The sequence below is a fragment of the Diabrotica virgifera genome, chromosome 5 (genome assembly GCF_917563875.1).
Source record: "Diabrotica virgifera virgifera chromosome 5, PGI_DIABVI_V3a".
Lineage (NCBI taxonomy): Eukaryota > Metazoa > Arthropoda > Insecta > Coleoptera > Chrysomelidae > Diabrotica > Diabrotica virgifera.
This window is the reverse complement of record NC_065447.1, coordinates 183,199,542-183,343,720: the sequence shown is the minus strand read 5'-3', so window position 1 is coordinate 183,343,720 and position 144,179 is coordinate 183,199,542. Positions and strand designations below refer to the sequence as shown.

Genomic DNA, 144,179 nt, shown 5'->3' with positions numbered 1-144,179 from the left:
ATTACAAAAAAGCCACAAAGAAATAGATTTTTCACAAACAAATAAGTATTTAGTATTCATTATATTTATTGTTTTTATTATTTACTTTAATGTCCTACTGGTACATTATTTGACAAATAATGACATTTCGAAGTCTGTTAAGTACGATATAACGCCCTTGGGCATTAAATTTAAATAACGACTTAGATACTGTCAAGTTGACAAATATCAACCTAACTAAAACTATGGTTACCACAATTATGTTACTACTGTTACTGGTAAATGTACTTATTTAAAAACTAATCAATTCAAAATTCATTCAAATTTTTCGCATATAAAGAATAATTTAGTCAGACATTAAACGTTGAAGGCACCACATGTTTTATAATAATAACGCTTTCGGTCAACGTATATCCCTCAGGCCCTTGTTAAAAACACCATTGACCTCAAGCGTTATTATCCTTATAATACCCTTGGTACCTTAATAACTGTAACATAAGATTATACCTTAATTCTTGTTTTCTATTTCTGATGTTTTTATTTATTTACATTGAATATTAATCTGTTTTGTTGTATAATCTACTTCGCAATAATTATGTGATATATTTGACTTAAAATGAATTCAAAAATTTTTTGCAGTTGGGCAACAATGTCAACTTAGATCTCCGATGTAGATAATGAATTACAACAGTATCTATATTGTACAGACTGTATTATTAATTAGGTTATTTATTTATTTATTTATTGAAATATACATCCACCAGGTATAAACCCATAAAGGTGTACATAAGAAAACTACATACATTGACTGAACACTTGATGACAAAATATAAAATAAAATAAAGAATAACCAAAAATGTTTCTGTTGTTAATACACATACACAATAATAAACAAAGACCTTAATAAAGAAAAATAACATGGCATCAATTCGATAAGCTATTGCGTATTTCACGTTTAAAGATGTTAAAACCAAGAAAAAAAAATGCATATACCTGTGTGACATAAGCTATTGGAACAGCACAGTCTCTTAAACGAACAGATGAAAGTGAAGTTCTGTCAATATCTTTTTCTAAAAAGTGTTTTGAACATACTCCTCTATTAACAAATCTGATCTATACTTCATGTCTTCTTCGCAGGATCTTCTGGAAAGCTAAAAATACAAAATATATGCATTACTAAGCATTATTAACAAATTTTAGTTTTAAATAAAAAATATGATTAATGGACTCACAAAATATTATAAAACAGCTTAGAAATTGTTTATTAGTATAGTCGGTTCCCCAAACTCTGACACAACTGGCTAGTGATTTTAGTAGGTAATTTTTTTTGTTTTTGGCCAATTTTGCCAAAATTACAGTAATTATTAACTATTTAGTTATTATTTTTTTTTGCCAATTTTACCAAATTGGCAAAATTATTTACTAAAATCACTAGCCAGTTGTGTCTGAGACTCAGTAGTACTGAGACTGAGTTTAGCAAATCGACTATAATATTCTGTGTATTCATTAGTTGGTACTGCATATTATAGTGTGTGGTCTACCATCCTATTTATAAAGGCATACATTGGCAAAAACGCAAAAAGAATTACTTTAGTTTTACAAATCCTATTGTTATTATCTCTATTTACTATTTTAGTTAGGAATAAGCGAAGTTTGTGGCTTATTCACAATTATTATTAAAATAATAAATGGATATGACCAATTATTAACTTATAAAATAAAATAATAATTCTTCTGATTTATGCCTTTTATTCACTTTGTTATATCTAGGTTACTTAAAAGATTTTTTATGAATAGTATTATTAGGGTATTAATAGTATTAATTTATTTTCTGAAATACAGGGCATGCCTTCGTTTACATATTTGCATACTAACCTTTTAATAGGGCTTTTCATTCACAGTCATTTGTTTAGAGCTTCGGTCATAATTGAATGAAACGTTATTCCTGCAGATTTTTTTATCTACATTTGTTTCTGCTACTCCAACTGCGTTAAAAACAGGACACCATTTTATTCACTATGTTAATAATACTATTAAAGCTATTATAAAAGTATCCGAATTAAAAAAATATTCTTAAAAAGCACAAATATTACAAACAACGATCCACCCACGGCAAAGCAAGGTGGCCAAGATGAAGATGCCAAGATGGCCGAAGCGAGGTCGTTGGTTGGTCGTTTTTAGTCACGTGATGCCCTCTCAAGCGCCATGCACAAAAATATATGCACGGCGAATTTGAAAATGAACGCAAAAGAAATAAATATAAATGCCTCTCTTGGGTTTTGCATAAGTTATAAGTATTTTTTTTATTAACAAAATCGCATTCCAAATTGAATATTCGCGAACAATAATTTTTATTACATTTGTATGTTTATAATATTGTATTAATTGAACTTGGGAAACTCTTTAAATTTGACATATTATTGCACTGTAGGCCTAAAGTGTCACTTAGTTTGTCTGGTATGTTATAAGTAATGTTGTATCTGTTACACGTATGTATTATTTCGCAACTTAAAATATAGGAACATTGGTAGTATGTTCACAGAATGTCTTATGGTAACATTCCAGGAATAATTTAAACAGATGTTCACCGAATGTTCCCTAAATGTCCAGGACATTCAAATATTGATAGAACTTTGGTAGTACATTCCTGGAATGTTGTGTGTTGTTAGGGATCTGAGATGGCCTCATATCTAAAGTTGGACTGTTGTATGTGTAGTATATGTTGTCCAAATTATATGACTCTACCATTAAATGTACAATAATTCTTATAATATATGCGCGAATCTGCCACATAGGTACATGTGAAGATACGTTATGCATTTATTAAATGGTAATTATAATTAACATAACTACAAAGTTCAAAATATTTCCTAAAACATATTCTTACGCTCTTTTCAATAGTGGTATTACCATTTTGAAAAATTAATATATACAGGGTGAAAAAATTGAAAATAGATTATTTACGTAATATAAAATAGTTTTACATAAAAAACCAGGAAAAACAAAACTTCTGGTAAAACGACTCTTCCAGTTTATGGCATCGATCTTGTAAATCACAAAAAGAACCTACGTACCGAATTTGACTGAAATCGGACTTTTCATTCAAAAGATATCGTGCTATTAGTCATATATGTATAGTCGTCCATTTAGAATGACCGCCATTTTTGTAAAAGGCAAAATCTGAGATGGCCTCATATCTAAATTTGAACCTTTATTTGTGCAGTATATGTGGACCAAATTATACGCTTGTATCATTAAATTTGCAATTCTTATAATATATTGCACGAATCTGCCGCACTATAAGGTATACTTTAATAAATAAATTATCTTCAATAAATAATTATCTAATAAAAATCATTTATTTATTAAAGTGTACTTTAACTTTTTCTGTGATCATTAATGATACTATGATTAAAAAAATAGATTCTTGTAAAAAAATATTTTTTCAAGAATTGTTTAAACAAATCAGGCTGTTTATTATTTAATAAATTTATAAACAAATTGCATATTTGTAATGTACGTAAAAATGACATATCAATAATTTAATTATTAAAAAAGAAAGATCAAAATCCATTGAGTTGATCCGGAGATACAACAAATTATATTCGTTTGAAATTGCTTTTTCGGTATTTTAACTCGCTGGATTTGTAGGTTCCCCCTAGTAATCGTTTGCCCTACATTTTTGAAAAATCGTAGAGGGTGCTGTGAAGGTATAATGTTTGTTCAAATTTTTTAAGAAAAAATGCGAATCTCACTCTTTAAAATGGCATTAATGATATTCCTTAATTATGATAAACAAATTAGCAGTGAATTAAAAAAAAATAAATATGTCCAACTTTGTCCCAGATGAGCCCAGGCTAAATTTTTTATTTGAAAATTCGTGCTAAAATAATATCTTTTCGAATATATAGAAATACTGTTTCTACGGACAACATTTTTAAAGTTATTCTAAATGATTATAAACTACAAAATTTTAAAAATTTGGCATTAGGATTTTTGATTATGTTAATTATTTTTTATCTGTTTTTAATATATTTTGATACTATTACTCTTCTACTTCCATTTGGCATACTCAGAATTGCTCTATCTTGATTATTTTCTGTCTTACCTTATTGCAAAATAAAGTTCTCTGGGATAAACAAATAGACTAACTCTTAAACTAATTAATGGATCGGTATCAAATTCTGAGGGTTGTTAAGTACCCCAATATCCAACTTTGGGTGAAACACTAAAGTTTTAAGCTAGTTTTAGTAAAATTTATTAATAAATAAAGATTTTCACTTATTTTGCAGTTTGCGTAGTAACAAATTAACTTTTTACTTTCAAAAATCGGCATTTTAAAGGTTTTTCAATGTTCTAAAAAACTGAATTTTGTCAACTATTTAGTTTTTGAATGAAGTGCAAAAATCGAAAAAATCGTGATTTTACTAAATTGTAGGTTTTCTCCCTATAGGTCTAAAATAACTAAAAAAGTAGTCAGCTACCTGGATCTTTGAATGTCCCGAGAAAATCCTTATTACCCTCGACTAATATATATTCGAAGTTTTCTTTGTCTAGATTTTTAGCCTATTTTAGCATCCAGTATAGCATTTTTTGCGTATTATGGCATCGAGCTCCAATTCCTCTTTTCCATTTTCATCGCATATTACACACAGGGATTCAAACTTGTCCACCCATTTAAAACTATAGCTTTTACCACCTACACTATAGTCATCTTCTTCTTCTTTTTTCTTCTATCTTTCCATAATCATATTATATTTGGTTTTGTCTTCATTTAGTTCCAATCTGAATTTCTGTTCTTCTTCAATAAGTTTCTTCACAACTCTTTATAATTCTTCTGCGGTTCTTGCTAGGATTGTTAGGTCATCGGCAAATGCCAAGCACTGGTGCTCATTTTTCATAATAATTTCTTCCTCCTTCATGCTACATTTTCTGATTACAGTTTTTAACACTATTATTTCTTTAGCATTTATTTCTTTAAGTAATCAAATATTTTGAAGATTACAACTGGCTGTGGAACATTTAAGCACTGGCTGTGGAACATTTAAGCAAATGTTGTCAATAGGGCTTTTCATCGATTGTCATTCGTTTCGAGCTTCTGTCAAATGTCGTATAATCCGTGTATAATATTAATATACACTGAATATACAACATATGACAGAAGCTCGAAACAAATGACTGTGAATGAAAAGCCCTATTTATACGCAACGGAATATTCCTATATTGCTTTTGCTACTTATTTAGTTTTCTGATATCGATTATAATATGTCTATGCTGCTATTTGAATGTTACTTATTACATTGCATATATCTATTTTAAAACATTATTTGTTTAGCATTTTTCCGGCCGGATGCTCGATCTTAAAATCGTATTCTTGAAGTCGTTCAATCCATCTGCCTATCTGACCCTCTGGATTCTTAAACTGCATTAACCATTTAAGGGCGGCATGGTCGGTTCGGATTAGAAACTTCCTTCCATAGAGGTATTGATAGAAGTGTTCCACTGATTTTACCACTGCTAGAAGTTCTCTTCTCGTGACGCAGTAATTTCGTTCAGGTTTTGAAAACACTTTACTAAAATATCCCAGAACTCGTTCTTGTCTTCCTTGAATCTGAGACAGCACCTCTCCAATTCCCACATTACTTGCATCCGTATCTAAGATGAACTCTCCTTCTGGCAGTGGATACCCTAGTATTGGCGCGGTAATTAAATGCCTCTTCAAATTTTCAAAGGCCGTTTGACAGTCTCCATCCCAGCAATAATCCCTTGCTTCCTCTGATAGTCGCGTAAATGGCTTAGCGATATCTGCAAACTTTTTAAAGAACCTCCGGTAGTAAGTACATAGTCCCAGAAAACTTCTCACTTAATGTTTATCAGTTGGTTCAGGTCATTCCTTAATGGAATCGATTTTTCTTTTATCCACGGCTACTCCTTCTTTGCTGACTATATGACCTAAATAATTGACTTTACTTTGAAATATATTTTAAATATATATAATATATATATATTTAAATAAATACTAAATATATACATTTCTTGGGGTTTAACATTAACTGGACAGCTTTAAGTCGATTAAAAACATCTTCTAAATTCTTCAGGTGGTTTTCAAATGTCTCCCCAAAACGATTATGTCGTCTAAATACACCAGGCACGTTTTCAAGGCTAACCCTCTCAACACATTTTCCATAAGCTTTTCAAAGTCCGCAGTCCCTACCTCGTTGGTAAGAGTTTCTTAGGCTGTTTATAACTGACGGTCGAATAATGGTCCTGGTCGCTCCGGTATCCACCAACAATGTATACTTTTCACCATTATTTGTGCATCTACATATACACTATCTTTACGATAATTCAAAGAAGCTATTAGTATTAGATGGTCTTTAGAGAAGTTCTGAGTCGAGGTTGCCCCCTAGGGTCTGTCTCTTCCACTTATTTCTGCTGGTGAGTTTCTTGATTTGCGTTATTACTTAAACTCCGTGCGTGCCCCTTCTCGCCACAACTGCAACAGTTCATGGTCTTCGTTTTCTTCGATGTAATGCCTTTTACCATATTTACTAGCTGGTCAAGTTTGTCATCATCTTCTTCTTCTTTCACAGTTCGAACTGCACTGTAATCACCAGAGGCCTGCGTAGCTGATTCGAACTCGAGGGCCGCGGACAATACATCGACCAGCATCTTGTGACGAGCTAATCGCAGTGTTCTGTGCATTTAAAAATCACGAAGACCATCGATAAATATTTGAACAGCCAACATTTCCATCATATCTTCAGGAGCTGTTGGATAAGCAAATCGTACTAGCCTGGAAATATTTAGCTCAGTTTCTTGAAGAGCTTCATCTTTCTTTTGTAGTCGGTTTTTAAGCCGCGCCTGATAGACATACTCCAAATGTTCGTGCCCATATCGCATGTTTAGTCTCTTCATAAGTTGTTCAAAATCGTGCGTCTCCTCTACAGCTATGGTCTGGAGTACATCCAAAGCCTCTCCCCGAAGAGCAATAACCAGATTTACAGCTTTGTCTTTTTCAGACCATCCGTTCGTTTTTGCAACTGTTTCAAACTGTTTCTTATAACTGTTCCATGACGACTTTCCGTCGAAATTTGGCACCTTAACACGAGCAAGACATACACTCCCTTCAACTATCGGCCGTGGCTCCAATTTGTATTTGGTTTTATCATCTTTAATTTCTGTTAAGATGGGTTCCACCCCTTTGTCTACTTTTTCCGTTTTCTTCATTTTCTTTTCCATTTATTTGATCTTCTATTCAAAAGTTGGTTTTTATTGATGATATCTTGTCGTCAAAATCAGAAATGACTTCTTTAGAGATGCTAGCAGAGATCTCGTTAGTCATTTTGTTTTCAAGGCATGAAATATCACCCGAAACTTTCGAAATCTTGTTCTTTAACGATGTAATGTCTGTCGAAACTTTCAAAACATCCGAGGAAACTTGGGAGATTTCACCAGAAACTTTGTTCTCGAACGATGTAATGTCTGTCGAAACTTGAGAGATCTCTTTCGAAATTCATCATCATCATTTGGCTCTACAACTCTATGTGAGTCTTGGCTGCGTTTACGATTTCCCTCCATTGTTGTCGGTACTGAGCAGCTATTCCCATTCTTTCGAAATTGACGAAATTAAACCAGTATGCTTGTCCTCAAACACGTAAGTTTCTGGATCTTGACCCTCTTCTTGCAGAGCGTTTTTAGACGTTCGACTAAACCAGCATTTTTTCCTAGTAGTGTCCATGACTCTCTCTTCTAATTCGTTTCGTAGCACCTTAACGAGCAGGTCAGTACTTTTCTGCTTATGCTGTGAAGACATTATCACACACTTTATTTATTACGATTTATATTTAGTTATTATTAAAGATTCCACACTGTATTTAAACCGAGTTTATTTTCTTTATTATTATCCTCTTCTGATCACCAGTGTTACAAATTTGTCTTTTCTATGATCTTTTAGGCACTAAGGTTTAGTTTTAGTTGACTTTATTTATTTTTAATAAACTTACTTTTAAACAAATGAACAACACTGAATTTATATCTTTTATTTTACAAACTACGATATCTAATTAATTTATTACACTAATTATAATATCTACTTAATCTACATAATTACAAATTCAAAAATATACCGCGCCCGATACATATCAAAGTACACCGACGTATTCAAATTCACAACTAACTTCTGCTTAAAAGTCATGCGCTTATATAGCATCGGCTCTGCTTCGAGAATCCACCGTCGAACATTTCGAACGCCTGGAACAGGTTTCTTGAAAATTCTCTCTTAGCGGAGAAATTACTTGTCGATACAACGCCACTCTTTATTCAGATGGACTTACCCAAGTTTTTTTTTATGTATTTTGACCCGTAGAATACGAATTTTTAGGGTAACAGTTGATCTGGATGTCGATAAGATTGTTATAAACAAAGAACTTGAGGAATTACATAACAGCAATATTTCGCAAAACAAAACATGTTTTTGTATTTTTGGTGTCATTCAAAGCAAAAAATGTTCCTACAAGTTTTTTCGTAGGATTCATAGTTTTAAAGATAAATGCGGTTGAACGTTCAAAAAGTCGAAAAATTGCAATTTTTGAACCCGAATAATAGGTCTGGATCCCGCGTATGAAAAAAAGTTGATTAATAGCAAGCTGAAAATGTGTTATTAGCTTAAGGGTGCCTAGTTGGATAAACTTTGATATATAGGAACATTTTAACAGGGGCAGTTTTAATTGTGGAACAGGTTAAAAATTTGAAACGGTCAGACCACTAAAACGGCACATTTATTTTGTCCGACAGAACAGACTTAAACTCTCCGAACAGAGATTAAACTCTCATGCAAAAATCAGACTGCTATTTATCACCAGTCATGGTTCCTGTCATTTGACATATTCTACATGTTCCACTCATTAAAACGCCCATTTGGTGATAAATAGCAGTCTGATTTTTGCATGAGAGTTTAATCTCTGTTCGGAGAGTTTAAGTCTGTTCTGTCGGACAAAATACATGTACCGTTTTCGTGGTCTGACCGTTCCAAATTTTTAACCTGTTCCACAATTAAAACTTCCCCTGTTCCAGTGTTCCCATATGTCAAAGTTTGTCCGAATAGACACCCTTAAGCTATTAACAAATTTTCAGCTTGCTATTAATCAACTTTTTTTTTCATACGAGGGATCCAGACCTATAACTTTTGACTAAAAAATAAAATAGCAATTCTGCTTACCGCATTTGAAAGTTCAAGTCAAATTATACCGGTTTTGATTATTTGCATTGCTAAAAATTAATTTTCTTATTGTCAAACAAAGCTATGAAACGAGTTAGCGATGACTACCCGAGCTAATTGAAATAATATTCGAAAATATGACCTCAACCAAACAAGATAGCCATCGTTAGTCCCTTAGCTTAGCTCAGTCACTCAGGTGTGTGTTCGTCTTGTCCAAATCTTAGAAATGAACTATGAAAGTTTGGAATGAAAGCAAATAAAACAATATTTTTAACTAATCATGTTTATTGTTCATAAAGATATAATAAAAATATGATTTAGTAAATTGCATTAACAAATGTATTCAAATTCTTGCCAAAAACTAACAATTCTGGATTATACTTATGGCTTTTGGTAGCTGATGTCGTATGGTACTGCTGTTGGTTCTGCAACGGGCTCTGGGGTTCTAAAGGCTGTACTCCACCAGACCTACCGATGTTGGTCGTTGCAGTCTAATTGTTGGGGTTGCAGTATGGATGCCATGTCCTCGTTGTTCTATCGCCGGCGATTTGAGGGTTGTTGAAACTCCCGGAGGGAGAACGGTGATCTTATTCCCAAAAACTATAAAATAGAGACACATATCAATCATCAAGAAGAAAAACCAACGTGTGCCATCTGCCGTTCTAATCGTCAGAAAGAGTAGCAGATGACAAGAATAAATTAAATGAAATTTAGATGAGGAGAATAGTTAAAATTTTGATTACTCAACGTACATATATGTAAATTAAAAAGATAATATATTTAAAACTAAAATATCAGAACACATAGTTTGACATTGGGGTTAGGTTGGATATAAAAAACATTAGAAAGACTTTAAGATGTGGAAATGTAATTACAATATTATATGATTCTTGCCCCAAAAGAGATTATTTGATGGAACAAAATGATTTAATTTTCAAATTACATGCCTTTTTAAGGATTAATTTTTAGCTTCCATTTTTAATTTCTGTCAGGGAGTAGGGATGAAATGACACTGTCATTGAAAACGACATTTGAAATGACGACCAAGTAGTATGAAGTATCAGGCATGTTCCGTATTGAGAGACAGATATTTACAGAGTAAGAATACGGGGTATGTTCATTATGTTCAGCTGATGATTTAAATAAAAAGAGATATAGTAAATAGAAGATAATAAACAAGGGTAATAAAAGAGGATAATAAAGGAGGGCGCCAACGAGTTTTTAACGAAGAAAACTGGTAAAACAAATAGAAGAAAATAATTACTAATGAAATATTAAAGAAAATAAAGTAAAATAATTATTTAAAAATAAAATATCAAAGATGTGACGTTTGTAACGTTACAGCTATAAACAAATAGTGTTTCCGTGCTCAATGCATGCGTTTTAAAGCAGGCTATATAGAAATTGCTGTTTGTAGACTCGCCTTAAATGAGAAATGCATTGAAAACATCACTCAAGCACTATGTGTTTATAGCTTTGTTTAACAATATAAATAGTTATTTATGAAACAGTTCGTGAAGTATGCTTTTTGTGAACGCACGCCATGTTTAGAGCACAAGCGACAACGGCGCGAGTGCTATACATCGCGTATGTTCGCAAAAAGTACTTCACGCACAGTTTTATACAATATTTTATCTATGATGAACAACTAAAAAAACTGTTACTCTTCGTCACGGGAATTTATTTCTATTCTACAATTTTTAGAACTTAATAATAATAATAATAATAATGACTTTATTGCTTTTTTCAAAAAAAAAAATACAAACTACAAACTAGACAAACAGTAATAATTATAATAAAGCAAAAGGCGACGTTCGCTCTTAGATGATGTTCCTAGAAACACCAGCTAAGAAGCGCTCTTCCACGTAACCGCAATACAAATAATTACTATTCTAGTGTAACCTAAAGACCTTATTTACATGCTAAAATAAATTTATCGTATATGATAATAACACTAATTATCTATTTTTATTGAATAAATTTTTATTGAATAAACTTTGCAATCATTTAAACGAATGTAGCCAAATTTACTGGTTTATAATCTAAATTTTAATTTTATGCTATTATTAAATAGAGACTTTTTTACGTTGGATTTAAATTGAGAGATGGGTAAAGTTTTGAAATTTTCAGGGATCATATTGTACAGATTAGCAATATTGTAAGAGAAGCAAGATCGAAATAACGAGGTTTTATGTTTCGGTATATTAAGTTTATTTTTGAATCTGACATTAATATTATGTACTTCTGACCTTTTTTTAACTTTTTTATATAAATAATAGGGCTTTTTGGTTAGCATTATTTTATGAAATAATACTGATCCGTGAAGAATACGCCTGTTACTAACATTTAACCATTCTAGATCTGCAAGATGCTTAGAAGTTCGATTTCGACGTCTGATACCACAAATGAAACGGACACACTTCGACATTTAAATGTACTAACTTCTTTCAAACCACAAAACTGTCAAAACTTTTGTCATAATTTATTGCTCATTATGTGATCAACATGACAACGCGAAAGTTAAGGATATTTGATTATATGAAAGTTTGTCAAAAACAGTGCGGAAAAGTAAGTCCCATTTAAAATACATTGTTACTTCACGCACACTTTAAACACTTTACGCACTGCTACCTATAATGACAGTTTTCGTAAACTAAAAACTTATACCTAATATGACATAGAGTAGATAAAATTAATTTTTAGCAATGCATATAATCAAAACCGATAGAATTTGACTTGAACTTTCAAATGCTGTAATAGTCGAGGCATTGAAGGATTGAAGTATCGATTTTTTTGCAGTAAGACTGATTTTAATGCGGTTGGTGCGTTGGATTCGTGAGAATGTCTGGAAATTTTGCAAACTAATGTAATGAATAAAAAATCTCAAATTGCGTTTGTGCATAAGAAAAATACATTTCAAAAGTGCATTTTGAAATAGGCAATTATCATAAATTTGCAACTCGGTAAATTTTCTTACTCGGGGGTTTTTGGGGTCGCTGAAAACGAATATGAGGTCGGTGAGAGTGTGCAAACTACCTGGTGCCAGCAGTGGGTGTAATAAACGTCTTCCTCTGGAGTATTATGGTAATTTGTTAAATAATTGGCCCAAACTTGTAACTTGGGGGTTTTTGGGGTGGCTGAAAATGAATATGAGGTCGGCGAGAGTGTGCAAACTACCTGGTGCATGCAGCGGGTGTAATAAACGTCTTCCTCTGGCGTATTATGGTAATTTATTATATAATTAGTTTAAACTCGTTACTCGGGGGTTTTTGGGGTAATCTATTTTGTTCGATGTAACTATAGTAATCGAAAAGGGTGGTATTTTTATTATAAATAAACATAAATTTTTATTATTACAATATATTTATGGTTAAAAAAGTTCATTATACAAAATTTATCGTAATTTATCTTTAAAATTCATTTTCTTCATCATTATCATCTTCTTCTTCATTATTGCCTTCCTCTCTCGAGTCCAATGCAATATTTGTGCAATCAGAGCCTGCACAATTTTTGCAGGCTAAATTACAAACTAACCCATGCTTCCTTCTCCCGCATAAGTTGCCGCAGTCTGACTTACAACTACAGAATATTAAATTTAAAATATTGGAAGGACCAGGTGGCTGAGTCATTCTAACTGGAATTAATACATCATTTTGTAATTCCCATCCCAATCGGTTGGGTTCATGTTACTGTCCTCTTCATGCAGCCAAATTTGTGTTCGTAAAATTACCCTTTTTAAATGCTGGGTAAATGTATCAACAGATGAAAGAATTTTTCCAATGACAATCTTTTTATTTTTGGCAATAGCCATTAAGTACATTCTGTATCGGCACAGTATATAGAGGTTCCACAGTAAAACCACTCCTCTGTCGGCGCTTTGATCTCAAGAAGTAATACCGGCAGTACGCAATTGGTAGTTCACCAGTGGTGGATGCGGGTTTTCCCTGTTAAAATCCGTACGTTTCTATGCGACTAGCAATGCGAGTGTGGGGCAAAAGCGACTAAGAACATTGCGCGGTCGCCATGCGCGACTACAGATTTTACTTACAATTTTTCGGAGAGTGGTTCTACTGTCCCTCTTTATACTGTGGTATCGGTAAGCTCCAGCTAACTGGATATTACTCAGTTTAAACTGCTCAGGAATATTCGGTTTCCTGAAACTTATCGGGGCATTGTACATAGCCATAAGAAGTTGGCAGCCTTGGTCAATAATATCATTAAGGGGTACAACATACAGTAAACCAAATGTGTTTGAGAGTCTGGCAACCCAGAATACCTACCTTAAAAATACCAGCACTTTGTAGAAGGGACAAAGTTGTCATGAGAAGACTAAGAATTGGACATTACCGTCTTACACATGGTTACCTGATGAGCCAGAGAAATCGTCCTTGGTGTCATACCTGCATATTATCATAATAGTCCAGAGGAAGACGTTTATTACACCTACTGCAGGCACCAGGTAGTTTGCACACTCTCGCCGACCTCATATTCGTTTTCAGCGACCTCAAAAATCCCCGAGTAAGAAAATTTACCGAGTTGCAAATTTATAATAAAATATTATAATAAAATATTATATTTCAAAATGCACTTTTGAAATGCATTTTTCTTAGGCACAAATGCAATTTCAGATTTCTTATTCATTACATTAGTTCACAAAATTTCCTGACATTTTAACGAATCCAACGCACCAAACTGCATTAAATCCGTCTTACTGCGCCAAAAATCGACAGTAAGGCCTTTTTTGTGCTTCAATGCCTCGACTATAAGCAGAATTTTTTAATCAAAAATTATTCGGGTTCAAAAATTGCAATTTTTCGTTTTTTTGAAAGTTTAACCGCGTTTATCTCGAAAACTACGAAAAAACTTGCAGGAAATTTTTTTGCTGAGAATGGTCCAATAAATACAAAAAAATGTTTTGTTTTCCGAAAAACCGCTGTTATGTAATTCCTCAAGTTTTTTGTTTATAACAATTTTATCGACATCCGGATCAACTGTTGCCCAAAAGATTCGTGTTCTATGGGTCAAAATATATAAAAGAAACTTGGGTAAGTCCATCTGAATAAAGGAAGCCGTTGTACCCCCCTTGGCGACAGGACTAAAGAATAAAAGACCTGTAGTTTCTGAGGTTGCCGGTCGGTAGCATTTGCTTTTTTAGGAAGCAGGATAATTTCTGCGTTATGTCTTTGAGTTGTGTAATATTATGTAGTTGTGTCATTTTATCTTTTCCCGTGCGTAATGTATAATTTTCAAACAACTTAAATCAAAACATAAGGTGAAACTTCGATGTGTATAGTAGGTATATATTATACACAATCAGCCCTATTCTGTAACTTTTAACAAATCGAATAGAAATGACCAAGTCGAATCGTAATTACCCAAAATCGGAATGTTTGATATCTATCGCGTCATTTTTGTGTTTGGATCGGTATTCTGTAACTCGTATCGTAATCGAAATCCCTGACTTCTATTTCACGCGGTTCTGAGGAGGTGGCAACCGCGCAGTAACCAGCGAAATTGTGTTCTGTGATCTATTTTGTTACTTGAAATATGACACCGTTGCCATTTCCTCAATGTTTTCATACTTTCTTCATACTATCCTCAAAGTTTTGAGAAGTAAATAAAATATTCGTGTAAATACTGGATGCAAAAAGCTCAAAAGAGGATAAATGGTTTTAAATTAAAGTTAATTAAAATTGATATAAAAAAGAAGATAAACTGATAAATAAAAAAGATAAGTGAAGATAAGAAGTATAAATGCTTTTAAATCAAAGATATTTAAATTGATGTTATTAATTCATTATTATTAATAAATTATTTAAAATTGATATTACTAATAATATGCAATCTTTAAGATTCGATTCCAGTTGAAATAACTGCTAAACAGCTTTTCCCAAAAATGGCATCTTTTCTATAATTTGTTCAGACTATGAGCGTTGACTGATAAATATACAAGTATACTGGTATAATATTTATTTATCAATTAACGCATAAGAAGTCTATCGTATGCTATTCTTGTGCATTATACCATTGATTGCAATTGTACAAGAAATATGCGAACAAAATATGGCAACAATGTGAATGGGAAACATTCAGACGCCAAGTAGCAAATAAATAAGGTTAGGTCCAATTATTCATACTCGTACAACATGTCTAAATGAAATATATATAGTTCTCTAAACAAATAACACCACAGACTAAAAATTAAGCAGCTAAAAAAAGGTACAAATACTATAAATAATTATAAATAAGTAGTATGTAATTAATTATTTTTATATATAAAATATAAACGTCAAAACAAAACAAAATGCGCTTGCGTCAACCACAATTCCGATAATCGAAATCTCATCTCGACAGGGTAAATGCTGTCGAAGTGATTTCTATTCACATTACGATTGTAGAGATTCCGAAGTAGTTATGGAATACGGATTTGGACTATTTCTATTCGACTTGGTCACTTCTATTCGATTTTACTGACTTCTATCATCGAAATGAGTTACAGAATAGGCATGAATGTGTATGCACATCAACGTAGTCAACGTCACTTTATGTTTTGGTTTAATTGGTTTGGAAATGAATCATGACACATGGACAAAGATAAAATGGTACAACTATACTCCTACATCTAGTGAATAAATTGTCAAGGATGTTTAGCCATCACAATAGTTTTCTTTTTTTTTTATTTAGCTAATGCCTCGACAACTAATAGCCATTGGCATGGTAGGTACGGTAAATTTTTGCAGTTAGGTACCTAGTGTCATGTGTAATGTTTGTGTTGAATAAGTATCTTGTTATTTTGCAAAGTCGACGTCATTGTCTTTGTAAAGAGACGCTAATTGTATCCGAACGTCTGCGGTCCCTCCGGTGAGTACCGATCCCACAAGGACAGAAATTATTTTCATTCATTAATTTATAATATACGAAAAAATTCTGACCCTGGTGAGATTCGAACTCACGACCATTCGGACCTTTCAATCCAAAGGTAGGCGCTCTTACCACTGAGCCATTTCATTTACCGTAAAAACTATATAATTCATTATGGTAGGGGAGCCCAAGCGGGGATTTTTGCAGTTACTCGAGAGCGTTATATTATCACATGGGGAGGAACTTTGTACCCTGGAAATGTACCTCTACCATATATTGGCTATTAATACAGGGAGGTTGCTTAAGGGGGGTTCGAAAAAAATCTATCCTTAGAAAAACTCGAAACTGTCAGAATAAAATAAGGTAAGTTAAGTACATGCAGAACAGTATATATTTCAAAAATCTGACGGTTTGAGCGGGGCGTAAGGAAATGGGTGAGTCCCAAAGCCGAATATTTCGAGAAATAGGCGTCAAATCTAAAAAGTAAAAAATACATGTTCTATATTTTTCAAAAATGTATCGAATGATATCAAACACGAACCCCGACAGAGATGAATGGGGGTAAATTTAAAATTTTTAATACGCAATATTTCGTGAAATGAACATCAGATCGAAAAACTGCAAAATACACGTATTCGATAGATATGTTTAAAAAACCAAACACGGTCCCCAACGGAGGTGGGGTGGGGGGTTACTTTCCCCTTCCGTAACTAACATTCGGTCTGTGAGACGGACCACTTAAGCCGATGGCGCACTGCAGGATGCTAGATGGTGGCTTGGAGGGTGGATTTTAAAGGTGGATGGTGGAAGGTCGCTGCATCCTGGACGCAGTGAAAGAGTGAAATGAAGTCAGAAGTCAGTATCCAACTGACTGCTGAGGAATCGTTGGTTTCATTTGTTACGTTACATTTGGTTTGTTTTTTTAGCATATCGTCATATTAGAGGTAAAACTCACTCACTAAACTTTTCAGAAAGTGGAGAAAAATCGACTTAAAGGCAAAAATTGTTTTTTAAATTCACCTGACTTGAATATTGTATTTTTTTAATGCAACTGCAAAGAATAAATAAAACAGATATTTTAAGGCATGTTTCGTTACATAGTGGGTCTGCTGGGTCCCAAATTGCCCTTCTTTTATACACAGCACTTGTTACGCTTTCATCCATAGCGAGGCTACCCGGATGGATTATCAAACACGACCACAGCATAGAAAACGCAACAGCAGTGACACACTAGTAGGCGGGAAAAGTTCGCGCACTATTACGGCGCAGATCGTCGGCCATTTTGTGCGTAGTACCAGACAATGTAGAAAATCGACAGTGTTGCCGATTTGTACATAATTATCAGATTTACTTAACTTTTATGACATTCTGATAATATTAAATATTTTTTAACATAATTTTATACGTATGCCTGTAAGAATTATGTCAATAATTGGGACATAACACAAAATATTGACGATTAATGGCGATTGTATTGTTAATCTTTTGCATAAATTCCAGAAATTATTCAAAAAGAATCTCTCACGAGTAATAAAGTTGGTGACACCGGCAACACTGATGAACTAACACATCACATCACCACTGAGATGTACTACGCGAAAAACGGCGACCCTGTACTTTTCAACTTCAAAGGCGGCATCAGGGAGTGTCCTTGCTGGTTTCGTTTATTATGCTGTGACACGACTGATATGGGTGGATAGATGCCTGGCGGACCACCGGGTGGGTAGATGGTAGTGGGAGGCCACTGCGGCTACCGTCGTTGTATTATTCGTGGTATAAGTAGCTGGATGGTCGCCAGGCGGGTATCTACCATCCACCATCCTAGAAAACTTCCTGCACTGCGGCATCGGCCTTAGAGTTTTTACGATTATATCCAAATTATTCGTTATGTATCTTCGCCGCTATCAGTAGCTAAGCTACCTGATTCAGGTGCCCGTTTTTAGTGTTGAAGCTTGAGTCTTCAGTCTCAAGTTATTATGTAATTATAGGCAAATTTTGTGTTAGAGACCCATGATGGACGTGACATACTCGATGAAAAAAATATTTTTATATTAACGAAAGGACGTACGGACACGAACAAGTGCTGATAATTTAGTAACCCAATTGCCAGGAGTAAAAGGTGAAGCTAGGTACAAAAAACAGCAGTAGAAAAATTCGGCTTGTTTTGCACTAATGGGATGTTATATAATTGTTTTTATTTTCTTTGTTATTTTGCTAATGGTTAAGAGGCTGAATAAATTGAAAATAGGTATCACTCTTAATTAGTTTCACTCCTTCAAGGAGTAAACACAATCCTACACTTGAAAGTGTGTCAATGGAAACATTTTTTATGTCGGTCTCTGACACCGATGTTAGCTTTAATGTCCAGAAAACCTATGTTAGTTGCGGAAGGTTGAACTCTTAAATAGGATCCCCCAATTTTTATTGCAGATTTGGATTCCTTACGTAAAAATAAGCAACTTTTATTCGAGACATTTTTTCGAATTATGTATAGATGACGCTATAATAGGAAAAAACGATTGTTGGAAATGGAAAATATAATTAAAAAATGGAAAGTCCCCACTAAAATGGAAAACTTTTTTTTGGTTTTAAGACCTACTCTTCACAACCCAATAGGTCACCATAACGCTCGAGTGACTGCACATTTAGCATACGTTCCTCCTCTACTATTATATTGTTGCATATTTAACTTACATGTCAATGAAATAGAAATAGAAAAAAAAACAAGAAATATTATAATTAGTATACATGCTTTTACACATTTTTGCACTTTGCTCGTTCTATTTGTACGTCAAAGGTAATTTTTGTTATTGACAGAAAGGTATGTACACGAAAATTAATTAACAATATTGATCTACGCCAGAAATGACAAATCTGATTAGCCATTCAAACATACACGCATACGGCCCGCCTGATGTAACAAGCTATCATCAGGTAGAGAAAGCGACAAGCCATGTTGTTTCTAGCCTTAACAGATTACATAAATGATGGATCGTCACACAAGCGCTTGTCGGGCTTCCCTTTGTAAAACATTTAGTAGTGCCCTTTGGTTACACTGCGACATTAAAACAGGTTGTTTAGCTATTTTGTTCTGTATCTCATCGTTGCGGTTGGAATACGTATTTGCTTTGAAATATGCTTGGTGGATAATATTATCTAATTTTGTCCACCAACTCTATAATGATGAGGGATAATTGAGATCAAAGAGGTTCATTTTATATTAGTTTACATGTATACATAGTTTTAAATATGTATATTTTCATCCATCTTTTTTTTTATTATAATATCGCATCGACCACGCAGGGTCATTAGCGCATTTAGGTTAATGTAACAATAATTTATATAAACAATGTATATACATAAGTTAATAATGATATGTTTGTTACAATGTGGGTTTTAGATCTTTTGAAGTATTTGACAGTCTTTAAGGTACGAAAATATTTTTTTAGTATCTGTATTTTCTTCTAGGGCCTCTTTTAGGGAGTTGGGTATGTTATACTTCCGTCGTTCACTGTTATATTTGGGACACTGGATTAAAAAATGTTTTACCGTTAGATCACTGTTGCACATTTCACACACTGGTTTATTTTTGCGTTGTAGTAAGTAGTCATGAGTAAGTCTTGTATGACCGGTACGGAGACGGGTAAGTATCACTTGTTCTCTTCTGTCTTTTATTCTTTCCAAAGATGTGGGTGTTTGTTGACTTCGCATAGTCTTGATGGGGTGTTGTTACAAGTTTGTTGCCATTTTTGAATTATTTTTTGTTTTAAGATTGGTTTTAAATCGTTTTGCACCAATTTGTTACTTTCTTCGGACACAGGGTTAGTTGAGGCACTTTTAGCTAGTTTATCTACAACTTCATTACCTTCAATTCCGACATGAGAAGGCACCCATAAAAAGTGAACTTCTTCTTATGGGTGTGTTCCATCCTTCTTCTTGAAATGTTCTTATTTGAAATGTTTTTAAGTTCTTTTTTAATCAGAAGTAGTAAGGGGTTGTCACAATATAATTGAGTTAGCGAGGATAATGAACTTAGAGAATCTGTGATTATTATGCACTTTTCTCTGTTTTTGTTTTGTATTAACGATAGTGCTTTTAGGATTGCGAATAATTCAGCCGAAAAAATGGTGGTAATTGACGGCAACTTGAAACTTACTGCGGAGTCTTCAGTATAAATTGCCGCTAAAACTCTGTCTTCATTATTTGACGCATCGGTGTATACGTTGTAGGTATTGCCGTATCTATTTAATAGTGTATGAAACTTTTGTTTTATGACGATTGATGATATCTCTGATTTTCTTAGGTTTGTTAGACTGATATCGATAGTGGGAAGAGGTATTGTCCATGGTGCAGGGATCTGGATTGAAGAGGTATCGTAAGTTTTTGGAAATTGGAAGTTTAATTTGGATAAGTATAATTGTATACGGAAGTAAAAAAGATATTCAGTTTGATGTGATTGTTGAAATTTATTTGTAAATCGATCAGCGAAAACGTTATGTAGTACTGGATTATTACGGTTTGATGACACTGCAGCTGCCTAAGATAGGCTCAGATATTGTCTTCTAAAACTAAGAGGAAATTCTCCAGTTTCCCAATAGAGACTTTAAATAGGACTTGTATAGTGCGCGCCTAAAGAGATACGTAGGCAAATATTTTTAATAGTTTCTAGTGATTTTAAAATGGGTTTTTTTGGAAGAATTATAGACAATGGATCCATAATCGAGTTTTGATCTAATTATAGATTTGTAAATAAGTATTAAACTTGAATAATCATCACCCCAGTTTCTGTAGGCAAGTGATCGTAGTAAATTTATACCAGGTAGACAAGATTTTTTTAGCTGTTGGATCTGTGTCTTCCAAGTTAACTTTTTATCAAAAGTCATACCTAAAAATCTGATTTCTTCTACATAATCGAGTTTTTGTACGTTTAGATATAATTCTTTTATTTGAATTTGATTTCTCTTTGAGAAACAGATTGCTTTTATTTTTGAAGTGTTAAACTGAAGACCATTTGTGGCTGACCATTTTTCGATGTGTGTTAATGCTTTTTGAATATGATGGTGAATTGTTGTTATGTTTTTTCCTCTGGAAAAAATAACTAGGTCATCAGCGTATAATCTAGCTTTAACTGGGTTTTCAATTTGTGTTAAGATCGAATTAATTGCTACTAAGAATAAAGTTGTGCTTAAGTTTGATCCTTGGGGAATGCCATTTTGTTGAATTTTTGTTTGAGAATATGTTCCGTCAACTCGAACTTGAAATTGTCTATTTTGAGGAAAGTTTAAAATGTATTTTCATATGTTACCCCTTATTAACCAGTTGCTGAGAGCTTTAATGATTGAATATTTCCAAACGGTGTCATAAGATTTGTTTATATCAAAAAATATTCCAACACAATGCTGTTTTATTGCGAATGCTTCGTGAATTTCTGATTCTAAATCAACAACGTTGTCTAAAGTTGAGCGATGTTTTCGCAAACCACATTGTTCCGGAATAATTATTTTGTTTGATTCTAAGTACCACATAAACCTGTTGTTTATTATCTTGTCTAATATCTTACCTATGCTACATGTGAGTGATATCGGCCGGTATGTCTGTGGATCTGATTTTGGTTTAGTTGGTTTTGGAATAGGTATTATGATTGAGTTTTTCCATGACTTTGGAAACACGTTTCTGGATAGGATTATGTTATAAATTTTGAGTAGATATTCTTTAGCTTGAGGGCCTAAATTTTTAAGAAATATAAACGGTATATTATCGGGCCCAGGACAAGTTTTCTTACCATTCTGAAGTACATTTTCTAATTCTTCATCTGTTATAGGTATATTTAGATCGTTATTGTTCTGAACGTAATATTCTATAGGTTTCTCTTCTTCTTTTATTTTGATACTGAAGAAATTGGTGGTATAATTTAAGTTACCTGAGTTATATTCATAAGTAGATGCTAGTATGTTGGATATTTCTCCTGGGCTTTTATAAATGATGTTATTTTGAGTTAAAAAGTTGATTGATTTATGAGGTTTCGATCTAGACATTTTGTTGACTTTTTCCCATATAGTTGTTATAGGGGTTGAACTATCTATTGTGGTGACATATTCTTTCCAAGACTCGCGTTTGGCTTTTTTAATAGTGTACCTAGCAACTGCTCTTAATTTTTTAAATTCAATAGAGTTTTCTTGAGTTTTGTGTCGTTTCAATTTATTAAAAGCTTTTTTCGATTGATTTAATGCTTCTTTGCAATCATGATTCCACCAAGGTACCGACCGATGTTTGTGATCGTAGTTAATTGTTCCAACGTTTTTATTTGCTGACTCTGTGATTAGGTTTGTCAGAGAATGTATTATTTTTTCTATATCTACATTTTCACTTATATTTTGCAGATTATGTTTAATATAATTTTGAAATTCTGTCCAATTTGCAACTTTTAAGTACCATTTTGGTTGTTGTGGGGTTGTTGATTGCGGTTCATTACTTATTATAATCGGATAGTGATCGCTATCGTATAAGTCTGGTAACACATCCCAAGTAAGAGCATGTGTCATTGATGGTTCACAAATACTTAGATCTATATTGGAGCCATCATGTTGTCCGTCGTTAAGGATATTTAGGTTGACTTCTTCTATTATTTTTTCCATTTTTCGACCTAGAGATGTTAGTTTTGATGAACCCCATAACGAGTTATGTGCAGTGAAATCTCCAACTATTATCCGTGGAGCATTAATGGTTACATTTAATTTTCTTATCCTAAAGTTTTTATTTCTTAAATTGAAAACTACAAATATTTTGCAGTATAAGAAATATAATGTTAAGTTAATCCATATTTATATTTGTGAACAAGAAATTTTCTTGCAATTAAATAAATATTTTAAACCACAAGAAATAATTCTTCAGAAATACCATCTGTAGTAACTGTGGTTATAAAATAAAAACTTTGTCATTAATGCCGAAATGTTACTTGCAAAGAGATTTTCTTCCACAAAAGAATTGCGCAGATTAACTGATTATGATTTAGTCGTCAGTGTTTGTCAAGATGGCGTGATATGTTCATGTTCATATAGATGGATGTTGGATTTATTGGTGAAGGTACTTTAAAAATTAACGGATATTTTGAAGGTACGTACATATATAGGTATTAAATAAAAGTAAACTGAGTAATTTAAGATGTAATAATAGTATTGTTGCGTATCCGAATGGTTAAAAAAGAAACATAATACTTAGTATCTTTATATGCTTTTTAGGTATAATGATGGACGACTCTGAAATAAAGGAGCTTATTATTCTAACTGGGAAATATGCCACAATTTAAAGCTGGGACAGAATGATATAATATATATAGCTTCAGAACAATATTAAGAAAGGAGTTATTAACCAATTGCGGGGCCTTCCAGAAATGGTAGAACTTCATACATGTAAGTACCTTTTTAAAAATGTGTATACTTTTGTATCAACTATAATAGGTTTCTTGAATGTATCGTCTTCTATAAAAATATACAGTACAACGCTATATCAAACATGGCGGGTGTAACGCTGAGGATTTCTTCTTTTAATTTATTTGAGATAGAGAAATCAGTTAGTCTAAAAGAAATATATGTTTATGGTTAAGAAATGTTATTGCCGAAAACCGTGAATTACTTAATATATATTAAATCACTTAGAATGTAAACTAATAATACTTTCCGGTAATAAAATTTCTTAATGATTAGGTTTGCTGTCCCTTTTAGATTATAACAATTAAGAAAATTGCATATTATTATGTCTGCTTCAATGTTTTATATTGGTTGTATTTTCCCTCTTGTTTTAGCTAAACAACACCGAGAGAAAAAAATTGTTGACATAAAGAAACTTTATTAATATTTAAGAAAGATCGACTTGGCATATTGCCTAAGAAATATATCTTTGTATGTAAGATATAATTTTCTAAAATATTTCAAATAAATTCTACTATAGCCAAAGAAATATATCTTAAACATGATTGAACTATCACTTTCTGGCAAACTTCAAACCCATTTATCAGAAAGAAATTACACTTGATGTTAATTCATTTTATTAGTCATAAAAATATATTTTCTACACATTAGAAAACTATTCTTTCTGAGCAATAATATTTCTTAATAAGGAATATTATTATTTTACTATTAATAATTAATTTATTTAATGTTAAGAAATATATTTCGCAGAGATAAACGTATATTTAGAGTTAAGTTAATATTTCTTGAAAATAAAGTGATATTACATACGACGAAATAAATCATTGTGTTAAGGTAAAATCATTATTTATTAATAAAACAAGATATAAATGTTATTATTACATACAAATATTTTCTCCACTCTTAACCACTGGCTTCTACACAACAATAAAAGGATGGAGAGGCAAATCCAACTTCGTTAAATTTTCCTTCTTTTGTTAATAGCACTTTGTATATCAGCAATTCACTAAACTAAAACAAAATCGTTATGTAGAAAGAGTAAACTTACTTTAATAAAAATTTTTTTATAAAGATATAGATATTTATTTTGACAAATTTAGGAAATACAAAAAAAAAACAAATACACGGCCCCACATAAGAACTATTAATACTAATAATTATCAATCATATTTAGTTAAAACATGGCATTATTTAACCTACACATCTTTGTTTATTTTTTTCTGTTTGTTAATGAAATATTAATTATTTATCTGTATAATATTAAGTCACGCAATAAACATTGTTTAGCTAAAACAACAGGGAAAATACAACCAATGTGAAACATTGAAGCAGCCATAATAATATGTAATTTTCTTAATTTTTATAATCTAAAAAGACAGCATACCTAATCATTAAGAAATTTTATTACGGGAAAGTATTATTAGTTTACATCTAAGTCATTTAATACATATTAACTAATTCACGGTTTTCGGCAATAACATTTCTTAACCATAAACATATATTTCTTTTAGACTAACTGATTCCTTTACCTCAAATAAATTAACAGAAAAAATCCTCAGCGTTGCACCCGCCATGTTTGATATAGCGTTGTATTGTATATTTTTATAGGAGGCGATACATTCAAGAAACCTATTACAGTTGATACGATACATAAGTATACACATTTTTAAAAAGTTACTTACATGTATGAAGTTCTACCATTTCTGGAAAGCCCCGCAGTTGGTTAATAACTCCTTTCTTAATATTGCTCTGAAGCTATATATTATATCATTCTGTCCCAGCTTTAAATTGTGGCATATTTCCCAGTTGGAATAATAAGCTCCTTTATTTCAGAGTCGCCCATCATTATACCTAAAAAGCGTATAAAGATACTATTATGTTTCTTTTTTAACCATTCGGATACGCAACAATATTATTATTACATCTTAAATTACTCAATTTACTTTTATTTAATACCTATATATGTACGTACCTTCAAAATATCCGTTAATTTTTAAAGTACACCAATAAATCCAACATCCATCTATATGAACATGAACATATCACGCCATTTTGAAAAACACTGGCCACAAACACTGACGGACTGACGACTAAATCATAAATAGTTAATCTGCGCAATTCTTTTGTGGAAGAAAATCTCTTTGCAAGTAACATTTCGGCATTAATGACAAAGTTCTTATTTTATAAGAGGGGTAGAGAGGACTCCTTAGCTGTGGAGAAAGCAACCTCTCTAAGAGAAGGAACTCTGAAATCAAACCCTGGTCCTCCAAGTTGGGGGTTAAGGCATCGGGCTAACTCCTCGATACTTGTAAAAACAAGCAAATGTTAAACGACCCAATAATCAGACTCGGATGAATGGACGGATCACTCGGCAACGAAAAAAGCGACGAAAAAGGACTATGAATTTTGGAACATGGAACGTTCAAAGCCTCTCAAATAAAATGGATGAAGTTATATTAGAGCTAAAATACATGAAAATGGACATCGCAGTGGTGACAGAAACTAAGAGGAAAGGCCAAGGATCACAGAAATTGGGCTACTATGATCATTTTTATAGTGGAGTTCCAAAACACATAAGAGCTCAACAAGGAATATCGATCTTCATACGCAGAACATTAAGAAAGCACATAACATCGTGGGAAGGAATAAATGAAAGAATGATAAAGGTCAACATGAACATATATGGCTATAGAATAACTATTTTGGGAGTATATGGTGTAAACGAGGACGCACTCGCACTGGTAGCTAACAAAGATGAGTTCTATGAACAGCTCAACGATGAAATCGTCAAAATAGGAAATGCCAGAGAAATTATATTATTAGGAGACCTAAATGGCAGAACAGGCAATAAAAAACAGGATGACGTAGTAGGCAGATACGGCGAGGAAGTACTCAACAATAATGGAACAAGAATAATTAACATCTGTAAACAGAACAATTTAAGAATTATGAACGGCTTCTTCCAGCATAGATGCATTCATAAATATACTCGGACCCAAACTACTATGAACCAGAAAAATATAATTGATTATCTTTTGATAAAACAACGGAGTCGAATGAAAATTAACGATGTAAGGGTTTATAGAGGAGCAACATGCGGCAGTGACCATCATCTTCTAAAAGCGGAAGTACTGTTCTCCGGAATGAAATCTCAAAAAAATCTAAATCCACGAGAACAAGGAGGAAACAAATTGGCACCAAAAAAGAAATACAACCTAGAAAGCTTACAACAAACAAGCATAAGAACGTTATACGAAAAGCGACTGGACGAGAAACTGAAAGGACAATATACATTTATAAATACGGAACATCTTCATACACATATAACACAATGTATACACGAAGCTGCATATGAGGCATTGGGGGAGTACAAAGACAACATAAGAAATAAACCATACTGGTGGGACTTAGAAATAGCCACCGAAATAGACGATAAGAGAGAAAAGTACCGGAAATATATGAGTACACAGAAAGATTCCGATAAGGTTTTATACAAAGAAGCACAAGCAAGAGTGCGGAAAAAAATCACACAGAAGAAAAACGAAACGTGGACAAACAAATGCAATCAACTTAACGCCTATATAGGGGGGACAAGAAACACAGAGAGCTGGAAATTCCTTAAAACGTTGAGAACAGATACCAAAAGGGATATAATAACACCGATTACTCTGGAAAAGTGGGATGGCTATTTCAAGCAGTTACTAGTAGAAAATAGAGAAGATTTTATTAAAAACGAAGATCACGAAAGTTTCAATGTAATTGTCAGTGGCTCACCGATTCGGTTAAGACTGGAAGAAGTACGAAATGCATGCAAATCCCTAAAAAATAGAAAAGGGTCAGGGCCTGGCGACATAGCACCAGAACTGCTCAAATACGGTAGCAACACCCTGTATGAATACCTAAGAGATCTATTTAATAGATGTATGAATGGCGAAGTCATACCAAAAGAATGGCAATTGTCTGTAATTTCTACAATACACAAGAAAGGCAGTAAAAATATATGCGATAATTACCGGGGAATATCTGTCACAAGCACCATCAGCAGAGTTTACGGAAAAATTATCAAAAATAAAATAGAAGAAGAATACAAGGACTTAGAGGCCGAAGAGCAAGCCGGTTTCCGCGCTGGCAGATCCACCACTGACCACCTATATTGTGTAACACAGTTAATAGACAAACAAATAGCCTACAATCAAGAACTGCATTTAGTGTACATAGACTTAAAAAAAGCATACGATACTGTACCACAAAGTAAACTTTGGTAAGCCCTCGAAAAAACTAACATCAGTCTGAACCTCATTAAAGCTGTAAAAAATCTATACCAACATAATATAGCAAAAGTTAAGCTAGGCAAGGAAATCTCGTCAGGATTTGAAGTGAATAAGGGTCTTAAACAGGGCTGCTGTCTATCGCCGACACTATTTAAAATATATTTAGAGCAAGTTTTGAAATCCTGGAAAAGGAAATGTAAGAATATGGGTATACCGCTAAATGATGATAACATGCTATACACTCTATGTTTTGCGGATGATCAGATTCTTATGGCCCAGGATTATCACGATATTGAATATATGACCCGAAAAATCATAGAAGAGTACCGGAACTGGGGTTTAGAAGTGAATACCAAGAAAACGGAATATATGTGCGTTGGAGGTATACAGCAGGATCTAGCGTTGGAAAATGAAATAACTATTAATCACTGTCAGGAATATAAATACTTGGGTCTTACAATTACACAAGATGGAACGTTGGACAAGAATATCCAAGAAAGGTGCACACAAGGAAGGAAAGCTATCGCATTATTGAACAAAATCCTATGGGACCAAAGTATCTCCAAAGAAAATAAACGTAACATCTATAACAGCATTGTTAAGAGCATTACAACATACAGCAGCGAAGTTTGGCCACTTAAAGAAAAATCCGAAAATATGCTCAGAACAACTGAAATGGACTTCTGGAGAAGATCTGCTGGTATATCAAGAATACAAAAAATCAGAAATACAAGAATATTGGAGATAATGGATGTAAAGCATACAATAATGGACGATATAAAAACAAAGCAACTAAGATGGTTTGGCCACGTACAACGTATGGAAGAAGACAGATTACCCAAGCAAGTGCTACGATGGGCACCAAAAGGACGGCGGAAGAGAGGAAGACCTAGGAAAAGCTGGATAGAAGGAATCCATAGGGAAATCGGAGAAATAGGCTTGAACGAAGACATGTGCTACGATCGAGAGCAATGGCGATTGGGAATCGGAAGACGTCGTAGAACGTTATAAACCGATTATATATATATATATCTTATTTTATAACCACAGTTACTACACAGGGTATTTCTGAAGAATTATTTCTTGTGGTTTAAAATATTTATTTGATTGCAAAAAAATTTCTTGCTCACAAATATAAATATGTATTAACTTAACATTATATTTCTTATACTGCAAAATATTTGTAGTTTTCAATATAAGAAATAAAAACTTTAGGATAAGAAAATTAAATGTAACCATTAATGCATTTCTTAGTATTGAAGAAATTATCTGTAAAAAATTATTGAGTTGTGTTTAAAAAACCCGTTTCTTTATATGTGAACCGGTATTTTTAAGTTAATAGGATATGTTAACTTCTAAGAAATATTGCTCAAAGAAATCGGTGTTTTAGGAGAAAAGAAATTGTTCTCTCGGTGAATGTTTATTGTGTGACTTAATATTATACAGATAGATAATTAACAAAAATAAAAAAATAAACAAAGATGTGTAGGTTAAATAATGCGATGTTTGAACTAAATATGATTGATTATTATTAGTAATAGTTCTTATGTGGGGCCGTGTATTTGTTTTTTCTGGTATTTCCTTTTGTCAAAATAAATATCTATACATATCTTTATGAAAAAATTTTTATTAAAGTAAATTTACTCTTTCTACATAACGATTTTGTTTTAGCGAATTGCTGATATACAAGGTGTATTAACAAAAGAAGGAAAATTTGAGAAAGTTGGATTTGCCTCTCCATCCTTTCATTGTTGTGTAGAAGCCAGTGGATTAAGAGCGGAGAAAATATTTGTATGTAATAATAACGTTTTATATCTTGTTTTATTAATAAATAATGATTTTACCTTAACACAATGATTTATTTCGCCATATGTAATATCACTTTATTTTCAAGAAATATTAACTTAACTCTAAATATACGTTTATCTCTGCGAAATATATTTCTTAACATTAAATAAATTAATTATTAATAGAAAAATAATAATATTCCTTACTAAGAAGTATTATTGCTCAGAAAGAATAGTTTTCTAATGTGTAGAAAATATATTTTTATGACTAATAAAATTAATTAACATCAAGTGTAATTTCTTTCTTATAAATGGGTTTGAAGTTTGCCAGAAAGTGATAGTTTAATCATGTTTAAGATATATTTCTTTGGCTATAGTAGAATTTATTTGAAATATTTTAGAAAATTATATCTTACATACAAAGATATATTTCTTAGGCAATATGCCAAGTCGATCTTTCTTAAATATTAATAAAGTTTCTTTATGTCAAGAATTTTTTTCTCTCGGTGTACCTGGTATCCAAGAAAATTCGAATTTTTAAGTTATAGGTGTCATAAGTATGATCAAATCTATTTCCTATGGGAAAAACGGTTTCTCAAGCTCAATAATACCTGTAATAGCTTCAGTTCTCATACTTGACCTTAGATCCATCAGATACAACTGGTCAATACGTTTCAAACTCATGTCTATTGATCAAAATCGCTTAAGCCGTTTAGAAGTTATTAAGCTGCAAAAGTATAATCCAATTAACGATTTTTCCGAAATGGTTTATATAGTTGTAGTGGTTACGACCCTAAATTTGATCTGGCAACGTGCAAATGGAAAAAATCTAGTGTACATTCGATGGACACTAGATCATTTGGGAGATAATGGAACAAAGGCGACCATTTATAAAGCTTAACGTGTAATCGAGGAACATTGCATTCAACTTCATACATTTAATTTATAAATAACTTTCAAAAACTCCTGATACAAAAATAAAAAACCGCTAAACGCCGTAAAAATGAGTGGCGCATACAATATTCCAGCTACAAAAGATCTGATATGAATATTACGTGGCGCGAAAATGTATTTTCATTTTGATGCAAAACAAAATTCTAGTTTTATTTTAAAAGAGTTTTCCATAATATTTTCTAAATTTAAAGTAAACGCGCCACAAAAAAATTTCAAAATTCAAACTGTATCAAAGTTACTCTTTTGTGGCGCGTTTACTTCAAATTTAGCAAATATTATGGAAAACTCTTTTAAAATAAAACTAGAATTTTGTTTTGCATCAAAATGAAAATACATTTTCGCGCCAGGTAATATTCATATTATCAGATTTTTATAGCTGGGATATTGTATGCGCCACTCATTTTTACGGCGTTTAGCGGTTTTTTATTCTTGTAAACAATACATAAGTAAAGTAACTTGGGAAGCGCTAACGATAAATTTGATTTAAGATTCTAATTAGGAGATGACCTTCCCGAGTCTTTTGACAAAAAAAAGGACCAACATTATTTTGAGCATATCTTGCTTACCTTTTATGCTAGAAGCTTTTTCAAGTCTCTTTGCAAAGACAATGACGTCGACTTTGCAAAGTAACAAGATGCTTACTCAACACACACAATACACATTACACCTGAGTTAGTGATAAGATATACAATTACGTGGCTAAAGGTTCTAGTTCTAAACCAAGGCCAGAATCAGAGAAAAAAAAAGCTTTTTTAAAATACAAAAATTAAGATTTTTGTAAACCTTTTAAAACAGTTATAATTCGTTTTTTTCCAAAAAGGGCATCATTTTTTGGTTATTTTAAGTTGAAATATTCGCTTTGAAATTTGATGAATATGAACCTATTTTTCTTTAGCGGCAACTCTGCTTCTACTGCGTCTATACTGTATATAGGTTTCTATTTAGTTTTATAATGTGAAGTTGCCAAATTCTTTATTTAACTTTTTAGTTGTGCTCCTTATTTTTATATATTATTATACATTTTTATATATGCGGAAGATGCCGCGTCCGCATTGGTAAATTTTTCATGTGTTTTGAACTAATGGTTCGTCGCAAGAATTTGCTGCGCAAGAATATGCCTCGCAAATTTTTACCAGTGAAGATGCGGTGCTCTACCAGCGAAAATTTATTTATAGTTCGTTGTTCGTACCTGCTCAGGTTCTGTGGACTAAATCACAAATCATTTGTTTTCGTTGAATGTTGAATACGAACAACCAATTGATTGTGTGCGTTGTGTGCGTCGAAAATTCTTGCGTTCGATTGACGTGACGAACAGGTCCACATTAGCACAACAGCTCGTTCGACGCAAATGTTTACCAATGTGGACGCGGCATTAGAGGAATCTTAGTAATTGACTATTTTTAATGGGAAATAAGCCACAATTTTACTAAAAAAATGATTTTATTAAAGTTTCGACGTCCAAATCGGATGTCGTTGTCAAAATACAACGGCATTCGATTTGGACGTTGAAACGTTAATAAAATCATTTTTTAACAAAATTGTGGTGTATTTTCCATTAAAAATAGTTAATCACAAAAATGCCACAAGAAAATGGCTTCAGAACATCATTAGGAATCTTAGTATTAAAACAATAATATCTAGTATCCTTTATATTTTTGTATATAATTTAAGTTTCTTTTAAATAAGAATAATATGATTATTATATAATTTCTATCTAGTTATTCTTGGCCAATTGAAAAATACTGACTAGAATAAATTCTTAAAAATAATGACCAAGATAAAAGAGGTTGAGATATTTTAAGGTAGATAAAAACTTTTTGGTTGACTTAATATTTTCTACAGGTGCAATCAGGCATACTAGGAGAACAATCTGGGCTGAATTTCCATTTTCGATTTTGCCCTGTTTGATTTTGTCGATTTCGAACGGGAAAAGTGGAAATCGTGGAAAATTTGTACGTGCCGATGGTCACTGAAACTTGATGTCTGCTAATACTAGAGGATTTTTATTCATGATTAAATAGCTGATATATTAAATGGGTATTTTTAGAATTGTAAATCCGTGCATTTTAGCAAATGTGCTGTTTTAGGTATAAAAAAATAATCAATGTGTTGACAAAAATGTTATTTAGGAAGTATAGCACGTAAAAAATTACTTTCAGTTGGTTTAATTCTAAACAAATTTGACAAAATATGGTGATTCTTGGCAAAATTGGACCCTTCTTAAGGTACAATTGGTTTGTTTCTAATTTTAGTAACTGATCTATCATATTAATTATATATGAAGCTAAAAGGATATAAAATTTATATACTGTAATATACAGGGTGTAACAAAAATACAGGCCATAAATTTAATCACATATTCTGGGACCAAAAATACTTTTGATTAAACCTAGCTTACCTTAGTACAAATGTGCACATAAAAAAGTTACAGACAGCCCTTTGAAGTTAAAAAATGAAAATCGATATTTTCCAATACATATATCGAAAACTGTTAGAGATTTTTTATTGAAAATGGACAAGTGGCATTCTTATGGCAGTAGCATCTTAAGAAAAAATTATAGTGAAATTTGGACACTCCATAAAAATTTTATGGGGGTTTTGTTCTTTTAAACCCTCCCAAACTTTTGTGTACGTTCCAATTAAATTATTATTGTAGTACCATTAGTTAAACACAACGTTTTTAAGACTTTTTTGACTCTTAGTACTTTTTCAAAAAGTCAGTTTTTTTCCAGATATTTTGAATATATATCAAATCCACCACATATTTGTATATGGTTAAGTAAGATTATCCCGAGTAGCCCGAGCCCCTGAATAGAACATGATAAAAAAGATTCTAACAGCTCAACCCGTGGGAATGAGAAGACGGGGTAGACCAAAGTTGAGATGGATGGACGGGGTAACACAAGATGCCGAGAAGATCGGAGTCGGCAACTGGAAAGTGCAGGCAAGGGACAGAACAGAATGGCGTAGAACGCTTGAGAAGGTCGAGGCCCTCTAAGGGCTGTAGCACCATGATGATGATGATGATAAGTAAGATTATGGGGACTTGGTAATAATGTGAACATTTATTTATGATTTACATTTTTAGGTATATTTTGAACCATATTAGAAAAGATGCCACATCTCGATAAAAGGTGTCTTCTCGAAAAAATACAAAGAGGCAAAAAAGTTTTAAAAACACTGTGTTTAACTAATGGTACCGCAGAAATATTTTAACTGGAACGTACACAAACATTTGGGGGTTTAAAACATATTAAAAAATAACCCTTAACTCGATAAAAACTGCCTTATCGAAAAAATATTGAGAGGCAAGAAAGTTTTAAGAATATTGAATTTAAATAATGGTACCACAAAACTAGTTTAACAAGGACGTACACAAAAGTTTGGGGGGGTTTAAGGGAACAAAACCCCCATACAATTTTTATGTGGTACACAAATTTCACTATAATTTTTTCTTTAAGATGTTCCTGCCACAAGAATGCCACATGTCCATTTTCAATAAAAAATCTCCAATAGTTCTAGATATATTCGAAAAAATCGATTTTCATTTTGTAAGTTCAAAGGACTGTAACTTTTTTCTGTGCATATTTGTACTAAGGTAAGTTAGGTTCATTCGAACTATTTTTGGTCCCAGAATATGTGATTTGGTTTATGACCTGTATTTTTGTTACATCGTGTATAATATAAAAGTGATATATCCAGAAAATCAGACGAAATAAAGTAGTTCAGTGTTAAATTAAAACATATTGTATGAACACTAATAAAGAAATATGTGTCCAGTTATCAGAAATAGAATAATTAAATACTAACATGGATATCAATGTCAATAAGAACTATCGAAAGTAATACCTAAAATAATAGATAGTGGTATGTTTAAAAAATCCTAATCTTTACAACCTTTTTAAAAAAAATCCTAAGAAACATAAAACAGCTGGGTCTAAGTGAACATCTCAAATCCTCCAACGCGTCAAGTAACCTAGAACCTAGGGCTCGACGATATGGAAAGAGGTACACACACTAGAACTCACCCTTTTTGATACTGTAGATTTCTGGGATGAGTAAAGTTTCCCCTAAGGGATTTTGAGCCTTACGGCTAAATCTGTGATATGTATAAAACTAAATTAAATTATCACTTGGAAAAAAAATATCTGTAAAAAATGTTCAAGAACTCAGTTAAAAGGTTTTTATTTTTTTTTGAGTCCTTAGAGTCGTAGTTCGACAATACTACTTTCGGGTATAGTACCGTAATACCAGTGGCGGTTCTAGCTCGGAACAGGGGGGCACTTGCCCCTCCAATTTTTACAGGACTTTTGTACTATAATCTGCGTTAAAAAGGCACATTATCTTGTTTACTCACCGGTTGTGTTCCCTTGCCCCCCAGTTTTTTGGTCTAGAACCGCCACTGCCTAATACTATAAGATTTGATAACTCATTTTTTTAAATAACTCATTTATCTATTCTATTATAAAGAAATGCTTCAGAGATTTGTAAATGACTCTGCCATTACTGTGTGGTTCTTCTTCTTCTTGTATCATGAACTACGTGTACTACGTCTAGAACTACGTCCATCATCATGATCGAATGGATCGATAGAAAGTGATCGGACAATGCCATATATATGCATCAGTTAAATATCTTGTAAAGCTATAGGTAGCATTTGCTTGTTGATGTTAAAATCTCATTTAAATTTATTTTTTAGGTAGAATAAATATATCATTATTTAATTTTATATTTTATTGTCCTTTCCAAGAATAATATTGTTCATTTTTTTAAACAAGATAGGACACCTAAATCGAATATCTAGGAACACTCTTAACACGAAAACCAAATATAGAAGAAGAAATCCAAAATAGACGAATGAAAGCGAACAAGTGTGTTTATGCATTAAATAAATCAAGAGGTGCCAAATTGAGAATATATAGAAAGGTTATTAGGCCTATAGTAACTTATGAGACATGGACATTAAATAAAAAAGATATGAAACAGATATGGGAACAAAAAGTACTAGGGAAAATATTTGGGGGAAAATGGAGAACGGCGTTTGGATCCGAAGGACAAATGAAGATCTGAGATAGTTATATGGGGAGTCCAGAATACTAGGGGTAATTTTTTTTTAACTCCTTTATTCTGCAATCTATCAGTAATGACAATAAGCGTCTTTGTTGATAAATAATTATGACATGTACAGGATGCTCCATTAAGCACCCTGTTTTATAATGTAGCTATTGCTAACTTTGTGGCATTACCTCTAATATTTACAATATGTTATTATTTACATAGATATGTACATTACTAATTACTTAAACCTATTAATTAAGTCTCTTGGTTTGAATTTTTTTAACCTTTTTTCTTCATGTTCATGTAAGTCTTCAAACAACCGCTTGGCTAAATCGTTAGGATGTTCAGACATTCTTTCGCGATATGTTGCACTATATTCACTTATCACCTCTTACACTGTTGGAACTGCTAAGTCTCGTTGGATCACGTAGTTGGGTACGTAGTATGGAGCATCAAGAATCAGCCTTATCGTCTTGTTTTGGAACCTCTGTATTATATTTAGGTTGCTATTAGAAGCTGCTCCCCAGAGCTGGATACCGTAGGTCCAAATGGGCTTTTTAATGGCTTTGTAGACTAGTAGTTTGTTTTCTAGAGACAACTTCGAGTTTCTGCCGATAATCCAATATAGACGGCTTAGTTTTAGTCCTAACTGTTTGCGTTTAGTGAAAATATGTTTTCGCCATGTTAGTCTTCTCTCTAGGTGGATTCCCAAGTATTTTACATCTTCGGCTTGAGGTAAATTGTTGTTGTTAAGTTGTACTGGTGGGCAAGTTCCTTTACGGAGTGTAAATGTTACATGTGTAGATTTTAGTTCGTTAGCTTTCATGCGCCATTTCGACAGCCATTTTTGTATCTTGTTAAGGCAGATTTGAAGTTGTCTTGATGCAATCTTTGGGTCTTCGTGTGAAGAAAGAGCAGCTGTATCGTCCGCAAATGTGGCTATTGTAACCATCGGTGTAGTAGGAAGATCACTTGTTTACAACAAATACAGGATAGGTCCGAGTACACTGCCCTGTGGTACCCCTGATTTTATGGCGTTCAGAGAAGAGTATCCTTGGTTTTGTCTGACAAGGAAGTGTCTATTGGTTAGGTATGATTTTAGTAACAAGAAGTGGGGATATGGAAGTAGCTTCTTAATTTTGTAGAAGAGTCCAATATGCCAAACTTTATCGAATGCTTGTGACATATCAATAAATGCAGCAGAACAATAATGTTTTTTTGGAAGTCATCATTAATCTTGTTAACTATTCTATGTACTTGTTCGATAGTTCCATGTTTGTTTCGGAATCCAAATTGGTAGTCTGGAATTAAGTGCATCATTTCTGTTATCGACTTCAGCTTTTTGACGTATATTTTCTCGAAAATTTTGGAGATAGTTGGTAGCAAGCTAATAGGTCGATAAGAGGTAACTTCTTCTAATTTTTTACCTGGTTTAGGGATCATTATTATTTGTGCTACTTTCCAGATGTTTGGGTAGTACCCTAGTTTGGGGACGGCATTGAAGATATATATATATATAACAGCGCTAACAGGCCTTATAGGCCTACGGCTTCTAAATTCTGGATAATATTTCTCCATTCTGTTCGGTCCTCTGCACTCTTTCTCCAGTCCTTCACCCCGATTTCTTCCAAATCCCTCTCTGCAGCCTCTAACCATCTCTTCCTTGGTCGACCTCGTCTCCTTTTTCCCAATGCTCTGTCATTCAATATTCGTTTGACGTTTCTAGTTTCTGGCATTCGAGTAATATGTCCCAGCCATCTAACTCTTTGGGCTCGTATTTTTGTCGTTATTTTTGGTCTCCCATACATCCTCATTACTTCTTCATTTGTTCGTCTCCTCCAGGTTTTCTCCGCTATCTGTATACCTCCAAAAATTTTTCTCAGGATCTTCCTTTCCCATATCTGTATCTTCTTCTCCTCTTGTTGATTCATTACCCACGTTTCGCTCGCATACAACACTGTGGGCCGTATTATCGTTTCATACATTCTGATTTTCGCGTTTATTGATACATTTTTTGCTTTTAATATCGTGTTTAAGGCACCCACAACTCGACTTCCCTTCAATAATCTTTTATCTATTTCTTTTTCTTCCCTTCCAGTACTGGTTACAGTCACTCCCAGGTATTCGAATTCTGCTACTTCCTTAAATTTATATTCATCTCCTTCTCCTTTCATTTTTATATAGTTATCCTCTTTATTTATATCTCCTTTCATTACCATGTATTGTGTTTTTCCTTGGTTGATTCTTAATCCATACCTTTTTGCTTCCGCTTCGAACTTTTGGAATATTTTTTGGAGATGTTCCTTTGTTCTTGTTAGGATGACTAGATCATCAGCGTAAGCTATAAACTGCTGTCTGTTGTTAAATATGGTACCGCTTGTATTAATTTTTATCCTTCTTACTATGTGTTCTAGTACCAAGTTAAATAAGTCTGTAGATAGAGGGTCACCCTGTTTCAGTCCTTTATTCACTGTGAATTGTTTTGAAAAATTTCCTTCCAGTGTTATCCTGTTTTTAGTATTGTTGAGCGTCATTCTCACTAATTTAACCAGCTTTCCTGAAATACCCAAGGATCTCATTGCTTCATATAGCATATCTCGGTCTACTGAGTCGTAAGCCTGTTTAAAGTCAATGAACAACATGTGTAGTCCCAAATTTTGTTCGTAGCTGTTGTTCTGTATTAGTTTTAATAAACATATTTGATCTGTTGTTGATCTTCCTGGTCTAAAACCTCCTTGGTATTCTCCAATGATCTTATTTACCTCCTTTTGCAATCTATTTCGGATGATTTTTGCAAGTATTTTATAGGCCACTTCTAATAGCGATATTCCTCTATAATTTTCGCAACTTGTTTCATCACCTTTTTTGTAGATTGGACAGATGAGTGCATTGTTCCATTGTTGCGGCATTTCCTCTTTTTGCCAGACTGTTAATATTAGTCGGAAAATTTTTTCTTGCAGCTTTTCTCCTCCTACTTTAAAAATCTCTGCCGGAATTCCGCTTTCTCCTGCGCTTTTGTTATTTTTTTTGCTTCAATATTGCTTCTTTTACTTCTTGTAGTGTAGGTTCTTCTTCACGTTGTTGTTCTGTGTTATCCTGTTCATGTTGTTTTATTTCCTGGGGTTCTGCTTGTTTATTTTCATTTAATAGTTCTTCAAAATACTCCGCCCATCTGTTCAATTTTTCTGTTGTTTCTCCTAAAAGCACACCGTCTTTACCTCTACAATAACTTTTTTTACTCTTTGCAGTTCCTCGAGATTTTTTTACTTCTTGGTAGAAATTTCTTATTTCCTTGTTTATGTATGATTCTTCTATTGTTTTCAACTGTTTGTCAAGATGTTCTCTTTTCTTTTTTCTGCAGATTTGTTTTACTTCTCTTCTTGCCATTTTATATTTTTCTGTAGTATCCTGTGTATTATTTTTGTCTTTTTCTATTTTTGCTTTATTTCTACGTATCAATGCTATTTTACAATCCTCGTCAAACCAGTCTCTTCGTTTCTCTGCTTGTACTTTTCCTAGACATAGTTCCGTTGCTTCTGTCATCGCTATCTGTATATTCCTCCATTCTTCATCAATATCTTCTGCGGTGGGGTAACGAAGTCTTTTATTTATCTCTGCCACAAATTTGTTTGCCGTTTTTTCTTCTTTAAGTAATTCTATCTTGTATGTTAATCTTTCTTTTGCTGTTCTTGGGTTTCTTGGCAGCTCTTGTTTAAGTTTGGCTATCGTTAGAATATGATCGCTATTGGTATCTGCCCCTCTGTAGCTTCTGGAATCGGTAATTGCTCTGATATGTTTACTTTCTATTAATACGTGGTCTATCTGGTTTTTTGTCCTTCCATCTGGAGATATCCAAGTTATCTTATGAATATCCTTATGGTCAAATCTTGTGCTTACAATTTTCATTTTATTTTCTGTTGCAAATTCAATTAATTTTTTCCCATTTTCATTTGATTCCTTATGCAAACTTTTTCCACCCGTTATACTTCTGTAAATCTCTTCTCTTCCTATTTTGGCATTCATATCTCCTACGATTATCTTTATGTCATATTTCTGAATTTTATCCATCAAATTACTTAGCTTCTCATAGAACTCTGTCTTGGTTTCTAGGTCTTTTTCTTCAGTGGGGGCATGTGCATTAATGATGCTAATTTTTCTGTACTTTCCTCTTATTCTTAAATAACATATTCTATCTGATATTGCTTGGAAGTCTATAACTAATTTACTTATTTTTTCTGTCACCATAAATCCAACTCCAAAATATCTGTTTGTCCCGCCACTCTTAAAAAAGGTTCTTTTTCCTATTTTGACTATTTCAGTTCCCAACTGTTTTGTTTCTTGTAAGGCCAGGATGTCTACTTTGTAATTCTCCATAATATTATCTAAATTTTTTAAGGCACCCTTTTCGTACGTACTTCGTACATTCCAGGTTCCAATTTTTATTATTTCCTCATGTTTTTCTTTATTTGTATCGTTTTTTCCCTCATTTTCCAAAGTCGTTATTCCTTTTTTTGCCATGTCAATACCATATTTCAGCCGCTGTTCTTCGTTTATTAGTTTTTTGAATTTTCTATCAGCTGTTCTCTCTCCTCGTCCCATATCCAGATTTTGCCATTTACTATTAATTTCTTGTAGCCGATTTTCGTTTGCTTACCTTTGCTTCTTTCTTCCTTTGCTATTTTAGTTATTTCCTTTTGTATTTCTTTTTCTTTCGATGTCAAATCGTTGTTTATATAGATACGGTCTTTATGCTGTTTTAGTTTACTTTTCTTGTTTAGGATTTCCATTTTATCCGTGAAAGTTTCTGTCTCTATTGCGCATACTGTTTCTCCTATTTTTGTTGCACTTCTTAGTTTTATTTGTGTTTGCAACTCTTGGGCTATGAAATTTTCCATTTCTTCTTTTAATTTCTTATCATCATTTGTTTGTACTTTCAACCCAGTTACGATCAAGCTTTTCTTTTTGCTAAATTTCTCCAGTTGCTCCATTCTTTCATGTAGCAATTTTACTTCTTTTTTTAGTTTTTGATTCTCTACTTTTACATCCATTAACTCTTTATTGGTTTGTTGTTGTTCTTTTCTTATTTGTTTTATTTCCTGAAGCATTTCATCATTTTTATTCATGAGCTCTCTCATCATCGTAATCATAACATTTTCCATGTCTTCATTTTTTTCGTTGCCTGCTTTGCTTGGTGACCGTTTTGTAATTTTACTTCTATTAAAACAATCATCCAAGTTTTCTCTTTTGCGTTTCGTTTCGTCATCGGTTTCACTTCCTGTGTCATTATCCTTTCTTTCCATTTTCTAAAAGTGCCCCGCTAAATGTTACAATTAGACAAATCTGTATAGAATACAATATAAAATATAAGGTTAGTTTAAAAAATAAACCTATATTAGACACAATCTATAAACTTAATTTAGAAATTAACTTTAAGCCAGTTCGTAATCACCGTAAAAATTAAAATTATTGATTTTTAATTCTCGCACTATTTTAGATTTATTTTATAAGTCCGACTCTGCACTGCGAAAATAAATCAAGTCTGTTTGACCCATCAAAACTTGAATTTCTTATCAGTGGTTTTATTTTATTTATATTGTTCGAATAATTATTGGCATCTAAAATACCTGTTTACAGTAAATAATGGAGAGATCTTACTTTTTCGATGCTTTGGACGATTTATTTTCACTCACTAGTGCACTTGTACTTTTATTTACACACTGTGTTAACTTGGCGATTTATCTATTCGTAATTCCAATGGAAATTGGATTATTCACGGAACAGACGTTAATCAACCTCACAATTTGCCTACCAGGACCGTCCCCTGGTGACGGATATATTGAAGATATATGTTAGTAATTTAAAGCATTTGGGTGTTGATTCCTGAAGCACTTTTCCTGTGATAAGGTCATATCCTGGTGCTTTTTTAATGTCAAGTTCATTCATTATTATATTTCTGGTTTGACTTACTAGAATTTTTTTTACAGGCAGGTCCATTTGGAAGGGTGCATTAAGTGTTTCGTCTATTTCTTTATCTTCTGAATGCTGATCTGGATCGTATGGATGGAATACTTTTTTTAAGTGTTTAGTAAAGACTTCTGATTTTTCTTTGTCATTTCTTGCCCATTTATTTCCGTTTCTAATTGGAGGATTAAACTGTTGAGGTTGTTTAAGCTTTTTTGTAGCCCTCCATAGTGCGTAGTCCGAGGCTTCCGTTGGGGTTAGAGATTCTAAATAATTCTTAATGTTTTCATTTTTACTGTTCGATAATGTCTGTTTTAATTCTGTGGTAGCTCTGTTATATTTTCTTCTATTTTCTAGTGTTCTGTTTTTCATCCATTGTTTTCTCAGTTTTCTCTTAATATTTATTTTCTCTTTAATTGATTGGGGTAGTCCGTTTGCTTCTCCTTCTCGGTATATTATCGGAGTTGCGTTCCATGCAGCTTGTTGGATTTTTGTCGTTAGGTCTTCTGTCGCGACGTCTATATCATTTTCTGTTTTAAGTGGTATATTTAGTGATATTAGGTTATCTAAATTGTTTCTGTATTCATCCCAATTAGTTTTTTTATTATACAATGCAGGGGCATTTCCTTTTTTAAGATCTTTGAATGTATTGTGATTATTATCGGGGAGTGATCGGAGGACAGGTCATCAGACGTGGTCACCTTGCATTTTTTAATATCTAGGCCTTTGATGGTTGCGAAGTCTAACAAGTCTGGAAGTTGGTTGATGTCTGATGGCCAGTAAGCAGGTTCATTAGTAGATAGGTATTTGAGGTTATTTGCATTCATTGCCTTTAATAGTTCTCGGCCTTTAGTGGTTGTTATACGTGATCCCCAAACGGTATTTTTGGCATTGTAGTCTCCGCCGGCTAGAAATTTATTGCCCAATATCTTGAAGTATTCTTCGTATTGTTCTTGTTTATTGTTGTGTTTGGGCGGGCAGTAAATTGCAGATATGGTTAGTGGACTAGAGTCATTTGTTATAGTTACGATCGTGGCTTGTATGTGTTCTTTAGAATATTTTTCTCTCTCAAAATGTTGAATATTATCCCGTATAATTACTGCGGTTCCTCCATGTGCCTTCTCGTTCGGATGTTTCGTAGTGTACACTTTGTATTTTGGTATACGGAAGTGGTGTTTTTCTGTACAGTGAGCTTCAGATATAAGCAGCATGTCAAGGTTTTCATTATTTATATAGGACTTTACTTCATCAATATGTTGTTGAAGGCATTAGCATTCCAAACTCCTATTTTAAACTTATATTGCGCTGCCATTATGCAATTTTATTAATGACTGTGGTTAGTAGATTAAGTATGGTTCCTATTTATTCGGTAAGTTTTCCTATCATATTTTCTAATTTGCTGAGATAATTTTGATTAGCTGTGTGCGGGGACACTACTTGTGTACTTTGTGGGAGCGGGTTTGGATTTGAAGGCATTGTGATGGGGTTGTCGCTTATATTACTTTGGTTGGTAGCTTGCGCGAAGTTCACTCCTTGTCTTACTCTGGAGTCGGCTCTTGTCTGCTGTTCTATGCTTTTTTGCCTAAGTGTGGGGTACAGTTGTTGTTGCAGTTGTTTATGCACTTCGCATCCTCTATAGTTAGCTGGATGGTTTCCCTTGCAGTTTATGCATTTTACGTTTTCATCTCTTACTTTTCTTGAGCATTCCTTCGTTAGGTGTGGTCCAGAGCATTTAACGCAATGTGACTTTTTTCTGCAGTAATTTTTTGTATGGCCATATCCCTGGCATCTTGCGCATTGCGGGATTTCTCTTTTTGTGTAAGGAGCTTCAATTTGTACTCTGTTGTTTGCTGAAACTGTAATTTCGTATATTTTTTCATTATTGTCTCTAGGTTCGAGGTCTATGAAAACATAGGTAGTGGTGATTTATTTATTTTTTGTTTGATATTATATATGTTAGTCACTTCATGGTCCAATTGTTTTAAGCTAGTTTTAATGTCATTAGCATCAGTTGCATGGTGAAGACCTTTTATGACTACCCGAAATGTTTTATTTTGTTTTAATCTATATGTATGGAACTGGGTTTCTTTCGCTTCTAACTCTTTTATTACAGACTCATAATGGTCAGCTTGATTAAGTTGGAACTTCACTGTGTCTGTGCCTAGGCTCTTTATTACTCGTTTACTTTATTATACTCGCTATTTGTAATTTTTTAAGTAGTTCGTGTATAGGATTTACAGTACCTACCTTATATATGGTTATTGGTGGAGGTTTTTTAGTTTCGTTGGTTTATTTTCCCTGTTCCATTGTTTCCTCATCTTCTTTGCTCAGATTTTCAAAACGATTTTTAGTTTCAATAGGTTGTTGAAGCCAGTACTTCGTTATTTTAGTTTGTCTGTATATTTTGTCTTCATCTGGAGAATTTAATCTTTTTTTACTTTGTTTACCTTGTATTGTTTGCCATTCGTTTTTGTCATGTGGTTCTTTTTCTGTTGGGGTTAGCATGTTAGGATTATAATATATTTGTGGTGGTTGTGAGATTTGTGAAAGACATTGACTGTGACTGGGCATGATGGGTATTGAAGGAGTATATTGGGAAACCGTAGGTTGCATTTGCTGTAGTATGGGACCCTGTATTTGTGGATAATTGGGTTGATTATATTGGTTATTAGGATCTACATAATTAAGTTGTGATTGTATTTGTTGTCCTGGTTGAAAATAGTAGGAATTTTCCATTTTATTTAATTTATTTGCTCACCTTTCTTGGTATTTCTGCACTCCCATGGCACATATTTTCACTAAAGCGCCCGGACTATTTATTGAATTTAACTAGTTAATGAAGGTAAAAACCCTAATACTGTAATTATCTTTTTCTATCGTATGTTAATGTTAATTTTTACACTCATTTGCTGTCGAAACGATCTTCACTTGACGAAAGTCAAATGAGTACTACTAGGGGTAATAAGAACCCAATTAGTAAGATAGCTAGGATACATACAGAGGATGCCAGAGGGTGGACTACCAAAAATTCTACTGTCAGGTACAATTCGAGGACGTCAGAGAAGAGGTCGACTCAGAACAAGGTGGAAAATGGATGTGAAAGAAGATCTAAAAAGACTTAACGTCACAATTTGGACGATAAAAGCAATTGACAAGATTGGATAGAGGAGAATGGTTAATCAAACCATGGCCTACTAGGCTCGACGCGCTAACTATTATTATTAAGACTCCTAAGTAACTGAGCTAGAACGAGCATTAACCATCAGCTCCCATAGTTAGTTGGAGTATTATTATTATACATTAACCCCCAATAATTCAAAATGTTACACATTGGCACCCCCGTTTCTGATGGGTCGTTAGTATGTTACATAATATTGATTATATGTACTTCATTAAAACTTCTCACTATCTACTTTTAACCGCAGACGACACGGTGGTATTAGCTGACAGTTCTGAAGCCCTCCAGGAGTTAATGAACAGAATTGCAGAAGTCAGTCAGAGATACGAAGTTTCACTGAACACCAAGAAAACAAAGGGTATGATGATCTCTTAGAAGAAACAGCAATTTGGACGAATCAGTGTGAGCGGTCAACACAGGAAAAGTAAAAACGTACACCTTCCTTGGTACGAACGTCAATGAAAATTGGGACCATTCTATATACTCGTACTTACGCCAGTCAATGGGAACAAGAATAGGATATTACCTCCGAATTCTATCCTACTGCATGGATTTTAATAAAATTTTGGGAATAGCCTCTACTTATGTTTTAATTCAAAGTCTACCATATGCCGATGTGTGCTTTTATCTTGGGGGTGGTTCCCACCCCTTCTCGGGGGTGGAAAATTTTTTGGTAAAAATAACCACGGAAGCGGCTATAGAACCTAATTCTAAGCAAAAACTGTTATATTTTTTTTTTGAAAACTCAATACTTTTTGAGTTACTCGTGGTTGAAAATTTGCCATTTTCATTAAAAAATGTCACCTTTTCGAACGGTTTTTTGCGAATACTTGAAAAATTATGCATCTCACTAAAAAAACTATATAAAACATATTTGTAGCTTATAAGAAAACAAACAAAGTTTCGTCATAAGTCTTCTAGTTCTAATACAAAATAGGGATGACGGTTGTTGACAAAACAGCGGTTTTCAGTTATACCGTTTTTTTTTTAAATACGGATAACTTGCCGGTTATAACCGGTAAAAAAACCGGTTGTTCCAAAAACCGGTATTCGGTTTTTTTTCAGTCACAGCCAATACCCAATTGGTAACATTTACATTGCACTTTAGTTTCCGATACTTCATTCGAATGGATATCAGTCCATATTAGTATAGAAATCAGTCATCAGTCTTGTAAAATCGATTTCAGTCAGCTAAAAATTTCTCATTTACGCGCGGGGGGCGAAACATTTTTCCATTTTTCTCTGAATTCAGTATTTTTTCCACTTATCCGGTTTTTCACCGGTTATTATTTTAAGAAGGAAAAACCGGTCATAACCTGGACAAAAAAACAACGGGAAAAACCGATTATTGCAGAGGAAAAAAACAGTTTTAGGTTATACTTGGTAGGTTTTTTCCATCTCTAATACAAAAAGAGAGGTGAGAAGAGTTTGTTTTAAAGGCATTTAAAATGAACAATACTAAATATCGATTAGATTCAAACTAAGCGAAATATGCTGCAAAAAATTGATGTCTAATGTATTTTAAGAAAAAATGAGAAGTATATTTAACCACTCATCCTCCAGCATTTAAATGCATCGTTTTCCTTCTACTACACATTTTATTATAGTGTTATTTCCATGTTCAAAATGTTGGCCGGGTTGAAAATGAATGGTTTTTGAAAAAAAAAATAAGATCAAACTATAGAGCGCATTTTTAAATTTTCTTAAAAAGCTACTTTTCTCCCTGTAACTCGAAACCAATAGTAGATACAGTAATGAAAAATAAAAACAAAATTTTGATTTAAAAAAACCTTACATTTTTGTTTGGTATTTTTTTTCGTATCTCTTATAATTATCGAGTTACATGGAGAAAAAGGAAGATTTTTAAGAAAATTTAAAAATGCGCTCTATAATTTGATCTTATTTTTTATCAAAATCCATTCATTTTAAACCCCTCCAACTTTCTTAACATATAAATAACACTATAATAAAGAGTATTGTAGAAGGAAAACAATATATTTAAATTCTGATGGATTAGGGGTTAAAATATACTTCCCATTTTTTTTCTTAAAATACATTAGTTATCAATATTTTGCAGCATATCTCGCTTAGGTTGAATGTAATCGACATTTAATATAGCTCATTTTAAAGTTCGTTTCAAGCCCTCTAAAAGGTATTAGTAGTAATATACAGCTTAAATCGACCGTTTTTCTGTTATTTCAAGTAGAATACACCGATTTGAGCATGCACCAAAAAATCACACTTTTCTCACCTACCAGATCTATTTTTATATTATAACTAGAAGATTTATGAAGAAACGAGTCTCTTTGTTTTTTTATAAGCTACAAAAAATTTTAAACAGTTTTTTTGATAGATGCATAGTTTTTAAGGTATTCGCTGAAAACTGTCCGAAAAGGTGTCATTTTTCAATGAAAATGGCCAATTTTCAACCACGAATAACTCAAAAAGAATCAAGTTTTAAAAAAAAATTATAGAACAGTTTTTGCTTAGAATTAGGTTCTCTAGCCATTTCCGTGGTTATTTTAGCCAAAAAATTTTCCAGCCTCGAGAAGGGGTTGGAACCACCCCCAAGACAAAAACACACATCGGCATGGGGTAGACTTTGTTTCCTGATCTATTCCCTACTTAATCTGAAAATATTAAATAAATCGATGTAGTAGGATGGAATTCGGAGCCAAATATCCTCATTGACTGCCCTAATAGTAATCAAATGTGGGATATGGAAAGCAAGATCTGCATTTCAAAATGGCTAATTTATTCAAATGTCAAGTCAATTCAAAAAGAAAAAGAGCTGTTAATTCCAATAAATACAGCTAAAATCTAATATCTCCGTCACATCATGAGGTAAAGTGAAAGATATGGACTGCTGCAACTGATCTTGCAGTGAAAAGTGGAATGAATGTGAGGACCAGGAAGGCGAAGCATTTCCTGGCTAAAAAATCTACGTACCTACGTGGTTCAACACAACAACCACAAATCTTTTAGAGCAGCAGTGTGCAAAGTACAGATTGCCAAGATGGTCGCTAACATCCGAAACGGATAGGCACTACAAGAATAAGATATATTTTTATCCATATATTTTGTGGCGGTATATCCAATGTTATCACTACTGTTGGGATTTACTTTTGAATTTTCAACAAAAGTTTTCCAAAGAATTTAACGTTACATAGTAAAATTGTAACAAAAAGAGGAAATAAAAAAGGGTTTATTTGCATTCCCCATTTTACCTTTTAATGAAATGCCAGCAGAACCCCACAAATCACGAATTCTGGTGGAAAACCAACAACGGCCAGACGTCGGCCTCGCATCGGCTTTGCCAGCGGAAATCCCTTCACACACAATCGAGCTCTGTAATCCCGAAAATTATGATTTCAATTCAAACACATTCAAGACTATTAATATGTACTCACTGGCACTGTGTTTGCATAATCCCCTTCGAAATGTTTGTCCCAAACTCCGGGGAATATCCGATGTTAGATAGTCGAAACTCAGAAGTAGCCAGACTGTCTTGCAATCCACGACAGAGGGTATTGTTTGTTGAAGTTTAATGTCACGGTTAAAATACTTTCTGTAGATTAAAATACAGATTTGTCAGAATACTATTGTTAAAATTTAAGTTAGGGATCAATCTTTTTCTTTACGTGCCATCTCCGCGACGAAGGTTGGCAATCATCATTGCTATTCTTACTTTTGACACTTCAGCCCGAAAGATTCCAGTTGAGCTGCATCCAAACCATTCTCTGAGATTTCTCAGCCAGGACATTTTTCTCCTACCTATGCTGCGCCTTCCTTGAATTTTCCCTGCATAATTAATTTTAGGAGTTCATATCTCTCACCGCGTGTTATATGACTCAAATATTGAAGTTTTCTTATTTTGATGGAATCCAGTATCTCCCTGCTCTTATGTATTCTCCTTAGTACTTCCTCATTGGTTATTCTGTCTGTCCAGGAGATTCTCAGCATTCTTCGATACGTCCACATTTCAAATGCTTCCAATCTATTGAGGCATTGTTTATTGAGAGTCCATGTCTTCACATCATACAAAAGAACAGAAAATACATAACATTTTAGTACTCTCTTTTATTAGTTACTATTATTTAGTTACTCTCTACTACATAATATTTGTTTCATATTAGTGAATGCACTTCTAGGCTTTTCTATTCTAATTCGGATTTCTTTGGTATAATTGTTTGTTTCACTAATGTTTGTCCCTAAATTGTTATAATTCTGAACTCGTTCTATCGTCTTATTATTTACGTGTAAGTTAATGTTTCTAATATTTTTATTTGATATAACCATGAATTTCGTTTTTTTATGTTTAGTGACAGACCAAATTCTTCACTCGTTGCAACAACGTTATCTAAAATTCTTTGTAGATCTGTAATAGTTTCTGCTATTAATATTGTGTCATCGGCGTATCTAATTTCATGGGTAATAATATGGGTAGTCCATTTATTTTTATGCCTGCTACTTCATCTTCTAATGCTTTTTTGAATATTTCTTCTGAGTATACATTAAACAGTGATGGCGACAAGACACAGCCCTGTCTAACGCCTCTTGTGATTTTTATTTTATTGGTGTTTAAATTATTTATTCTTATGACAGCTTCTTGTTCATAATACAGATTATTTGTTATTCTTATATACCGTGTGTCGATGTTTTTCTTTTCAGTAGTTCAGACATAGATGTCCTGGTTTACATCTAAATATCTCTGTATTAGCCCATTTACTGCAAATAATGCTTCTCTGGTTCCTTGAGCATTTCTAAATCCGAACTCAGTTTGTCCAATGTTTTGTTCTACCTTTTTGTATATTCTACGATGAATAATCTTTAAAAATACTTTGAGTATGTGGCACATACTGATGGTATGGTGTTCGCAACATTGTCTGGCGTTTCTCTTTTTCGGTACAGTCACAAATGTTCATAGAAGCCATTCTTTAGGTAACATACCTCTTCTGTATATGATATTAAATAATTCGACAATACATGTATATTGCAGTCGGCTATAAGTTGCAATATTTCTGTCGGTATTTCGTCCGGTCCTACAGCTTTCCCAGTTTTCAGTTCGTTAATGGTGTGTTTTACTCCACTTTCTGTTATTTCTGGTCCAGTTCTTCAACGAAATATTCGTTATCTATTGTGTCCCGGTTGTCGTTAAAAAGCTGTTTTATAAAGTTTGTCCATACCATCAATTTTTTTTCTGTATTCATTACTATATCTCCCTTTTCATCAACTAGTATATTTTGTTTTTATTTTGGTTTTCTAGTTAATTCTTTATTTTCCTGTGTATATCAAAACTGTCATGTTTAGGTTGTAGCGTTTTTATTTCATCACATTTTTTTTAACCAATTTTCTATTGCTATGCGAATTTGTCGCCGTATTTCGTTTTGTGTTTGCTGGTATAACGATTTATTTTTGTCCTTATATACTCTTCTTTTGTTCATTAAGTTTAGTATTTCGTCTGCCATCCAATCTTTTTTCTTTTCTTTAGATTTTCGTAGATACTTTTTTGACGGTTCTATTAAGTCAGCCTTTATTTTTTCCCAGTTTTTGTTGATATTTTCTTCATTGTATTCCCCTTCAATCTGTAAGGTGTTTAGACGTTTGTTAATTACTTCTTTAATATTTTCTCTGATTTCTGGATTTATTAGTGCACTTATATCAGTTCTTTCTTCTTTTGCTGTTTTCTCTATTCTTTTCATTTTAATTTACATGTGAGCTACTAAGAGATTATGACTAGATGTCATATCTGCTCCAGGTTGTGGTTTGACTGCTGTAATACCATTCCGATATCTTTCTTTGATCATTATGTAATCTATTTGATTTCTCATTATCTAATGTTCATTATCTATATGTAAATTATCAGGTCAGAAAATTTCCTGATGGCGACTCCAGAGTCGATAGACTTTGTAAATAAGTTAGATGTACTATGTACCTCGTCTTCTTAGTCCTGTCGCAAGGGGGGTACAACGGCCTCGTTAATTCAGATGGACTTACCCAAGTTTTTTTTATGTATTTTGACCCGTAGAACACGAATTTTTTGGGTAACAGTTGATCCGGATGTCGATAAGATTGTTATAGACCAAGAACTTGAGGAATCAAATAACAGCGATTTTTGGCAAAACAAAACAATATTTTGTATTTTTTGGGTCATTTTAAGCAAAAAATATTTCTACAAGTTTTTTAGTAGGATGCACAGTTTTCGAGATAAACGCGGTTGAACTTTCAAAAAATCGAAAAACTGCAATTTTTAAACCCGAATAACATTTGATTAAAAAGTAAAACAGCAATTCTGCTTAGCGCCTTTGAAAGTTCAAGTCAAATTATGTCGGTTTTGATTATTTGCATTGCTAAAAATTTATTGTGTTATTGTTAAACAAAGCTACAAACAACTAGTGCGTGAGTGATGTTTCTATGATTTCTCATTTAAAATCGAACGAGTAGGTAGAATAGGTACTAGTGCAATCAAGACTATTTCTACGTTACATGCGTTAAAACGCATGTAAAAGCACGGGAAACCCTACGTGTTTATAGCTTTGTTAAACAATAAAAAAATAAATTTTTACCAATGCAAATAATCAAAACCGATATAATTTGACTTAAACTTTCAAATGCGGTGAGCAGACTTGCTATTTTATTTTTTAATCAAAAGTTATTCGGGTTCAAAAATTGCAATTTTTCGATTTTTTTAAAGTTCAACCGCGTTTATCTCGAAAACTGTGCATCCTACGAAAAAACTTGTAGAAATATTTTTTACTTAAAATGGCCCAAAAAATACAAAATATTGTTTTGTTTTGCCAAAAATCGCTGTTATTTGATTCCTCAAGTTCTTGGTCTATAACAATCTTATCGACATCCGGATCAACTGTTACCCAAAAAATTCGTGTTCTACGGGTCAAAATACATAAAAAAAACTTGAGTAAGTCCATCTGAATTAACGAGGCCGTTGTACCCCCCCTGGCGACAGGACTATCTGGAGTTTTCGGCAAATTCATTTAAAAATTAGTCAAAAATCATTAGTCACGAGATAAACAGTCGGTATCCTGGGAACCAGGTATTTCGGAGATTAATTTCGATGTCATATTCGTCGTTGACAACATCAAAAACATTGAGGCATTCGAGATGTGGTGTTACAGGAGAATGTGGAAAATACCATAGACAGAAAGAGTAACAAATCAAGATGTTTTGCTGAAGGTGGGGAAGTAATTCGAAGTCATAAAAACCATACAAATAAAAAAACTGGAGTATCTAGGCCACATAATGAGAGGAGAAAAGTACTCTCTGTTAAGACTCATAATCCAAAGAAAAATTTCGGAAAAGAGAAATGTGGGACGCAGGAAGATTTCCTGGTTGCGAAATTTAAGGGAATGGTATGGGTACAGTTCAATATATTTGTTCAGAGCTGCAGCCAACAAAGTTAATATTGCTGTGATGGTAGCCAACCTCCGATAGGAGACGGTACTGCAAGAAGAAGATTCGTCGTTAGCGACCCCAAAAACCCCCCAAGTAATGATTTTTGACTATTCTTTAATATTTTTTTTGCCAAAATCTTCACAATACGAGGTAAACAGTAGGTACCCTGGGGACCAGATATTCCGGAGATTACCTACCATGTCATACTCGTTTTCAGCGACCACAAAAATCCCTGAGTAGCAAAATTGAAGTCACTTCCGCCGATAATTGACGAGTTCTGAATTTTTTTTATTGTGTGTTTGAGATGCACTTTAAGAATGCATTTTTTGTATGCAGTTTTTCAATATTTTCTCATGACTAAGAGTCACAAAATTTTCTGGTGCATTCACGAATCGAATGCAAAAATAATTATTAAGAGTAAACAGTAGCGATCAACAGGTAGCAACAAAATATACCTTCGGGAGAGAGTATCATAAACTTTGGCAACAGTGGTAATCTTTGACATTATTTAAGATTAATATTTTGACAATATCATAGTTGCGCTAAATAGAAGTAATAGAAAACGATTTTATCATTAATAAATAGATATTTATAAAAATAAACCAAAATGGGTAAACAGTTTATGTTAAGATAGGTATTTAGAAAGGTATTTGCATGAAATATCTAATAATAAAACAATAATAAATAATCATTTTTTGCTGTGAAGCGAAAAAAATTCGATTTTCGCATAATTTTGGCACGGTTTTTAGTGGACTTTTTCTTGGAAGGTTTCACTTTATTTTTCGTTTGATGTACTTTTTCCATTTTGTTAAACTATTGATAATATTTTTAGAATAAAAAATCCTCCTGAAACTATATATACTCGCATTAGAATTCGAAATATTTTTACGTAAAATATACTTAACTACCTACATATAACTAAAACTCTTAACAACAATCTTTTCTTTCAAAGAGGTCAACAACTTATACAACAACAACAAATATATAATAAATTAACTATCAATAAACACTAGATACTTTTCTATGAAACAACAAAAACGAATTCTTAAATTAACACACTACTGTACTGAACAGATATCGATAAAGATGACAGAACAGATTAGAGAAAATCCGAAGCAGGTTTGTCAAAATGACAGTGATAATTTCTCTATGTTGCCTAATTAGTTATTTAGTTATAATATGTTCGATTTCTTGTTAGAAATAAAAAATTTTAGTAGGTCCATGATAACACAAAATCTAGGCATGGGATAAAAAGTTTATTTGAAGAAAGTTTTTTTTTTCTTTTTAATGGGGGTACAGGCTCCTCTTTTCAATATTTTATTTAGTTATAGAGTAATTTCCACGTACTAACATATTTCTAAAATTGGGCTCTGTACCGCCATTCTTTATTATATTACGAATGTGTGTGCCAAATATCTCGACAAAATGTTCAAAATTAGAGCCGCAATCTTGGAACGCGTTTGTTGCTACCTATTGATCGCTACTGTAGCCTCTTAGATCCGTCTTGTCGTTTTTTTGAAGTGAAAACTTCTTTAGGGACGTTGTGCACTTTTTGGATAGGGGAAAAAGCATTGAATTCGCGACCGTCATCGCGACCCTCATCGCGACCGTCATCGCGACCGTCATCGCGACCGTCATCGCGACCGTCATTGCGACCGTCATCGCTTATGCTATATATTATGTGTATGTATATATAAATTGTGTAAAGGTATTCTAATTTAAAATAAATGTAAAACATATTTTAAGATGGGGAAAAAGGATTTATTTGGCGACCGTCATCGTGACCGTCATCTCTTCGGCAAAATAAATTTTGTACGTATGTATATTATGTGTATGTATATATTTAAATTGTATAGAAGTATTTAAATTTAAAATAAATGTAAAGCCTATTTTTGGATGGGGAAAATGTTTTTTTTTTGGCGACCGTCATCGCGACCGTCATCTCTTCGGCGAAATAAATTTTGTTCGTATATTTATTATGTGTATGTATATATAAATTGTTTAGAAGTATTTCAATTTCAAATAAATGTAAAATCTATTTTATGATGGGGAGAAGGGATTGATTTAGCGTCTGTCATCGCTTCGACGAAATAAATTTTGTACGTATATTATTATAATGTACCTACCTAAAATAATAGTACTATTATTGAAGTGAAAACTTCTTTAAGGACGTTGTGCACTTTTTATATGGGAAAAAGCATTAAATTCGAGACCGTCATTGCAACCGTCATCGCTTCGGCGAAATAAATGTTGTACGTATTATTGTGTTTCAATTTATCAATCAAAGATAGAATAAAAATTTTTATTGAAGTGAAAACTTCTTTAGGCACGTTGTGCACTTTTTGGATAGGGGAAAAAGCATTGAATTCGCGACCGTCATCGCGACCGTCATTGCGACCGTCATCGCTTATGCTATATATTATGTGTATGTATATATTAATTGTGTAGAGGTATTTAAATTTAAAATAAATGTAAAACATATTTTAAGATGGGGAAAAAGGATTTATTTCGCGACCGTCATCGCGACCGTCACCTCTTCGACTAAATATATTTTGTAGGTATATACATTATGTGTATGTATATAATATAAATTGTATAGAAGTATTTAAATTTAAAATAAATGTAAAACCTATTTTTGGATGGGGAAAAGGGATTTATTTGGCAACCTTCATCGCGACCGTCATTTCTTCGGCGAAATGAATTTTGTACGTATACATATGTATGTATAAATTGTATAGAAGTATTTAAATTTAAAATAAACGTAAAACCTATATTAAGAATGGGAAAAAGGATTTATTTGGCGACCGTCATCGCGACCGTCATTTCTTCGGCGAAATAAATTTTGTACGTATATGTATTATGTGTATGTGTATATAAATTTTGTAGAAGTATTTAAATTTAAAATAAATGTAATATCTATTTTAGGATGGGGAGAAAGGATTGATTTGCGACTGTCATCGCGACCGTCATCGCTTCGACGAAATAAATTTTGTAGGTATATTATTATAATGTACCTATAATAATAGTAATATTGTTGAAGTGAAAACTTCTTTAAAGACGTTGTGCACTTTATAGATGGAAAAAAGCATTGAATTCGCGACCGTCATTGCGACCGTCATCGCTTCGGCGAAATAAATTTTGTACGTATATGTATATATAATGTGTATGTATATATAAATAGTGTAGAAGGCACGCAACGCGTATATAATATTGGTATAACACCTATTTTTGGATGGGGATAAAGAATTGATTTCGTTTAGTCGAAATAAATTTTGTATGTAGGTATATATATTATCTACTTCTTCAGCCTGTTTGATCCACTCCTGGACAAAGGCCTCCCCATGAGTTCTCCATTATTCTCTGCTTTGTGCTATTTGGTGCCAGTTTCTCCCCATTTTTGCTTTGATGTCGTCTAGCCATCGTTTTTGTGGTCTTCCTCTACTACGACTGTGCTCGCGTGGTCTCCAGTGTACAATGTCTCTCGTCCATGTTTCGATGTTTTGTCGTGCCACGTGTTCTATTCAGGTCCGTTTCATTTGCATCTCAATTCTTCCAATTACATATTCCACTTTCGTCCTGCTTCGCACGTCCTCATTTTGTATATGATCTATCAGAGATACCCCTAACATAGCTCGTTTGATCGCCCTCTGTGTCTTTCTCATTGAGAAAAGGCATTGAATTCGCAACCGTCATCGCTACGGCGAGATATTAGTAATTTATATACTATAGGTTGAATTGAGTATATACAAGTTTGAACGAAGTTATAATGGTTGGAGGAGGAATAGAGTGTGTACCCGAAGGAGCTTGCGAAGCAAGCGCATAAGGGGCCACACGGTCCCTACTCCAATCATTATAAGTGATTAGTGTTTAAAGTATTTTTGAAGTGAAAACTTCTGTAGCGATTTTGTGCACTTTCTAGATAGGGAAAAAGCATTGAATTCGTGACCGTCATCGCTTCGCCGAAATAAATTATGTTTGGTCGAAGCGAAGATCGGTGGGATATGAGCATTTTATCAATGAAATTCGATATTTTTAAGATATTCCAGAAGCCGCTACAGATAAAATGTTTTAACAATCTATTAATCATTCAGAATTAGTCGACGAATATCAGTACAGTTAAAATAATTAAGACGATAACCGGACAATAATGATTTAATGAGTGAAATTTTAATTTTTTTTATTTTAATGACAAAAAAAGCAAGCCCATTAGCAGAACCCAATTAAGAATTATTTTGCACACCATATTTGAAACATTATTTGGTTGAAAAATCTTATTTTTGTTGGCAAAAAAATATATTAATTTGTTTGGACTAAATTACAGTTGTGATTATCTTAAAAAGGATATGTTACTAGCAACATTCACACAGTGTTGCCAAACTGAATTTTGTTATTTTGAGTGGAAATTTTCCCAGCGATCTCCGAGGGTACAATACGTTTATGTATTATGTGTATGTATATATAAATATTATTATATAGGATGCACCCAATGGGTATATAATGTAGGTATATCACTTCTTTTTGGATGGGGAAAAAGCATTGAACTCGCGATCGTTATCGACACGGCAGATATGAGTAATTTATATACTATAGGTTGTATTGCGTATAAGTTCGACCGAAGTTATAATGGTTGGAGGAGGGATAGAGTGTGTACCCGAAGGGGCTGGCTTCGTAAGAAGTTTTCACTTCTGTCGGCACTCCCACCAGTGCCCTAATTTTTTTTTCGGAGGTCCAGTGCTCTTTTGCTTCGACTATTCCTGTCGTAGTCATTTTAATACTCTCTAACTTACTGTGCTTTGCGTCCGTTTAGATTGAAATTTATGTATCATGTTAAACTTTTGTTATCAGTCTTCCTTTTTCTTACGACAATTCATTATTTGCGCTTTGGCTAGTCCTTTGTATTGAAAAACTTTTTGTATTTTGCTCTATTTTCTATTTTTCGTTCTAGGTGTTTGCTCATACTACCAATGTCTTATTTAGTTTTGAATTTGGTATCCAATTGTTTCTGATGTTGCCCTAGAAGGCACATTTTATATAGTTTTAATGTTCTTTACTATTATTGAATGGTTTAATTTCAAATTTTTTGTTCAGTTTTTTTCTGTATGTATTATTTTCTTACGCTTTCTTTTTCTATGCTCTTTAAATTGTGTCTTTTTTCTGGTAGTTTCTCCATTTCATATTAATCTTTTGATTTTTGTGGTTTTACTATTCCAAATGTAGTTTTGTTCTTTAATAAGTAATGATCACTGCGACATGTGACTCCTCTTTATACTCGTACATCTTGAAAAATATTGTTTGTCTTTTGTCTGATGATTATACATATATATTATCGTCTATGATATATTGCAGATCACGTATATTAGGCTATTGATTATGTTCCAAATAAGAGAGCTAAAAGGAACTACAACGTTAAGAGTTGAAAAACATTATCTTTGTAGTTGAAAAATCCGCGGAGTGCTGCCATTTAAATGGGTGTGTTTTTGAGAAAGGTGTGAATTAGTCCCGAGGCACAAGGTGAATTAGGGTGAGTTCTATGTACTTTTGGTACATACACGTCTACAGGAAAATTCTTCCAGGTTAAATTTGCTATCGAAATATCACATTTTAAAGTCAAAACATATTTTTTTTACAAAAATATATTCAAAACTAAAGCAAGAAAAACAACACGAAAGAAAGCAATTTTATTTTTTGCACCACAACTTTTTTCCAGAGGAATATAGGTATAGGCATTGCTTCAACGAAAAATAACTTCCATTCTTTCTCTTTAATATGAAGTTTGGCAAAACGCTCTAGGATTTACAGTTTCCGAATTAAGATTTTACAAAATTCGCCGCTTGCAGCATTTTTGGGCCATTTTCTCCATTATTTCGCAAACATTGTTTTTGCTGTAACTTTTACATACGCATCTCTAGGTATAAATGGTACATTTAGTATAAAGAGAAGCCCATTGCCTTTAAAATGGCCTATTGTAAAAGGTTGTACCGCTCTATTTAAGCAAGTTATGTTTTTAAAAATTTTATACCTTTAAGAGAAAACAGTAGCGATCAACAGGTAGCAAAAACGCATTCCAAGATTGCGGCTGTAATTTTGAATATCTTTTCGAGATATTTGGCACACGTATTCGCAATATAATACAGAATGGCGGTACAGAGCCCAATTTTAAAAATATATTAATATATGGAAATTACTCTGTTATTAAATACAATATTAAAAAAACGAGCCTGTACCGCCATTAAGAAGAAAAAAATACACTTTCTTCAAATAAACTTTTTTATCCGATGCCTAGATTTTGTGTCATTTTGGAACTACTAATGAAATAAAAAATTTTAGTTGTTCCAAAATGACACAAAATCTAGGCATCGGATAAAAAAATTTATTTGAAGAAAGTGTATTTTTTTGTTCTTCTTAATGGCGGTACAGGCTCGGTTTTTTAATATTGTATTTAATTACGGAGTAAATTCCACATATTAATATATTTTTCAAATTGGGCTCTGTACCGCCATTCTTTATTATATTACGAATACGTGTGCCATATATCTCGAAAAAATATTCGAAACTACAGCCGCAATCTTGGAACGCGTTTTCGCTACCTGTTCATCGCAACTGTTTCCTCTTAATGATTTTTGATGTTTTTAATGATTATTTTTAAATTTCTCATTATGACTTTTTTCTTGTACATTTAGGTTTATATATTGTGGAATAAAAAAAGCATGTTTTCTTTACTTTAAAATGGTGTATTGCAAAAAATTCTAGGACTATTTTTAAACAAGATATCCGTAGGATATTTAAAATAAGTAAAAAAAATTTAGTTTTTTTTTATTTTTTTCAATTAGGAGAATTAGTTGCATATTATAACATAGTTTTTCATTCCAAATAACTTTTCTTAATGATACTTTTCGATATTGTGAAATATAAAGGTACTTTGCTCTTGAGCGAAATTCATTTTTTTATATACCTCGTACACTATTGATAAAATTTGATATCTGAGTATTGGATCTCAGATTTCAGACTGTGCAGAGAATTTTATGAAGAATAAGATTTTTTCATAAAGTTGATAATAAAAAAGTTTTCCAAATGGTCCCACTTAGTGGGACTTATTGCATGTGTATATGTCGCATTTTGAAAAACATATTTTGTTTAAAACTAGTCCTAGAATTTTTTACGATACACTATTTTAAATTAAAAAAATTAGGCTTTCTTTTTTATTCTACAATGTATATACCTAAATACACAATAAAAAAAGTTATAATGAGAAAATTAAAACTAATCGTAAAATATTATATCAAAAATCATTAAAAGTATAAAACTTTGAATAACCATATTTTGCTTAAAAATAGTTGTAGAGCCTTCTACAATAGACCATTTTAAAGGCAATTTACTTTTCTTCCTAATAAATATAACATTGTATTTACCTAAAACTACGTAGAAAAAGTTTCAGAACAATGTTTGAGAAGTAACAAGGAAAATGGACCAAAATCGCTGTGAGTGGCGAAATTGGAAAAATCATATTTTGAAAACTGTAAAACATAAGGACTTCTATTAAACGTCATTTTAAAAAGGGAGGATGGTAGTTTTTTTCTGGAAAGCAATGCATATACCTATATTCCCGTGGAAAAAAGTTATGGGGCAAAAAACAAATATGCTATCTTTCGTGTTTTTTCTTGCTTTTCTTTTGAATATATTTTTGTGAAAAAAACATTTTTGACTTTAACATGTGATGTATCTATAGTAAATTTAACCTGGAACAATTTTCCTGTAAACGGGTTTGTATCAAAAGTGCACAGAACTCACCCTAATTCACCCATGTGCCTAGGGTCTAATTCTCCCCTTTCTCAAAAACGCAACCCTTTAAATGGTATCACTCCACGGTTTTTTCATATTTAGATGTTCATTGACTATATGAAACAATAAAACCCCGTTAACGTTGTGGTTCCTTTCTAAAATACATAATCAATAGCCTATATGCGGTGTCCACCTATACTACTGTGTATATCCCGGTGTTTTAAGGATCAATTTTCATTTCGTTTTGTTTATACAGGGTGGTTCATCTTATTCGCCTCGGTCTCTGTACGGAAAACCACTTGATATTTGAAAAAAATTTCTTCACAGAAATATACAGGGACTTTAATACTACAACCTAAAAATAATGTGAATTATACAGGGTGTTCCAAAAAAGAGTGGTATATCAAAGTTTTGTTTTTTCTTATGGAATGCCCTATATCTGATGACATTATTGAATTGACCTTAAAAAATAAGCTATACTTTCATAAGGGTTCCCTATACCTAAATACAGGGTGTTTTGATTTATTTCGATTTTTATAAAAATGTAAGGTTTTAGAAAAAAATTAATATCTACGAATCTAAGAAGCAGTAACAAATTCTTTGTTGGATAATAATAATAGACTATTTAGCATACTTAAAGAGATGCTTATTGCAGCAAAATTTCTTACAGGGTGGTCAAAATATGAGATTGTTCTATTAACAAATTCAAGCTGTCATAACTTACTTATTTTAAATGGAACACCCTATATCTTACTAGTGTCGAGTAGAAAATTTACTTGGCTTTCAATTCTTATTAAGGTTTCCTATACCTATCTCCCTTCATTTTTTAAATATTTAAAGATTTCCTAATTTGTAAGCTTTAAAAATTAGAATTACATAAGTACCTATGTCGTGTTTATGTACAACACATCACCAACACCAGCAAGATACTTAGACAAGATACTGTCATTAATAAAATTTTCATTGTTATCATGTAATCACACAGAGTGCTGTATTATTTTAGTTGATTTTGGCCTACATGTGAAATTGAATAATGTTTATTTTAAACTGCATACCCTATATTAGGTGCCGTATTCTGGAAGATATTTAAATTATATTTCATTCAGTATAAGTATTTTCCATATCTTAACCCAACGGTTATTAAGTAAATTTAAGAACGCCACTTTTTCTTGGAATCTTTAAATCGCAATTACAAACAATTAAATGCAATGGCTACTTTGACGAAAACGAGCCTATTGTACAAAAATATGTAAAAATGGGTATTTACAGAATAACATGGGAATTTATATTTACAGAATAACATGTGTCTTGAGAATGTTAACATGGAATTGAAGAGATTTTAAATATCTTCCATTATAAAGAATAGAATATCGAGTATGTCATTTAAAATAAGAACACTCGGTGTGATTAAATCATAAAAATGTGAATTTTATTAATGACACTATCTTGACTAAGATATTTAAGTGTATTGCCGGTATTGGTGATGTGTTGTACATAACCACGACATAGGTACTTTTGTAATTCTAATTTTTAAAGCTTACAAATTAGGAAATCTTTAAATATTTAAAAAATGAAGGGAGTTAGGTATATGAAACCCTAATAAGAATTGAAACCTAAGTAAATTTTCTACTCGATAGACTAGTAAGATACAGGGTGTTCTATTTAAAATAAGTAAGTTATTACAGCATGAATTTGTTAATAGAAAAATCTAATATTTTAACCACCCTGTAAAAAGATAGGTATGGGAAACCCTAGTACAAATTGAAAGCTAAGTAAATTTTCTACGCGATAGAGTGGTAAGATACAGGGTGTTCCATTTAAAATAAGTAAGTTATTACAGCTTGAATTTGTTAATAGAACAATCTCATATTTTGACCACCCTGTAAGAAATTTTGTTGCAATAAGCATCTGTCTAAGTATGCTCAATAGTCTGCTATTAAGATCCAAGAAAGAATCTGTTACTGCTTCTTAGATTCGTAGATATTTATTTTTCTCTAAAACCTTACATTTTTATAAAAATTGAAATAAAACAAAACACCCTGTATTTAGGTATAGGGAACCCTTATGAAAGTATAGCTTATTTTTTAAGGTCAATTCAATAATGTCATCAGATATAGGGCATTCTATAAGAAAAAATATAACTTTGATATACCACTCGTTTTTGGAACACCCTGTATAATTCACATTATTTTTAGGTTGTAGTATTAAAAGCCCTGTATATTTCTGTGAAGAATTTTTTTAAAATATCAAGTGGTTTTCCGTACAGAGACCGAGGAGGATAAGATGAACCACCCTGTATAGAGCTATTAGTCTGATACCATTATCATTCAGTGTCCTCATTCAATTCAACTATGAATATATTGGGTTGTTTTATACCTGTCCTATAGGTGTCCTATATATATTCATAGATTTCAAATAAGCATTTGATAGAGTATGAAGGGCTAGACTGTGAACAGCGATGCAGGAATTTGGCTGCCCCAAAAAACTAGTCCGTTTAATATTGATGTGTATGGAACGGTTACGATGTAAGGTTAGAGTTGGAAAACAAAACTTGGAGACGTTCGAAATAAACAATGGTCTAAAACAGGGATATACACTTTCACCACAACTCTTGAAATTAGCTCTGGATCACATAATTAGAAGTGTAAGAATCGAGAAACTGTATACAGTATTTCATCAAGAAGGACCAAACTATTTAATAAGAAACACTAGATTAAGGATGAAAGAGACTTTCTTCACGTTCGAGAAGGAGCAGGGAAGATGGGGCACTTAATAAATGAAAATAAAACGAAATATATGCGTATGAGCCGCAATAATCAAAGTAGAGACAGAATCAGTCAGAACATCACTATCGATGACTTAACCTTCCGTGACTAACATTGGGTCTGTGAGACGGACCACTTAGAGTTTTTACGATTATATCCAAATTGTTCGTTATGTATCTTCCTCCGCCATCAGTAGCTGCCTGATTCAGGTGCCTGTTTTTAGTGTAGAAGTTTGAGTCTTTAGTGTCAAGTAGTGATTATGCAATTATCGGCAATTTTATATAAAAATTTTTCTCAGAAACCGATGTTGGACGTGACATATTCGATGAAAAATATTTATATTAACGAAACAACATGCGAACAATTGCTGATAATTTAGTAACCCAATTGCTGGAAGTAAAAGGTGAAGATAGGTACAAAAATACGGCAGTGGAAAAATTGAGCCTGTTTTTCACAAATGAGATGTTGTATATTTGTTTTTATAACCCCCTCTGTGACTCAGTGGTAAGAGCGCCAATCTTTGGATCGAAACGTCCGAATGGTCGTGAGTTCGAATCTCACCAGGGTCAGAAATTTTTCGATTATAATAAAATTAATAAATGAAAATAGTTTTTGTCCTTGTGGGATCGGTACTCACCGGAGGGACCGCAGACGTTCGGATACAATTAGCGTCTCTTTGCAAAGACAATGACGTCGACTTTGCAAAGTAACAAGACACTTACTCAACACACACACACACTACACATGACACTCGGTACCTAACTGCAAAAATACACCGTACCTACCATGCCAATGGCCATTAGGTGTCAATGCATCAGCTAAATTAAAAAAAAAATGTTTTTATTTTCTTTGGTATTTTGCTTATGTTTAAGAGGCTTAATAAATTAAAAAGAAGTATCCATCTTGTTTAATTTCACTACTTTAAGGAGTAAACAAAACCCTACACTTGAAAGTGTGTCAATTCAAACATTTTTTTTATGTCGGTCTCTGAGACGGATGTTAGCTTTAATGTTCAGAAAACCTATGTTGGTTGCAGAAGGTTAAATTTTGGCGGTGTTACAGAATTTAAGTATCTTGAAACAACAATAACTGAAGACAACAAAGGATCACAAGGAATGAAAAATAGGATACAAGGCGGTAACAGATGTCTTTATGCCCTTCAAAACCTCATAAAATCGAAACAACTAACAAGACGTACAAATATACAAGTATTCGAATCAATCATACGAGCCGTAGTAATGCAAGGAAGCGAAAGCTGGGCGAGAACAAAGGCAAACGAAGAGAGACTACGGGTTTGAGAAAGAAAAATCGTAAGAAAAGTCTTTGGGCCTGTGCTTTGTAACAAGGAAGAAGAAGAATTTCTGTTGGAGTGAATGTACAGAGAGTGATAAACTCCAACAGATGCAGGAAAAAGAAGATCTAATGTAACAAGAAAGAAGAAGAATTTCTGTTGGAGTGAAAGCACAGAGAGTGGTAAACTCCAACAGATGTAGGAAATATACTACTTTGCAGTAGTACTACAGTGGTATGGAAAGATGCAAAGACAAAGAGTATAGAATTGCTATACAAATGCAGATGAAAAATTATGAATAGATAGATGTAACTTGAATGGCTAGCTAAATATGCAAGAGAATGGCCACTTGACACTCAAGGAAGGATTCGGCCAATTTGCACGCCTATTTTTTTGCCAGACAAAGGAACTAAAGGACTAAAGGACTAAAGGAAATGACAATAATGGCTAGAAAAGGAGCTATTAAGATAATGTTCAGAAAATAGATAGAGTAAATATAATAATATAATGAAAATAGACTAAATTTTTGGGCGCCAGAAGAAGGTTAACTAGGTTAACACTCTTCCAGGTATTCTACGCTGCTATAGAGTATATTAAATTTGTAGTACAAGTATATTAAATGTATAAATATAAAGGAGTAATAAGAAAAAATATTCACAATAAATGTATATTTATTAAATATAACTACTAGATTTTCACAATCTCCGAGTTAAAACAAGTGACTAGTATGTGACTCTAACATGACAAGAAATGATAGATACTAGTGAAAGTCATTTACAGAATTACCGTACAAATATACTCTAAGAATAATCTTAATGAGGTTAGAAAATCAAAAAGGGGTACCTCTAATATAGAAAGTACAACTCACCTAGGTTAGTAGAACCTTCACCAAATAATAATTGTACGTTTATTACACGTACACCTTATATACGTACACCTATATACTACCTGATACTATAAATACAATACAAAAATAACTCAATGTGAGTTGGGCAGGCACAAGCCTTTACCTCATAAATAAACCTACGGTTGGATACGACAGATCCTTTCTCTAACTCGTGGTTTATAATACTTATGTAAGAAGTGAAACCGAACTCTATTCTGAAGGAATAGAGCCCAGAGGTTAATTTGAATTTAATAAATTAAAGTTAAATAAAGTGAATAATTGAAATTTTTACTAATATTTGAAGTTAATTTGAAGAATTTAATTTAAAAATATATTAAAATAATGAAATAAGTTTAAATAGTTATAATAAAAGGGAAACAAGCATAAGAATAATAAAATTAAGAGTACTGACAACTATTGTAGGGGAAAATATCTGAGCTCAGAGATTTTTACCTGGGAGATTACGTAGTTTTGGGGAACGCTATCAATTAAATATTATGTTGTTCTAAAATTCAATGAAAATATGAACGAGGAAAAAATTTGTGTGCGATTAAATTATAAAAATTGTATAGGAATACTAAACGTCCTGAATATCACAAAAAAAACAGTCTGTCTTTAATAATAGCGCATCAAATGTCCCCAAACAAACCCCTTTTACACAATCTTCGAGAAGTGTTCCTTGCTGTGTATTCCCTAAGTTGACATAGGTGTAGTAAGCACAAGGGGTGCTAACTCCTTGCTGCTGTCAGGCTGGAGATATAGGAAACCAGGTGAAAGAAAAAACCAGCTGGAGGTACAGAAGAAAAAAAAACTGGAGATATCCAGGCTTGTCTCCTGGTGACTGTCTCTCTGGAAGTGGTCGATCCTTGATGGTGTTAGGGTTTCTTTAAGATTTCATAGTAGTGGCACAGTGGCACAGATAAACACAGTATGGTGTTACTACCAATCTACCAATGTCAAAAAAAAAGAAGCAAGAGAAACGAGGAGGTGTTTTTATCCCTATGGGAATAAGAAGAAATAGGTCATTAAGTCCAAAAACTTGAATGATTAGACAGCTTGACTCTTTATCAAGTTGTTATCAGATGACCTTGGTCAAATAACACATGTAATTTTCAATTTGAATACAAGATATAATTACTGTAAAATAATATTTTATTATAATATATACACAGGTATACAGGCATTTTATATAAGGATGAAATAATATGACTATGCAATGGATACTTATTCGATTATTTTTCAAAAGATAGGAGATCTGAAGACATGAAAGGAATATAAAAAAATTGGGTTTAATGAGCTCTATTTTTCCAACTAAAAGCAAAAAGAATATACAATTTTCTCTAGATGCGTTTGATCACACCATGAAAATAACCTACATACAGTCTAATCAACAAATTAATTAAGAAAATTCAATATGAAGTTTGTTTTACAAAATGGCCGAATAATAATTTAACAAGAATATTTATATTACCGGGATCAATATCTAGTAGATCGGCACCAAACTTCTTCACCCTTGTTCTGTGTATCCTATAATGCTGGATGATGTAAATGTAATTTTTTTTATTCTAATTTTGAACTTGGAATTGTAGGTAAAAATATGATGGGAGGGATTCGTTGATCCCGCCACGTTTGACCTACTTCCAAAGACACAATGACCACTCTCGACAGCCAGCAACAATCCGTCCAATGATTACTCCCCTCTATCATTAACTCGCTGTCAAAGCAAGAACCCAATGTTGCCACACTTAATTGTGACGTCAGCAAGCATTTAAGAATTATATGATTGTTTTACATATTTTAATTAACATTGAAAGAAATGATTCTAAAATTAATTAAATCATATTTTCCTATCAATAATTGATTCAATAAGGGGCGGAACGTCACAGCTTGATGAAGCAGTAGGACAAAATAGGATAAAAACCGGATATTCACAAAAAACCGTCCGAAAACCTGTCATTTTTAAATGAAAATGGCCAATTTTCAATTACGCATAACTCAAAAAGTATTGAGTTCTCAAAAAAAGTGTAGGTCAATTTTTACTTAAAAATAGGTTCTCTAGCCACTTTCATGCTTATTTTGACCAACAACTTTTCCACCCCCTTGAAGGGGTGGGAATTGCCCCAAGATAAAAACTACATGTATCATAATGATACATGTAGTGAAATCATAATTATTTAGTTGCGTTCGCGGGTACAGTGGCAAATTGTCGCCGACAATTTCTAACCTCACTTAATATAAGTAATACCGTTAATAGATAAATATACACGGTATATTTACTTTTCATTAATATTAATAACTAATTATTAAATTATACTAGGTAAATATACCTTGTATATTATGTATCTACTAACGATATTATTTATATCATTTTAAAGTGCGCATGCGTTTGCTGCTAATTTGTAGCCGACTAGTCGCCGACAGGCACCCGCGAACGCACTTATTATAGTATAAGGATAGAAAAACCAATTAGTAGATCTGTTGATATAATCTCAACCATATTTTAAACCCAAACGACCTATAAAATTATTACAATGTAAAATCGATGAAGCACTGAAAACAAGCAAATTATTGTTATTACTTTTGTCACCTCTAACGTGTCTACTTTCCAAGGATAAAAGCCAATATCACACCCTATTAACTTTTATGTCGAGTTTTCATCTTCATTAACCCACTCGACGACTGCAATCATAACAATCGAGCATCAAAACAAAATGGCCTTTGAAGACAAAATGGTTGTCATTATGGGAGATTGTGGAGGTGATAGTTACGAGAAATATGTCGTTATTTGATGTCTTTATTAACGATTATTGCTGATTTTATCAAAATTGGTTTCGACGAATTGACATTTATGTTAATTATTAACGAAATTGTACTAAATCTAATTGTTTGTCTGAGATAAAGAAATGAGTAATGATTTACAGGTAAAGCGGATTGCGAATAAGAACCAACCACAGAGTAAACAGTAAAATAAAAAGATGATTTAGTAAAAAACATTACTACATAATATCTGTATTTTGGGTGATATTTCCAGTAATAATAATTTGAACTGAAGTCATCACTGAGAGACTGATAAAAATAAACCTAACAATTCGGGGATATAAATTAACAATTATAAAAGTATATGCAGTAAATTATGATCCGTTTGTCAGAGTGAAAGACAATAAATTTCAAAAATGAATATCCATTTTCAATTTCGTTGCAACACGAAACTACAGCCGCATCATTATTCCAGTTCAATCAGAGAGTGCAGCAAGCACCTCTACCGGTTTCGAAACTTATTAGTCTCTCATCAGGAGGCACATATGCTGCTCTCTTCGACCCAACTAGGACAAACCCCGGCGTGCAGTAACGGATTGCAACGAACGAAATTGCAGGGATGCCCTAGCGGCAACTGCTATCAAAAAACTAACTTTTCAATCTAATAGCACATAAAACAACGTCCAAAAATGCTATTCTACATACTACCAGAATGAAAACAATGGGAACCTTCTCTGGTAACACCTCCGAGGCTTCTACAATTTGCAAGCCATAACGGATGCTGAGACTAAGGATGATGAGGAAATTTTACAATTTATAATTCACGTCCCATCTGCTCAGAGCTGTAAAGTTCCAACGAGAATGGTTCCCTTCGTACTCCAATCGGAGTAAACATGCAAATCAAAAATGAATGTCCATTTTCAATTTCGTTGCAATACGAAACTACAGCCGCATCATTATTCCAATTCAATCAGATGAGAGACTGATAAGTTTCGAAACCGGTAGAGGTACTTGCTGCACTCTCTGATTGAACTGGAATAATAATGCGGCTATAGTTTCGTGTTGCAACGAAATTGAAAATGGATATTCGTTTTGATTTACATGTTTATTCCGATTGGAGTACGAAGGGAACCATTCTCATTGGAACTTTACCACGCTGAGCAGATGGGCGTGAATTTTAAATTGTATAATTCCCTCATCTTCTTTAGTCTCAGCATCCGTTATGGCTTGCAAATTGTAGAAGCCTCGGAAGTGTTATCAGAGAAAGTTCCCATTGTTTTTAGTCCAGTAGGATGTTAAATAACATTTTTGGATGTTGTTTTATGTGCTATTAGATTGAAAATTTTGTTTTTTACTTTATCGTACTACATACATAGTATGAGTATAATAGATAAAGTTATAGGATCGTACAAAAAAAATTTTTTCAGATTTCACTATTTTTCGACGTTTTGAGTCCCCTGAGTCTAAAAAGCAAATAAAAAAACATGTCGGGAGTATTTACGTACGTATGTACAAACGTACGTATGTCGCCACCGCCCAGCAAAAACTACTGGACCGATTTCGATGAAACTCGGTATGAGTAAGTTTAAGAGAATTTTGTCGAGAAACTAAGCTTTTAAAAAAACACTCTCAAGGGGGGGCCGAAATAGGGGGGTTATTTGGGGCCCATTTTTGCAAATTTTGACCGAAACGAATGAAATTTAACTTAAAGTTAGCTCATCGATAGGTAAATAGAAATACGGAATATGAAATTTCCAAATCCAAAATGGCGGCCAGCATGGCTGACCGCCCATCCGACACATTTCCCTACCAATCTAAAAACTTGTTTAAGATAAATTTAATTTAAAAAAATATTTTTATAACCTAAAGATGGGGCTATAACAAGAATATTATCGTTTTTCAGAAAAAGTTGTGGGTTGCCTATATTTAAGGAGCCAAATTTGACATAACTTTGAACTAGATTTTCTCAAAAATGGCTCTAAGGAATTTGTTTATTTTTTGACATATTTTTGATATCCTGTCTGTAAATTGAATAACATTAGTCAGATTTCTTGAATCCCATCTCTAATTGAATTGGTAAGACGTGTTTATGAGTGCTCGTAACTTTTATCAAGTTTTGTGATTATTACGGCTATAATTAAAACATAGGCGTAACCAGGATGATCCTAAGGGGGGGGTTACAACTACCTGAAAGGGGGGGGTTACAACTACTGGAAGGTCTCGGAGGGCTATGGTGTTAAGCGTATAGAGCTCAAAGCACATCCCAATGGGGGGGGGGTTACAACCCCCAAAACCCCCCCCTGGTTACGCCTATGAATTAAAAAGCTTTTAAAGCGCCAAAGAAACCATAAACTGACAAAGTGAAATTGTGCAGAAAGTGAGTCAAGAAAACAAGCAGAATAATTTGTAAGTACAATTTCTTATATTTACATTTATTGAATAGAACAAAAATATCGCTTGCAAATTAAAGAACTATAAAAACCAGAAACTAATTAGTTCTGATAAGGTGACTTGATTTTGAGCCATCGAGGCGGGCTCGCCACTTTTTCGCAAACCAAACTGTTACAAAATAACGATTGGACTATTAAGTAACGGGAGTGAATATAAGTAAGTGAAAAAAATCTGTATGTGTACAATTTCTTATATTTATTGGGAAAGAACAAAAATATCGTATGCAAATTAACGAACTATAAATAACAGTAACTATTTAGGTTTGATAAGGTGAAGAGCCTCCGCGCTTTTGAGGCGGGCTCGGCACTTTTTCGCAAACCGAACAGTGACAAAACACCGATTGGACTATTAAGTAACGGGAGTGAGTAATACATGCACGCTGCGCCACAAAAAATGGCTTCGAATTTGTTAACACCGGTAAAAATAATGGATAGATACAAAGTGGATTCGGACGACGACACATCAGAAGACCATAGAAAGAGGAACAGAGAAGAAGAGGAAGAATTGTTCCAAAAAAGTAAAAAAGTGTCTAGATCGCCTAACAAAACCCGTAACGAAGATAATAAGCTCGATCAAATTATTAAAATGATGCATGACTTAACCACAGAAACAAAAAATTTAACAACGGAAGTAAAAGAGATAAAGAATGAACAGAGAAAGTACTGGGAGGAATTAAACGACCTGAAAACAGAATTGGAGAAAGTTAAACAAGAAAACCAAACTAAACACAAGGAGAAGGAAGAAATGAAAAAAGAACTAAACTATATGAAAATACGTGTACAAAGACTAGAAAAGGAAAGGAAAGTAAATAATGTTGTAATACAAGGCTTGCCAATAGATACAATCGATAGAAATGCACTGAAACAAACTGTAGGAAACTTCATGGAAAAAGAAATGAATATCAATGTTCAAATCGAAGAAGTTATCAAACTGGGAGAAAAAACATGTTTGGTCAAACTACAGAACAAGTTTGAAAAAGAAAAGATCATGCAAAATAAAGCTAAACTAAAACACATAAAAGGCAATAAAGTATATATAAATAATGACATAACAAAAGAAGAACTACAAACACAGAAAAAAATAAGACAAGTCGCAAATGAAGAAATTAATAAGGGTAAAAGTGTTACAATAAAATATAATAAATTAATAATAGATGGAAAAACACACAAATGGAATCAATACAGCAACCAGCTAGAAGAAGACCAGGGAAATCCAAAAAACTAACAGAAGATGAAAATACACAAACAAAAGCACAAATCACGACAGACAAGGCACAGAAAAAGGAATTGAGCAAGGACGAAAATAGAAATAGAGCAAAAACGAAAGATAAACATGAAATAGACATAAGAGAGAACATATTTATAGGTGCATGGAATGTAAGAACCCTACACGAAACCGGCAAATTGGAGCAGGTAAGCCAAGAGATTGATAAGTACAAATTAGACATTGTCGGACTAAGCGAAACAAGATGGAATGGTAGTGGATCAACCCGAGTAGGTGACCAACAGCTAATGATATATTCTGGGAATACGGATGTAAATGACAAACACGAAAAGGGAGTGGCAATACTGCTAGCCCAAAAGGGGAGAAAGGCTCTAGTAGAGTGGGAACCAGTGTCAGAAAGGATTATTTGGGCGAGACTGAAGGCAAGATATTATAACATAATAGTAATAAATGTATATGCTCCCACAAATAAAAACGACGAAAATGAGAAGGAAGAATTTTACGAGCAACTACAAACAACGTTTAATAAGATTAATAATAAATATAGAAGAGATATAAAAATAGTAATCGGAGACTTTAATGCAAAAATAGGAAATGATAATAAAGGACATGAACATGTGATGGGAAAGGAGGGAATCGGAGAGAGAAGCGACAATGGAAATCGATTAATCGAATTTTGTGAGCAAAATGAACTTTTAATAGGCGGAAGCATCTTTAAACATAAGCGGATACATAAGGAAACATGGAAATCACCGGGAGGGAGATACAAGAATCAAATAGACCACATAATAATTGAATATAAATGGAGAAGCTGGCTGCAAGATGTCAGGAGCTTAAGAGGTGCTGATGTGGGATCAGACCACATGCTAATCAAAGCGAGACTAAAAATGAAATTAGCCAGAGATAAAAACCAAAAAATCAGCAGAAGGAACAAGTACAACGTTGATGCCCTAAAACAAGAATGTATAAGAAATAAATTTAGTGAGAAACTGGCAATTAACCGAACAGTATCACAACAAACTGGAGAGTCAGTCGAAGAAACATGGAAATATTTTAAAGAAGTGATGATGAATACAGCAAAAGAAACAATCGGATTAAAAAGAAGACAAAATAAAAAATGGATTACCAAAGACACTCTACTACTGATAGAAGAAAGAAAAAAGATCAAAGAAGAAATTCTACAAAAGGAAGGATCGGAAGAAGAGAGGGCACTTGAAAGGAAATACAAGGCAAAAAACGCAGAAGTAAAAAAACAAGCCAGAAAAGATAAAAGAAACTATATAAATGAGATGCTAAATATATCAGAAGAAGCAGCGAAAGAAAACGACTTACGAACACAATATACAATCATACGAAACTTAACAGGAAAAGCACAACGAAATATACGAGAAGTAAAGGATAAACAAGGAAATAGAATAAAAAATGAGAAAGAAATAATACAAAGATGGAAGGAATACTTCGAAGAGATATATGCTAAGCATGAAATAACTCAAATCATAGAAGATGAAGTAGAATCACCAGAGCTAGAAGTGAATATTGGAGAAATTACAATGGAAGAAATTGGAAACACTCTAAAACTACTAAAAAATGGCAAAGCCGCAGGAATCGACAATATACCCATTGACATAATAAAAGCAGACACCGAGCAGTCAGTAGAGATGCTACATACACTTTTGAATAAAATATGGACGGACGAAGAATTGCCAAAGGAGTGGAAAGAGGGATTGATTATAAAAATACCCAAAAAAGGAGACCTGAGCAAATGCAACAATTGGCGTGCAATAACACTACTAAGTGCCACATCCAAAGTGCTGACCAAAATCATTTTGGAAAGATTGAAGCCGGAACTAGATAAAAAACTGAGAAACAACCAAGCAGGCTTCCGTTCCAACCATTCCACTATTGATCACATTTGCACCCTTAGAATTATCTTGGAACAAACAAATGAATGGAATAAAGATATAGATGTGAGTTTTATCGACTTCGAGAAGGCCTTTGACCGTGTAAATAGGGCACAGATGTGGAAAATCCTTAGATTATATGGGATACCACAAAAAATCATAAACTTTATTAAACTCTTCTACGAAGGATACAAAGCCAAACTAGAACATTCAGGTGAAGTAACAGAAGAGATATCCATAGAAAGTGGAGTCAAACAGGGTTGTGTACTATCCCCTACCCTATTTCTTATTATGATAGATTGGGTAATGAGGAAAGTAATCGACGATCGAACAGGCATCAGGTGGAACCTTTTCAAACAGCTAGAAGATCTCGAATTTGCAGATGACATCTGCCTTATAACTGAACACCGAAATCATATGCAAGCAAAAATTGACAAATTGGCACAGTACTCCGACACGATCGGACTTCGAATAAACACAGAAAAAACTAAACTTCTAAAAAATAATAACCATCCAAATAATAAAATAATGATAAACGGTAAAGAAGTAGAAGAGGTAGACAAGTTCACATATCTGGGATCTGTCATGGAAAGGAGCGGGGGGTGTAAAAAGGATATACAGACGAGAATAACAAAGGCGCAACACGCATTCAACGCTTTAAATAAAATTTGGCAAACAAACGAAATATCGGAAACAACAAAAATTAAATCTTTAACAGTTGCATTAAAAGTATACTGCTCTATGGAGCAGAAACATGGAAACAGGACGAAAATACAACTAAAAAACTACAAACATTTGTAAACAAATCTCTAAGAAAAATCCTAAAAATATGCTGGCCAAATAAAATAACTAATACAGAACTATGGGAAAGGACAAAGCAAACTAACGTATCTACTACAGTCAAGGAAAAAAAATGGAAATGGATCGGCCACACTTTAAGGAAAGACCAAAGCAGCATAGCAAGACAAGCACTTGAATACAAACCAGAGGGAAAAAGAAAGAGGGGCAGACCAGACAACAGCTGGAAAAGAACAACAACGAGAGAACACGAAAAAATTGGACTAAGATGGGGCGAAGTCAAAAAGAGAGCAAAAGATAGAAGAGAGTGGAGGGAATTAGTTCACAATTTATCCAGAGAATAAAAACAAAAGAAGATGCGCTGTCCCAGCCAGACAGCAATCTTACACTTTTGGCCAAGAAACGCATAAGCGCCCAATACTCCACAAGGAGGGATGGAACGAGAGAGAGAGAGAGAGTCAGATTTCTTAACTCCTCATAGGGGGGAGTTATGATTTTTTATAAAAAAATATTCGAGTGCCCGTAACTTCCTCTGTAATGGAAACTAAAATTTGAAATTTAGCAGACATATATAGTACTTTATTGTCTATTATAACAATAAATTTTACCCACAATATGGTTTCCGGTTGAACCGGAAGTGAAAAAAAATCTTAATCCCTTTAGATACGTCCTGTATGTTTTTACAAATTTTGAAAGAATGCTAAATTACCTTTGTAATGATATAAAACTCTTTGCTGTAACTCAAAAACTCGAAAAGTTACAGAAAATAGAAATTTTGCTAGAACCTTGTGTGTGTCCTCTCTCACGCGATCATAGCAGAGCATTATTATAGGGCAGTCAATGAGAGTATTTGGCTCCGAATTCCATCCTACTATATCGATGTACTTGATATTTTCACAGTAAGTAGGGAATAGCTCAAGAAACAAAATCTACCCCATATACTATGGAGCTTTTATCTTGGGGCAATTCCCACCCCTTCAAGGGGGTGGAAAAGTTGTTGGTCAAAATAAGCATGAAAGTGGCTAGAGAACCTATTTTTAAGTAAAAATTGATCTATACTTTTTTTGAGAACTCAATATTTTTGAGTTATGCGTAATTGAAAATTGGCCATTTTCATTTAAAAATTACAGGTTTTCGGACGGTTTTTTGTGAATATCCGGTTTTTATCCTATTTTGTCCTACTGCTTCATCAAGCTGTGACGTTCCGCCCCTTATTGAATCAATTATTGATAGGAAAATATGATTTAATTAATTTTAGAATCATTTCCTTTCAATGTTAATTAAAATATGTAAAACAATCATATAATTTTTAAATGCTTGCTGACGTCACAATTAAGTGTGGCAACATTGGGTTCTTGCTTTGACAGCGAGTTAATGATAGAGGGGAGTAATCATTGGACGGATTGTTGCTGGCTGTCGAGAGTGGTCATTGTGTCTTTGGAAGTAGGTCAAACGTGGCGGGATCAACGAATCCCTCCCATCATATTTTTACCCACAATTGCAAGTTCAAAATTAGAATAAAAAATATTACATTTACATCATCCAGCATTATAGGATACACAGAACAAGGGTGAAGAAGTTTGGTGTCGATCTACTAGATATTGATCCCGGTAATATAAATATTCTTGTTAAATTATTATTCGGCCATTTTGTAAAACAAATTTCATATTGAACTTTCTTAATTAATTTGTTGATTAGACTGTATGTAGGTTATTTTCATGGTGTGATCAAACGCATCTAGAGAAAATTGTATATTCTTTTTGCTTTTAGTTGGAAAAATAGAGCTCATTAAACCCAATTTTTTTATATTCCTTTCATGTCTTCAGATCTCCTATCTTTTGAAAGATAATCAAATAAGTATCCATTGCATAGTCATATTATTTCATCCTTATATAAAGTGCCTGTATACTTGTGTATATATTATAATAAAATATTACTTTCCAGTAATTATATCTTGTATTCAAATTGAAAATTACATGTGTTATTTGACCAAGGTCATCTGATAACAACTTGATAAAGAGTCGAGCTGTCTAGTCATTCAAGTTTTTGGACTTAATGACCTATTTCTTCTTATTCCCATAGGGATAAAAACACCTCCTCGTTTCTCTTGCTTCTTTTTTTTTTTGACATTGGTAGATTGGTAGTAACACCATACTGTGTTTATCTGTGCCACTGTGCCACTACTATGAAATCTTAAAGAAACCCTAACACCATCAAGGATCGACCACTTCCAGAGAGACAGTCACCAGGAGACAAGCCTGGATATCTCCAGTTTTTTTTTCTTCTGTACCTCCAGCTGGTTTTTTTTTCACCTGGTTTCCTATATCTCCAGCCTGACAGCAGGACGTTATCTCCTATATCTCCAGTGATATTCAGGACGTTTAGTATTCCTATACAATTTTTATAATTTAATCGCACACAAATTTTTTCCTCGTTCATATTTTCATTGTATTTTAGAACAACATAATATTTAATTGATAGCGTTCCCCAAAACTACGTAATCTCCCAGGTAAAAATCTCTGAGCTCAGATATTTTCCCCTACAATAGTTGTCAGTACTCTTAATTTTATTATTCTTATGCTTGTTTCCCTTTTATTATAACTATTTAAACTTATTTCATTATTTTAGTATATTTTTAAATTAAATTCTTCAAATTAACTTCAAATATTAGTAAAAATTTCAATTATTCACTTTATTTAACTTTAATTTATTAAATTCAAATTAACCTCTGGGCTCTATTCCTTCAGAATAGAGTTCGGTTTCACTTCTTACATAAGTATTATAAACCACGAGTTAGAGAAAGGATCTGTCGTATCCAACCGTAGGTTTATTTATGAGGTAAAGGCTTGTGCCTGCCCAACTCACATTGAGTTATTTTTGTATTGTATTTATAGTATCAGGTAGTATATAGGTGTACGTATTGTCATATTTCTATTTGATATGAAAATTAAATTTTGATAATTATAAACAAAATTCAATTTAATATAAAATATTTTCAATTTTCTCAACCACGGGCATATAAATTTAAAACAACCTGTATACAACAAATTGTTATATGTAATTTTAAGAAGTGATTAGAATAAGCGTACGAAACTCGGAACAATGTGCTTAGATAAACAAAGTGAATGACGCGTACCATTATCGTTCTTCTCGGAAGGTCGATCATTAGCCTATGCTAAATAAAACTCAGTGAAATAGATGATAGTTCATTATCGTTTTTCGCGGAAGGTTTCGATCATTAGCCTATGCTAAATAAGACTCATTTGAAAGAGAGAATAGGTCATTAAAATTTGTAAATAGTTAGAAAGTATTTTAGAATGGGAATTAAATATTTTCTTTTGAAATCCATTAAGCATATTTAGAAAGATTAAAAATTGGTTTTGAGGAATATTACGAATGAGAGTTGGTGGTGGAAGATTGATTTGTGAATCTGGAAGGGATATATAGAAAGTAGGGGAATGGATGACAAAGTGAGGGCAGAATGTTTTGAGCTGTCGAGAAGTGAAGTCGAGTAGTAGACGGTAGTCTTCGAGGAGTGAGAAAGCCGGTGTAGTTCCGTGAGTGTGGAGTATCTATCGTGGAACGAGAAGTAGGCCAGGTCGAGAGTAAAAGAACCTCCTTGAGCCCAGAGTGTCCCGGTAGCTGATAGCAGTTTCGAAAAAGGTAGAACACAGCATCACGACAAAAGCAGGAACGAGAGCTATTCGAGCTAGTTTTTCAAAGGAGAACATCACTGGAAGCCAGGACGAGGTTTGATCGCAGCCAAGGATAGCAGGAAAGGGTCTTGTGTGAGGACATTTTCAGTTCACCAGGAAAAGGTCAGTCTCATTTGTTTGGACATGAATGTATGGGTTTTCGTATTAAATTCCACATAAAAAAATTGAATAACATAATCAATAATATCAGAAAAGCTTCATCAAACTTAAATAGAGTTGTTCCTAATAACTCCTAATAGTTAAATGTTAATAAAAACTTTCAATTGAAAACCAAAAGGAAATAAGATTCCCATTTGTAAATGTTATGTTTAAGAATAATAAGAAATAGCAAATATTAAGCATTGATTGCCTTTTAAATAAAATAAAAAATATTTTGATTATAATTGTAACCCATATGTGTATTTTTTTTACTCTTTTCTTTTCTATCCCGATTAGGAACCATTAAGAAATATTTAGAAGCCACGGAAGTAAGTAATTAATTTATAATTCGCCCTGAGATTGAAAACATATTGATATGTGATCTGGTTAATTAATTAGATTAGTATTAATACATTGATTAAATTAAGTAACATATAAGGATATTATCTCATATCAATAATCAAGATCACATCAACTGTCGTCCAACGTGGAAAGCATTGTAAAGTATTTCTAGTGGCAAATTTGAAGGATAGAAAGAGTAAAGCCGGTATTTGAAAATTTATATGCGTGTGGTAACAAGTGAGATACTTACATTTGATAACATAAAATTTTAGATCTCTTTAGGTACAAATTTTACATAACTGATTTAGTATTTTATTTTTACGATATTTACATTTGATATATTTATTGACAATTTATAATATTTGGGTAAAAAAAAAAGTCGTCTTGGTAACATACTAGTAAAATTTCATATTTGGCGGGGATAATACTTCTTGAAAACAAATGTCTGTGACAAGAAGCCAAAGCAAGGACAACAAAAAACAAAAAGAACATTCAGACCAAGAAGATATTTTAGACACGACAATCATGGCATCAGAACAGCAAGAATTATCAGGAATAGATAAACTATTACAACTGATGCCAAAAACTGGATGACAATCAACGAAAAGTGGATCGAAAAATGGATGAAACACAACAAAAATTGGATCAGAAAATGGATAAAGTGGAGAAAAAAATGGATGACAATCAACTGGAAACAAAACAAGCGATAGAAGAGAACAATAAGAAAATAGAGGAACGCATAGAAAAGTATGAAATGAAAATTAAAGATCACATGCAAAAACAAGAAATGAGAATGAAGGACCACATGAAAGAACAAGAAATGGAAATTCAAAATAAAATGAAGGAGTTAACGAATTGCCAGAAAAAAGAAATGGAAAGTTTGGAAAACAAGTTGCAAAACGCTATTCAAGCAGACATAGAAGAAGTGGAAAGAAAGATTGCGGAAATCAATACGCAACAAAATGTCGGAGAAAGAAGATAAATGGTTATACATAGCACAGATGACGTGAAGATAAGGTTTGGCGGGGATGTAAGAAGATTACACCCAGTGCCGTTCATTAATAGCCTGAAAAAGAAAATACAACACACCGGAAATTTCGATACAGCAAAAGAAACTATCAGAAACCATCTCAAATATGAAGCAAGCCTATGGTTCGATAGTAAAGAAGAAGAATTCGGCAATTGGCAACAATTTGAACAAAAATTTTTGAATTATTTCTGGGGAAAGGTCCAACAATTGGAAATTAACAAGGAATTGCAAAATGGGAAATACAATGATAGGATGGGTGTATCAGAAAGGACATATGCTTTGCAAATTTACAATAATGCAAAACATTTACAATATAATTACTCATCGGAACAATTAGTCGAACTGATTGCAAGACATTTCGAGGAAACGCTGGAAGACCATATCACATTGCAAAATTACAAAGACATAGATAGTTTATGCCAATTCCTACAAATAAGAGAATCACGTCTAAGAGAAAGAAAATCAAGAAGGTCGCGAGAAGATTACAGGTCCCGAGAAACACAAGATTACAGAGATAGAAATCAAAATAGGAGGGACTATACAAGACGAGATTTTAATCCCAGAAGGGAAAACGAAAATAGAGACAACGGAAGAGGAAATTATGAACAAAGAAATAGGCAATGGAATGAGGACAGAAATCGACAATACCAGAATAGAAACACCACACGCTCAAATCAAGAAAACAGAAATAATGGTAGACAAAATGAACAGGGATATCGAGAAAACCGAAACAGATCCGACAGACCAAGAGAAAATAGAAGAGAAGTAAATAATACCCAGACAGATGGATATGACGGAGAGAGACATTATGACGAAAATATAAACAACGATGAGCAACCGGCGTCTTTTCACGACGGCGCTCACTAAAAACCAAAAATCAAACAGGAATCTTTTGTCACCCCAAGGAGTTTATTAAATTGGCAGGAAACAACGAAAAGAAAAATGGAGTTAATTTAAAATTTGTGCATGGATTTATCAACGAGAAACCAATTAAAATTATGATAGACACTGGATCTGAAATAACATTGGTCAACAGAAAACTAATAGAAGAAGTTAACTTAACAAATTTAATTTATAAAATACCTAGGGTAAATTTAGTGGGCGCAAACAAAGGGACATTGGCAACTATAAATGAAGGCATACGAGTAATGGTACGACTGGGCAAGAATATGTATGCACTACAATGTGTAATAATGCCAAACATGTCACATGACATGATAGTAGGAGTGGACGAAATGGCAGAAAAACATGTAGTGATAGATTTTAAAAATAATACGATGAAACTAACAGAAGAAAAAGAAAAAGAACAGGACAAGGAACATGAGAAACAAAATACGGACGAATCAGGTAAAGAACAAACAGTGGAAATGAATTTGGCAGCGAAGCAAGGACAAAGAAGAAAAAGGAGAAAAGGTCAGAAAAAGATAAAAGAAAATGAAACCTGTGGCTCCTCAAAAGAAGAGTTGAGCCCAGAAGAAGAAAATTTGAGAGTATCAGAAACAAAGGAAACCTGGGATTCCTCAAAAGAAGAGACGGGCTCAGGAGAAGAAGAAATAAAGCTAAAAAATGAAAGTGAAAAGAATATGATTGAAACAGTGGTATTTGAAGAGGAGGTATATGCAAACGAGGATGCAGAATGCACGGTAAACATGTGTGAAGAATCTGAGAAAAAAGACAGAAAATTGATATGTGGAGAAGGGAAAGAAAAAGAATTGCGGTTGATGTTAAGAAACTACGAAAATTTGATCAATGAGGAAAACAGAGTGGCTAAAAAATACGAACATTCATTTGAGGTGAAAAACTTGGGAAATTTTCGATCAAAGACTTACCCGATTCCATACAAGTATCGACAAGAGGTGAAAGAAGAAATAAATAAAATGTTGGAAGATCAAATCATCGAAAGATGTGATTCACCGTATGTTAACCCGATTGTGATAGTAAAGAAAAGCAGTGGAGAATTGAGATTATGTTTATATGCCAGGAATATCAACCAGCACACTGTATCACAATATGAATCACCTATAAACATCGAGGCCATTTTTGGAAGAATCACCGGGTCACACATATTTTCGAAAATTGACTTAAAACACAGTTTTTGGTTGATACCGTTAGCTGAAAAGTGTAGAAACTACACCGCTTTTTCTATTGATGGTATTGTCTACCGGTTTAAGGTAGTGCCGTTTGGATTGCAGAGTGCTTGTGCTGCACTCGTCCGAGCTCTACATACCATTTTGAATCGCCACGAAGACTTCATAGTTCATTATATCGATGATTTATTAATTTTTTCACAAGATACTCAGAGTCATCTGAAACACATAGAAATAATTCTGGAAGAATTGGACACAGCGGGATTGAAATTAAACATTGAAAAATGTCAATTTTTTCAAAAAGAAGTCATTTATTTGGGTTTTCAATTGGACACCAAAACAGTAAGATTATCCGAAGACAGAGTCAAGCTCATAGATGAATACCCAAGACCAACGAATTTGAAAACATTGAGAGGTTTTCTTGGCACGATTAATTATTTTAAAAAACTGATTCCCGATTTGAGCCAAAAGGAAATCCCTCTGATAAAGTTGCTTAAAAAAGGAATAAAATGGAATTGGAAAGAAGAACAGGAGGAAGCTCTCGAAACATTAAAACGAGAATTCGCAAAAGGAACGAAAATACACCACCCCATTTACAATTTACCTTTTATACTCCGAACTGATGCGTCCATACAAAAATTTGCAGGAGTTCTGTCTCAAATACAAAACGACCAAGAAGTGCCGATATGTTTTATATCGCGAGTGACTAAAACACATGAGAGAAAATATAGTGTTACAGAATTGGAGTTTGCCAGTGTACTATATTGCGTAAACAAATTGAGGTTTTACTTATTGGGAGCAAAATTCACAATCGAAACAGACCATGCAGCTTTAGTACATATCATGAAGAATAGATTAGTAAATAATAGAATACATAGAGGTATTCTATTATTACAGGAGTATGATTTTGAGTTCCGATATATAAAAGGAAAAGACAACATAATAGCCGACGCTCTAACACGGGATGAGGACACGGGAAAAAAGGAAACAATTACTCTACAGGTGGGACTAAATAGATTAATACAAGAAGAAGGGATATATTCGTTAAATGAGATAAGGACAAACCAAGAAGACCTAGAGGAAAGAGAGAAAAGAAGAGCGGAAGTAGAAAATGACATATATTTTAAGAGAATAGACGGAAAGGAACTATATTTAGTGACACAGACATTGGCCGAAAAGATAATAAAGAAATTACATGAGGACAATGGGCATATCGGTAGCAGAAAAGTTTGGCTCGTTTTTAGGGAAAATTACATCAGCCGACAGGATTACCGCATTGCAAAGGAAATTACCCAGAAGTGCGATGTATGTCAAAAATATAAGAGTCGGAATTTCAAAAACGAAAATGTTGCCAAAAATATTGAAGCCCGAAACAAACTAGACATTGTAGCAATAGATATGTTAAGCGATCTAATTATGACCACTAAAAGGAACAAACATATTCTGGTAATGGTGGATGTGTTTTCAAAATACGTAAAATTATATAGTTGCCGCACCACAAAGGGGGAGTAAATATTAAGAAAAATCGACAATTTTATAGCCATAGTAGGAACACCAAAAAAGATCCTACTGGACAATGCAACGTATTTCCGAAATAATCGTTTCAAGGGACAACTTCGAGAACGAGGAATAGAGACAAATTTTGTCAGCATCAGGCATCCACAGAGTAATCCTTCGGAACGATTCATACAGGAAGTGACGAAATTTCTTCGCATTGCAACAGATGGTCAACATCGCCACTGGGACAGGAAAATGGCGGAAATAGAAAGGTATCTAAATACAATTCCGAGCACAGTAACAAAAGAGACCCCAGAATACATCATGAAGGGTGTATTGCCGATAAGGCCATGGGAAGACCAAGAGCCAAAAGAATATCAACAGGTGATTGAAACCGTACAGAGAAGATTACGGCGAAGCAACGAAAAATATATCCAAAGACAGGAACAAAATAGAAAAAGAAGACCAGTGACTTTCCAAAAGGGTGAAAAAGTACTCGTGAGGGCATTACGAGTATCAAATCTTCCTGGGGGCATTTGCGCAAAGTTGATGCCTGTTTTCGAAGGCCCGTACATCGTGAATAATGAAAATGGGATAAATAGTTATGAGTTGAGGCACAGGAACTCGGAAAAGATCCGGGGAATTTATAATATTCACGATGTATACAAATATCACGAATAAAAGACAGAATTACATGAAGTAGATAGTAAGTTAGGATATAAGACGTAGATTAAAGTAAGGAAATATACAGGGGGTTGGTTTTGCCTCGAGAAAATTTATTTAAAAATGCAGATAAATTTTATCGAATACAAGGCGGGGATTTGTTATATTTCTATTTGATATGAAAATTAAATTTTGATAATTATAAACAAAATTCAATTTAATATAAAATATTTTCAATTTCCTCAACCACGGGCATATAAATTTAAAACAACCTGTATACAACAAATTGTTATATGTAATTTTAAGAAGTGATTAGAATAAGCGTACGAAACTCGGAACAATGTGCTTAGATAAACAAAGTGAATGACGCGTACCATTATCGTTCTTCTCGGAAGGTCGATCATTAGCCTATGCTAAATAAAACTCAGTGAAATAGATGATAGTTCATTATCGTTTTTCGCGGAAGGTTTCGATCATTAGCCTATGCTAAATAAGACTCATTTGAAAGAGAGAATAGGTCATTAAAATTTGTAAATAGTTAGAAAGTATTTTAGAATGGGAATTAAATATTTTCTTTTGAAATCCATTAAGCATATTTAGAAAGATTAAAAATTGGTTTTGAGGAATATTACGAATGAGAGTTGGTGGTGGAAGATTGATTTGTGAATCTGGAAGGGATATTTAGAAAGTAGGGGAATGGATGACAAAGTGAGGGCAGAATGTTTTGAGCTGTCGAGAAGTGAATTCGAGTAGTAGACGGTAGTGTTCGAGGAGTGAGAAAGCCGGTGTAGTTCCGTGAGTGTGGAGTATCTATCGTGGAACGAGAAGTAGGCCAGGTCGAGAGTAAAAGAACCTCCTTGAGCCCAGAGTGTCCCGGTAGCTGATAGCAGTTTCGAAAAAGGTAGAACACAGCATCACGACAAAAGCAGGAACGAGAGCTATTCGAGCTAGTTTTTCAAAGGAGAACATCACTGGAAGCCAGGACGAGGTTTGATCGCAGCGAAGGATAGCAGGAAAGGGTCTTGTGTGAGGACATTTTCAGTTCACCAGGAAAAGGTCAGTCTCATTTGTTTGGACATGAATGTATGGGTTTTCGTATTAAATTCCACATAAAAAAATTGAATAACATAATCAATAATATCAGAAAAGCTTCATCAAACTTAAATAGAGTTGTTCCTAATAACTCCTAATAGTTAAATGTTAATAAAAACTTTCAATTGAAAACCAAAAGGAAATAAGATTCCCATTTGTAAATGTTATGTTTAAGAATAATAAGAAATAGCAAATATTAAGCATTGATTGCCTTTTAAATAAGATAAAAAATATTTTGATTATAATTGTAACCCATATGTGTATTTTTTTTACTCTTTTCTTTTCTATCCCGATTAGGAACCATTAAGAAATATTTAGAAGCCACGGAAGTAAGTAATTAATTTATAATTCGCCCTGAGATTGAAAACATATTGATATGTGATCTGGTTAATTAATCAGATTAGTATTAATACATTGATTAAATTAAGTAACATATAAGAATATTATCTCATATCAATAATCAAGATCACATCAGTATATAAGGTGTACGTGTAATAAACGTACAATTATTATTTGGTGAAGGTTCTACTAACCTAGGTGAGTTGTACTTTCTATATTAGAGGTACCCCTTTTTGATTTTCTAACCTCATTAAGATTATTCTTAGAGTATATTTGTACGGTAATTCTGTAAATGACTTTCACTAGTATCTATCATTTCTTGTCATGTTAGAGTCACATACTAGTCACTTGTTTTAACTCGGAGATTGTGAAAATCTAGTAGTTATATTTAATAATTATACATTTATTGTGAATATTTTTTCTTATTACTCCTTTATATTTATACATTTAATATACTTGTACTACAAATTTAATATACTCTATAGCAGCGTAGAATACCTGGAAGAGTGTTAACCTAGTTAACCTTCTTCTGGCGCCCAAAAATTTAGTCTATTTTCATTATATTATTATATTTACTCTATCTATTTTCTGAACATTATCTTAATAGCTCCTTTTCTAGCCATTATTGTCATTTCCTTTAGTCCTTTAGTCCTTTAGTTCCTTTGTCTGGCAAAAAAATAGGCGTGCAAATTGGCCGAATCCTTCCTTGAGTGTCAAGTGGCCATTCTTTTGCATATTTAGCTAGCCATTCAAGTTACATCTATCTATTCATAATTTTTCATCTGCATTTGTATAGCAATTCTATACTCTTTGTCTTTGCATCTTTCCATACCACTGTAGTACTACTGCAAAGTAGTATATTTCCTACATCTGTTGGAGTTTACCACCCTCTGTGCCTTCACTCCAACAGAAATTCTTCTTCTTTCTTGTTACATTAGATCTTCTTTTTCCTGCATCTGTTGGAGTTTATCACTCTCTGTGCATTCACTCCAACAGAAATTCTTCTTCTTCCTTGTTACAAAGCACAGGCCCAAAGATTTTTCTTACGATTTTTCTTTCTCAAACCCGTAGTCTCTCTTCGTTTGCCTTTGTTCTCGCCCAGCTTTCGCTTCCTTGCATTACTACGGCTCGTATGATTGATTCGAATACTTGTATATTTGTACGTCTTGTTAGTTGTTTCGATTTTATGAGGTTTTGAAGGGCATAAAGACATCTGTTACCGCCTTGTATCCTATTTTTCATTTCTTGTGATCCATTGTTGTCTTCAGTTATTGTTGTTTCAAGATACTTAAATTCTGTAACACCGCCAAAATTTAACCTTCTGCAACCAACATAGGTTTTCTGAACATTAAAGCTAACATCCGTCTCAGAGACCGACATAAAAAAATGTTTGAATTGACACACTTTCAAGTGTAGGGTTTTGTTTACTCCTTAAAGGAGTGAAATTAAACAAGATGGATACCTCTTTTTAATTTATTAAGCCTCTTAAACTTAAGCAAAATACCAAAGAAAATAAAAATATTTTTTTTTTAATTTAGCTGATGCATTGACACCTAATGGCCATTGGCATGGTAGGTACGGTGTATTTTTGCAGTTAGGTACCGAGTGTCATGTGTAGTGTGTGTGTGTTGAGTAAGTGTCTTGTTACTTTGCAAAGTCGACGTCATTGTCTTTGCAAAGAGACGCTAATTGTATCCGAACGTCTGCGGTCCCTCCGGTGAGTACCGATCCCACAAGGACAAAAACTATTTTCATTTATTAATTTTATTATAATCGAAAAATTTCTGACCCTGGTGAGATTCGAACTCACGACCATTCGGACGTTTCGATCCAAAGATTGGCGCTCTTACCACTGAGCCACAGAGGGGGTTATAAAAACAAATATACAACATCTCATTAGTGAAAAACAGGCTCAATTTTTCCACTGCCGTATTTTTGTACCTATCTTCACCTTTTACTTCCAGCAATTGGGTTACTAAATTATCAGCAATTGTTCGCATGTTGTTTCGTTAATATAAATATTTTTCATCGAATATGTCACGTCCAACATCGGTTTCTGAGAAAAATTTTTATATAAAATTGCCGATAATTGCATAATCACTACTTGACACTAAAGACTCAAACTTCTACACTAAAAACAGGCACCTGAATCAGGCAGCTACTGATGGCGGAGGAAGATACATAACGAACAATTTGGATATAATCGTAAAAACTCTAAGTGGTCCGTCTCACAGACCCAATGTTAGTCACGGAAGGTTAAGTCATCGATAGTGATGTTCTGACTGATTCTGTCTCTGCTTTGATTATTGCGGCTCATATGCATATATTTCGTTTTATTTTCATTTATTAAGTGCCCCATCTTCCCTGCTCCTTCTCGAACGTGAAGAAAGTCTCTTTCATCCTTAATCTAGTGTTTCTTATTAAATAGTTTGGTCCTTCGTGATGAAATACTGTATACAGTTTCTCGATTCTTACACTTCTAATTATGTGATCCAGAGCTAATTTCAAGAGTTGTGGTGAAAGTGTATCTCCCTGTTTTAGACCATTGTTTATTTCGAACGTCTCCAAGTTTTGTTTTCCAACTCTAACCTTACATCGTAACCGTTCCATACACATCAATATTAAACGGACTAGTTTTTTGGGGCAGCCAAATTCCTGCATCGCTGTTCACAGTATGTGTCTAGCCCTTCATACTCTACCAAATGCTTATTTGAAATCTATGAATATATATATAGGACATCTATAGGACAGGTATAAAACAACCCAATATATTCATAGTTGAATTGAATGAGGACACTGTGAATGATAATGGTATCAGACTAATAGCTCTATACAGGGTGGTTAATCTTATCCTCCTCGGTCTCTGTACGGAAAACCACTTGATATTTTAAAAAAAATTCTTCACAGAAATATACAGGGCTTTTAATACTACAACCTAAAAATAATGTGAATTATACAGGGTGTTCCAAAAACGAGTGGTATATCAAAGTTATATTTTTTCTTATAGAATGCCCTATATCTGATGATATTATTGAATTGACCTTAAAAAATAAGCTATACTTTCATAAGGGTTCCCTATACCTAAATACAGGGTGTTTTGATTTATTTCGATTTTTATTAAAATGTAAGGTTTTAGAGAAAAATAAATATCTACGAATCTAAGAAGCAGTAACAGATTCTTTCTTGGATCTTAATAGCAGACTATTGAGTATACTTAAACAGATGCTTATTGCAACAAAATTTCTTACAGGTTGGTCAAAATAAGAGATTGTTCTATTAACAAATTCAAGCTGTAATAACTTACTTATTTTAAATGGAACACCCTGTATCTTACCATTCTATCGCGTAGAAAATTTACTTAGCTTTCAATTTGTACTAGGTTTCCCATACCTATCTTTTTACAGGGTGGTCAAAATATTAGATTTTTCTATTAACAAATTCATGCTGTAATAACTTACTTATTTTAAATAGAACACCCTGTATCTTACTAGTCTATCGAGTAGAAAATTTACTTAGCTTTCAATTCTTATTAGGGTTTCATATACCTAACTCCCTTCATTTTTTAAATATTTAAAGATTTCCTAATTTGTAAGCTTTAAAAATTAGAATTACATAAGTACCTATGTCGTGGTTATGTACAACACATCACCAATACCGGCAATATACTTAAATATCTTAGTCAAGATAGTGTCATTAATAAAATTCACATTTTTATGATTTAATCACACAGAGTGTTCTTATTTTAAATGACATACTCGATATTCTATTCTTTATAATGGAAGATATTTAAAATCTCTTCAATTCCATGTTAACATTCTCAATACACATGTTATTCTGTAAATATAAATTCCCATGTTATTCTGTAAATACCCATTTTTACATATTTTTGTACAATAGGCTCGTTTTCGTCAAAGTAGCCATTGCATTTAATTGTTTGTAATTGCGATTTAAAGATTCCAAGAAAACGTGGCGTTCTTAAATTTACTTAATAACCGTTGGGTTAAGATATGGAAAATACTTATACTGAATGAAATATAATTTAAATATCTTCCAGAATACGGCACCTAATATAGGGTATGCAGTTTAAAATAAACATATTATTTAATTTCACATGTAGGCCAAAATCAACTAAAATAATACAGCATTGTGCTCCTCATTGAACACGTCCAGGGATATTCCGGGTCGGAAGAGGGTGGTTTTATTTGGTAGGCGGCTGGTAATGGCAGGCACGCGGGACGCATGGACTACACTGGTCTGTAAGCCCTAGCGTGTTCTCCTCTCCTGTTCGAGTCCAACAGTACTAGGGACACCTTCCCTAGTCTGCTAAGAGCGTTCCACCTCAATCCAAAAAAAAGGTGCGCCCCTCATAGCACACGTGAGCCCGACACAAGCAAGTCTTTGCACCTTGCTTAATTAAATGATGGCACTTTTTTGCTGCACTTTTGGTCACCATACCACTGATGCTTTTGTGTGTTTTACCACCATATTATGAATCTAATGTACCATATCTCAGGTAGCAGATACAGGATGCTGCAGTTAATACTCAATGGAAAGATCGACGGAAAAAGAGGAATTGGTCGAAAGAAATATTCATGGCTCCGAAACCTTCGTCAATGGACTGGCTTATCAGCAGATCAATTGTTACATGCCGCACAAGATCGAGAACGATATCGGCAAATTGTTATGGAAGCTACCCACGCCTAAAAATTTGGGCACGGTACTTAAAGAAGAAGTACCATGTCTGGTCTCAAACCCCACATTTTTTCATCAGTACGTCTGGCTAGCATTATTGTAGTTACCGTTCTCTTCGTTATTCTTTCTATCTGCTACTTTCATTTTAAAAAGTGATTTTATAATATATTAACTTATACTTAATATATTAACTTATATAAATGTAATAGCTATTTATGAAACAGTTCGTGAAGTATGCTTTTTGCAAACGCACGCGATGTTTAGAGCACGAGCAACAGCGGAGCGGGTGCTATATATCGCGTAAGTTCGCAAAAGTACTTCACGCACAGTTTCATACAATATTTTATCTACGATAAACAAATAAAATAACTGTAGCTCTTCGTCACTGGAATTCATTTCTATTCTACAACTTTTAGAACTTTAAAATTTAAAAATTTTAACTTCTTTCAAACCACAAAATTGTCAAAACTTTTGTTGTAATTTATTGCTCACATGTCATCACCATGACAACGCGAAAGTTAAGGATATTTGAGTATATGAAAGTGTGCCAAAAAACAGTGCGAAAAAGTAAATCCCATTTAAAATACATTGCTACTTCACGCACACCTTAAATCCTCTACGCACTGCTATCTATAATGACAGTTTTCGCAAACTAAAAACTTAATACATAATATCAGTTAGAGTAGATAAAGTCCTTTTCATGAGCATTTTTCAGTGCGTCACAAACGATAGAAAAAAAGGTAAGTCCGTGATAATACACATTTATAACATTTATTCTAACATGACATTTTAGTTAAATCTGAAAGTTGTCAAATTATATTTGCAATTTGGCATAAAAACAAATCAATTGTGTTTATTGCATTTATAAAATGGTATTTTCTTTGATTTGTATAGTCTTATAATTTGTGCAGATTATATTCGTAGATATATTATACAGGGTGTCCCGAAAAGAATGGTCATAAATTATACCACACATTCTGGAGTTAAAAATAGTTCGATTGAACCTAACTTACCTTAGTACAAATGTGCTCACAAAAAAAGTTACAGCCCTTTGAAGTTACAAAATGAAAATCGATTTTTTTCAATATATCGAAAACTATTAGAGATTTTTTATTGAAAATGGATATGTATAATTCTTATGTTAGGAACATTTAAAACAAAATTATAGTGAAATTTGTCCACCCCATAAAAAATTTATGGGGATTTTGTTCCTTTAAACCCCCCCAAACTTTTGTATACGTTCCAATTAATTCATTATTGTGGTACCATTAGTTAAACACAACGTTTTTAAAACTTTTTTGCCTCTTAGTATTTTTTCGATAAGCCAGTTTTTATTGAGATGCGGCTTCTTTTTCAATATATTTACGTAAAAGTTTTATGGGGGTTTTGTTCCTTTAAACCCCCCTAATGTTTGTGTACGTTCCAATTAAACTATTATTGTGGTACCATTAGTTAAACACAGTGTTTTTAAAACTTTTGTCTCTTAGTCTTTTGTTCATAAGTCACCTTTTATCGAGATGTAGCTTCTTTTTCAAAATATACTTAAAAATGTAAATTATAAATAAATTTTCAGATTATTAACAGGTCTCTATAACCGTACTTAACCATATACAAATATGTGTTGGATTCGACAAATATTCAAAATATCTCGATAAACACTGGTTCATCGAAAAAGTACTAAGAGGCAAAAAAGTTTTAAAAATAATGTGTTTAACTAATAGTGCCACAATAATAATTTAATTGGAACGTACACAAAAGTTTAGGGGGTTTAAGGGAACAAAACCCCCATAAAATTTGTATGAGGTGCACAAATTTTACTTAATTTTTTTTTATGATATTTCTGTCGTAAAAATGCCACATGTCAATTTTCAATAAAAAATCTCTGAGAGTTTTCGATATATGAAAAAAAATCGGTTTTCATTTTGTAACTTCAAAGGGCTGTAACTTTTTTTGTGTGCACTATTGTATATAGGTAAGTGAGGTTCAATCAACCTATTTTTGACCCCAGAATCTGTGGTATAATTTATGACCAATCTTTTCGGGACACCCTGTATAATTCGTACATAATTTTTTTATTATAGCGCCATCTACCGACAACTAGAATAAATGCTATAAACGTCTCTAATCACAGACGTGCCTTTTTTTCTGTCACATACAATTTAATGCGTTAGAAACAAATCGAAAAACTTTGACGCACTGAAAGCTGCTTATGAGAAAAAGAATACCTATTTAATAGTATATTATGCAACGAGCATTTAGTGATAGTCATTTTGAAGCGTGTATGAGGGATATGAAACGAGTCGGCCAGCGGCGAGTTTCGTGTAGAGTACGAGCTTCATAATGATAATTAATTGCAAGTTGTATACACGATTTTTTCTATGATCATTTACAACAAAAAATAGATCCAAATTTATTATTTTTGCCACGCAAACAAATTAAGTAGTTTGTCAGTTTGTTTACATATTGAGAACTGTCAAAGCGGATGTATTTAACTCGCCATTGGTCACTGTGCGTATGCCACCTTCATCGCGAATGCCATATCGCGATTCTTTTGGTTAAAAATCTGTATCGTAATGAAAATCTGTATCATAATGAATTTCATGATATGTTCATGTTCTGTATGTGCTCTAGGTGCCCCAGATATGCCGTTTATATCTGTTTATTTGTGCATAGTAGTTTTCATTCTGTTCCAATTCTTCTCAGGATTTCTTCATTTGTTATTCGTGCGGTCCAGGGAACTTTAAGGATTCGTCGATATTCAAATGCCTCCAGCTTATTCATTATGTTTATCTTTAAAGTCCATCCTTCTGAATTATTTAATCAAAATCCTATTAAATTCTACATTTACCACAATAGCTATTTCTGAACAACTTTAATTAAATTTTACAAGAGTATTACATTTTTAATATTTAATATCAAATTTTAATAGTATACTTCGTTTACGGTAATAAAATTTAAGTGCCTAAAATAATTACTCGTAGTCTAAATTATGATTCGTATTACATATGAGCATACAAAACTTTAATATCCTCGATTTAACCTGAACTCAAGTCTAGTGTTTTAATAAAGAGCAGATATTAAAACGCAAACCAGCGTTTCATTAAAAACTTTCACAGAATCGTAATATAAGCGAATTATACCACCCATATTTTAACTTGTTTTCTCAGTATACAATATTTAGTAACAATAAACTTCAACATAATGCGATTATTAAAAAAACCCATAAAAAATAATTAGCAAATTCCTAGTGCGTTGAGCATAGTTTTTACAATCTTGGTAATAGAGCAAAATTGAAAAATACGAGGTACTAAAATGGAGGGAGAAACTTTTTATTAAAACTGTTCCACCGCATAAAATGTAAAAAACATTCATTATTCATCAGTTAGGAGAAAGAACGGAGTTGAGTATGGAACGCTGTTACTTGCATAACTTTGCATCATTGTAACATGCAAGCTAGTAAACGGAATTTTTCTAACGGAATTTTGATGATCTTAATTTAAAACGAATTATTATTCACCGTTTTAATTTAAACTTGTACGCCGTTATTTAAGTTAATACCGTGAATCCCTTCTTAGGCCATTAAAGAAAAAGAAAAACGGAATATTGCGGAAAAAGCCAAAAAACTTGTATAAATAGTGATGTTATATTTCATATATGGGGTAAGGCCACCGGTTTCGATGTTTATCAGTTTAACATCATGATCAGGCCCCAAAATTGTGAAAAAAGCTAAAATAAAACAAACAGTGTCCAGCCAAGGACTATCCTATCATGTAAGCACTTTGTTTTAAATTGTGGTGGTTCGTAAAGATAGATATACTTAGATATAATCTAAACCTTTCTACCTAACGGTGTAAGGTGATATAGGTGACCTAATAAGTCAAAATGAGTAGGGATGGCGGATGGCGGTTGTTGGCAAAACACCGGTTTGTGGTTATACCGGTTTTTTACTAACGGTTTAACCGGGCGGTTGTAACCGGTCAATAAACCAGTTATTCCAAAAACTGGTTTTCGGTTTTGGATTAACATCCAATACCCAATAGGTTATAACGTTACATTTACATTGAATTTGAGTTTGCTATACTTCATTCGAATCGATACCAATATTATCCATATCGATAGTATCGATATCTATATTAAGATAATCAATCGACATATAAACAGTATCAGCTTTTATTGGGTATTGCTGGAATAGGGAAGGTGAAATTGGAAGTTCTTCTTCTTCTTCTTCTTCTTCTTCTTCTACTTCTTCTTCTTTTTCTTCTTTAATATAGGCTAAACTGCCTCTTTTTCTTAAACGGTGCCTTTCATTCTGCCCCTAAGTTTTCATTCGATCTTTTCCTTGGGAGTCCTATACTTCTTCTGCCTAACGGTGACTTGTCCTTGGCTATTCTTACTATCTTTGATTCAGACATCCTGCTTATTTGTTCATTTCACTCTTCTTTTCTGTTCTTTACCCAGGTATTTATATTGTCTACCCCATAATATGCATCCGATTTCCTCACTTCTTACCCTATCCTGTAATCCTTTTCCAGCAACACTTCTTAAGATCTTCATTTCGTTGGTCTCCAGATGTTTTTGTGTTTTGCTTGTATCTGGTCTTGTTTCGGCCGTGTAAGTCAAAACTGGCCTAATAACTGACTTATATATTCGGGCCTTTGTTTCCAATCTTAGGTGTTTGTTTTTCCAAATTATGTCGTTAAGGCATCCGGCCGTTCTACTGGTTTAATTATTTGGTCTTTTACCTCTTCTTCGATATTGTTTTCGGTTGATAGATTAATTCTCAGGTATTTGAAAGTCATTACTTTTTGTTTAATTTGATTGTCTAACTCCAATTTGCATCTTATAGTTTCTTTGGCCATTACTAAGCTTTTTGTTTTTTGGGCTGATATTTTCATATTCATTTCTTTTGCGTTAATGTTGAATTCGTGCAGTAATCTTTGTAGGTCGTCTTCGCACTCTGCTACTAACACGGTGTCATCGGCGTAACAGAGTATTTTTATCTCTCTATCGCCCATTCTGTACCCTCTTTTTTTCTTCACTTGTTTTATTATTGCATCCAACATTATGTTAAACAGTAGAGGGCTTAGTGAATCTCCTTTCCTAATTCCTGTGTTTGTTTCTATGGGTTCTGTTATTATTCCACTGACTTTCATTTCTATTTTATTTCTTACATAGGTATATGTTTTATATCAGTTTTATGATATCCAGTGGTAAATTTTTGTTATATAGTAGGTGTATCACATCTTTTAATTGTATTCTATCAAATGCTTTCTCTAGGTCTCTGAGACAGAAAAAGGCTGGTTTGTTACATTCTAATGATTTCTCCGCTATTTGCCTTATCACAAACAGTGCATCGTTACATGATCTTCCACTTCTAAATCCTTGTTGTTCATCCGATATATGTATGCAGGCCATTATTTTAGCCATCACTATTTTTGTTGTGTGAGTTTCAGTATAGTGCTTAGTAAATTTATCCCTCTATAGTTAAAATAAAGAGAAATCAGTGTTATCAAATCGGTTTAGGGCGAAAAATTTCTCCACTTTTTTCTAGTGATGAAGAATCGACTAGTATTCGATTCCTTAAAGTTTTCGAGATGTCTCGAGAACTTAAACCGAAGTATTTGAATACTAGCTGACGAAGCTTGTAGTTTATTTAATGTTTAGCTTACACAGAAACAAAATCCGTAACAAAATAAAAGTGAGAGGTGTCTCACTCCAAGTAGCCAAGCTTAAATATGTAAGTTCGCAGGACATACCCTAAGGTCGAAGGATGAAAGATGGACAACATTGGAGACCGTGGATCCACAAACGAAAAGGGGAACACCCGGATGCAAAATGGATGCAAAATGATCAAGATAGAGAGGCATGTAAGAAAGAACAAGAGGCTTATGTTTAGGGCTGATTAGATAGATAGAGACTAGCTTAGGTACTCACATATCACTCCGTGGAGTGCTTCCGTGGCTTGTTTTTCTCTCTGCTATTTTCATTTCTATATCTTTCATACAGGTACCATCTCGGCTTATCATTGATCATAAATACTTAAAAGTCTTACAACTCTTAATAGTCTCTTCTAAACTTAAGTTTAAATCTGCAACCTACGATCCAATACATAAATATTCGGTATTACACATATTTTTATTGAGTCCCCATAGCTCGTACTCTTCTTTTAATTTCTTTATCATATATTCCATGTTATCCCTGTCTTGTGCAAAAATGAGTTGGTCGTTGGTGAAAAGTAGTAAATGTCTATATATCCTATTGTACTGATATGCCCATTGTTTTACATTTTCTGTGCCATCTTATCAAAGCCTGATCAATATATACCTTAAAGGGTGTATTTCTTTATACAGTCTTTGTATTATATTCACCCATTTCTCTCTAACATGCATTCTTCTCATTGCTTCCCACATTTGTTTTCTGGGCACGCTATCGTATGCTTTCTTCAAGTCGATAAAGGTCATATTATTATGGGTTTCATTATATCAAAAAACAAATATTCCTTTTTTTCTACTAATTTCTTTTTCGAGACTATCCTAATGTGATATCTTAACTGTATTGGAAGTAAAAGAGAAGACGGTTATTAAGAAACATAAGACAATTGCTTTGAATATTTAAACTAGAAATAAAGTTTTTACTTTCCTACAACCCTTACATCTTCTGCATGAAAACGATTTAGGCGTTGTGGGTTTATTTCCAAAGTAAATAATATCAACAGTTAGCTTCGTCGGAGAGAGATAATAACGACGAGCCTACAGTATTTCACCCCTAGACGGTTTGAGATATAAACCCCCATTTTCTTAATACGCGATAAAATAGTATCTTCCAGCCCGTTCCCAAACACATTCTGCAAGATATATCTTTTACACGGGATCCTCAACTAAAATATGGTACCAATATCTCCGAGTGATCTATCGCTTTATATAACAAATTCATTATTTTAGCGATATATCGATGAAAAATTACATGTAATTTTCCTGCTGCTCGTGATTTATCGGGGGACATAAAGTTTGTACTTTTGTATATTAATGGCGTTCACAAATCATCGCCGCTGCTTATATTATAGAGTTCACCGTAGGTATATGTTTGTTGCGAATTCCCGTTTGGCAAGAACAATGATACTATGACTGATTTATAGATAGAAGAGCATTTCCATTCTAAATCATTTGTGAGAGAAATATTAAAATATGAATTAATATAAGTATATGTGTTTGGGATTTCTAATTGGAAATTAAAATAAGACATGAGTTTTTTAACCGCATCAATTCGTACGGTTTTTAGCGGGGTGGTTAATTTTTATTTTAGAAAAAGATTTTTACAAATAACATAGCAGTTAACATAAGGTACATAGCAGTTTAGTAAAAATAACGTGTGATCCAAAATGATTGTCACCATAGGTGGCTCTGAACGACAGAGCTAGCTTTACAGTGCATGTCTATTCTTAATTTAGATATACTTTCCAGTTTACGTCAACTTTGCAGTGTAGGTCAATTTAACAAGAAAAGTTAGGTTATGTAGAGATGTTGGTGGTGAGCATAATATACAGCATCTTCCCACATAAGAGTGATTAGTTCAGAGAAATAAGGAAAAAAATAGCCTGTTGGTGACACAACCCCCTCCAGGCCGAAACCAAATTTTTTGAGTAGTGTGGACATCTATAATAATCACCTATATGTTTGCTGCAGCCGATTTTGATGATATACGTAGTTATAAACAATTGAAGATCAAAAAACGCTAAGTTTTCGCTTTTTTCGTTTATTGCCAAATGGCTAAGCATTTTAAACAAATTTGGAAGTAAGAAACTCATAAACCATATAAAAACTTCAATATGGCTCCCGCTGAATATGTTTATCCTTATTGGTTGCTTAGAAAATTGCAAAATAATTCATAAATTTTGAGTTTCTATAAATATTCATAACTTATGTAAAAATGAACTTAGAATCTACTTATTACACGGACTGCTGGGACTTCTGGTGCTTAAATTATACACTAAATTTCATAACAATTGGTCAAATAGTTTAAAAGTTATTTAATTTGTTTATCCCAAATTAATTTTTTTTGTAACACTATAAAATGATGAAGTTACAGGAATACTTTGGACAGTTTATGAAAGAAGAAGATTTATACTAATAACTTAATTAAAAAAGAATGACAAAATAATTCTTAGTTTCGCAAGATTATTTTGCAAGAACATGTCGATTTTTTGCTTATAAACAATTAGAATAACTTTTTAACCATTACCCGTAGAAAAATTATTTTTCCACATTTAGAAAGACTGAACTTTTATACAAATTAAACAAAAAGAAAAAATTGTCCTAGGACCATTAGGGAAGAAGTTGCCGCCCCCCATTTTTTAATTCACAGCAGCTTTCTTTATAACAATTACGAAATCAAATCAGTTACATTGGAAAGAACATACCTCAGAGTTTTAATGTACCAAATATAAAAAATATATACTTTCAAACAAATCATCCACAAAGCTTCAAAATGTTACCCTTAAAATCGGCCGGCCTCGAAACTTGGGAGATCGATGAGAAGGGGGAAGGAAATGTTAGCTGTATCTCTTGTTCTCGCCTCTGAATTTCGACGTTTCTTTTTTTAATTTGTATGTACTTTTTGCGTACAGTACGAGTATGCATTATTTAAATAAATTAATTGTTATATACACCATCAAATTTGTTTAAACAATTTTTTTTTCAATTTTTTTTAAGAATATTTGAAGTAATTTTAATCACAAAACATACATATTTATGAATAATATAATAATACATAGCTTTTTATTAAACTCAGTAATAATTTAAAGTATGAAAAAACAAATTATCCCATTCGATGGTTTCTAAAAATAGTATTGGTCTATGGAAATCAGAAAATCTCAAATAAACTAGGTTTTATTTTTTTAGTAAACATGCTATTAGATGAATGAAAAACTGAAGTTACAGAACCACCAAGAAAGAGATAAACGAAATTGATTGGGGTTAAAAATTAAGCTAAGAACCGTTAGTGCCGATCCGATCAACAGATCTTCTTTATATCAGATATTTTATTAAAATAAACTATCTGCTCTTGCAAAACTGGTTGCACCGAGTACTTGTTAGTACAGAGATATAAATAGTTTATGGACTTCGATTATCAAAACTTCAATCTTTCTCTACTATCTATTTTGGGGTTTATTTTTTTAATCTGTATGTACTCTTTGCGTACTTTACGGATATGTTTTTTGTTAATAAAGTTGTTATTTAATTAACTATGTAAATTGTGTAAACAATTTTTTAAAATTCTTTTACGATATTTTTAGGATGACTTTGTTGGCAATTATAGGAGTGGATCATATGCACTTGACTTTACAAAAACTTATAATAAATGGGTAACTGATAATTGTTACGTTTTTCATAAAAATACAAGTATTCCTAGATAAACCTTCTTTAATTTTATTATAATAGTCTTGCTATCATACCAAAATGTATGAAATATCTTAATTTTTGTTTTTTTTTCTTAAAAATCTTAAAATTATAACTTTCAATGTTGTAAGATACAATTATTACAATATTGTAGAAAATTTCTGAAAATAATTTTGTTCTTTTTATCCTCTCTCTAATTTTGTTACATTTCATTTTTCGTTTATCTAGTAGCATGTTTATCAACAAATAAATCCTAGTTTATTTGAGATTTTTTATTTTCAATTTAATATTATAAGCCAATTTTAGATTTAGGAATAATTGAATAGGATTAGTAATATAATAATTACAGGGTGTAACAAAAATACAGGTCATAAATTTAATCGCATATTCTGGGACCAAAAATAGTTCGATTGAACCTAACTTACCTTAGTATAAATATGCACATAAAAAAAGTTACAGCCCTTTGAATTTACAAAATGAAAATCGATTTTGTCCAATATATAGAAGAGATTTTTTATTGAAAATAGACATGTGGTATTTTTATGGCAGGAGCATCTTACAAAAAAATTATAGTAAAATTTTGACACCCCATAAAAATTTTATGGGGGTTTTGTTCTTTAAACCCCCTCAAACTTCTGTTTTCGTTCCAATTAAATTTTAATGTGGTACTATTAGTTAAACACAATGTTTTTAAAACTTTTTTGCCTTTTAATACTTTTTCGAAAAGTCAGTTTTTATTGAGATATTTTAAATATTCGTCAAATCCACCACATATTTGTATAATATGGTTAAGTACGATTATGAAGACTTGGAAATCGTATGAAAATTTATTATTTATAATTTACATTTTTAGTCATATTTTGAAACATATTAAAAAAGAAGCCACATCTTGATAAAAGGTGCCTTATCGAAAAAATACTAACAGACAAAAAGTTTTAGAAACATTGTGTTTAACTAATGGTACCGCAGTAATATTTCAATTGGAACGTACACAAACATTTGGGGGGTGTAAAGGAACAAACCTCCATAAAATTTTTATGTAAACATATTAAAAAAGAAGCCGCAACTCGATAAAAACTGCCTTATTGAAAAAATACTAAGAGGCAAAAAAGTTTTAAAAACAGTGAGTTTAACTAATGGTACCACAATAATAATTTAATTGGGTTGTACACAAAAGTTTGGGGGGTTTAGGGGAACAAAACCCCCATAAAATTTTTATGGGATGCAAAAATTTCACTATAATTTTTCTTTAAGATGTTCCTGTCATAAGAATGATACATGTCCATTTTCAATAAAAAATCTCTAATAGTTTTCGATATATTGGAAAAAATCGATTTTCATTTTGTAACTTCAAAGGGCTATAACTTTTTTTATGTGCACATTTGTATTAAGGTAAGTTAGGACCAATCGATCTATTTTTGGTCCCAGAATATGTGATTTAATTTATGACCTGTATTTTTTTACGCCCTGTATAACTAATATGTACGTTTTACAATAAAAGTTACATCAAATATTATTAAAAAAATTGAAAAAAAATGTTTAAACAAATTTGGTGGTGTATATAACAATTAGTTTATTTAAATAACGCATATTCGTAATGTACGTAAAAAGTACATACAAATTAAAAAAAGAAACAACGAAATAAATAATCGAGAACCAGAGATACAGTTAACAGCTCCTTCCCCCCTCTCATCGCTATCCCAAGTTTCAACGCCGGCCGATTTTAAGGGCCACATTTTTAAGCATTGTGGACGATTTCCTTGAAAGGAAATCTTTTGTATACTTGGTACTTTAAAACTTTGAAGTATGTTCTTTCAAATGCGGCTAATTTTATTTCTTAATTGTTATAAACAAAGCTGCCGTGAATTAAAAAAAAGGGGCTAACTTTGTCCCTAATTATCGCACAACAATTGTTTTTCTTTTTATATGTGTATAAAAATTTAGTCTTTCTAAATATGGAAAAATGATTTTTCTACGGGTAACGGTTAAAAAGTTATTCTAATTGTTTATAAGCAAAAAATCGACATGTTTTTGCAAAATACTGTAACCTCATCGTTTTCTGACTTATAGTGTTGCAAAAAGAATGAATTTGGGATAAACAAATTAAATAACTTTTAAACTATTTGACCAGTTGCTTTGAAATTTAGAATGTAATTTAAGCACCAGAAGTCTCAGCATTCCGTGTAATAAGAAAGCTCTAACTTAATTTTTACATAAGTTATGAACATTTATAAAATCTCAAAATTTATGATTTATTTTGCAATTTTCTAAGCAACAAATAAGGATAGACATATGCAGTGAACGCCATATTGAAGTTTTTTATATGATTTACCAGTTTCTTACTCTCAAATTTGTTTAAAATGCTTTACTTTCTAGTAATAGACGAAAAAATCGAAAATTTACCGTTTTTTGATCTTCATTTGTTTATAACTATGTATATCATCAAAATCGGCTGCAGGAAACATAAAGGTTATTACCCCAGGCTGTGGGTGAAAAATAGGTCGATTTCAAGATATAATTTTTGGAACCTATCAGGTGTTGTAAAGGACGATGCCAGGAATAACTTCTACTAAAATGTAACCAAAAATATTGTGCGCTTTTTTTTTTCTATTGCGATTTTCAATTGTTAAATTTGCAATTTTTAATTTTGCAGCTTAAGATATTGATTTTAGAGAAAAACTTTTATATAGAAAATTGTAGTAAATTACAAAACCTACAATTTGAGGTATGGTAAGTTTAATTTCGTTAATTGGTTATTGCAAAACAGCCTGCGAAATGTCCAAAATGGCCGTTTTTTACAATTACATTATTTATTGTACAAATAATATTTTTTTATTTTTTAAAGCTTTAAAATGAAGATTTTAAATTCCAAGCATAAAAAAATTATAAAGCCAGATTAACGAATTTGTTGCTTAGATATTATAAATTGTTTATCCCCAGAGGTCAAATGTCGAAGGCTATAACTTTTTGAAAAAAAATCGTAGAGAGTTGGTAAAACATCCAATCTCCTTCTAGAGAGCTATATTTTCATATTCTGATGTAAGTAAATGCGTAGAACATTTTTAAACCTCTAATTTTTGTGTTTGAAAATAAGGGGGCAAATTTCGTTAAAAACATTTAGAGCTGAAGCGGCCCTGTACATCCTATGAGTTTCTATCTTACAGATTATTGTGGCTGAAGACAAAACGAAGATTTATAAAAAAATAAAAATTTTCTACAATCAACTGAAGCCGAGATAATTGTTTTTTTTTTTCTTAAGTCGTAGTGCCTTTATTTATAATATCTAAGAAATTATTTTACAGTCATTGACTAAAGAAAGACTTATACTATCTTAAAATAAAAATTATTATAAAATATAATTACATTTAATTACTAAAAATTATTTTCAATTCGGTGCTTTTGCGACCGGCAGAATTTAGCAAATCGCCCGGCTCGCTTCAAATCCGCGTGTATTAAATTTTCACAGAAAACAATTTAATAATATTACCATTATAATACACAGTCTATTTACCACTGTATTTGTTTTTCTTGATAAACTTTTATATGTGAAATTTCATTTCTGAAGAAATAATATTACAAAAATGATACATATATATGAAATATATAACTATATTTTTAATTTTTTCATTGTTATATAAATATAATAATAATAATGTTACTTCTTACTATAATATACAATATAAAACTTTTTCTTCTTGCAGTGACTATTCTTTTTGGATTTCACATATAAAAGTTTATCAAGAAAAACAAATACAGTGGTAAATAGACTGTATATTATAATGGTAATATTATTAAATTGTTTTCTGTCAAAATTTGATACAAGCTACGTAAAAATTTTCCGAGCGCGCGGATTTGAAGCGAGCCGAGCGATTTGCAAAATTCGGCCGCTTGCAAAAGCACCGATTTAAAAAATAATTTTTAATAATTAAATGTAATTATATTTTATAATAATTTTTATTTTAAGATAATATAAGTCTTTCTTTAGTCAATGACTGTAAAATAATTTCTTAATTGTTATAAATAAAGGCACTACGATTCAAGAAAAAAAAAACAATTATCTCGGCTTCAGTTAGTTGTAGAAAATTTTTATTTCTTTATAAATCTTCGTTTCGTCTTCAGCAACAATAATCTGTAAGTTAGAAACTCAGAGGATATACAGGGCCGCTTCAGCTCTAAATGTTTTTAACGAAATTTGCCCCCTTATTTTCAAACCCAAAAATTATCTCGGCTTCAGTTGGTCGTAGAAATTTTTTATTTTTCTATAAATCTTCGTTTCATCTTCAGCAACAATAATCTGTAAGTTAATAACTCAGAGGATGTACAGGGCCGCTTCAGCTCTAAATGTCTTTAACGAAATTTGCCCCCTTATTTTCATACCCAAAAATTAGAGGTTTAAAAATGTTTTACGCATTTATTTACATCAGAATATGAAAACATAGCTCTTTAGAAGGAGATTGGATGGTTCACCAACTCTCTACGATTTTTTTTTCAAAAAGTTATGCCCTTCGACATTTGACCTCTTGGGATAAACAATTTATAATATCTAAGCAACAAATTCGTTAATCTGGCTTTACAATTTTTTTTATGTTTGGAATTGAAAGATCTTCATTTTAAAGCTTTAAAAAATAAAAAAAAATAATTGTACAATAAATAATGCAATTGTAAAAAACGGCCATTTTGGACATTTCCCAGGCTGTTTTGCAATAACCAATTAGCAAAATTAAACTTACGATAGCTCAAATTGTAGGTTTTTTAATTTACTACAACTTTCTATTAAAAAGTTTTTCTCTAAAATCAATATTCTAAGTTGCAAAATTAAAAATCATTAAAAATTGCAAATTTAACAAATGAAAATCGCAATAGAAAAAAAAGCGCACAATATTTTTAGTTACATTTTATTAGAAGTTATTCCTGGCATCGTCCTTTACAACACCTGATAGGTTTTAAAAATTCCTGAATTATATCACGTTTTTTCACCCACAGCCTGGAGTATATTAATATAGATGTCCATACTACTCAAGAAATTTGGTTTCGGACTGGAGGGGGATGTGTCACGAGAAATGCTTATTTCTCTGGACTAGATGTTCGTATCATGTTCTAAGCATATACTACCAACATTCGTCGGAGTATTTATTCTTTTTAGTATACGCGTACTACAAGCATAGCATGTACCTTAAAAAACATTCTAAATTTCATGTTCTTTGCATATACTTTAAATTATATTCTCGTACCGAATGTACTGAGTACATTCGTGTACGTAGTAACTCGGAATATTCGTAAAAAGTATATTCTTAGAATATACCTTTATCGAATATTCTTAGCACATACTTATAAGTAGATACTTTTAAAATATCTTAAAAATAATGTGTATGTATAGGAAGTATAATATTAGCCTTATAGATTATCAATTTCGTTATATTTTAGAATAATTAATAAAATTTATGTATGTAGGTAGTATTGGACGAATTTCATTTCAAAATTGTTGTATGGTAAAAAAGTTTAAACATTATTTGTATTAACGTTTATTATTAAAAATTCGTTTTCATAATTGAAATAACTTTACCATTTCGAGTTTATCATGGGTATTTTTACATCGTTGGAATTTGAATTTAGGTACATTCAATTTAATACGGGATGTGATACGGGCCATTCCAATTCCAGAACCAAATAATGCCAAAACCCACAACCAAAGGCATTGGTGTTGCCAACCATCGAGTAAGCTTTTTCCGCCAACCTTAAAAATTGCCACTTTTATAAAAAAACTCCATCCTGTTTACAAAATCTGAGAAGATATGTTTAATAATTTTCAAATATTTTGATTTTTTTTAATATTTTCACAATTTGGACTGGAACAGAAATTCCCTTTTGATTTAACTTTTCCCTTTATCACCTTTTATGTTGAAAATTTTCCCAAAAAGTGAAATTTCCCTCCGTTTGGCAACACTTACCACCGGTGCACCGATGTTGTTATTCCACTTTCAGAATACATATCCCCCTAACCCCGTCTTGTCTTATTCTGACCATTTCTTACCTGAATGGATCAGGGTAGGAAGCAACGGTAAAATATGATATCGAAAATATGTATCTATGCAGTGTGGCAGTGTTAAGGATGAAGACGAATGATAATAAATACTAGGAGTAAGGAACATACATAATCTCTTTATTTTGTTTGCGGTGCTTCAAAATAGGTATAATCTATTTTGGCAACTCAATATTATTTAATAAATATATATAAGTAAGTACATTAAGTATATAAATTTTAGTTACTCATACATAGTTTAGTTTAACTAAATATTAAATTATAATAAAAAATAATCTGAGATTCTTCAATTTTTTAGTAGATGTCGCTGTATCGCGTCTGATGGGAAATTTGAATTATTTTTCAGATTCCCTTTAAAATGATGGTGGAACTATTTTTCGGTTCAGAGGTGGGCACACTTTGGAAAGCTACTGATGACGCCTGAAAGGGTAGAAACAGGGCCTGTCTAGCTGGTGTGCAACCCTCTGAATCGAAAACAAGCAAAACCATCATTTATTATTTTTATTTCCTTTACTCGGATTTGAGTACTGAAAGTTCCTCTGCTGTCCGTTTTTCCTAGACGAATGAGAGCGAAATGTGATCGTTTCCCTTTCGTTTTCTATATTCGTCGTCTGCTGTCTTATTAATTGAAAAAGTCGCAGATTAAGGATGTACCAGTAAGAACTTTCAAACACGAAAAATCTCAGTTTTCTACCATTTTAATTTATTAAATTGGTGGATTCTGCATCTGAGATTCTTCAATTTTTTAGTAGATGTCGCTGTATCGCGTCTGATGGGAAATTTGAATTATTTTTCAGATTCCCTTTAAAATGATGGTGGAGCTATTTTTCGGTTCAGAGGTGGGCACACTTTGGAAAGCTACTGATGACGCCTTAAAGGGTAGAAACAGGGCCTGTCTAGCTGGTGTGCAACCCTCTGAATCGAAAACAAGCAAAACCATCATTTATTATTTTTATTTCCTTTACTCGGATTTGAGTACTGAAAGTTCCTCTGCTGTCCATTTTTCCTAGACGAATGAGAGCGAAATGTGATCGTTTCCCTTTCGTTTTCTATATTCGTCGTCTGCTGTCTTATTAATTGAAAAAGTCGCAGATTAAGGATGTACCAGTAAGAACTTTCAAACACGAAAAATCTCAGTTTTCTACCATTTTAATTTATTAAATGGGTGGATTCTGCATCTGAGATTCTTCAATTTTTTAAAATATAATAGTTTATATAGATAACTAAAATTTATAAATATATACTTACTTTTTAAGTAATATTGCAAATGTAGGTACTACCTACATTCTCATTTGCCATTGAAGTATGTAAATATAATAGGTATTTGATAGAACCAGTAGAACCTAAGATGAGATTAGGTGATGCTGAAAACATACTTCTAAGCAATATAGCACTTGATAGCACTTTCTTAGAATATCCTTAAAAATATATTCTTCTAATACAAAGATGTGCAGTAGTACGGTCTAAGTATATAAATAGAAGGTTTATAGCACTTCCTTGGAATATTTTAAAAATTACGTTCTCAGTATAAACTAAAAAGATGTGCGGTAGTACGTTCTAAGTATACAAATAGAAGGTTTATAGCACGTCCTTGGAATGTTCTAAAAAGTATATTCTTAGTATATACGGAAAAGAAGTGCGGTAGTACATTCTAAGTATATACATAAAACGTTAAAAGTACTGTAATGTAGTATAGACTCAGTATGTACTCTGCACATTCGCAATGGTAATTACGCATATTCTCAGTATATACTTTTTCTGAAAAGTATGTTCTATGAATCTACTAAGAACATGAAAATGTTATGTGGGTTGTTTGATTTTATTTATTATTTTTATTTATAATTTGTTAATTCTTTTTTTTTTTGATTAAAGTTCTGTGTTAAAGGTTTTGGCTGATTTTTTATGTTTTATAATGTTAATCAAAATTAATTGATAAACTAATGATAAAAATTCAGATTAAAACAAAACATACGTAATTTTTTGCACGGAGCTTTGATCCCAACAATTGTGGATCGCTCGTTACAAACATGTTGTGAAATCTTACGGTTTACAATTTCCGAGAAAGGTTATTATTTTACTAAAGCCTCCTATTAGAACCTCGTTCAGATTGTGTTGTATTTTCACTGTTGATCTTGTTTTTAAGAGCATTTGACGGTTTATTACTATAGGCAATTGGTTATATCCAAAAAAGAGGGCTACAAGAAACTACAAGGTTAAAGGGGTTTTATTGTTTCACATGTTCAATGTATCGATAAATATGTATGAAAACACCACGGTGTGCTATCATTTAAAGGGATGCGTTTTTGAGAAAAGGGGTGAATTAGTCCCTATGCACTAGGCTGTATTAGGGTGAATTATATGCATTTTTCTTACATATACGTCTACAGAAAAGTAATTCAGAATTAAATTTCCTATGGAGATGTCCAAAATATTTTCTTGACCAAAATATAATCAAAAAATCAAGCACAAAAAAAACACGAAAAAACTCGATTTCCTTTTCGCCCCATAACTTCTTTCCAACAGGGTAGGTATAGGTATAGGCATCGTGCATTCACAGAAAAAAATATTATTAATAGTGACGTTTTCGAAAATATTGTTCATAATTATTTTGTACGCAAGTTTAGACATATGTATTGTGCATTTTAGTAGAAAAAAATCATTTACCTTTAAAATGGTTCATTGTAGCATATTCAAGGATTCATTTAAGCAATATATGGTTCTTCAAAATTTTTTACTTTTAAAGATTTCTGTCAGCTTTTACGGCTATTTTTTAAATTTCTCCTTTTAAGAGTAAACAATACCGCGCCATCAATATTTTTGTTTTTCGAAATTTCTGCGAACTTTCAACAGTGAGGCAACAGATCGTTGGTAATTCGACACTGACAGTGACATTATACTATCAAAAACAATAATTTTTATACTCATAGGCGCGAAATGTTGCCTAGTCAGTCACGTTCGATTTCTTGTTATAGAAAATCGATTTTTAGTAAATCCAATTTGACACAAAATCTAGGAATAGCATAAAAAAGTTTATTTGAAGAAACCCTCAAACCGGGACCGTCCCGGTAAGCCTAGGTATAAACACTATAGGCGTTGCTACCGAGAAAGCAGTTATTTCGTTTTCCTTAAAATGACGTTTGGTAGAAATCATTAGGATTCATAATTTCATAGAATTTTTTTTTTCAAAATTCGCCACTCAAACCATGTTTGGGCCATTTTTCGTATTTTATCGCAAACATTGTTTTATAAATTTTTGCTTCATTTTTTGAATATATTTTTATCAAAACTAGTATATTGTACAACAAGAGAGAAAAACGACACATTTCTCACGGTACGAGGCGAGTGCCGCAAATCAAGCGGGGGAGAAATATGTCGTTTCCTCACGTGTTGTACACTTTACTTTTTCTATGGATGCGTTTTTGTCAAGAGTTCAAACTTCAAAATTAAATAATTTAGGTGCTTTTATGTAGATTATATGCCAAAATTGAAATAAAATACATATTATACACATATGTAGGTATTTAATATTCTTAATATTTATATACTTTTATTTATTTAAAATTATAGTTACCAGTTATATTTGAACAGTTTTGAAAGGTAATTCCTGGTAAGTCTTGATTTGACACATTTTATTTGACAAAAATACTTGTGTTTGTATTGTGCATGTTACCATGGAAACCGCGATTCTACGTATGGAACCCGTGAGAAAAAATATTTCTCACTGCAATGGCCGACTTTTCACACAGCCTGAGAAATTGTTTTTTTTAATGTATGTAAGTAGTGAAAGAAGTTGCACATTGTATAGCATCCATAGAAAAAATCGATTTGTCTTTAGAAAGTGACTTTTCGATAGGAAATTTTATTTTTGACTAATTTTTGTAGACGTTTATATGTATACTAAATATGCATAAAATTCACCGTAATGCACCCTAGTGCGTAGAACCTAATTCAACCCTTTCTTAAAAATGCAACCCTTTAAATAAAAGCGCTTATTTTCATATTTGGGGATTCATTGACCATTTGAAACAATAAAACATCTATAATACGTTGGACTGAAATTGATAAATTTGGCAGTCGTAGAAAATACCGACTCCACATAAAATAGAATAGAATTATGCTTTATCGTCACTGAAAATTTTTACAATGTTATGGACAAAGCTTACATACAGTCAAAAGAAAAATAATATCAATAACAAATAACAACTACAATTTCCTAAAATTAGATAAATCGTCAATATAGATTATATAAGATATAAAAGTAAAGACACAAACAATTTATTGCAAAATCTATATAAATTGCAAATTGCACATACTTACAACAAATAAATAAATAAATAAATAGAATACAACTTTAGGAACTGACAAGTTTATGCTAGTGCATATGAAACCCAATTTTCTTAGTCATTCATTAAGGAATTCTTCTACTGAATAGTATGGTCTTTAAGATAGATAGACTTGTGTCATTTTACGGAACTTTGGGAAAAATGTTACAGATTTAAGTTGTAAAGGGATATGGTTGTAAAGTTTTTTTGCGGAATATAGTACAATAATAAAAAACCGCTAAACGCCTTAAAAATGAGTGACGCATACAATATTCCAGCTACAAAAGGTCTGATATGAATATTACGTGGCGCGAAAATGTATTTTCATTTTGATGCAAAACAAAATTCTAGTTTTATTTTAAAAGATTTTTCCATAATATTTGCTAAATTTGAAGTAAACGCGCCACAAAAGAGTAACTTTGATACAGTTTGAATTTTGAAACTCATTTGTGGCGCGTTTACTTCCAATTTAGCAAATATTATGGAAAAATATTTTAAAACAAAACTAGAATTTGGTTTTACATCAAAATGAAAATACATCTTCGCGCCACGTAATATTCTTATCAGATCTTTTGTAGCTGGAATATTGTATGTGCCACTCATTTTTAAGGCGTTTAGCGGTTTTTAATCCTTGTATCAGGAGTTTTTCAAAGTTATTTATAAATTAAATGTATGAAGTTGAATGCAATGTTCCTCTATTACTCGTTAAGCTTTATAAATGGTCACCTTTGTTGCATTATCTCCCAAATGATCTAGTGTCCATCGAATGTACACTAGATTTTTTTCTATTCGAAACAGATTGAAAAAAAATATTGAGATGACCGGTAAATGAAGTCGGTTTGCCCGTTGCCAGATCAAGTTTAGCGTCGTAATCACTAAAACTACATAAACCATTTCGGGAATAATCGTTAATTGGATTATACTTTTGTAGCTTAATAAGTTCGAAAAGGCTTAACGCTCAGTTATTGGCGCAATTCGCAGGTTGAAATTTTGAGTAATTGTCGAAAAACCAAAATTTTCAAAGTATAGCTTTTCAGTTTTTCGGCTATACTGAGCCGCGTGTATGTCTGATCCTGACGGCTTCAACACCATTTAAAAGCTTAACTCAACACTATTGATATGGTGTATTTGCCGTTCTCCTTTCTCTTTTTGATCCGAAGATATATACCACCAAAAATATGCTGTTTTGTACGTACCAATTCCTCTAGCTGGCTTATGGGTGGTCAAAAGTCACAAACTACACCGGTTCTGAATCGCCCCTGACCCCCTCTTCAAACATAGAAAAAAAAATTAAAATCTGTTTAACTTTCAAAGATACATACATATCCACAAATATTTTCATTTTTTTAAATAAAAATTGAGTCATAATTCTGAGCTCGGTAAATTTTGAATGGTATAATCGATTTTCAAAATTAGACATGCTTTGGAAAGGTAATGATTAGTACTATTGGAAGCCGCATAGGTCGGACTTTTGAAGTTTTTGGGAGTTTTGGGGACGAGAACGAAAAACACACTAAATAGAAAGGGCCGTAAAATCCACACCCTTGGACCAAAATGGATGGTTGACATATGAATGGGTGAGTCTTTTCCTCAACTTTAAGATGGGACTTGGCCCACCTTTCAAATCAGTCAGATTTAGAAAATCGAAAAATTTCGTGTATGAGAACTGCCGTTCTCTGGTGATAGATTTCTTTACTAACTCAGTGAATGGGATCGGTTAATAAATATCAAAGTTGAATTTCTGGTGGAGTAAAGATGATTGAGCTTTGCTGGAAAGACATGAAGGTGTTTACGAATTAAACAAACCGTTTCTAGAATATATAAAACTGGAAGTGTTAAAATTCCGTGATCTCTGAATTATCTTCTACAATGTGTAGATCTTCTGAGGCCAAACAGATATCTTATGGCTCTTTTTTGTAATTTAAAAATAACATCAAATTGGGCAGCTGTACTAGAACCCCCAAAAGAGAGACCATATCGAAGATGAGACTTGAACAACGAAAAATATATTATTTTAGAAGATTATAAATTGAGTTCCCTTGAGACAGATCTTATTGTATAGTAAGCTGAGACGAGTTTCTTGCTTAACGAATCGATATGAAGGGACCATTCGAGGTTGCTGTCTTAAAAAATACCAAGAAATTTTACAGAATCAACGGTACTGATCTGGCTGTTATTAAGAGGCAATGGTTGAATAGCTCCTTTATAGGATAATCTTACTGTTTTATCTACGTTAAAAGAGAGTAAATTAGAGTCAGACCAAGTCTTTATCGTCAGTAGATCCGAAGTTATAGTTTCAGGAAGAGATGCAATAGTTGAGTTGCTCCAAGTTATACTGGTATCATCAGTAAAAAAAATTTCTTATCGATTTTTAAATTAGTGATGTCATTTATAAAGATAAGGAACAGAAGAGGACCCAATACTGAACCTTGTGGTACTACACATACAATGTTTTTGAGACTAGAGTCAGTATCATTTGTTCTAACTAGTTGTTTCCTATTATTCAAGTAGGATTGGAACCAATTCAAAGAAATACTTCGAATTCCATAGAAATTTAGTTTTTTAATCAAGATGTCGTGATTTACACAATCAAAACCTTTGGCATAGTTACAAAAATCAGTGGCAGTATAACGATTATTGTTTATTGCTTGGTAAACCTCATGTAGTACAGAAAACATGGCATCAGTGGTACATTTATTAGTTAAAAAGCCGAACTGATTTTGTGATAAAATGTTGTTATCAACGATAAAGGACATAAGTCGAGTTTTAATGAGTCTCTCAATAATTTTGGAGAGTACCGGTATTAAGGCAATAGGTCTTTAGTTGCAGGTATTACATTTTCACCACCCTTATGAAGAGGAATAATAATGGCTGTCTTTAGGCACTCTGGAAATTCACCTTTTTCGAAGGAATCATTAATTAGTGAGATGAGGATTTCCAACACATTTTCTGTGAGATTAGAGAAAATTTTTATAGATAGTCCATCAGTACTACAGGATGATTTTCTTTTGATATTATTGATTGTTTGGATCAGTTCAGAGGTATCAACTGGTCTTAAAAAGAATGAATTCAAGACCTTTCTTGAATTAGGAAGACAGGAAATGGGATCTTGTTGCGGCAAAATAGTTCTGTTATATTTTACTCACATTAACGAACTAATCGTTTAGACTTTCAGGATTTGGAAGGGAAAATGATTGAGCTGTGTGAGTTTTATTTCGAAGATCGTTTATTATAGACTTCTTTTGCAACACTTTTAGAGCTTCCTAGACGATTTTGATAATAGGCTATTTTTAGCTGATTTGATAAATTTTAGATATGTTGTCCTGTACTTTGTGATATATTCCGTGACAGAAACATTGGTAGTAAATTTCTTGATGTATATAAGTGAACGCATATTCTTGGCTGATATGCAGACACCTTCCGTAACCCAAGGTTTCCGATGTTTTGGCTCAATAGGAATTAAAGGAAATGCCTTATTGAAGATGCGGAGAAGCTTATCTAGAAAAACACTGAAATTATAGTACACTTCTATAGAAGGAAAGGGCCACTCAAAAGTTAAGCATAAGTTTTGGAATTTACGAACATTCTGGGCGGAAAAAATCCTACATAAACGTCGGGTTTTTGAGGAGGGTTTGCTGAAGATGTTAAACTTCGTATACACTGCTTCATGATCAGATAGTTTCGCATTATTAACTGTAGAGCAGACATCAAGGGGTGAGAAATCTGAGACAATATAATCGATTATGGTAGATGTAGTTATTGTAAAAATTGTAGGAGGATTAACGTGCATTGAGAGATCATACGATTTAAATATGTTGGCCAGGGACAATTGGGTAGCACAAGCAGCAGCATAATTAATGTTAAAGTCACTGCATAGAATTTTTCTGCTTTTATGAGGCAGGTAATCTAACAAATTTTAGCAGGTTCTAAAAAAATAGTTCCACGGTAGAGTCAGCTGATCTATAAATGCAAATAATGTAAATACTAAGATTTTTATTATAAACTACGGGAAATTCAAAGAAGGATTCACTTAATAAAGATCATATTTTGTTACCAGAGAAAAATCATTATTTCTAAAAAGAATCAAGGTGCCTCCATGAGCCGAACTTGGACGATCATACCTGGCAATTGTGGTATATTTTTCTACAAAAAAGGCTCGTTGAATTCAAGCCAGTGCTCTGTAACCGAAACTATATGGGGAAATCCTAATTCTTCCAAAAACAAAAATAATTCATCAACCACTGAATATTTGGTGTACTGCACGGTTTTTTGTATGGGACGCATAATTTTTTAGTTTTACTGAATCGTTGAAAAGCCGAGTTTCTTGTAGACACAATATTAGTTTATTGATTAGCATTAATGTTTTCATGTGGCTATAAAAGCCACTCAAGTTCCATTAAAGAATGAATTTGACTTGATTATTGAGACATATTTTAGTCGCTTTCTTCAGTGAGGAAATATTCACATATTAGATTTATTATCTTTATAATTCTTGTGAAATTATTTTTCATGCATCGACTATTTATTTTTTACTGAACTATTTTTTCATGTGTATAACATGTCGAAATCGCCTGTATAGTTTTTGGCTGTGGTTTCATAAAGTTTTAATCCCATCGAGTTTATAACAAAGTCGGATAACTTATTGAAATTTAGCGTATATGGAGGAGATACTGTGGTTAAAATGTTTTCATTGGCTGTAACGAGGCTTCGATATTTAGAGCCCTTTTTTGTTTCTTTGGTGCGATTTTTTTTGGAGCTATAAAAAATTTAGGTTTCTAGTTTCTGAGAGTGCAGGGGAGGTTGAAATTCGCCTTTTTGCTTGATTGCTTGTTTTAGTATGATTGCTGTTTTCTCTAGTTGTTGAAGATATATTGTGTGCTATAAATGAATCATTTGTCGTTGGGATATCAGCAGAAGTAGGGTTGGATGGTATTATCTGAAATTGTTGTTGCTAAATTATTTTGATTAACTTCCATAGATTCGAGTTCTGAGATACCTACATATGTTTGTGCGTTAAGTGTTTCTGTACCAGTTGTTGTTAATATGCTGCAATAATTTGTATGTGTAACAAATTCATTATTTTAGCGATATATCGATGAAAAATTACATGTAGTTTTCCTTCTGCTCGTGATTTATCGGGGGACATAAAGTTTGTACTTTTGTATATTAATGGCGTTCACAAATCATCGCCGCTGCTTATATTATAGAGTTCACCGTAGGTATATGTTTGTTGCGAATTCCCGTTTGGCAAGAACAATGATACTATGACTGATTTATAGATAGAAGAGCATTTCTATTCTAAATCATTTGTCAGACAAATATTAAAATATAAATTAATATAAATATATTATGTGTTTGGGTATTTTTTGAGAATTTGGTATTAATTTTGAGAGTAAATTAAAGACCAAATACTTACGATGTCAGGATAGTATCACAAGGTTTTTCCTGGTTTTTCCTCGTGATTTACTATGAGATCTCTAACGCAAGAATTTTAATGTCACCGTTGCATGTGATTGTCTTTTTAAAGAGAGATCACATGCTATGATTTTTTGTGACGGATATTCTTGAGTTGGGGTTGATTTCATGTAATCGAATGAACTATCTTTTAGTAAAGTCGTCCCAGGAACGCAACTCACAAATATTGGCAATATCATTTTAAAGTATTCTACTATAAAATTTATCATATGTATCTGAATTGCCGATATAAATGAGTCAAATTAAATAAATTATTAGAAGAATTTTTTTACTAAGCAACAACATTTTTGAGTAATATATTTTGAGTAATAGGTGCCGAAACTTTACGATGAAACATTTAAATGAGTAATTAGTTATTTCATGCTTTAAACAAAAATGATTTATTTTCCTTCGTCTAAAGCGTGTGGATAAAAATTAGGTTAAAGCATTTTTGTTTCAGTTATCTATTTTTTTTATCCTATTTTATTATTAAATTTATAATAGGTCTTTACTATGCTTATTTGTCAAAATTTATATGCTTATTTTCATGCTTTTTTGTATAATAAAATGCTTTTTTTCGTAAAATTGTTATGCTTTTTAAGCGCTTTTTTGCGTTTCTTTATGCTTTTAAATCCGAATTCTAGAAATAACTTACTTCCAGAGTTTCAATTTGGATACAAAAAGGATGTGGTTCTATAGACGCTATTGCTACATTAGTAACAGATATTCAGGATACATTTACCAATAATACATATCTATCTACAATATGTTTAGATATAGAAGGTGCATATAATAGTGTTTGTCTTGACATCCTAATGGAAAGAATGAGTAGAAATTTTCACATACCAGCTGCATTAGCGAAAACCATACTCAACTTTTACACTTGTAGAAAAATTTATCTGAGATCTATTAATAATAAACTAATAGGTCCCCGATATAATAACTTAGGACTTCCACAGGGGTCAGTTTTAAGCCCTCTATTATTTAGTCTGTATACAGCTGACTTGCACAATAATTCAATGGTAAATAACAGCTTTAGTGCTCATGATTTTCTAATATACTCATCTTCCAAATCATACGAAAAGTGCATACAAATTTTAGGAAAAATGGACGACTTCTCTAAGAGCTGGTTCAAAGAAAATGGATTTGAAATAGCACCGAGCAAATCCAGTATAAGTATTTTCACGAGACATAATCTCCCAAAAATAGACAAAATAACAGTAAGGAGTCGTGAGTATAATTTCTGTGCCTCAATTAAATATTTAGGGATGATTCTTGACCGTAAATTAATTTGGAAGCTACACATCGAATTCATATTAAACAGATGCAACAAGGGATTAAATTTCCTTACAGCAATTTCTAAAACTTGGTAGGGAGCCGATGTAGAAACGGCATTGCTTTTTTATCGATCGTACATAAGATCAATCATCGATTATGGATGTGTTTTGTATGGTTCAGCAGCTAAGTATATCTTGGGAAAAATAGACGTGTTTAAAAATACAATATTACGTATTTGCCTGGGTACTATGAAATCAACTCCAACCAATTCGTTATATGTTGAGGCTCTTGAATTTCCATTGAGATATAGAAGAGAATACCTTAGTCAAAAATTTCTGATTAATATTTGTCATAGAAACCCCGCTCTCTACTCCAATATTAGCAAAACTTAATAATTCAGATTTAATAAATAAATATTGGATCCACAATAACTCACCTCTACTTTGTGAGGCTTTTAGAAATCTCTCATACTGCGATTACACCAACTCACATACATATAATAGCTCAAATTTTGAAGACTTTGATGCTTTTTTGCAAATTATTAGGGTAATTAAACCAAGATACCATGTAAATACTGCAATCAGCTTTAATATTTTACGAAATTTATTAGAAAACTGGCCAGAATCAACAGTTATACACAGATGCATCAAAGTCTTCTTTTGGCACTGGATGCGCTTTTTATATCCCCTCAAAAAGTATAAAAACCTGTTTACACTGGATCATAATTTTTCAATTTTTACTGCTGAAGCCATAGCAATTTATGAAGCATTAAAGTATTTTAAGAATTCCAATGACAGCTCGGCAACAATTGCGTCTGATTCTTTGTCGGTTGTTTTAGCCATTGGGACTATGTTTTTACCCAGTAAAAATACAAATATTTACATTCTTCTAATTAAAAAAATTATTTTTGAATTAAACCATGAGCAAAGAACAGTTAGATGTTTGTGGATTAAAGCTCACATAGGGCTCGAGTATAATGAGCATGTAGATATATTAGCTAAGAAAGCCATTGATTCTGGTGTGAAAACAGATTATAAGCTATGCATTCCAGATGTATTTATAAAAATCAAGAATGCTCTAAACAAGCAGTGGAAACAAGAATATTACGAATATAGTCAACACTCCCACTCACAATATGCACTGATACAACCCACAATCCCGAGAGAATTTTGGTTTAAAAATTACTCTGTCCCACGTAGATACATTACATCTCTTATCAGAATGAAATCTGGACACGCGTGTTATCCAGCCCATCTGGCAAAACTAAAAATTTTAAGTTTAAATTTATGCGAAGATTGTCAAAAAGAAGCAGATATAAACCATATTTTCTTTGAAAGTACAAAATATATACAACAAACTGATGACTTAAAAAAAACTTTAATCAAACATAAAATCCCTCCTCCCTATAACATTTGCTACCTTTTGTCATTAAATAATAAAACCGTATATGACTATTTAACAGAATTTATTTCAAAAAGTAACCTTAACTTGTGAGCACAGTTAAACTAGTAACCTTTTGTTCTACCCCATTTGTTTAAAACCTTCTTTATGTGACCCAGTCTAGTTTGTGTATTAATTTAATGTCTTGATGCGTCCCTAGACAAGAAGCGAGTAACCATGTGTATTCCTTACTGATAATCAAACAGGTATTGTGATATTTACTTTCTATTCTTTGCTTTAGGAAGAACTTAAAAAGTTGTGACTGACTGAATGGCAAAAGCCTGGGCCAAAAAAAAGAACCTTTTTCAGATTGTGTTGTATTTTCACTGCTGATCTTGTTTTTAAGGGCATTTGACGGTTTATTGCTATAGGCAATTGGTTATATCCAAAAAAGAGGGCTACAAAGAACTACAACCTTAAAGGGGCTTTATTGCTTCACATGTTCAATGTATCGTTAAGTATGAATGAAAACACCCTGGAATTCTATCATATAAAGGGGTGCGTTTTTGAGAAAAGGGGTGAATTAGTCCCTAGGCACTAGGCTGTATTAGAGTGAACGATATGCATTTTTATTACATATACGTCTACAGAAAAGTTGTTCGGAATTAAATTTCCTATGGAGATGTCACTTTTCAGTGTCCAAAATATTTTCTTGACCAAAATATGATCAAAAAACCAAGCATAATAAAACACGAAAAAAACTCGATTTCCTTTTCGCCCCATATCTTTTTTCCAAAATAATTTTACACTGTTTAAAATTACTTTTTGTCATTTTTTCTTAATTAAGTTAATAGTACAAATGTTCTTCTTTCATAAACTGTCCGAAGTATTAGTGTAACCTCATAAATTTCTGACTTATAGTGTTGCAAAAAAATGAATTTGGGATAAACAAATTAAATAACTTTTAAACTATTTGTCCAATTGCTTTGAACTTTATAATACAATTTAATCACAAGAAGTCTTAGCATTCCGTGTAATAAAAATTTTCTACAGTCGGAAAAATGAAAGAATACCCATGAACGAACATATAAAACACGCTTTATTTTCCTGTCACCGTGTCACAAAGGAAATTGTCCCATGCAAGTACATGTAACAATAATTATTACATGTATTTGCGCTGGCCAATTTTTTGTGTGACACGGTGACAGGAAAATACAGCGTGTTTTATATGTTCGTTCGTGGCTATTCTTTCATTTTTCCTACTGTAACTTAATTTTTACATAAGTTATAAACATTTAAAAAATCTCAAAATTTATTACTAATTTTGCAATTTTCTAAGCAACCAATAAGACATATTCCGCGAACGCCATATTAATGTTTTTTATACGATTTATGAGTTTCTTACTCTTAAATTTGTTTAAAACGCCCTACTTTTTGGTAATAGACGAAAAAGCGAAAATTTTCCGTTTTTTGATCTTCATTTGTTTATAACTATGTATATCATCAAAATCGGCAGCAGGAAATATAGGGTCTAGGACATTTCGCCGTCGCCGTTTCGCCGTCGCCATTTCGCCATCGCCGTTTCGCCGTCGAGCCATTTCGCCGTCGCCGTTTCGCCGTCGAGCCATTTCGCCGTCGCCATTTCGTTTTTAGCATTCGTACTTATAATTTCGGAATGATCATTACTTGTATATAAGTTTTGAATGGTTTCTGAACGATTATATACTATTACTTTTGCATAATGAAGTATTTTATTTTTGATGTAGTAAAAACAATTGAAATTGAAATCTGTAAATATTTTATTTTTCAGACGAAAACAATGTATAGTTGAATACGAAAATATAACTTGGTTTTACTAGCAACACCAGCATTTTATTTACACTGACATTTAGTATAAAAAAAAGTTAGTATGTTATCACGTTTTTGCGACATTTAGTATAAAAAAAGTTAGTATGTTATCACGTTCTTGTAAACTTAACCAATGCCGTGATGGCGACGGCGAAATGGCCGACGACGAACTGGCTCGACGGCGAAACGGCCGACGGCGAAGTGGCTCGACGGCGAAATGGCGACGGCGAAACGGCGACGGCGAAACGTCCCAGTCCGGGAAATATATAGGTTATTAATATAGATGTCCATTAGGGTGCATCGAAAAAATAAAAGTTGGAAATGTTATATCTATTAGTGTGAAAAATTTCCTAGTGTTATTTTTCAACATATTAGTATTTTTAATTTTTTTTTTAAGCGAATCTTCTGCTCCCCCAACGACCTTGAATTTTATTAAATATCTGATTTTTATGGAAATTTTAATTTATATTATTTGTAGTAAAATATGTGCTCGATCTAAGATCAATTAAAGAAATCTTAAAATTTAAACCATATTTAAAGTTTTATTTGTTTTTTCAGTCACCCCAACCCCCTTGAAATGTCCCGCTTCGTGAGTCAGTGCGTGTAATTTTCACTTATGTTTTGTGCGATGCCTTACTTTGTTATTATTGTTGTTTTCAAATTAAAGATTTTTAAAATAGATAAACCAGGACCATGGGGAATAAAATCAAGATGTGCTGTGGACCGCCCCATTTTTGGGCAACCACCAAATACACCTGAAAATGTTTTACCAAAATACAAACAACCGATAAAGCTTTGTGGTTGCAAGCGGATAAAAAACTCAGCAAGAAAGAGCCAGAATTTTCGGGTATTGCCGAACAGGTTGCAATTAAATTGGAGGAAATATGGAAAAGGGCTTTAATTCCAATAATTTAGCATATAAGAATTATTCAGCTTTTAGAAACCTATCATGACAAATATATGAAACTTATGAAACCATTTAAGAATAGGCAAAACAGTGAATTTTACAAAAATAAAATTCAATGCTTTAAGAACCAAAGTAAAACTTCACGTTTCCATCTTGCAACATGCAAATGTGACACTCTGATTACCTAATGGTCTTTGTAGCAAATCTCAAAAAGTGCATCTGGATGAGCACGAATTTATATCAATCAATCAAAGAGGTCCCAGAAAAATGGAGATAAGCTCGATTGACAGGGAAAACAAAAACAAATATAATCAGAGATAACAACGGTAAAAGAAGAAAGTTACCGACGCAAAGACAAAACTTTAGCTCAAGTAAAAGCAGTACCAAGTTTTATTGTCAATCGATCGTGGAAGAACACATAACACTTGTGCATGAGCCAGGGTGCAAATATTTCGGATATGGGTATCCCCTGTCTGGTATATCAGAAAGTATCAAATCCAGCTATTGCATGTGTCAAAACAGTCGTAAATATTTCGTTAAGAGTGATGTAATACGGCTGTTAGAAGAATATCTTAAAAAACCGCTTCAGTGGTTTGTATGTCTGCGACATTCAAATGATCTACCCCTTGGGCCCTTGGGCATCAAAAGAAGTTTGCCAGTGACCAAATTATAAAACGCGAGGGTCTTCAAACTTTCTCCTATAAAAATTTTTATTCAAACGACTACTTTGAGTTAATTAACTAACAAGAATATCAACTTACAGAACCACCTATATCTCTAGGTTTTCGAGTGACAATCTGCGAGATTTTATTAAAAACCCTAACTTAGACCCTTTTAACATTGAGATTGAGAAATATCACTACCACAAACAATGTGTAGAACGATGTGTCAAACTTGTGACACAAGCTTTTCTAGCAGTTTGTGAAGCGTATTCGAGGGATGGATTTATAAAAACTCGAACTGATTCCAGAAAAACTATGCCTCACTATGCTAAATCGGAAGATATCTTCCAATAGAATGCTTTTACCATATTTTTTTATATACCTAATTTTATACTTTGCTTTATATTTATTTTAGTATTAAAAAACTTGGGTGACGTCAGGGAGACGGATAAGTTAGGCTATTTTTTTATAAAAAGAATATTTTAGTATACTTTTCTTCAGTTAAAATTTTAATAGCCTTGTGAAACTGGAAAATACATATTTTCCAATTTAAACCGAATTTATTTATTCAAGTTCTATAAGCTATTATATCTCCCCTACAAAAAAATTCGCATAATAATGTATTTTTTCTAAATTTTAGTTGCCGTGGGGGGCAGAAAATTATTTCAACGCAATTTTACTAAAATACTAATTAGTGTGTTAGGCAACTTTTGTGAGCTATTACATTTTCGTTTCGAAATAAAAATTTTTTTCGTCTGTTAACATTTTTTCAAAATTTTTAATTGTCTTGGGGGGCAGAAGATATTTTCCAATTTCGAAAAGATTTTACCAAAATACTTAACACTTGATTGGGCAACTTTTGTGAGGTATTACTTTTCCATCGCAAAAAAATAATTTTTTGTCGCCTTTTTCGATGCACCTTAAGGTCCATACTAATCAAAAATTTTGGTTTCGGCCTGGAGGGCAATGTGTCACGAGAAAAATCTTATTTCTATGGACGATTATATTATAGAGTTCACCGTAGTTATATGTTTGTTGCGAATTCCCGTTTGGCAAGAACAATGATACTATGACTGATTTATGAATAGAAGAGTATTTCCATTCTAAATTATTTATCATATATGTATTAAAATATGAATTAATATACAAAATATGTTTTTAGGAATTCTAATACGAAATTAAAATGATGACATGTCACTTAGATTTGTTTAACAGCATCATCCCGGTTATTAGTGGGGTGGTTTTTTAAAGTTTTTTTCAAATAACACATTTATTTACATTTGCATAAAGACCGATCAAAATGTAATTCCGTACAGGTTGGAATAAATTATTTATCAAAGTTTAGGTCAAATCAAAAGATATTTTTAAGAAAGCATATTATATGAGGGGATCATTGTTTAAATAATTAAAAATGTCAATTTTTGCTCAAAATTTACTTTTTTAACTGCTGCGCTAATTCATGTTTTTATTAAGGTTTTCGCAATTTTTTTCTGCAAAGCTGAAGAAACAATATTTTAAATGTCTTCTTACTAAATTAAATTTGACCCATAATTTATTTAAATATTTGTAAATCAAAATTGAAAAACAAGTTTGCAAAAAATATTATTTGCATTATAAATGTCTATAAAATATTTTGGTTTGCAGAAGTTGCGCTATGGTACCAGTATAAACTGAAAAAAAATTGGTTGATAAATATTGAGTAGTTTACGAGATACCTATTTTATTTTTTACGAAATAAAATTTTCAAGATAGATTTAAAACTTATCTAATAAAGTTATTATTAGCTTTAGACAATGTGGCTGTTGATGCGTTTAAACATTTTAATTTAAAAATATAGAAATAATATTCATTTTAATATTGTAATATAAATTTATTTGCACTGGTAGGTAGCTTTATTTTATTGTCCTACAACATGGGAAGTTCTGAAATTATCTTTGCACGATTCATATTGCAAATACAAAAGACAATATTGCTACAATATAAAATACCGCTATAAAATATTGCTAAGTAATATTATACACGGTGGTCGCGCGATGAGAGGATATCTCACGTGAACCGCACAGACTTAACAATCGGGCCATACTTAGTCAACAACTGAAGTACTCTCTGAGCAGACAAGTCTATTCGATTGTAGAGGAAGGACAATTAGGAGGCTAGAAGGAATTACAGCGTGTGTAATTTACCAGGAAAAAATGTATGTGCAATATTCTGAAACCGTGAGGGAACATCTCATATAGCGACCAATGCCGGGTTAAAAAAATATCAAAATGCACTTATATAATACTTAAATATTAATTCGATAACCCAATTCTTCATTTATTTTAATTACCATAAAAAAAGTTCATTAGTATTTTTAATACGTTTGTTTAATATATTTTAATTCATTTAATATTTCCTAATACACATTATAAATTACATAGTACGGAGATTTGTAATCGTAATTCGGTATTCATATAATAATAATATTAATATACAGGAGTCTTCAGTACTCAAGTGTAAAAAATTATAATCGATGATGGTTGGGTTTTCCATTTCAACTAGATCACATTTTATGCAAATTAATACATATTATAATGTAAAACCTACTGCCCAAAATATAAAAAAACTTAATTGCTTCATAATGGCTGATGTGCCACTTTGGTCCCGTTCTTTATTTATTAAATAAAATTTGAATTATGATTGTTTGAAATCAAAATTAATTAGCGTAATATTATTATAATACATAAATAAGTTATTGGGATTGAAAATAGATAGAGATCTCTTTATTTTTTCTCTGAACAAATTATTTTTTCCAAAGGTAACTTATCCAGTTTTTCACCGGTTATTACTTTAAAAATAATAACCGGTTTTAACCGAGGCAAAAAAAACAACCGCTAAAACGCTATTGCAAAATAACAAACCGATTTTAGGTTATAACCGGTAGGTTTTTCCCATCCATAACCTCACATTTTTTTCAAAAATCTGTCGAATGACACGAAACACGACCTCCAAACCTTAAATTAATAGGAACCCCCATTTTTATTGCAGATTTGGATTCCTTACTTAAAAATAAGTAAATTTTACGCGAGATACTTTTTCGAGTTGTGAACCGATGGCGCAATAAATGGAAAAACTGATTTTTGCAAATGGAAAATTAAATTAAAAATGGAAAATCCCCACTAAAATAAAAAACTAAACCTAACTGATTTTGGTTTAGGATTATTATTCCTTGCATATCCATAACTTTTGTAAAATTGTTTTTGGATATTTCTGTTTGTTTCCGCTATCTGTTCATCACAAATCGATTTTGTCATCACTAAGTGATTAATTAGTTTCTACCTAGGTTCGCTTTCAAGATGCAGTAGAAATAAACAAACCAACACACGTTAAATGCCACTAGGAGCACAACCGAATCATAATTTTTAATATATATATATATATATATATATATATATATATATATATATATATATATATATATATATATATATATATATATATATATATATATATATATATATATATATATATATATATATATATATATATATATATATATATATATATTGTAAATCCCAAATCACGATTTACAAAGTTTATAAATTGTAAATTATGATTCGGGAGTGCTCCTAGTAGCATTTAACGTGTCTTGGTTTGTTTATTTCTACTGCATCTTGAAAGCGAACCTAAATATATAACTTTATTAATTATATATTACATGTTAAATAATTCTCTGAACAAAAAACGAAAATTTTATTTCAAAGTGAATAATATCGTTAAATTGAGTGCGCTTTCATTGAAACTCAAATTCAATTTATTAAAATTGCAAACAAGCTGTTATATCAAATTAAACGAAATGTAGAATTTGTACGGTGAAAGGTTCATAAACACTGCAAGCTTAATCAGCTTTTACTAATACCCCGACTGGATTCTGATATTATTTAATTCAGTGACTGGAATGAGTTTTTCCGTTACTGGATCTACCTGTGTTCGTGATAATTGTTTGTGACTGATCCATCCAAAATACATCAGTAACCAAATATTTTACCGATTTAATTTGAATTTTATTTTTAACTACCTTTTAAATTTTTATATTATTGCTTTATATTAAAACCCCGATTTTAATATTATATAACACAAGTTCTACTTCTGTTCTGTCCAGTAATCAGTCCATTCCATATATTAGTAATTGTGATGTCCTCTTCTGTATTTGTCTGTATTTGACGACATCACAATGAGGATTGGACAAGGTGAAATAGAAAAAGTTCACGATTATATACAGTGACAGATAAAACTATCCATCTTAAATATCTTTTGAACCACTGATTTTTAGAAAAAAAGGCAAAAGCACGTTAAACAATAGTTGAAGGGGGAGACATTATGCCATAATATTTAAGCTTGACGGCAAAGGCACCCTCTCACCTCCCGTATCATCTCTTATATTTTTTTAAATTACTACCCCCTTTTTTATTTCAGATTTGGATTCTCCTCTTTGTACTGATGACAAAAATGTATAACACTTGATGCTTAAGATTCGGATCCTGACCTGGAAGTTAACCAGTACAGTAGCTAAATGTCGTCTCTTAAATTAAGTGCATTTTACGTTAGATATACCCGTTGAAAAATTACAAGAGTGAGTTGGTGAAGTTCCTGAGTAGGAGTTGCATCAGAGGCTCTGTAAGTCATATTACATTACATCAATCATCAGTAGTAACAAGAATAACCATTTAATAACACAAGCATAACCTTAAATTATTTCAATTACAAACAAGAATTTGTTATCTTTTTGTGTTTTACACCGGTTAATTGGCTTGTTATTGTCTTAATACAGGACCGTAATCAGATCAAATGACTTATTTCAACATTTATTTAAATGGCTAACATCAATTCCGAATTAGCTCAAGAAATGAGCTCTATTCCACCACCAACACCTATAAAAACGTATTCATCCGTTACCAGTACTCCTTCTAATGCTAGTTTTCCATCCAGAAAGCAATCTGTTGTATTCAGTTTATTGGAAAATGTAAAACTTGAAGATTACCTTATATCACTTGGATGAGTTATATCTCCAAAAGATATACTATTCATCTCACGTATATCTAATAACAGAATTTGTATTTATTTATCTAAAGAAGAATTAGTGGACAAATTTATCAATATTCATCAAGGAGAAATCAGAGTTAACAATCAAATAATACAAGGAAGAAGATTAATCACTCCTAGTGAACGACTAATATTATCCAATGTATCCCCATCAATTCCACATACTATTCTAGAAACAGAACTACAGAAACTAGGTGTTAAAATTATGTCTCCCATATCATTCCTTAGAATTGGCACATCTCGTCCTGAATTTCAACACATACTAAGTTTCCGCAGACAGGTATATATTTCACCTTTAGTCGACCTCATACTTCCTGAATCCTTATTAATTTGTAATAACAATACAACCAATAGAATTTTTATGTCTTTAGACCAACATTCATGTTATATTTATAAAAATATTGATCATGTAGCCTCAAACTGTCCTCAAAAAAACAATAACTCCAGTTCAGTAATAAATAACACGGTAACTACAGCAGACACTATATCTGACGTGACAATACATTCAGCACAAATCCATTCTGAATCGAATCATTTTGTAGAAGATAGTCAATCTAAACAACACAAAAATAAAGACTTAAATATAACAAACAAATGCGACACACCAAAGCCAGAAACCGAGAACCCGCCCACAAATAAAGATATAAACGTTAATTAATGAACCCGGACCAGAAATCAATGAATCATCGTTCACTTCCCAAATTAACGAAGAGCCGACGCTACAAATACAGAGCAAAAGATCTTTTTCCGAAACAGTAACACCACCTGATACTCCTGAATGCTTTAAACGACCTACTACAGATACACGTTCAAAAAAGAAGAAAACTACCCAAACAAGAAATACTCTTGATATAAAGAAACAGATGGAACCAACTAAAGCATTTTTCGAAGACGAAAAAAATCACACTGTTCTTAATTATCAAGAAACGATACACTTCTTTGAAAACGCATATGGTTCAGCTAACACATTGAATGTTGCTCAAACTTTCACAAAAGATATTGAGGGATTACTAGAATTATTAGACAACATCTATCCTCTGTTCGATGAAAAAATCATGAAAACACGTTGTACAAAAATTAAACGTAAAATATCTAAACAGTTGGATGTATTATATTCCTCCTTCGAAATAGATAGCGATCAAGTACAAGAATAAGGATTGTCAGAAAACCCTCTTTAGACATGAGTTTAATAAAGTCAAACGAATACCATATTACTGGAAGTGTTAATCCAATGTGCGGTAAGTACGGTAACAGCTTAAGTGTAAACTACCGATAACGCTACGTGAGTGTTTCGAAGAGGACTGTGACTTTTCGTCAGTTTTAGGTTTTTTGAAATCAATAGGGATCTACAACCAAATATCAACACTGTAAAAATCAATGTATATGAAAATCTATGTATATGTATTAATGTTAATTTATGTATCTATCTATATATCAACAAATTGTAAACATAAACTTTGTAATACCGAGCGGCGCTAATAACCATATAGGTTGATGCGCCTTAAATTTAAATAAAAAAAAACTTGATGCTTAAAGTGATTAGTTTATGAGAAAAATAAATACAAAAGCAAGAAAACTGGTTGTTCTGAAGCTATTTTCTTCTGGCATTTTTGCAGTTAACTAGTTTTGATGGGAAATAAGCCACAATTTTACTAAAAATATGATTTTATTAACGTTTCGACACCCAAGTCGGGTGTCGCTGTCAAAATACAAAAAATATTAATGAATTAAACAAACATGTTGTTGCTTAGTAAAAAAATTCTTCTAATAATTTATTTAATCTGACTCATTTATATCGGCAATTCAGATATATATAATACATTTTAAAGTAGGAGACTTCAAAATAATATTGCCAATATATATGAGTTGCCTTTCTGGGACGACTTTACTGAAAGATAGTTCATTCGATTACATGAAATCAACCCCAACTCAAGAATATCCTCCACAAAAAAATCATAACATGTGATCTGTCTTTAAAAAGACATCCACATGCAATGGTGACAGTAAAATTCTCGCACTAGAGATTCCATAGTAAATCTCGAGGGAAAACCAGGAATAAACCTCGTGATAATATCCCGACATCGTAAATATTAAGTCTCACTTTAGTTTACTCTCAAAACTAATACCAAATTCTGACCTTAATATGTACAATATGTTATTTTAATTTAAAAATAATATTAATATTAGATAGATATATAAACAATACTAAAATATAAAATATGTACTAACTCGATATGTTATAACTCGATATGTATATACTTACTAATCCCGGTTTTTTCTTTCTATTGACTTCCTCTTAGTATGACTTAGTATAAGTAACCACACCCTACTGCATTCTACCGAGGAATTGATTTAATTAAATAATTAATATTAATTAATTAAATATTGATTTCATGTAATCGAATGAACTATCTTTCAGTTAAATCGTCCCAGGACCACAACTCATCAATATTGGTAATATCATTTTAAAGTCCTCAACTTTAAAATATATAATAATGTCTGAATCGCAGATATAAATGAGTCAAATTAAATATATTATTAGAAGAATTTTTTTACTAAGCAACAACATTTTTGTTCAATTAATTGATATTTTTTGTATTTTGACAACGACACCCGATTTGGGCGTCGAAACGTTAATAAAATCTGATCCATTTCAATCCAAGAAAACTGGATTGAAAAAATTATTTTTTGAAGTTATACTTCTTTAGGCGCGATTGAGATTGAGGGTGAATTTATATTGATCTGCGCGCATGCGCACACCGACAGTATGGTATTAGTCGTTATACGGGCTCTGATGGGGTGTTGAAATGATCTGTCAATAATAAATAATTGTTCAATATGAAGGTAAACAAATGTATAATATATTAGTTTTATTGTTGTGAGGACAGAAACCAAAAAGTTTATAATTGTAGTGACATTTAAATAGTTTTTAAAAGCAACAGGTACGTAATAATTGTAAATGTATCATAGGTACCTACCTATTTGAACCTACCAAAATACATAGTATGTAATACTTTTATTTACACAATTTGATTACCATCAAAATTTCTATCAATGTTCACCTAATATATTGTTTTCTTACTCTATGTTTTGTTGTATTTTTTCAATTCTAAATCATTTCAATTCAAAATCAAAATAATTTAATTTAATTCAAAAATGTCAAAAGCTTAATCCGTTTAGTTAGTCGATCTTCGCACATAATGACACATTGCCTCCGTGGCGAAGCGTTTAAGGCGAATGAACCCCAATATACCAACCGCGCTGATAGCTGGTTCGAATCCCAATAAAAACTTTTATTTTTTTATTTTTTTATACATTTTGTGATTGTAAGTATATTTATTATATAATTTTATTTTCAGAAAATACGTATTTAGTTAAAAAAAATTCCGACAATTAATGTTCAGAAATCATTTGTGGCATTTTTAATGTGTTTGTGTGTGTTTTATTCTTTTATTATTTTAATTTTTGGCACTGTTTTAATAAAAATGTTTGATCAGTAGTAAGTATAAATTAGTTTAATATGTAAATAAAATATAAATAAAAAGTATATTAATTTCGTTTAAATCATATAATAGAAGTATAACTTCTTACGTTTGTACAAAGTACACACACATTCTTTTTTAACAATTTTATTACCCACATACAAACATATAGAGTGAACATTTCACTACCAAAAATTTTAACAATAATTATGAAAAATGATTTTTGAAAGCTTGAATAATTATTATTGTTAAAATTTTTTAATAATTATTGTTAAAATTTTGGTAGTGAAATTTTCACTCTAAATGTTATAAAATTGGTAAAAAAGTAATTTTTATTCAATCCAGTTTTCTTGCATTTGTATTTATTTTTCTCATAAACTAATCAATTTAAGCGTCATGTGTTATACATTTTTGAAATCAGGACAATGAGTAGAATCCAAATATGAAATAAAAAAAGGGGATAGTAATTAAAAAAATAAGGGATGATACGGGGGATGAGAGGGTGCCTTTCCCGGAAAGCTTAAATATGGCATAATGTCTCCTCCTTCAATTACTATTTGACTTGTTTTTGCGTTTTTTCTAAAAATCAGTGGTTCAGAAGTTATTTAAAGTGGATAGTTTTATCTGAAGAGCACTGTAGTATATCTGGGTCAAATTATAAAACTTAACAAAAAAACCCAAACAACAAATATAAGAAGACGATTTAGACTGGTATGGGCGGCATTTGGCAAACTAAGCTACATCCTTAAAAACAAAAGATAGCCACAACATCTTAAGATCAAGGAATACAATCAATGAGTACTCCCTGTTCTCACTTATAGTTCCCAAACGTGGACGTTTACAAGAGCAAACATGGACAAAATCATAAAAACGCAAAGAGCAATGGAAAGGCAAATGTTGCACATAAGGCTAATGGATAAAAAGAGAAACGAGTGGATAATAGAGAAAGCCAAGGTTAGGTATGTTAGACAAGAAGTTGCAAAATTGAAACGGAGATTTGCCGGACCAAATATAAGACAAAAAGGAGACCTACGGAACAAGATTTTTATAAATTGGAGACCGTGGTAATATCGCACCCTCAGTGCAAGACTGCAGTAAGTCAAAATTAGTAAGTTTCGAGATAAAGACGATTTTGTTTATTTTCTTGGTAATATCGGTGAAATAAGATACAAATTTTAAGAAAAATTAACATTTAATTAGGATTTTGCATGCTTTTCAGCCTATGTTAAATTAACCAAAAATAGAAATTTACATAAAATAATATTAACGCAAAAAAAATTAGGAATTTCAAAGTTAGAATTAGGAGTTTCAAACACTTTTGCACGGAAAAAATTGTTAATCACTACATATTTAGTATTAGAATTTCAAAGTTACAACAGTTTTGCACGGAGAAAATTGTAAAAAGCGTAGACACATTTACTTTTACAGTAAAACCTTTGTTACCGGCCACCTGCCAACAACGGCCATTTGTACTAACGGCCAGTTTAAAAATTACCCAAACCAATTATGTACAGTAAAACCTGTGTTAACGGCCACTTGTCAAAACCGGCCACCTGAACTAGCCGGCCAGCTTCAAAGTTCCCCAAACCAAAATTTTTGGACTACAAAACCTGGTATTAGCGGCCACCTTTTTATATCGGCCAATAGTTCTGTCATTTTTAATGACCGTTATTGACAGGTTTTACTGTATATCTAGACTACAAAAACTGGCATTACGGCCATCTTTCTATATCGACCAATAGTTCTTTCATTTTTAGTGGCCGTTGCTTACAGGTTTTACCGTAGTTGTTGTCCTCTTCTCGTACATCATCTTGTGCCAAAATATTTTTATAAAAACTATGGTGGGCTTCTGGTATCATACCCGAATGGCATAAGTATACCAAATCTTTTTTTTGGCCATTTGAATTTTTGGCTGTTCTTTGGCAAGTTTTTTGAGAATAGATATTTTTGACATCTCAGTATTGTCAATACACAAGTTTTAAGATAACTGTTTTTCCTTTTAAAACCTTATGGAAAATAAATATAATATTACACAAAGGACATAAAATTTACATGAATAGATTGGTCTCGAAAATCTTTGTTTATTGTCTCAGCCGTTAATGGATTACGTAGACGCTCTGTAGATTAAAATTAAACACCAGAGATATAGATATTAAAATAACAAATATCTTACTTTTTTCATTGCTTGTTATCGAATCCGTAGCAATGTTCCATGCAAAAACGCAAAATAGTTAAACTGTTGTTGTTGTAATATTTAGCCCATTAAGCATTTGAAAGTTACTAAAGTTTTACAGGGGATAGATATGCATGTTTACAATCGAATTCCATGATTACTTCATTTTCATACAATTTTGAGTTACTGCAGTCTTGCACTGAGGGTGCTATATAGACGAAGCAGAAGAAGGCCACAAATGAGATGGGTAGATGATGTCAAGAAGCACTTGATTTTAGGTGGATAACTGTAGCGACAGACAGAGAAGAACGGAAAAGGATTGGGGAGGCCGATTTCTAAATATGGACCGAAGAAGGCTAATTAGATAGATTATTTAGATAGTACTAATAACATTCAACTTCTGAGTATTTATTTTATTTTTCGTGTGGCATACAATAAGAACACATAATTAAAAGCAATATAAAACGTAACATGGAGTACATATTACCAACGAACATCTAATGTATTAATATTATCTAAAGCATTTTTGGTCACATTCAGGAACACATCAAAAACTCCAGGGAATCGCTTTTGGGGACCTTCTTCAACAATATGACGAACGGTCTGTTGTTTCGCACCACAGTCACACTCAGGAGTAAGGAGTTTTCCCCATATTACGTAAGCGCTCAGTACATCTAGCGCTGCTTGTCCTTTTTTCGTTTAGCGTTGTCCATGAATTGCGGGGTATTTTAAAGCCTGGCGGTTTCTGATCTATATAGTCCATTTGGTGAATTTCCTGTGATGAGTCGCTCTCCCATTGTCTTTTCCAAGACCCAGCTAGCACGATAACGTTACCTTAACGTTAAATTTAGGTTTTTTTGTATTGTTACGTAACATCTATCACAAAATGACGTTACTGATACGAAATTTGAATACATATAGTATACGTATGAATTTATTCGTTTCTGAAACGTGGCTCGTTGGTAGGTATAATACGTATGAATTTATTCGTCCATAAAACGTGGCTTTTTAGTAGGTAAGGCCATGTAAATCAATCTCGTTTAAGACTGCAGCGCCATCGCGTATTTATTTCGAACCTTTCAAATAGACATTAATACATAACCTTACATTTCCGTGCTTAAAATATGTGTGTTTTAATTGAGTTATGGCAAGCAAATCAAATTATTATTGCTTGGATAAAGCGTAATAGTAATTTATCATTGCATTATGTCCCTAAAAAGAATAAACAAGATAGAATTATATTCAAGGGCAGTTTAGTTGAAAAACGAAATGTATGGAAATATCTTCTAAAAAAGGGATAAGAGCCTAGTCCTTATATGAAAGTGTGCAGTTTACACTATAAGATTAAAGATTACTTTAAGGGTATGTTTAGGCTACGGCTCCACGGGCGAGAAATTGACGCTAGCAGTAGCAGTAAAATGAACTTAAGGTTCCGCGGAACGGAATGGGAATAGCCGAACTGTACCGACTACAGGACTTGTGCGTAGTCGGTTCAGTTCGGCTATTCCCATTCCGTTCCGCGGAACCTTAAGTTCATTTTACTGCTACTACTAGCGTCAATTTCTCGCCCGTGGAGCCGTAGCCTTATGTAGATATTATATAAAGTAGCTATTAATAATTTTGTATCTTCCTCTCACATAAAAGTCAAATATATAATAAATGTTTATTTCAAATACTTAATAAATGTGTCAGCATCATGTATGTGGTTTTAGTTACACAATAATTTTAAGTCGTTTTTATATATTATTTATACCCAAAATTCAACTAGAAAGTGACGTTAAAAAGGTTACGTAGAAATAACGTAAAACTGTTACGTAACATCGCTGTGACTTTTATACGTATATTTTAGGTAAAATTTGATGTAACTTTTGACGTAACTTCTCCCAAAATGTTGACGTTTGTTTGACGTTATACTTTTGACGTTTGACGAAAATATTCCTAATGTAAGGAGGTGGCCCTTAACAATTTGGGATATCTGAAGCACAGTCTGTTTATTTCGATATCAAGCTTATCATAGTGGATGCCTAGTTGATGGTTAGTTTCGGCAGTGGAATGTGACTCATAATGGGAAGCTAATAGTTTTGTGTTGGTCTAATTCTACCTGAGATCATTCGAACTGTCTGGTTTAATTGGGTGTCAATAAATCAGAGTAATTTGTTATTTGTGCTCAGTGTTCTGAAATATCAGTAAACAAATATTTTGTCCGAATATCAATAAACAAATATTTTATTTTTAATTACCTTTTCAATTTTTACATTATTGCTTTAAAAATCTGATTTTGTTATTTTACAGGGTGTTAGTAAATAAGTATAAAAAACTTCAAGGGGTAATTCTGCATGGAAAAATAATGACACTTTGCTCTATAAACGTATGTCCGCAAATGCTTAGTTTCCGAGATACTGGGTATTAAATTTTTTATTTCAAACTGCCAATTTTTTTATTGCTCTAAGACCGGTTGAGATATGAAAATTACATCTGGTGCTTTTTAATAGGTCGTTATTGCGCATTTTTTGACAAACAAATAACAATTTTGTATTCATCATTGGCGCGCCTACGGGTAATGGTCTGAATTTTTTAAAGAAAAAAATGGTACGCCACTGAGATATTTCAAACTAAAAATTATTTTTTATTCCGCGTGTAATTTATTAAAAAGAACCTGTCCTATATTTTTTATACGTTGCACCGCTTTTATTCGAAAAAAATAAAACATCTTCCCGCGTATTTTTCATTTCTTAATACATTATCAAGAACTCTCCAATATAATATTACCAAAGTAGAACAATAACAGAAAATATTACTAAAAAGATTTTAGCTAGGTGCAAAGCTACAACAAATGTTCAAAATTACCTCTCCAAATTGAAGAGTACCTACTTGATAATTTATTACGAAATGAAAAATACGAGCGAAGGTGTTTTATTTTTTTTTTGCATAAAAACGGTGCACCATATAAATAAAAGACAAGAAAGTTTCTTTATCATAAATTAAACGTGGAATACAAAAATAATTTTTAATTTAAAATATCTCAGTGGCGTACTATTTTTTTATTTAAAAAAATTCAGACCATTACCCGTAGGCGCGCCAATGATGAATAGAAAATTGCTATTTGTACACCAAAAAATGCGCAATATCCACCTCTTACAACACACCAAATTTAATTTCCATAGCTTAAACGGTCTTAGAGTAATTAAATAATTCGCAGTTTGAAATAAAAATTTCAACACCCCGTATCTCGGAAACGAAGCATTTGCGGACATACGTTTATAAAACAAACTGTCATTATTTTTTCATGCCTAACTACCCCTTAAAGCTTTTTATACTTATTTACTAACACCCTGTATAACACAATTACTACATACCTCTGTCTAGCAATAAGTCTGCGACTATATTCAACTTACGGATTATTGGTGCTCCTTGCTTTATATCAGGAGACACATTTGGTCCGATTTAATTTTATTTTTACATTTAACTACCTGCCCAATAAATGACCGTTTTGGAGTGTAATTTTCAGGGGCAACTCCGAAATGCATGAAAATTTGGATTTAGGTTCTATATTACCCTTCACTTCAAAGTCGAATTTTTGCCGTTGGTTGCTTTTACTTGGGGGGTTACAGTCAAAAACGCGTGTTTAAAATAAGCCCGGAAATTGATAAATTGACAGATTATAAGCAACTTTTGTTCTATAAAGTTTTTTACGTAAGTCAATATTTTTCGAGTTATTCGCGATTGAAAATGTTGATTTTTCGACAAAAAAACTACGTTTTCAGACCGTTTTTCGCAAATAACTCAAAAAGTAAATATTTTATTGAAAAAGATATTCTTAGAAAAGTGTAGCTTATAAAAAAAGCGAAAAAAATGGTGTATCAGTAAAGTCTATAAATTGAGTAAAAGCAAAGTTCTTGCTCATGAAAAATACGTTCTTATTCATCTAATTCCAAACCGAATAATTCAACGCAAAATCACCGAAAAATTAAGCACTTTTCGGGAAAATCTTATTAATATTTTTAAAGTATCTATATAGTAGTTTTAAAGTATCTTTATACTTGTTTTTTACAAAAGATTGTAGCATCAAAAATAAACGAGTTACAATGAAAAAAATTTACCCATTTTTTTTGGTAAAAAAAATCGTAAAAACCTCCCTCTATTTAGCACCCTAAACAAAATTAATTGTTACCGCTTTACCATTATTTATTTTAACTGTATGTGTGTTGTTTATATGATCTGTAAGTTTTATTGGTTTGAAGTGCTTCTTTTTGAAAAAATTTGGGTTTATAGTAAAAAAATTTTTCAAAAATTTTTTTAAAAATTTCCTTTTTCCAAATACCTTAAAAAATATTAGTGATAGAAAAATTTTAAAGAGTAAAATGTAGGTTAAAATGTAGGTTTTGCCATTATAAATATGCTAGTTTAATTTTGTTTTCAGTAAGACAAAAATTGGTTAAAATATGGCTGTTCAAAATTTTCATACACTCGTAATTAGTGACCCGTTCAAGCTTTTTCAACTATAACCCTTTCAAATATAAGCACTTTAAACCGGTGAGACTGACAGGTCATATAAAAAATAGATAAGTAAGTAAATTGTTTGTAAAGCGGTAGCGATTAATTTCATTTTGGGAGCTAAACACGGGGAAATTTTCATGATTTTTTTACTAAAAAAAAGGGGGCCAACTTTATTTTGAACGTAACTTGCTTATTTTTAATGCTAGAAACTTTTATAAACAATTAGAATAAAGCTTTTTATAATCCTATTAAAAAAGTTTGAATGGGTTTTTCCCGAAAAGTGCTTAATTTTTCATGAGCTACTCAATAAGAACGTATTTTTCATGAGCTGCAACTTTGTTTTTACTCGATTGATAGACTTTACTGATAAACCATTTTTTTCGGTGTTTTAGAAGCTACACTTTTGCTAAGGATTTTTTTCGATCAAATATTTACTTTTTTAGTTATTTGCGAAAAACCGTCTAAAAACGTAGTTTTTTTTGTCGAAAAATAAACATTTTTAATCGCAAATAACTCGAAAAGTACTGACTGATAAAATACCCTATATAACAAAAGTTAGGGGGGTGTAGGGTTGTGTTGCAGAGGTAGTACCTTTTATCGGAACGACCACATCGAGTGTCATAGACAGGAGATGGTTCTTGATAACTGGTCCTCGCAAGACACCTAACTCTCACTTATGGCTCCACGTGCCACACCCCGGGCAACTGCATTAGTCTGCAGGCTAAACTAAGTGAGGGTAACCAGATATGGTGAAACTGTAACGTCTGTACCCAGAGTGGGCGGTTACAAACGGCGTCTGACCCAGAGTGGGCGGCCGAAACTCAAGTCAAGAAATAGCATGAAGGAAGGCAACGGGATACCACCTTCATTACTTATTATCCCAAGAGAATCACAATGACGTCATTTAATTATAAAATTTCCGGAGTTACAAACAGTTCCCCAATCGGATCTCCGGGGGGAACGCAGTTAAATGATAAAAGCCTAACCCAATTGAACTTACGAAGTAAAATGAAGATCGGAACATGGAACGTGCAAAGTTTGTATGAAGCTGGGAAGCTGACTAACGTAATCCAAGAAGTAAAGAGATTGAAGATAGATGTCTTGGGGATAGCAGAAACATGGTGGCCAGATGTAGGAAGGTGTGCTGTCGAAGGGGCAGTTATGTACTATTCTGGAAACCAGGATAAAAACCACAGAAAGGGAGTAGGTATAATAATCACGAGAAAATTATCTGCATCGGTAATACAGTTCTTCCCACTCTCAGACCGTATGGCCTTACTCAAACTGAAAGCCAGTCCAGTCAATATCAACATAATTCAGGTTTATGCCCCAACATCGGACTCAACAGAAGAAGATATAGAAATGTTCTACGCAGAACTTAAACAACTGCTTAGTAACGTGAAGAGACATGAAGTAAACCTCAAAATGGGCGACTTTAATGCCAAGATAGGGAGAGGCAGAGACGACGATTTAATAGGCCCGTACGGCCTGGGAGAGAGAAATGACCGAGGCGAACGACTATATCAATTTTGCCAAGAGGAAGATATGAAAATATTTAATACCTGGTTCAAGCTACCACCTAGACGATTATATACATGGAAAGCCCCAGCGGACCGCCCCGAGAGTATAGTTCGAAACCAGATCGATTACATAATGGTTAACAAAAGATTTGGATCATCAATAACTAGAACTTGTACATACCCTGGCGCCGATGTTCCATCAGACCATGTCCTTCTGTTAGCAGAAATAAAAATAAAAATCACTAATATGAGGAGACCTAAACCAGAACCAACAATAGACTATGCTAAACTTAAAGATGAGAATACCAGAAGAGAATTAAGTATGAAATTAAACAAAGAACTAACAAAGAATACAAAAGCAGAACTAGAAAGAGAAGTTAATTTGGATAACACATGGAGAGCCATAGAGGAAACAATGACGGATACAGTTAAAAAAGAATTAGGTTATAAACAAAAACTACAAAAGAAAAGTTGGATGACTGACGAAATCCTGGCAATGTTCGAAGAAAGAAGAAAACATAAAAACCAAGGGAACTGAGATAAATATCGAGAATAACAACAACGCATAAGAAGAGAGATAAGAACGGCAAAAAATAAGTGGCTAAAGAAACAGTGTGAGAAAATGGAACAGTTACAAAAACTACATGATGACCACAACCTACATAAGAAACTAAAGGAGGTAGCTGGAATATACAGAAAAAAGAAATTTTCTGACTTAGAAAATGAACAAGGAAAAATGGCACAAGATGATAGAGAGAGGAAACTCATATGGGAAAAATACATCAAAAATCTCTTTGCAGACAAGAGGCCTGAGATAGAAGTCGTTCAGGAACAAGTGATAGATATTAACAACCTATCTGGTCCCGAGATCACAATTGCAGAAATTACTAGAGCAATAAATACCTCGAAAGACGGGAAAGCAGTTCGACCTGATGTTGAGTTACTCAGATTGTTAGATGAAGAGGGAATTACGATACTCCAAAGATTTTTCAACCAAATCTATAAAAAAGGAAAATTCCCTGTCCAATGGCTTGTATCTACCTTTATCCCTTTGCCAAAAAAGAACAACGCAACAAAGTGTCAAGAGCACCGACTGATAAGTCTGATGAGCCATTCTTTAAAAATATTCCTCAAAGTTCTTCACTACAGAATCTCCACAAAATGCGATAAGGTTATTGGTTGCTCACAATTTGGATTTCGAAAAGGCCTGGGTACCAGGGAAGCACTAGTTGCAACCCAAGTGCTAGCTCAAAACTGCTACGATCAAAGGAAAGATGTAATGATGTGCTTTATAGATTATGAAAAAGCCTTCGATCGAGTACAACATCATAAACTCGTACATATACTGAAACAACTCGACATAGATCAAAAAGACATTCGTTGCATAGAGGCTCTTTACTGGAATCAAACAGCTGTCGTCAAGGTGGACAATGAAACAACGCAAGCTAAAAAAATTCTCAGAGGTGTAAGACAGGGATGCATTCTCTCCCCACTACTGTTCAATCTATATTCAAAAAGTATCTTCCAGGAAGCTCTTGAGGAATGCGAAAGCGGCATCAAAGTGAATGGTACCTGGGTCAATAATATACGATATGCGGATGATTCGGTCTTAATAGCAGACAATATAGAAGACCTCCAAAACCTTCTTAATAAAATTCGAGAGCATAGCGAGAACATGGGACTTAGCATCAACATAAAAAAGACAAAGTTCCTTATAATCAGCCGTCAATTATGTCAACATCAAAATGCAAGACTAGCATATAACAACCAAGATGTAGAGCGCGTAAGAAAGTTTAAGTACCTGGGAACCTGGCTATGTGAAGACTGGATGTCGGATATGGAAATTAAATGTCGGATAGAAAGAGCCAGAATTGCATTCATGAAATTCAGAAACGTCTTTACGAACTCTGACTTTGACCTAAACCTAAGATTAAGATTCACAAAATGCTATATATGGTCGGTGCTCCTATATGGCATGGAAGGATGGACTTTAAAAATAAACACAATGAATAAGCTAGAGGCATTTGAGATGTGGATCTATCGACGAATCCTTAAAGTTCCCTGGACCGCAAGAATAACAAATGAAGAAATCCTGAGAAGAATTGGTACAGAACGACAACTGATGTGCACAATTAAATAGAGAAAAACGGCATACCTGGGACACATAATTAGAAATGAAAGATATCAGTTTCTGCAAACCTTAATTGAAGGAAAGATCGAAGGAAGAAGGGGAGTGGGCAGGAAGAAAATGTCATGGCTCCATAATGTCAAACAATGGACAGGACTAAAAAACATAGGAGACCTAATACATACTGCAAGGGATAGGGAAAAATGGTCAAACGTGATCGCGAACATCCATTAGTGGATTGCATAAGAAGAAGAAGAACAAAAGTTGCTTAAAATCAGTCAATTTATCCATTTCCGGTCTTATTTTGAACGTATGTTTTTTCACCCCCGAGAAAGGGTAACTGTCACTCCCACGTTAAAGCAACCAACGGCACAATTTTAACTTTGAAGTGGACGGTAAGTAGAACCTAAATCCAAATTTTCATGCAATTCGGAGTTGCCCCTGAAAATTACACTGTATCGCCGTATTTCCCATTCATTTACTGGGCTATACGTGCGTTTTAAATTTTTATATTATTGCTTTAAAACTCCGATTTTAATTTTCTATATCACAAGTACTACCAACCTATGTATTCAACTTCAGAGTTATATTTGTGGTATTTAAATTAAATTAATAATAATATTCTTGACGAGATAAATGGGTAAGTTGTTGTTTTATGTACATAGAAATAACTTTATTATTACAGTCGAACTCGCTCATTAGAATGCCGGTTATAGGAATATCCCGGTTTAAGGAATAGAAATGTGAGGTCCCAAAAGGTTTTCAGTTAGAATAAATTTATTCGTTTATAGGAATACCTTTTAATAAAATAATACCGCTTAAAATAATATTTTTCAGATAAAGGAATAACTTTATAAATACGATCTCCTAAAAATCTAAATTAATGCCTGGTTTATTAGGACTATCAGATAATACATGCTAATATCCACAGATCATAAAGTACTTTTTGATTTGTGTAAAAATTTCTTTAGCTCACCCACTTCTTTTACTGTTAGTTGTTAATTTAAATTTCACCCAAAGGCCTACGTGTTTTCAAGTGAATTATTGCTTCATTAAATTAGAAGAGAAAGGATCTTACTTTTAAATGAGGAAGTTAATAAAATTGAATACGCAAAAAATCCAAGTGCAATCAAACTGAAATTGCTAAAAACTTTGGAATTTCACAAAATTTATATAACGAGCCAGTTCCGTTTTTACCTCTTCTATCACCTAATCCAATATGAGATAGGGCTAAATGAGTCTTTTTCTAGGATTTTAGTTGTTACTTAGATGCGATGTTTCTGCCAGAAAATTTACTTCATTTTGTCTCACATACATAATATTATATTCTCGATCAGTTTTATGATACCCAATGGTATTTGTGTATTATATAGTATTATAGCGTCTGATAGTCGCACTCTGTCGACCACCATTTTTAAATCTACAAGCGCATGGAAGCTGGTTTGTTGTACTCTGTAGATTTCTAAACTATTTTCTTGTTAAAAAGACTACAACGTTACAAGTTTTTGCATTTTTGAATCATTTTTGTTTCTGATATTATTATTTTCTGATGTACGAGTAGTAAGTATTTTTGATTTTACTCCTTAGTACTTTTGTCATGAGTTGTAAAATGAGCTTAGTAGGTCAATTCATCTATAATTGCTGTGATCTTAATAATTGCCCTTAATCTGTGAGATCATAATACTGCTTCCCTATGCTCAGGTAGTCCTCGTAATTTAATGAATTTATTAAAGTTGATTGTCAACTATTGCATTAACTATGACCTGCCTTATATTGTGAACCTCACTTTGCTTTCTGTCATTTGCGTTAATTCATTTGATGTTTCCGGATTTTCAGAGTTCTATTAGCATTAGTTGTTTGGTTTAGTTGTTTGAGATGTGTTATCCATTTATCTTTGTTAATAGGGTTTTCGCTAATCAGTTCTTTTATTTCCGTTCTTTAACATTTTATGGATTTCCACCATCTATATATAGGTATGTGCAATTTACTGAGGAAGTACCTAGGAGGTAAATAAAATTTACCGTGGTTGTAAGTTGGCTATTTTTCTTCCTGCATTTTCTTTTCATTAAATTTTCGCGTTATTAGGTATTTATTCTTTTTTAAAAAGCATTCATTTCATACATTGGCATTTAACAACTAAAAATATAGAAGAATACAATACGCAAAACGTTTGTTATCGAGTGTTGAAAATTTTAAACAAAACCTGTAAATATCGAGTGTTAAAAGAATAAACTGAAAAGACTAAATCATCTTTTAGTAATAGCCGAGTTGCGGATACTTCCCACCATTACTGTTTAGACCGCAAAGCAATATGATTACACACACATTGTCTCCATTTAAGTAAATTACAGTTGTCAATAAATAAAATCCATAATTGGACTAAAAATGAACGAATAGACTAAATAAATCTAAATCAGTATATGTTAATTTTACAAATAATAAAATCCAAAATGTTTCAATTAGAATAAATGATGCCCAAATACCCTATGCATCTTCCGCAAAATATTCACGTATCACACTTGATGCATAACTGCACTGGAAAGACCATATTAAAACGAAAAGGGATGGAAGAACTAAGTATCTGTTACAAAAAATATATTGGCTTATGGAAAGAAACTCAGCATTGTCCATACATAACAAACAACTGCTACACAAACAAATAGTGAGACCAGTATGGACGTATGGTTGCCAACTACGGGGCAGTGCCCATTCAAGTAATATCCAAATCATCCAGAGATTCCAGAATAAAGTGTTAAGAAACATATTTGATGCTTCTTGGTATATCAGTAATGACGACCTCCACAAGAACCTTAAGGTGGAAGATGCAGAAAGCGTTATCAATAAGGTGAGAGCAAGTCACAAAAAACGGCTCCATAATCATGCAAACATCGAGTCCATTCAGCTTCTCGATAATACTGGGTTAGAAAGAAGAGTCAAACAAAGCAAAGTATTTGAAACTAGTGTAAAAACAGGGCATAGTGCTATGTTGTGTGTTAGCTATTATAGTGCATACGTGTTAGATAAATTAAGAGGACAGCATCCACAGAGAACGGCAGTCCTCACCCGTGGCGCACAACACCCCTACAAGCGACACTATATATACACGAATTTTTCTATTTTCTAAACCTGACTGAATTGAAAATTGGGCCAAATCCCATCTTAAAGTATAAGAAAAGACTCGTCCATCCACATGTTACATCTCCATTTTGGTCCAAGGGTGTGGATTTTACGGCCCTTCCCATTTAGAGTCTGTTTTTCGTTCTCGTCCCCAAAACTCCCAAAAATTTCAAAAGCTTAAGCCCGACCTTTGCGGCTTCTGATAGTACAGATCATTGTCTTTCCAACACATGTTTAATTTTGAAAATCGGTTATACCATTCAAAAGTTATCGAGCTCAGAAATATGACTCAATGTTTATTTAAAAAAGGGAAAATGTTTGTATGTATGTATGTATGTATGTATGTATCTATGTATGTCTATGTATGTGTGTGGAAAAGTTACACCGATCTGAATTTTTTTTCTCTGTTTCAAGAGGGTGTGAGGGCCGATTTAGAACCGGTCTAATTTTTGACTTCTGACTACTCGTAAGCCAGCTAGAGGACTAGGTAGATACAAAATAGCATATTTTTTGGGCGTATATATCTTAGGTTTAAGGAGAGACAGGAAAACCAAAAATACACCAAATCAATAGAGTTGAGTTAAGCTTTTAAATGGTGCTTAAGCAATCAACCTGAGACATACACACTGCTCACCATAGCCGAAAAACTGAAAAATTAAACTTTGAAAATTTTGGTTTTTCGACAATTACTCAAAATTTCAACCTACGAATAGCGCCAATAACTGAGCCTTTGTAGGAGGACTCAGGACGCGTCTAATGGTGTATATCTCATATCTGAAAAGATTCGAATTTTTTAGTTATAGGCTTCATAAATATGATCAAATCTATTTCTTATGGGAAAAACCGTTTTTCAAGCTCAATAATTCCTGTAATACGTTCATTTATCATATTTGATCTTAGATGCATCAGATATTATTTGTCAATATGTTTTAAACTCATGTTTAGTGATCAACATCAGTTCAGCCGGTCAGAAGTTATAGAGCTCCAAAAGTATAATTAGTCCAGGAACTGAAACTTTTCACTTCGCAATTTTTACAGAATGGATCGATTTGCTTGAAAATTTGACAATAAGTAGTGGATAGTCCAAGGATTAAAATCTATATAATGCTGAAAGACGCTTTTACCATGGGGTGGTTGCCACCCCATCTCGAAGGTGGAAATTTTTTATTATATTGTGACCGCAAATGTTGGTAAAAACGTTAATAATTGTAAGCAAAAAATATTTTATATTTTTTTTGATAAAATTAATAGTTTTCGATTTATTGGTTATCTAAACTTAGTTTATATCGAAAAAATCAATGTTATCAATCACTCGTGGTTTATGTACTTGTAGTGGT

At 32.6% G+C, this 144,179-nt stretch overlaps 1 protein-coding gene and 1 long non-coding RNA gene across 2 annotated transcripts in view; one reads left to right on the top strand and one right to left on the bottom strand.

Moving 5' to 3' along the window:
- LOC126885234 (uncharacterized) overlaps nt 1-2,360 on the bottom strand; it is a 3,023-nt gene extending 663 nt beyond the window's left edge. The window contains exons 1-2 of the long non-coding RNA XR_007698343.1: nt 1,855-2,360; nt 973-1,130 (exon numbers count right to left, since the gene is read on the bottom strand). This is a non-coding gene — a long non-coding RNA (uncharacterized LOC126885234). The remainder of the gene's footprint in view (nt 1-972; nt 1,131-1,854) is intronic.
- Nucleotides 2,361-70,623: 68,263 nt separating this feature from the next.
- Nucleotides 70,624-127,079, top strand: LOC126885542 (uncharacterized). The gene is made up of 2 exons (XM_050652127.1): nt 70,624-71,152; nt 126,598-127,079. The coding sequence occupies exons 1-2, from the start codon at nt 70,624-70,626 to the stop codon at nt 127,077-127,079; spliced, it is 1,011 nt and encodes a 336-aa protein (XP_050508084.1).
- Nucleotides 127,080-144,179: the final 17,100 nt, after the last annotated feature.

What these genes read in the sequence shown, in the direction of transcription:
- LOC126885542 (XM_050652127.1), top strand. Translation starts at nt 70,624, where the DNA reads ATGATGCATGACTTAACCACAGAAACAAAAAATTTAACAACGGAAGTA. An exon ending in AAATGAAGAAATTAATAAGG is followed by an intron (nt 71,153 to 126,597) that starts GTAAAAGTGTTA and finishes AACCCGGACCAG; the next exon opens with AAATCAATGAATCATCGTTC.